We start from the raw sequence: 105,958 nt of genomic DNA, 5'->3' as shown, positions 1-105,958 counted from the left end.
TTCCTTATCTTTCGAAGGAATGCCATTCATATCTACCGGTGGCCTGCATAATCAGTGTCACCAAGGTGAAGATATTGATGAACACACAAAGCTAAATAGACAGAGAGCTATAGAAATGAAAGAGGTATAAAATTAATGCATATATTAGTGCAACAGTGCAACATGATGATAATTCTGTTTACGTAAAATTAAAAAGTATTTTCAGAATCATAATCACACCTTTCGGAAACATCGTAAGCCATTACAGTCTTCAAAAAACTAGGATGTCCCATCAAATCGTAGTTTTAAGAATTCTGAAATTTCCCGAGTATGCGGTAAGAAAGCATTTTTATATGCATTGTAAGGCGGTGTATAGCTCTAAAACAAATGCTCTCTCAGATAAGTAGGTCATTTTGTCCAGTTTTTGTGACAATTCTAGGTTGAAGTAAGTGGCTTTCATTTATCTCGCTCTTCATTGCAGTTATTTTATCCAAACTCAGTTCTCTTTGTGAATATTTGGTGTTCGATTCTTATTCTGACAATGAAGCAGATGTGGCTGATACGACTCCGTGTTCTTCGTCTACAAGATGGGTTGTCAAGGTCGATTGTGTCACTGCTGTTTCAACGGATTCACTTTTTTTCGTTTTTATTTCTTTCCAAATACGAGCATAGCGATCGACATCAATTTTTTCGACATATGTATGTCAAAGGTTTTGAGATGGAGCCCAGTCTGGATTAGTTTTTCCGTTAAAGCCTATGGTTTCCCTGCCATTGTGAACAAAACAACAAATGGTATAAAATGACACAAACGAACACAACAAAGCTTTTTTTAACTCAATGGCTTACCATTAACAAAATGAAGGCTACACACTCGTAAATACGTGCATTTAGAATCATCAATGTTTGCCCGACAAATTCTTCGAAGCCACAAAGAACGACGTTCCTTGTGTAAATCTTGCAATATTTTGCTTGCATTGGTTTTCACAGCTGGTATGCGATAAAAACGTAATTCCTTATCCCTATCAGCACGCTTCGAACAGCCATAAATTACGCAAAAGTTAACCATCCTTAACAATAATATTGCTTTGTTATTTACATGTCGCGTTTGCTTGTCCTCCACATGTAACGTCATTGGGATTGTGACGTCACATGCAATGGGTCTATACATGAATATTCGTCAATTGTTACTTACCGCTGACATATTAAGAATAATATGTGGGCGCGTACGTTAGTTGACCATGATCTAGTGCCGACCACATAAATGCTGCATATCATTGCATACATAATACTTTCCCACCTCCATTAAAACGGTTTTTACCAGATGATGTAAGTAGACATAAAGACTTTACACATTGCATATTTAAGTCACGTATACAATCATGTAACTGACGTCGAATGGACGTCGATCCAAAGTCGAAAACGCCAATCGAATCGACGTTGTTTCACTGACGTCATCAAAACAACGTAGAATCGACGCCGATACAATGTCGAAATTTATTCCTCAAAATTTCTCAATGTGAATCTCATTGCCCAGCATTAAAATTTCAATAAGACCATGGATAGAAGATTTTCTTAATATTAACGTTTCGTCTTCACCAGACTGAAATACTCTAAAACTTTTAGGTTACAAAATTTATTGATGACATGTAAGATTTTGTGCGTAATACGATACAGTGGGTTTAAAAGGAAAATCTCTGTAAACATCGTATAACAAGACGCCAGCTCTGGCGTTTACTTCGTGTATAAAGTTGTGTGCGAAAATCCAGTACAATATAAAACAAATTCCAAAGAAGCAAGACATCTTGAGATTGCAAAATATGAATCAAAACAAGACGAGAAATAAACTGTAAATTTTCGACTTTATTTCAAAGTCACCCTCAGACAGAATCTCATTCTGTATTTTTATTCTCGAGCACATAATTTTGAAATTGACGTTGGTTTAAATATTTATTTTTGAACTTTCATTGTACACAGAGGTGTGGTGGCATAGTTTTTACTGCGGTGGACAACAAAAATTTTGCGCCCCTTTCACCTTTTCTTATAGCTATTTTCAAGTATTTTAGTTATTTTTATTTTATAAAACACAAACATGAATCTTCATAAAAAGAAAGTAACTTAAAAACTAAGTTTCATCAAGCAATTATATGTCTGTTACGTTTTTTCGTATCCTCGTTTTTACTCTCTTCAGCGAAGAAAAAGAACGTTCAGCAGTTGTTGAGCTAATGGGTATGGCCACTGCAATTGAATAAACTGTGCATAATGTTGGGTATGCGTCGACTAAATGGTACTTTGAAAAACAAAGCAGCCTCAAGGCATCTAAGAATGACGGAGTTTTACCCTTCTCGGTAATTGACGTATTATTCGAATGCTTACTTATGACAGTATCAGAATGATTTTCATCATCATCATCAATGGTTTCAAAGTTCTGCTCATTATGATCATGGTCACTTTGAGTTGTAAACTGAGAACAGTGAAATTTTTTAAATGTTTCTGCAAAGCTTAACAGTTCAGTAGCGCATCTTTCGGAATCTATCTTATACACATCACAAAAGGCTTTCACTGCAGATTGAAGATCGTGAGATGTCTTGTACTTGCTCGAGAGCTCGTCAAATTGATTGGGTGCGAATAAAGCAAATGATTTCATTAGTGGTCGATTCTTTTCAAAACGATTCTTCATTGAACATTGAATGGAATCTAGCACTTTATAAAATGTGTCTCGCCTCCATTGTGCTTTTGGTGAATCTTCCAAATCATCTCTGGCTTGTTCTCCGTCCATTGGTCGTCGACGACGAGGTCGTGTAGACCTCCATTCGACATCTAACGCAAAAGAATCGGACATTTCAATGATTTTTTCTGGTTTGTCACGTATGATTTGAATTCTAGAAATTGAGCTATCAACCATATCCATTGCCTTTCCAATGTCAGCATTTACGCTCTGTAGATATCGACTTAAAGGTCCAGTAATTCCAAAAATTTCATGGAAAAAACAGGCAGTCGCAACAAATTGCTTTGTCTGAAAAGCTGCTTGCAATCCATTTGCTGTTGCTCGCTGACTTTCAGTGAACGATCTTTCCTCAGCTACTTTTTGGAGCACTCGCATGATGCACTCGAACCTCAAAAGAAATACGCTTAGACAAAATTCTCTTGCATTCCATCGAACTGTATTAAGACGTTTAATCGAAAAAATTTTGAGGTTTTCATTCTTTTGAACCGATTGAAACAATTCGTGTACTTTATGAGAATTATTAAAGAGAACGTGCAGTTTTTCGAGAGAGTCAAAAAGAGTAATGACATCAATAGCAACACAAGCTGAATCGGATAAGACGAGATTTAGCGTATGCGCATGGCAGTGAAAAAAGATGATGTGGTTTCCAATTTTCTCTTTTATAATTGCCTGCAAACTATTATAACATCCGCTCATACTGGATGCTCCGTCATACCGTTTGGGCAACAAGTTTTTCAAATGAAACTCCATGCAATTGTAATATTGTTGTAATAGCAGTGTATAGGTCATGTGCAGTTGTTCCAATTGCTTTTTGGCATGACCAAACGTGTTCAGAACACTCGCCAGTTTCATTAACAAGCCTTACGCATATACTCAATTGCTCTGTATGAGTTATATCGGGTGTTGTATCAGCAATCAATGCCCATGCTTTGCAGTTGCGTATTTTTTGTACAAATACAGAAGATATTTCTTTACCAATGATATTGATTAACTTATTTTGAATATCGTTGCTCAAAAACGTTAGCCATGAGCCACGTCCTTTGATTCCTTTTTCATCAGTTTTACCACCATCCTTTGTCGATTGCTTCACTTGGTGATCACGAACTTTCTCAAGATGCTCATTGATTACTCTGACAATAATTTAAGCGATTCCAAAAAGTTTCCTGTATTAACATAGAAATTTGTCAGTTATTCACAGTGACCGCTAAAGGAAAGCCCTTGTCTTCCAAGAAACATAATAACATCTATCACACGTTTCAAAACTGTTTTGTTTAAAACAACTTCCTTTTTACGTCTTTCAGACTCGATTTTCCCCTCGTGGTGAAACTGATCCGATATTGAGTTTTCTTGAAGGAAAAGAGCTTCTGCAACTTTTGCGTTTAGATGAGAATTGCATTTTTCATGCTCCAGAATTCTAATATATTGCTTTTTCCATTTGGAGAAACCAATGTTTGCAAAAGCTTTTCCTTGATTTGACCGAATATTTTCCTACCTAGACGTTACATCTATAAACAGAATGCATGGTATGCAAAACAAGCTGTCTTCACTTAGTGAATAGAAAATCCATTTTCGTCTTGTTCCATCATCGTGGAAAAAACCTGCTGGGAGCAATAGCGAGTGTGATCTCCTTGTACTATCCTCCTTTGTTTCAAAACAAACTGGGATGGTTGGCATGGATTCATTTTAAGTAAACGCCTTTTTTCGCTAATGCTGAGATTAAGATCAACAACTGTCCCAGGGTCAAACGTGTTTTCTTTCGTATCAATAGAAATATTTCGATTCAATTCATTTTCAGCAGATTCTGAGATACCTTCGCCTTCCTTACGTTCATTTGAATTGACAAAGCTGTCAATATCAGGGCATTCACCAACAGAGTCATTGCTTTTGATTGATTTGAAAGTATGCTCATCTTGATCGTTTACATCTGTCGACTCAGATTTTTCTTGCGCATGCACTTGTTTAAGGTCTTCACTGATGTTCGGCGTTTCCTTGAGTTTTAATTCTAACTCCTCTGTTGTTTGTGACAAAATGCATGGTGGGTCATTTTGTATAGGCTTAAAGTAATCAAGCAAAACTCCCCCAAGTTTTGCAAATTCTTCTTGTCTAGCTTTCTTTCATTTTCGATACTCAGCACCCGACTTTTTTCTCTTTGTGGTGTTGAAAGAATTAGACATTGCAGTTAGTCTTTAACATTGCACCATGATCCATGATGTACATTAAATAATATTAAAATAGACTTCCCAACACAAATGGAATTATCAAATGAAATGTTTGTTGTGTGAATTACATCGGTATTACATCTGCTCAAAATAAGAGTTTTGCATTTTGAGACATTAATTTAATTAGTCTTTAAATGTTGTTGTTTAAAAAATATCTTAATTTCAATTAAATATATGCTGTTATGCACATTCGATAACTGCGGATAAATGAATCTTGAACATTTACGAAGAAGCTTTAAGTGATTTAAAAAAGTTTTACCGTATAATAATTTGCTTTACCTCTGAAAATGACAAATGAATCGTCGTAACGATGAAAATGTAAATAACACAATACAAACAATGCAGTACATGCTGCGGTATCATTTAGGGCTACTTCATGTTAGACTATGCATTATGATAGCAATTTACCGATGACTGCACTACTGTCATTTTTAAAAAATATATAATTACGCTCGGATTAATAATAAGATACAATGCCAGTAACGATTACAGTCTGTGAGTGAAGCAAAAAACATTGATTAAGATAGGCAACAAATTACACATTTTAGGCCTTGCTGCGTCCCTTAAGAGGACAATTTGGCCGTGTATGCATAGGCAAAACTAGAATGCTAATTGGGGGGTGGTGTAAATATTCATATATTCAGCTCTGCGCTGCTGTTGATTTCTTTTGTTGGCGATGTTATATTCAATAGAAATCAACAGGGCAAAGCTGAATATATGAATATTCACCCACCCCCACCCCCCCCCAATTAGCATTCTAGTTTCTCCCCTGCATGTATGTTGTCTACAGTCATCGTGACAAATCATGCGGGCGTTGTGGCCACAAATGAAACATCTAATTATAGAATGCTCGTCAATATCTTATTCTTTAATCGACCCCCTTACAAGGTTTCATTTTGGTCTGTCTACTTTTTCCCTAATTCCCTAAAGTTAACTTCATTCACTGAATATATAACTGTGAAAATAACTGTTCTGTTTCAAATGCGTTTTTAAGTTTTTATAGCCCATTTTTAAAACTTGATGACTCGTATTCAATTCAGCGCCCCCCAAATCAACAGCTAGGGGGGCCTTGGCCCCCTGACCCCCCTGCCACCACGCCACTGATTGTACAATGAGGCCGTCTCAAAAAAAACTTCTTCACAATTCAATAAAACACTCGAATTCATAATGTTAACAACAACTCCCCCCTTCTGTAATAATCCCAAAGTGTCAATCACGTGAAATGCACGCGATCCACAACAAAACAAAAAACAAATGTTCATCACACTCCCGACGTTGATCATATTGATCAATTTATTTTCACGAATTTTTACTATTTGACTGTCGCAATAGGTCTCCAATCACGACGGCAGTTCTTCGTTGTCTGGTTTTCATAGAGTTTTCGTCTTTAGACTAAATTCCACCAGTGGTTTTGGAACCACGGTACTTGCTAGACGCATAGTTCTGACGATCGAGCCTTTGTAGTACTCGCAACACAGACCTTTGCTACTCGAACAACACCATCCTTACTTATTATGAGCTCCGTAACTTTTGCCAATTTCCACAAAATTCGAGGGGAAAGATCATTTTTTAACACAACAACATCAGTAGATAAGGTGCAGCTTTGTCACACTTTTGTCACAGAGCTCTTACCCGTGCCAGTTAGTTTCCAGTCCCCTGAAGTTGATCGGTGCGCGCGCATGTCAACCGGAAATAGGGTTTAATAAACATGGCATGGCATTGGACGGCGTGAAAATCGGAAATACGACAAAGCTGGAAGTTGCATGCTATTGACAAAGTAACATTAGATCCGCCTTATGTTTTTTTGGTTAATAAACCGGATCTATGTCATTGTGTGTTCATTCTTCAAACTATATAGTCGAACTGTCGTCTTAAAAAATGTTATTTGCGTTGTTTATTGTTGCATTGCTTTTGGACGTTTTGAAAAAAAACAAAAAATATGGCACACATGTTTAATCAGATATATGCAGACACTGTTGAGTTTGAAGAAGTTAGTCACAGCGATCTTATCAATTTGATTTTCGTCGATTTTATAAGTAAAAAGATTCAAGAGCTACGAAGAGCTGAAAAGGATGAAAGTAAAGCAGACCCTTGGACGGAGTATCAAAACGTTTTAGAAATGATGGCTGAGGAAGATCGGTGGTTCAATTTTGCAGCTCGTGCAGTCGAAACAATCAATCGCGAACATGTCTGGAATGGAATATGTGAAGCCTTTAAGTTTCTAAAGTACAGTGGACCTTCGAACTCTCACAAGACATATTTTGACAAACTGTTTAGTGTTACTTGGGTAGAACTAATGTTAATGTACACAGAGACAAAACGTCCTCCTTTTTATCAACATCTCTTTGACTATGCTGATTGTAGTTGTAAACTGAAATACAGATCAACTGTGTAATTGCTTTGACAAAAAAATAAAATATAAATTTCAATGTTATTGCATTTTGTCTTCAGTTGTTTTATGACCATGTCATTGTGAAAATGGGGATCGGTAGCAGCAAACGTGAAAATAGAAATGCAAAAAGGGATAAAAATCATAATCGTCAGAAAATGTTTCGCTTGGGTATAAGTTTCGGACGCAACGATCTCAATCTTGAGGGTCATTTGCAAGCAGGATACACAAGTAAAACTGTTAAAATTATGGACCCGCCGCAATTAAACTTCCAACAGATAATGCGATAGAAGAAACACTGCCTGTAACTGAAAACATTGAACCCATCGATAATGAGTAGTTAAAAGAAATTGACATCTAATTGCAAAATTATTATCACGAGAACATTGTCATGAGTAACGTTGACCGGTACTTAGCCGGTGTATACTTCAATCCAAAACGCCCAGGAAGCTACGGAGGTGTTGAACGTTTGTACCGCGATGTAAAGGCAGAAGGAATATATGACATTAGTCGTGAAAGAATTAAAGAATGGCTCATGCAACAAGACGCATACTCTTTGCATAAACCTATTCGAAGAAAGTTTGAAAGAAATCGTGTCGTAGTGAGTGGTATTGACGACCAGTGGCAATTGGATCTTGCAGACATGCAATCTTTGCAAAAGTATAATGATGGTTATCGCTATCTTCTTATCTGTATTGATGTTTTTTCCAAATATGCATGGGCTGTTCCATTAAAAAAGAAAACAGGATCGTCGCTGGTAGAAGCTTTTAAAAAGATTTTGTCATCAGGACGTAAACCGACACACATTCAAACGGATCAAGGCTCAGAGTTTTTTAATCGAGACTTTAAGAAACTTTTGACAGAAGAAAACGTTACCTTGTTTAATACATTTAACGAGACGAAGGCATCCATCGTTGAACGTTTGATACGTACACTGAAAACTAAAATGTGGCGCTACTTCACAGCAAACAAAACAATGAGATACATTGACATGCTTCCTGATCTACTGTATTCTTATAATCATAGCATGCATCGCAGCATTAAGGAAAAACCGATCAACGTTACAAGTGAAAATGAAGATAGAATTCGGCAAAATTTATATGGTGATAGCAAATTAAATAAACCTACGCATGTAAAATATAAGTTTGATATAGGTGACCAAGTACGAATAAGTAAAATAAAACGAAGGTTTGAGAAGGGGTATTTACCGAATTTTTCAAAAGAAATTTTCACTGTAAGTCAAAAAATACCGCGCAATCCTCCTGTATACAGACTGAAAGATCATGAAGGGACGAACTTGAAGGAACATTTTATGAAAAAGAACTTCAAAAGTCATCAAGAAAGACGATGTTTATGAGATTGAAAAATACTTAAGAAACGTGGTAGAGGGGGCAATGTACAATATTTTGTAAAGTGGTCTGGCTACCCTAACAAATTTAATTCATGGGTACCTGCATCGGAAATACATATATAAAACGTAACCGTTTTCATGATTTTTTCATTTCACATTATACCTTAAAGATGAGCGGGACACACTTCTATCTGACATTACCTAGTAATGCATCTCTCTCTGTATTTCCTGAGAATAAGATTTCAGGTTATCGCGTAAAACTACCTCACGTTGTGAATTTAAATGGTAATTGGGAAGTAGGATTGTATTCAATTACATATCCTCATACATGGTACACGTTGAAAAAAGGTTTGGATACACATATATATGTAACTCACAAAACAGGTCTACCTACTCCGGTATTTGTCGACTATGGCCTGTATGAAAAAGCCTTCGACCTAGTAAAATCAGTTAATGAGACTCTTGACAAAGAAGTAAAAGACAATATCAAATTGAGCTTTGACCCCCGAACAGAAAAAATTAAAGTGCATGTAAGACAGGGTTACAAAATATCATTTAATCAACGAATGTCGGTCTTACTCGGTTTTGGCGGAAAAGACGTAGAGATTTTAAAAACAACCGAAAGCCCTTATGCTTCTGATTTGCACGGATCCGTCATGATGTATGTATATTGCAACATTGTACAACCGCAAGTTGTTGGAGACGTCAATGTAAAATTACTAAAGGCAGTTACCATTCAAGGAAAATATGGAGACATTGTTTCAAGAACATTCACTAATATCCAATACATACCTGTGCAAACAAAATCTTTTGAGGACATCGAAATTCTCTTAAGGGACGAGTTAGGAAACCCCATCGCATTTGAACGAGGGAAGTCGATAGTGACACTTCATTTCAGAAAGCAAGCTTCGTCTTATTTTACATAAGAAATATGACTCTAACAAATCGTTATGTTCAATATTATCTCAACCAACAACGAGGATACGGTTCATCACCAGTGTTTAAAGGAGCACCTTGGCAAAGAGGATATGGGCAAGTGGGTTATGGTCTTGGTGGCTTATTTCGCAGTTTAGCTAGGGCTGTAATACCTCTGGCAAAAAGCGGTGCAAAAGCTCTGGGTAAAATTGCTCTTAACACAGGAGCAAACGTTTTAGGCGATGTTATCTCGGGGAAAAGTGTGAAAGAGTCTGCAAAATCGCGAGTAAATCAGGCTGCTAAAGATGTGGGGAAAATGGCTGTAAACAGAATGCAGCAGTTTGCTCAAACAGGAAGAGGAAAGTCTTCAAAGAAACGGTCAAGAAAACCAGCTAAAAAGAGAAAGGCGACGACTTCCATTGCCATTCACAGTTCAGCCAAGAGACGTAAAGCAGCTAAAGAAGCAGAGGACATTTTCGGCTAAATATGGATTTCGTTCATCCAAAATCTGCAGAATGTACAAAACCGAACTTGATTTATTTTCTGTCCCACCAACACAAGTCAGTTTAGAAAAGGGCATTGGATTGATCATCAACCTGTGTCCAGCGTATCTGAAAATGGACCAATTACATTTTAGCGCCCGGCACTGAAGATTATGTTGACATGTCTAAGACAATATTGGTAGCTAGAGCGAAAGTAACAAAAGCCGATGGTGGGGATATCGATGATGACACTAAAGTTGGACCTGTAAACAATTTCTTGCACAGTTTGTTCAAGCAAGTTGACGTGTTTCTAAAAGGAAAGTTAGTTACACAAGCAACAGGAACATATCCATATCGTGCATATCTCGGAACACTTTTAAATTATGGTCCGTCAGCCAAACAATCCCAGCTCACCGCTGCGTTATTTTACAAAGATACTGCAGGTCAGATGGATAATGCAGATCCTGCTCACGCAAGTCCAAACAGGGGTTTGAAGACAAGAAATAAGTTTATCATGGGAAGTAAAATTGTTGATATGGCAGGTCCTATCTTTTGCGATGTTTTCTTTGGTGAACGTTACTTACTTAGCTATGTTGATTTGAAAGTGGTCATGAACCGTACCAGTGACGAATTTGTCTTAATGTCATCGGTGGACGGTGCAGCCTTTAGAGTGAAACTGATAGATGCATACCTTAAAGTTCGTAAAGTCAAAGTGAATCCTAGTATATCTCTGGCTCACGAAGTTGCCCTGAAAAAAGGTCCAGCCATTTACCCCGTAAGACGTGTGGACTGTAAAAGTTTTATTATTCCTTCTGGAAACCCTTCACTGCAAAAAGATAACCTTTTCAATGGTTTAGTGCCTAAATCGTTTGTTTTCGGTCTTGTTGAAAGTGCGTCATTCAACGGAGCTTATAAAAGAACCCATTCAATTTCCAACATTTCAACATTTCATCGTTAGGCATTTCAATAAATGGTGAATCTGTACCGTTTAAACCAATCAATTTGTCCTTTGGCGCGAATCCAAGATTTATAGAAGCATTTCTATCGCAGTTTTCAGGCACTGGGAAAATGTATTACGACACAGGCAATGGCATTACGCGTGAAGATTTCCCAAACGGTTTTGCCCTGTTCGGCGCGGACTTTACCCCGATATGTGCAGCGCATCCGAACATTTTAACACTGTGCAAAAAGGAAACCTGGCCATTGACTTACAATTCTCGACACCGCCAACTCATGCAGTTAGCCTTGTGTGCTATGGAGAGTTTGAAAATATAATACAAATCGATGGAGAGAGAAATGTCGTTTATTACTACATTGGATAAATGAACACCTCACAAATATGGACCGCTTTGAAATCCGATCCGGTAACAGGAAAAAATTTCTCGGTGTTTTTCCAGCCGACCGTTTGCCTAAAGAAATCGAAAGCTACCCAAAAGGATTTATCGCAAACACGGATGTAAGCGGAAAACCGGGGACCCATTGGGTTGCCTTTTACTTTCCTTCAGAAGAAAAATCCGAATTCTTCGATAGCTATGGACAACCACCAGGGCGATATCATAAGTTCTTTAGAGATTATTTGAAACATTATGATTGGGGGTTTAATAAACGTCAATTGCAAAGTATCTGGACGGATGTATGTGGACAATATTGTATATTTTACCTCAGCCATAGAGTGCGAGGATATAGCATGAATAAGATTGTAAACATGTTTGATGGTAATACTGTTGAGAACGATAACAAGGTATCAAGTTTCGTTAGCAGACATTTTCATATAGAAACTAGTGTAACCCTAAACGATAGCATTCAGTCAAGTATAAAATTTGTTGTAAAAGCTTGAGCCGTTTATTATCAATAAAATTTCTTTGTGTAAGCTAATTGCCTGTGTTTTCTATTTGCACTTTCTAATGATAACAGTCAGGAAATTGATATCAACTGCTCAATTTATTTAAACAAAACAAATCTTTACATGTCAAATTTTAATAGTCTATCCAACGTAAACGAGTTTTCTTTAGTGTAGGGGTGGCTTTAGGTGTTGTCATTTTCGTTCTTGAGCCTCTGTGGTGGGCTATTCCGTCTTCTTCATTGGGCGAAGTTTCCATTTGAGCTTCTTCCCATCTTACATCGTTCCGAACCAAATCGCGAGGAATGTTTATTTTTGATAAAACGCGAAAGAAAACCTGTAGGATTGAAATTCTTTCTCCCTCTTACGGCGTCGCTGATGAGGTCTGATATATTTGATTGAGGAATAATAACACCGTCAAGTTTGACTTGTCCTGAATCATCCCAAGTTATTATATCTGGCTTTGTTTTGAGACGCTGCAGTATTGCTGTTGCGCGTTCACGCATCGTCTTCGGCACACTTTGTACAATGACGGAGTCAGCTAATGTACGCACTTCGTTGTTTATTACCGAATTTCTTTCTTCCCCGTCGGTTGTATCCATCACGCGTACTGTGGGTATCTGAATATCTTTTTGTTTCTTCAAATTAAGGAATTGCTCAAAGTTTGTGTTGAAAAGTTTTTGCCTTTGATCGTCACTTAAACCGTCTTGGTGAAGGATGTGCGAGTTGAGTATCTTTTGCATCATGTTCATCGTAATTGGCGAAACTTCAAATTTTGCTTTTGTTCATATTTATTATAAACGTCTTCAGGTACTAAAATCATTCGCTTGGCATGCTTCATTATTTCAGCAAACTCCTAGTACGTTCAAAACCGGCGGTAGGAAGGCGCTCAGTAGATTGCCTCCTTTTGATTTAAAAGTTTTTCTTTTAGCTCTTGAAATTCTCTTGTTCGCTAAGGCTCTGAGATGTTTCTTATACCTCAACAAGCGTCGTTTTGACTCGCAGATATCGGTACAGTTCCTTTTAACACATTAACTGCGCATTCACAAATGCACAACATGACATCAGATGGTCCATGTTCGATGATAACCTTTCGAATTTTCGGCTTAGATTTTGCAAGTACTTGCAGGTACGGAAGATTGCTCCTAATTCGTTTAGACATAATGTTTAAATGATTGTCGATGTCGATGCTTATCACTTATGTACATAGACAATCTGCTTTTCACCGGGCAAGATATTTGTTCTGACACGCATATTGTCAGATGTGAGTTGATGCAAATCGAGCAAAAGATAGCCGTAAGGGCGGCATGTGGCGTCTTGAAATGACTCCAAAGGTAATTCGTTTTCTTTGGGTACATCTGCCGTGCCAATGTTGCGATACCTAGCGAATCTCTGGGGTTTTTAAAAATGATCATGTAGTGGGAATTTAAGCTGATTGTTCGGGATTGTTTACCAGGCGGAAATAAATTTTGTGTTAGATACATGACAGAGACGCCACGGTGATGTGACCCGCGGGTAAATAAATCGGACATTCGTTGATCGCTAGAACATTCTGACATCAAATCGTCAACGACCACTAAAGAGTTTTGACAACCTTCCAGAATATCAAATAAGTTGTCCGGGAATCCTTCGACGAAGCAAATGTTTGGAATTTTTGATTCCATTTCACCAAATTCACTTTGCCGTTCACCATAACAGTAAATAATTTTATTCGGAACAGGATAAAAAAGTTCATTTAAATTATAAAGCATCGACCTAACCAAATAGCTTTTGCCCGACTGACTTTGACCACACACATAAAAGTTGGCAGGTGTTCTAAAACGTACGTCCATTGTCTCGCAAATAAAAGCAAACATGCTCTGCTTTCACTTTTATAACCACTCGCGCTAGTAAGCATTTTGACATATTCAAAGAAAGACGGTATGATTCGACTAGCTTGAATGGGAGGTATTTGTAAAATAGTGAACAAAGTGCACACAATAAGAATACATTGGACAATGAACAATTTTATTAAATATTTTTCTAATTATCTACATGAATCAAACAACAAAATCTCTTTTGATTACATATGAACACATCATACTTTAGCAGATATTTATGACAAAAATTTTAAAAGCACTTGAGGGTTTACTTTAAAATCCTCACAAGCATAGGCATGTCTTTTAATCGTTCATTCATTTTGTAACTACATTCATAGTTCGCAACATTCATAGTTCACAAGAGTTGTTTGTAACTTTTCCAATTTTCCATAATGAATTCCTTGCTGTCTGTATGTTTTTTCCTTATGGCTTGCTCATAAGACGAATAAAGGTTTAAACTATTGTATATAAATTATACCAAGTTGCTATCATAAAGCAGGGGGGGAGGGAGTTTAAATGAGCAATACCCATAAATGAATACATGATAACAACTTGGTATAATTTATATACAATAGTTTAAACCTATTCTCTTATGAGCAGATGAGCAATGCTCATTGATGCTCATAATTACTTATGAGCACTTGCTCAAATGCTCATAACTGCTTCAACACACTTGCTCATTTGCCCACAAATGCACATTGCTACATAAAATGTCTCATTTCTAAAAAAGCAGTGCCGGCGAAATGAGCTGCAGATATTGTGGAAAAGTATTTAATCGAGCTTTCAACTTACGCAGACACGAAAAGAATACTGTCCACTAAGGGATGAGGAAAAATGTCTCAATCAGATTCAGACAGTCAGGGAATGCATTTCGAAGATAATGTTTCTACAAGTTCAACAGATGAATCTGAAAGTTCAATGTCAATAGAAAATGAGGCTGAAACTGGAGAAAACTGATCCTTGGATACCTTTGATAGAAGAAGCAAGGGAAAGAAGTAATGTAGATTTCGATGAGATGAAGGAAAGCCTTGTGAACAGTGGTCTGGATGAGCAGACAGCTGAAAATCAAGCATATTCTAACATTCTACCAAAACTTCAAAAGAATTGGAAAGTATTTATATGCAACGTCTTATGTGGATAAACCAACTGAAAAAGATCCCATCCACAGAAAAATAATGCATACAAAGAAAGGGTTTATAGAAAATGACGACTTTGATCCACAGGAAGCTATGGAAGCAGCTATTGATAAGAGAAAGTTTCTCATCAACAGACTTTTAAAGAGTACAGCTTTGGTGAGATTGCCAATGATGAAGAAGATTAACTTTGTTAGATGAATTCGTTTCATAATAACTTGTATCTTATTTTGAAGTGACGTTGTTCAATAAAATCTTTTCATTTTCAGTTTAGTGTGAAAATTACTTTAATATTGCATAGCTGCAAAATCCTCTGCTATTGTTTCTATCTCTATCTGTTTAATGGAAACATGCCGAGAAAGCCTCTTAGAGCTATACATACTGCGCGAAGCTCGATGTTTTGAAATATTTTGCGCCTTCATAAGATGAAAAGGAAATTCCCTAAAGTGATGATGCATGAAATAGCTCGAATAATATTACGCTTACGGCACACTTCTACCTATATACGCGACTTTCAGCAGTAAACCGGTTATTTTAAGCCTGAAACAACTAAAATTGTTGTGCCACATCGCATCTTGAATGCATAAGTTAATAAATTTAAACCACTATAGGCAGATAGGCTTGTGGTATCAATTACTGCAATATCAATATCAAACGCGCGTTGCACTTTTATCAGTTGATTGCCCTAACTTCTTGGTTTAAATTCTCCTAATACGATCTCTAGCAAACAGTAAAACAAACGCATAAAAGTAATAATAAAAATAATGTTTGTAAATCTAAGAAGGACAGAGTTAAAAGCTAGGATACTGCACAGATCTTACCCACGCCACATTATTCAAGGTCATACTATTCAATGGTAATTTATAATTTACATTTGCGAGATGGCAACGAAGGTCACATCTGAAGCGCATGTGTAGTGTATCTCAACCACTTACGAAACAGAGAGCCTTTGTGAAGATGCAATATCCAAACATGCAATCGAAGAAGGATGGCCTCGCCATAAGCGTCGTTTTATACCTTCAGTAAGTACCGTTTGTCTTTTTTCTGTTCCTTAGAGTGTTTGTATTAACTTTAACAGAGGCGTCGATTTTATTTTTTAGAAAAATGTGATCACTGTGATGATTATCTTGTAAAACCCTCGTGTGGGCATGTATCGTCTCATAAAAGATCTTATCGAGTAAGTTTTAATTCGTTTGTAGTTGTCGTAAAATGTTTTTTTCTATGTAATATTACATCGCTTACGTATATGTATACAGAAGTGCTAACATGTAAGCAGTAAATTCATACATGTTTCTTATATTTCATTTAGAACAATGTGTAATGGTTTGACCTTACGAATCGAACAGGAATAAATAAAAATATATATTTACAAAAGCTTAACGACTCGTGTTTCAAGTTTGTTGTTTGACCTTACGAATCGAACAGGAATAAATAATATATATTTACAAAAGCTTAACGACTCGCGTTTCAAGTTTGTTCTTTTTATCTGAAACAAATATTTTAAGCCAATCTTTACAAGTATATTTTAGTATCTCAAGTCCGTTAACGGGTGGCTTGACATCTTCAATGCTTTTCATAAAATCTTTGATCACAATCTCTTCGGACACGCTTTCCAGGGCATCATCAAAATGCAACAACATACGCTCGTCATGCTCCATCATGAGACAGTCATGCTCGAGTTGAGAGTGGTGATCAATCATGCATCCATTGCAGTTCTTATTTACTTCAGCGTTTATCATTGCAGCAATTTCTTCAACATAGCAGTCTAAAAGTTTATTTTCTAACAAACTTTGACGTACAGTTATTTCATCCTTTTCTGACTCCAAAGTCAATTTGTTCATTCTTAATGCCAGATCAATGTCTACATTCAATTCCATTTGTTTCAAGAGATAAAATGTAAACCTTTCGATAAAGTATAAACTATAAAATGCAATTACCTTGTTTTCTACCGTTTTTACCTTCGATTGAGAAAAGGAAACGGATCTAATGTCACTTTGTCAATAGCATGCAACTTCCAGCTTTCTCGTATTTCCGATTTTCACGCCATCCAATGCCATGCCATGTTTATTAAATCCTATTTCCGGTTGACATGCGCGCGCACCGATCAACTTCAGGGGACTGGAAACTAACTGGCACGGGTAAGAGCTCTGTGACAAAAGTGTGACAAAGCTGCACCTTATCTACTAACATCTCCGACAGCTATCTTCTCCTTCTGTGCTCCATGAAGTAAGCGTGAAGTCTCTCTGACACTTAAAAGATATTCCGTTCTCCAACGATTAATAAATAGATCTAACAAACGTTTCTGATATTTCGCCTTTCTGATTAGAGTTCGATTCATTCTTTCACTAGTGTTTATTTATACCTATGTGCACTCGGAACTATACTATCACCTTCTTCTCCTCACTTGCGAAATAAACGTAAGTTTAAGCACAAGATTATCCTAACTCTCCGTTATTCTTATGTTTATACTAATAATTAGGTAGCAAGTGAGTACAAGGAGTAAAATGCTCATAATTGAAACTCGTTTTGTGCTGTCGAGTTTATTTAATGTAATACATATAAGATGTTGTCAATCGGCTTTTCCTACAATTGTTAATTGAATGTAAGTTTGCTCTCTTGAACATTCGTAAAGCGTAATGAATATTGCAACCATTCTGGCAATTTCTGTTTTTGCTTAAATGACCAGAATATGCCTTATTATTTATAGATATGGCTGTAATGACAAATTTGTATTCAAGTTTGCTTTTACCTGTACATGATTGAAGCTTGTAACAACTGCGTCGACGTTAGCACAAGAATTAATTAAAAGAGCACAAACCGAAAAAAACTAAAACTAAAACAATTCTGAAGCGAAACAAAAATTAAGAGAAATTCTTGCTGTTGATGCGTGTTCTTGGGTAGACCAAATAATTTAATCACAAAAATTTGCATAAGCAATCTCGTACAATGATTGATTTGTATTCTTTTTCTGTGCGCCACTGACTTTAGGCAATCTTACAATCTGTAAAATCGCCATGTTCGCCGAAATCATCTTGCAAAAACTGTTTAAATACAAGTGTCTTTGTGAATGTATTATCTATGTAATTGAAAACATTCAGCACCTATGTAAAACTGTAACAATGTATATTAACGTCATATGCAATCAATTGGTTAAAGGTGACCTTGTGACTCAAAAAGAGTGAGGTGTAGCAAATGACTAAGTGTAAAAGACCAGAAAAGCTTTCTTTAAGGCCATTACTGATTTGACATTATCAGGCTTCGGATAAGCTAGCGCTAAGAAGTTGACAAGTTTACTAAAAAGTCAAAGGTAAGCTGGCTAATTTTTGTTATAAGATGCTTACTTTTCTAAATCTATTGGTAGCACTTTGACAATTAACGTAAATGAACCAAAGTAAAGAACTACTGTCTTGCCGTAGTAGGAGGTTTTTTTTTCAATACGTTTTGTCGTAGAACATTTCAAGCTAAGATTTACAAAATGCCCGTTAAAGCGAGATGACGGTGAAATGGGAGTTTGTGTGAAAATATATTTGAAAGCGAATGAAAATGTTTGGAAAATCCTGTTAACAAATTTGATTTGACTGAGCAATGATTTTTAATAATTTAAATAAGCCAAGGTTTGAGCGGAAATTGCAACAACTGCGTCGACGTAAGCACAAGAATTAATTATATAAGCATAAACCGAAAAAATAAAACTAAAACCATTCTGAAGCGAAACAAAAGTTAAGACAAATTCTTGCTGTTGATGCGTGTTCTTGGGTAGACCAAATAATTTAAAGACAAAAATTTGCATACGCAATCTCGTACAATGATTGCTTTGACAATCTTACAATCTGTAAAATCGTCATGTTCGCTGAAACCATCTTGCAAAAACTGTTTAAATGCAAGTGTCTGTGTGAACGTATTATCTATGTAAGTGAAAACATTCAGCACCTATGTAAAACTGTAACAATGTATATTAACGTCATGTGCAATCAATTGGTTAAAGGTGACCTTGTGACTCAAAGAGCAGTGAGGTGTAGCAAATGACTAAGTGTAAAAGACCAGAAAAGCTTTCTTTAAGGCCATTACTGATTTGACATTATCAGGCTTCGGATAAGCTAGCGCTAAGAAGTTGACAAGTTTACTAAAAAGTCAAAGGTAAGCTGGCTAATTTTTGTTATAAGATGCTTTCTTTTCTAAATCTATTGGTCGCACTTTGACAATTAACGTAAATGAACCAAAGTAAAGAACTACTGTCTTGCCGTAGTAGGAGGTTTTTTTTCAATACGTTTTGTCGTAGAACATTTCAAGTTAAGATTTACAAAATGCCCGTTAAAGCGAGATGACGGTGAAATGGGAGTTTGTGTGAAAATATATTTGAAAGCGAATGAAAATGTTTGGAAAATCCTGTTAACAAATTTGATTTGACTGAGCAATGATTTTTAATAATTTAAATAAGCCAAGGTTTGAGCGGAAATTGCAACAACTGCGTCGACGTAAGCACAAGAATTAATTATATAAGCATAAACCGAAAAAATAAAACTAAAACCATTCTGAAGCGAAACAAAAGTTAAGACAAATTCTTGCTGTTGATGCGTGTTCTTGGGTAGACCAAATAATTTAAAGACAAAAATTTGCATACGCAATCTCGTACAATGATTGCTTTGACAATCTTACAATCTGTAAAATCGTCATGTTCGCTGAAACCATCTTGCAAAAACTGTTTAAATGCAAGTGTCTGTGTGAATGCATTAGCTAAGTAAGTGAAAACATTCAGCACCTATGTGTCGCTGTAGCAATGTGTATTAACGTCATATGCAATCAATTGGTTAAACGTGATCTTGTGTCTCAAAAAGCAGTGAGGTGTAGCAAATGACTACAATCTCGTACAATGATTGCTTTGTATTCTTTTTCTCTGCGCCACCGACGTCATTTTATGACTTCCTGTTGTTTAGACAAAGTAGTCAATTTCCAGTTCTTACCACCACGCACATAGCGAATTTTAGTATGTAAAAAGTCGTGCAGGTTGTCGTAGAAAGGTATTTGAGATTGTCAGGGCTAGAAGCAACCAGGAAGTCAATATATACCACGAATAAATGGCACCATATAAGATATATTCCATACTGTTAAAAAACATGTATACTAAACAATTATTGGATGAGGCTGAGCATGATATTAAGAAATATTTAGACAGAAGTCAATGTTATCCGCCAAAGCGAAGCTGACGTATAGCTTCGCTAATTTATTTTTGTCAAACGGTCCAATCAAGTTCGTCTCGTTTAAATATGTTGTAGATATGTTTAAAGCCAGCTTCGCCGCTTTTCAGTGTTTTGGGAATCGCTTTTGTTTAAAAGCTTTCACATTGTTTTTATAAACTTTGACAAAAATCCCAGTGTTTTAATTTTTTTCAAAACTGGCGTCGATATTTGTAGTAACTGTTCTTAGTAGATATGACGTCATACCTACAGATATCGAGAATTATTTGCAGGCAGTTGACCAATCAAAAGCAACATTGCTTACATAATGAATAATAATAAAATTTAAGGAGCAATAATAAAGAAGTTAATTTGCATTTCATGTTCGAACGCTGTGAATAAAATATCTCTAAAAAAATTGACATGCAAAATTGCAAGAATAAAGTAAAGAAATTCATGTACATATGGACATATGGTTTATAACCTAGTCAGTCCTGTTTTCAGAGTGTATGTTTTTTGTACAAACTGTAAAAATGTTTACATGATTTTCAGGAATAATGAGAATTTACTCACTGCTATCTACTTTCTCGTATACAAACAATTGAAACTTGAAATCACTAGGAAGTGTTTTTGTTGAAAGACCTACAGCTGCCCAACAAACTTAGTGGATAATGACCGATCAACAATAAGTAACAACTAATTGGGCGGAGGTTTTCACTTTTCACTCCTAAAAATTGAAATAAATACACTGCATGTTGTTAATCTTTTATATGAACTTAATGAAGCAGTATAGTTTGATTCAGTATTTATCCATTATCATCTCATTATTGAAGACAAGAAATGTTGTCTGAATTGTTCAATACCTACAATATTTTGATTATTTGTACAATACCTTTATTAAATCGCATGCTATGTTTTAAGTATATAGTATTACTGATTTTACATTTTACATACGTAAAAATACTATATAATATATCTAGGTAAAGCTTTACACGTATTGCTTTAGAAGTACCAAGATAAATTAAAACCTACGAGGCTACGAGTCGAAACAGCTGAGTATACTCACAAAAATATCGCATCCAAATTGTGCTGTAAGATTAGATTCTTAAGTCAAAGAGTCGACAAAAGAATCGTTTATTACCTTGTCTTTCATATACACATAAAAATGACGAAGACAGTTCATTTAAACTTCATAAAAAGCATTTTTAAGCTGGATAACACAATTTTCGCCATATTAATTATAATAAAATTCTTTCACTTTCTTTACTACCCAAGAACAGGGCGGACGCTCACTTCCGGCAATTGTAGGCGCGACCAAAATCCCAACTAGTTTTAAATTTTTCTTCAGTCGTAATAAGTTTATTTTCCGGTTTTATTCCTAAATTATTACTTGTTCGCTCATTTACTGACTGCGCACCGCCTTTTCATCTTTTTACAGAGATACATGTTGTATTTCCCGTTTTAACAAACAAGTAGTGTTCCTTGTTTAAGAATTCACATCGACTCATAAAGAGAAAATCATATCCCTCAACGTATAAAGCATATTTGTACCAAGGCTTGTTTACTCTTGACAAAAAATTGGAGCCCCGGGTGTTAGATCAAAATTATGTCAAAAATTATTGGTAACAGGGTAAAACTTTATTAATCTGGCATGTTTTTCATCGCAATATTAATAATCTTGTACCAAGACAGTACGGCTGCGAAGTATTAATAGCGCGTCATAAGAAATATCAAATTTCTTTCTTCGTCAATAAAATGCTATCTTTAATAGTTTCCACATTCACAAAACCTATTATTCTTTTTATTAAATAAAATTTTTACCTGCAAACTGATAATTCGCATTAGAAAGATGTTAGTTTCTGACTTCCAACCAAAAAATGAGAATATCTTTTAAAATAAAATAGTCTGTCATAAATATTGTGCTCTTTGGCGGAAGTCACAAGCATTGACTGCAAAAATTAAAGGCAAGGCTGACTCGCGGACATAAATATATACAAACGCCTTTTTTCACTTTTCCGGGCTAACATTGACTTTAATTGTATCCAGTCAATAACCAAGATTGCATTTAATAATGATGAAGTATTTAGTGGGTTTTACGAAGAGCTTTTTTTGAAATATTCCATATCCTCCAGGAAATTTACGTAATTCCAGTTATTATTTCAAATATAGGTGAAATTTCATTGAATTAGCTGCTGACGTATACAACAACGTAAACATTCTTGTTTTAGCAAAATGCCTGGTAGGTCGTAATTATAAAGTGTTATATATAGCTATGTCACATATCTCATTTAATATCCGGTTCACTTTATGATTATAAATTGTAAATATTTAACAATAATATGAAATGAATGTCGTGCTTCATAGGGCTTAATCTTGGATTTGAATTATTTGCTGAAAAGTTTGGAAAAGAAGAGCTCGAGAGGAGGATAAAAGATGAACACACGGTATATTTTTACTTTTTTTGAATTTTATGTGTAAAAATTGGCATACCCCATTCCACAAGATAACTATGAAGAGACTTGTGTTAGCTGAAGTTTTTTTTCTTGTATTGAAGTACTAAGATAGAAACGTACCATTCTACTTCTAGAACTTTATTTCTACTCCTATAAACAGTATAAAATACCGTTTGATCCCTGGATTTCTGTGTTGTGTTTAAAACTGCACTAAAAATTCTCTAGTATCACGGGAAAAAAATTCCAGGTTGTCAGAAGCGTTTCGATTTGTAGCTAAAAGTTACTCTGCAAGTTTTGAGAAATTTAATTTTGCACTAAAAAAACTCAATGTTTTTTTCTCTGTTATGTAAAAAGATTTTACGTCATACCTAGAACCTGTTTGATATAATTTCCACTTCTTTCTTTTAAGCCACCACGGAAATACCCAATATTTGGAGGACTTAAATTAGAGCATCAAAAAAAGAAGTTCAAAGCTATCTTTACAGCAGCGACAATGTTCCGTTGTTTTCGTAGAGCAACACACACAGTTGGAACTGGTGGTGTTGGCACAATAAAGATTGTTGATGATCCGAAATTTCCAGAACATGAATTTTTTAAAGCTGGTGAGAATTAAATCACAGTTTTTTCATACTTTTTTAACAATCTTTGATTTTGGTTGCCTGTTAACTTAAAGTAAGATTCCGTACATTTATTTAAAATTCATGATAATTTGATATGATTTCTTTATTTCGTAACAAATATATGTTTTATATGAGCAATCATGTACATTTTAAATCTGCTGGAGGTGCTCATATCATGTAATTGGGTAAGAATACTTTTGCATTCAATATCTTCAAAAGTATATGTAGTTGTCTTTTTTTATTACACATCATTATTCTTAAAATTTTGTTATTTTGGCGACGACACTGAAGGGGTCCAATGAAGGGCTCTAAAAATTATGCTTTCTTTAATGGGGAAGATGTTCGATTTAAGAGCACCCTACTGTTGTAAGAAAGAGGTAAAATGTCATGTGAAGAATTTAAATGAACTTTTACATGAAAAGCTTTCATTGTCTACTGATATCAGAAAGATCATGAAAACCATACATTTAAAATAAATTAAAGCTAGAAATACGGTGCATTAAGTTCATACCATGGATTGAGGCAATTTATTGAAATAATTAACTAAATAAATTATACAGGCTTCCAAAAGCATGTATAAGATGATCGCACACAAAAATAATGCAGTTTATCTTTTAAATTTTTCTTTTTTTAATTTTATGCATGATGTGACATGGACCACAAGCAACTTTGCTCTTATACACATCACAGATAAAAGGAATGCATTGTAGCTATAATTACAGAGCCACGCAGATGAAGCAGAAAACTACATATAGAACTAAAGCAACATATGACACATCAAAGATAATATTGTTTGTAAAAATTTTAAAGGGGATAACAGCATTTTTGAACAAATAGGTCGCCAATTCAATGCAAGGTTGCGACATGGAAATCTCAAATTCACTGATGATGCTGGAGCTGACGCCAGATCATTTTCAATTAAATTTGCGGACGCCGACGACATAAGTCCTTTGGATATCGTCATGAATACAGGCGAGGCCAATATCTTTTGGGATGTCAACAGTTTGGACGACTTTCTTCCAGTAAATGAAGGAGACACTGCAAAAGAATACGTCTACAAAAATCCTTACTAGTAAGCATTTGTATCACCAGATATGCAGCAGAAAACTTTAAAATAAATAAAGCTGTGCAACTTCATTTAATTTGGATATATCATTTACTTATACATTATTTTATTAATTAACCTGCCAGCTGTAGGATAGCCATCCTGCAGATTTACTCCAGCTATGTAAATTATAAAGAATTACCATCATTCATTTCTCTAGAAATATATTGTTCTCACGATATTAATTGTTAATACAAAAATATTTGCATAACGAGAGTAAAGAGTCGGGCTAGCTACGCTACAGCCTGCAAGTAAAAACAACGATTATCTTTACATTTTTCTTTATTCTAGTAAATGAAACTAAAAATCTGCTCACACCATCCTAACTTTCACATTTTCATAAAGATAATGGTTTTGCATGTTTTCTTGTTGGTATAGAAACTTATTATGGACTATATTCACCATGCATACTTAAAACCTGAAATCTTGATCATTCGAAACATTGTCTGTTTTGCTAGTTACTACAATCTGGTGGAGGCACTGCGTCGAGCACCTGACTCATTTGCTCATCTCTACTATTATTCTCAGTTAACCATGTATTTCAAAGCAAAAGATGGTAAAGTTCGATATTGTAGATATCGAGCAGTTCCAGGTGACGTAGAAGTAAAAGAGGAAAATGCAAGCGGAAGGCTGACTGAAGAAGAACAAAGAAATATCTGGTTTGTATTTCGACATTTATAAAAAGTAATGTTCTACGATGCACATATATATCATTTCTTTACCGAGAACAACTTTGTTTGCATAAATGTACCCATCTTTCACGGTGAATATATATATATAGAATCTAGAAAAGTTATTATATCTTGGTATTTTACAGTGATTAAGATTTGAAACTTGAGGAACTGAATTTGCATCATAAATTATCAATAGCAATTTATACTTATTATAAAACTAAAGAAGTCAACGACAACAACATTTATCAATTTCAGAAAGCATTGTACAAAGCATTCTGCACCACCCTGGATCATTTAAGCTGACATATGCATGACGGGGGGGGGTCCATGTTCAACATTATTTCTATCAAATACAATGAAATTTTGATTAGGATTTTTAGTCGTCACGAGAACGAGAAGCGACCAGATGACTATCTTCGTAAGGAATACGTTGAACGCCTGAAAAATAAACCGGTTACCTATCGCCTGCAAATCCAAATTCACGATCAATCCCCTGAAGACACAGCAACTATTTATCACGCAGGAATCTTATGGGATAAGGAAACACATCCATGGCTGGATCTAGCCACTGTTACCATAAACACTCCATTATCCCCAGATGTACTAGAGCGGTTAGTTGTGTTATTAGCTTTGCAACAAACAAACTGACGTCAATACAACTGTTTCTTCTTTGATTTTGGCAAATGGCAATTGCCAAACAAGTATGAAAACAATACCTACGTAAACTGTGTTTGACTTTTTAAGAATTTTTTAGTGTAATGAATTTTTATCAAGCAAACAAAAATATAATATAGTTCGAAATATACTTTGCTATTTGTATTATGTACGTATGGTATTTATAAGCATATTATATAGTAAACTTTACCTTTGGTCTTTCGCAAATAGTAAACAAAATATATACTACTTTTACATTGATCAGTAAATAATATCAGTTTATAATTACGTTTAGTACGACTTTCAATATCGAGCGTCAGCCGGAATCACTGGGATTGTTAAAAGCCGAGTCGCCGGAAGATTACAACAGCATCGGCCAAATACGTGTTGAGGTGTACAACCATGTACAGATGCTAAGGAAAATGAAGATGGGCACTCTAACTCCAGCTAATGACAATGCTCTTTACGCAATTCAAATTGAAACTGGTAAACGAGAGGGTGCTGCTACTGATGCCACTGTATATATCAGATTAACTGGTGAGAAGATAAATTCATCATTTATAACACATATATACAACTTTAAATATGCAAGTATGACGTAAGAAATCAATATCCCGTGTATTTAAGCTTATTGGTGCAGTCCACATATACTGACCTGACTACGAAATTTGAATGTTTATTGTTTAGGCCCAAAAGGTCGCACAGATTACTTGAAACTTGACAAATTGTTTCACAAAGACTTCGAACGTGGAAGTAATGACCTCTATAGAGTGGAAGCATTTGATGTTGGTGATGTCCAACTTGTAGAACTTAATGCCCGTCCGTCTTGGATTCCATTGACGTCTGAAGACCCTGACTGGTTTGTAGAAAAGGTACAATTTGATGTAGATTTTTTTCTTTGTCCAGTAGTTGAAAATCTCGATTTATTTATTTCGTCAAGTGCAGTGCTAAGAAATATCACATTGATCCTGTTTGACTCATACATACTCCCTAGAAATCTTTTACACTTAGTTTATGTTCCCTACAGGGATTTAGCGAGTTTTGTATTCCTCTTAATGACAGGAATCAAATTTAGTTTTGTCAATTTTACAAGATGAAGAGCTGAATTGTTAGACCTTCTCACTTACTGGACCTGGTTTATGAATTGTTTAGCATTTAGTATTCACCAAAAAAAGAATTGTCAATGTGAATGATAAAAAATTTGACTGTGGTTTTAAATGATTTAAATAAAATGACGTCCTTATGTAACCTATCGATCAATAATGTGAACTATTGATTTTGTTATTGAACAGTTTTGTTTTTCTCCTTGAATCTTTCTGGAGGAAATATTCACCTCGCTACAATTTTATGGCAAATATGGTAAAAAACTGAGCGAAAAAATTAACCTGTGAAAACAATATTCTTGAAATTTTGAGTTCATATATCGATAAATTTAACATTTTCTTGTTTATACTGGTGAAAATTTCACTAATTCTACTTGTATCCGTAAGTTGAATCAATGAAACTTTAGATTTTGTGGGGTTTTTTCTAGGTAACTATTAATAGCTCAACCCAAAGTGGTGTATTTGCTTTCCCGTGTTACAGATGGGTAATCAATGAAATTGTTTTGTTGCCTGGAGAAGGTACATATATCGCAATGTACATTTGTTATTTTAATCAGAGTTTTCTTTGATTTGTTTTCTTTATCGTTGTTGATGAAGTGGAAGAGTAGAATAAAAAATGTCTCAAATTTCATTCCAAATACTTCATTTTAGCGTGTCATCTTGGTGAAATATTTGATAAGCTAGAGTCATTTTATGTTTCAAAATTGTCTCCACACCTTTCAAAAATTACCCTGTGAAAAAGTAGCATCACGCCACTTACTCCTCTCTCTTCCCCACCCCACAGTAAAATATTGATTCGGAATATATCATTTCGTAGTTACTATCTTACAGTAAAGTGAAAAAGAAATTCGTGAAAATTATTTTACTTTGTCCCAAACAATAATGAAAAGTGACCTATTTGTGCAATAAAAACAAACGAAGCTATTCATAAAATTCTTTATACAGTTTGTAAATAAGGATGGCTTGAAAATTAAAAATGACTCGGCAATCAAACCAGCAAACTTGCATAAAGCAAACTAGTAAATGCTTTAGTTAAATGTGCTAGTTCAACGAAGTGTAAAATTAAAACTTCAGTTAAAAACTCTAAAATATTTCTATATCGTGTAGCAAATTTACCATTCCATGATATGCCACCGGTAGTTGCCGAGCAACGCCAAAAAGAACTAAAGCAAAGAAAGGAAATATATCAATGGGATTGGGTAACAGATCACATGCCTGGGAGTATTAAAGCTGAAACTCATGACGATCTTCCTAGAGACGTCCAGTTTACTGATGAAAAATCAAGGTCAGAGCAGAGAAATATGAACTGCGAAAGCATTATTAAATTGGTGTTGTTGTACTTGTTTATGTGCATAAACATGTTAATTGTTGAACATTTTATTTAATGATAAATCTGTGCATTTTTTAAAAATAAGTCAAAATTCAACCACCGTAGAGTTAAATTTTTACAATGAAGTTATACAATGTGTTACTGACGCAACCCTGGCCATTTTTATTTAAAAATTCGAAAGTAATGGTGTTACCTATATAATGTATCTGATGTTATGCTAATTATGTTAATAACTGTATTTACACACTGAACTCTCAAAAAATTTTTAATAGATGATGGTATGGATGTTTTGATGGAATATATTATCACAAAAGCAAATATTTTCATCCCTGCTTATTCATGGCCTTTGATAACTCGACTATATATGACTAAATAGATAATATTAATCTACAGCTATGTTGTAAAATAAGCTTTATATCGCACATCAGCAATATTATGTTCAAAAAATTCTATTTATATACTTACCAGATCCTATAAGAGGAGCAGATTGACTGCTTTAGCCAATTTGGGCATCGGTAAAGTTGCAATGCTATTTGAAGATTGGGACAGTTATGACGATTACAAAAGTCTATATCACGAATGGCTACTAGGTGATCTTCCAGCTTATGAAAGCTCCTGGGATCAAGATCGCTGGTTTGCCTACCAGTTCTTGAATAGTGCTAATCCAGTTAGTATCACACGATGTGACGCTATACCAAGCAAATTCCCGTAACTGACAATGATGTCAAGGCGTTTCTTGATAGAGGAAACACTTTGCAACAAGAAATAAAGGTTAGAAGCTCATATATGTTGTACTTGTGATACTTTTACATTGAGAAGTGGTTTCAAATTCATGAATAACTCCACCGTTTTATATGTTGGTTACAGCACAATAAAAGATCTGAATACTTACTTTGGATCTACATTTTGGCACTGTTGCTACATCACTATGGAAACTCCTTAGCTAAACTGGGCTTTAAACTACAACCTTCTTACACAAAATATGATATTTAAAGTTTATAATAACACTTTGCTGTCTCACGATGCATAGTTTTCCAAATTGGTGCTATAAGAAAACATATTCTATAGACTTATGAAATCTTGCTAAGATAGACAAATATGCTCAAAAGACATTATGTCACGTTATAAACATTTGTCTTAAAAATGTTTCGTCATGCTCTCAAGCAGCATTACGAGGCATCATTTCTCCATGCATGCACCGATCGACAATATTTTTAAAGTTAAGTATACTTAACATCCCTGAAACGATTATTTAACTGCTCACACAGCTTACGTTTAAAAAGAAAAACATGAGGGATTTAATATATATATATAACCGTACATCCTGTGTCCCAAATGCATGAGTCACCATTGCACTATGATGATAGCCGTGAGGGCACATTGTATATACATTTTGTATATACTCAGAATTGTCGTATTTTATTAATAAGTATAACAATTTTGACTTATTTTATCTAGAATGGCCATATTTATATTGTTGATTATGAAATTTTGGTTGGATGTAAAACATATGGTGGACCTGTTCTTGATGATTTTGGTTACCAAGCTCCTGATCATCTTAAACATGATAAAGCTGATGTAAGATACTGCGCAGCCCCACTTGCTCTATTCTATGTGAATAAAGAAGGGCATCTCATGCCAATAGCAATCCAAATTAATCAAGAGCCAGGTCCTGAGAACCCAATATGGACGCCACACGAACCAAACCCATATGATTGGATGCTAGCAAAGCTTTGGCTTCGTTGCTGAATCTAATTTCCACCAGGTTCGTTTATCTGAGTTTACACAGCAAACTACGGACTATTTTTTCAGCTACATAATTTATCTGCACAAAGATAACTTGAACATTAAAGTGCATTCTTTTTAAGTGAAAAACTTGTTAAATATTGCACAAGCATTTTATGGCAGATAATTGAAGTATTTAACGTCTTTTTTTAGCTTTGTACGCATTTACTGCGCACTCACTTAACAACTGAACCATTTGCATTGTCAACATGGCGTAATCTTTCATCAGCTCATCCAATATTTAAGTTACTTCAACCTCACATCTATGGAGTGCTAGCCATTGATACTATTGGCAGGAAAGAGTTGATTGGTACAGGAGGAATTGTTGACCAATCTCTGTCACTCGGAGGTGGTGGTCACGTGACGTTCATGGAGAAATGCTTTAAGCAGGTTTGTTGCCTCTTTTATGAATATAACATCAATCCAATTTTCCAAATAAAATTGTATTGAGAAATCATTTGGCAAAACGTTTTCATACATTAAATTTCCCTTTAAAAGACCACCACTCCATTTGCCTTTATTAGACCACATTTCAGGATTACAATTTACCAAAGAATCTAAAAAAACGTGGAGTTGATGATCCATCAAAACTTCCTGAGTATTATTATCGTGACGACGGACTCGCCCTGTGGGAAGCTATTGAAAATTTTGTAGGTGAAATAGTTGGTATTTTCTATAAAAGTGATGACGACGTCAAGAAAGATGATGAAATTCAAACTTGGATACTTGATGTTTATGAAAACGGTTGGCGTGAGACGCTTGGAAATCCAACCCACGACCTCCCAGCTAAGTTTGAGTCTCGAGAGCAACTTGTAGAATTGTTGACTTGTTTGATATTTACGTTTTCTTGTCAACATGCAGCAGTAAACTTCAGCCAAAAGGATCATTATGGTTTCACACCTAATGCTCCTGCTATCATGCGTAAGCCACCACCAAACAAGAGAGGAGAAGCAACATTAAAGTCCATTCTATCAACTCTTCCAAATAAATCTCAGGCAGTCAAGGCAATAGCGACAGTTTATATATTGACCAAATTTTCAGAAGATGAGGTATTAATTGTTTCTTCGTTATTAATTAGTAACAATTATTTTATTTCACGTGACTGCTTCGTTCTGTCTAAGTAAGAAACAAAGAATTTTTTGAAAGGAACAGCACTATCACATTTACACAGTCAATCTAATGCATTTTCGAATTTCTAGTTACTCATGATCAAAAGTAATACTATTAATCATTGTCTTTTGAAAACCCGAGTTGATGCATTAATTTAATGCTAATTGCTTTAGATTTTCCGTATAGATTTTTGTGCGTATGGCTTAGATAACGATGCTACACTAAGACTCTAATTGGCAAACTAGCTCTATTAAAATAATCATTTAATTATGTATTTCTATATTTTTAGCGTTATTTAGGTAATTACAGCTGCACTGCTTGGGAGGATTTGGAAGCCCTTGGTGCCATATCACGCTTTCAAAATAATCTGGAGGATATTTCTGAGAAAATCAAAAAGCGAAATAAAGTTTTGGAAATTCCCTACATTTATCTTCTTCCTGAACGTGTTCCAAACGGAACAGCAATTTGAACTTCACTTAATTTTTGTCTATTTTCTCATTTTCCACGTGACTGCTAGTAAACTTATCGATATTAGGCCTATTATTTTGAAGGAAACGTACAATATAAACATTTTTTTACATAATTATTTGGTCCTCTTTGGGACAGCTTAGTTGATATGACTGCACACCATACTTGTGGGTATAGTCATTGATTAGTTGATATAACTGCACAACACCTTGTGGTACAGTCGTGACAAAGTTGATATCACTGCACATAATTTTTGTGAAACAGTTATGAATTAGTTGATAGTACAAAAAGTTTCCTATTAAAATTTTGTTTTAATTTCCTTCATTTTTTGTTCTTTCCATTTATGCATGTGCATATGTCGACTTGATGAGTTATGGAGTTTTTTACTAACGGCTTTTTTCTATATTGCTTGTATTTATTTCATCAGTGAGAATAAAGCCTTAAGACTGCAATTTTTAAAATTGGAATATTTTATTCTCAGGCCCAGTTCAAACGTCGCATTTTACATGCGCCGAATGAAATGCGAAAATTATGTGCATGTAAAATGCGACGTTTGAATCAATTAAATTCGACGGATTTTAATTTAATGCGACTTTAGTCGCATATTCGACTGAGTTAGTCGAATATTCGACGAAAATTCGATGTTGATTCAAACGTCGCATTTTACATGAGCCGAATTTAATGCATAATTTTTTTAAAGATATTTCTAAGCAAAAAGCAATTATTTCCATGCTAAATGCCATGCGCAAAGTTGTAAAAACATGGTGGCGGCGAGTGATGGTAATGGCCCTCGTATTTCGTGCACAAGTTTAACAAAATACACTTGTTTAAAGTGCAAAAATTTTTATGTACAAGGTGCTCTATTTTTGAAGACGACGAAGAGAGTGTTGGTTGGAAAGCAGAACGAGCGGTTTCTCGTTGCAATGCATGCTTTCGTGAAAAGATTGGGAGTGAGGAAGTCCATCAGTAAATTGGTAGGAGTACATATTTTCGGGCGAGCATACGTTCATTTCGATTGTCCTCTTGTGAGAGCACCGAAGGTGAAGTAGAATCGACCAAGGCCTTTAAAACAATTGAATAAAAATTCTTGTAGTTATGATATTTTTTGCACGCTTGAAGACCACCGGGGTGAGGGGGCATTTTATAGGAATATGACAACCATCCAAAGCATCCCAGATACAAGGAAATTGCCATAATTCTTCCATGTCTACGATTTTTTTCTTGAAATCAGTCTGACATTTCGGCATGTTTTTTTGAAATTATTTCATTCCATAAGTATTCAACGCGAAGTTGACATACCTGCTGCACAATGGTGCTCACCGTTGATACTCCTCTTCCTGCCATTTCAGCGATGGTCTAAAAGTAATCTCCTCGTTCCAAACTGTAAAGGCATATACCAAGTCATTCCTCCGGATAAATGGGCTCCTCTGTGACAGTTTGCTTTTGAAGTATAGATCGAATACGACTTAAAATAAAAAGAAAGTTTCCTCGAGATACACGAAATGTTTTTTTGAATCGAAGATCAGAAAAAATACTCCCAACTTTCTTCCACCTGCCGGAATTTCTATCTTGTCTTCGACATGATCGATAAGGAGGGCTACGTATGAAGGCATTTTTTTGACCAATTAACCGTAGAAAAACATGGGAAATTTGCAGAAGCTGCCGTCTCTTTTCCAATAGTTTATTTGCTGTAACATGCATCAATATTCGTCTTTTCCTATTAACACGAATTATATTTGAAATGCATAAACTCAACATTTTCCTGTTCGCCATTTTAGGAAGTTAGTACAAGAAAATGAATAAACTATGAAAAAGTGGAGGCATAACTATAAAAAGTGCGACTGTTAAATTCAACGTCTGAATCAAACTACGCATAAAACTATTTTAGTCGACTAAAACTCAGATTTGATTGGCGCATGTAAAATGCGACGTTTGAACCCGGCCTAAGGTCTGTTTCAAACGTCGTATCTCGCATGAGCCTAATGCAATTAAAACAAAAGATATTGAGGAATTTTATCTCATTTTCTATTGTTTTAAATGCATTCCGCGCGTGTAAAATTTGACGTTTGAAATGGGCCGAAGCTCAGAATACATTACAGAAGCTTTTGTAATAGCCACTCCCAATTGCGTATCTAGGGCACGTAAAAATAAATTGCTACATCGCAGTTTTGAATAAATTCACATTTCTAAGCACCTTAGAGTCAAATAATTCAAACCCATTGTTATAATGTTGTGCTTTCAAAATGCACAACAATAGTATTATTCTAAAGACACTTTGAATTTAAAATTGGCAGCTATAGCTTTTTTCATGAACGCTAAGATCCGGTATAGTGGCCCACCAAGCGAAGAAATATTGGTTTTTAAAAGAAGTGAGTAAAAGTCTCTTTATCAAGATAAAATTTATGAAACAATCACGGCTTTTAAAGGACCGGTAATTTGCAGCAAATTTGATAGTCTGTTAGCCACATATCTAAACAATCTAATAGAAAGAACATTGACTTTGGGATGATAAAGACATAAACTTTATCTTTTTGGTGAAAAATGAAATATTATTATCATTACAGCAAATTACTTGAGTAAATATAACTTATCAAGCATTTGAAGCATTTTGATATCTTAATTATATTGCATAAAAATTGCAAACAAACAAAAAAACATTTATATCTATAGCGTTGGTTCATCATCATATTGTTATTCCATTTGGAACACATTCTGGCAGAAGATAAGTGTAGGGAACTTCCAATGTTTTATTTCGTTTTCAATCTTCTCAGAAATTCTTTTAGGCTATCCTGAAATCGAGAAATCGCACTTCGTACATCTTGCTCGGTCCAGTGAGTGCCACGGTAGTCACCCAGACAATACTGCAAAAAATTCAAAAAACTTAATTTAATAAAATACCACTGAAATAAAATGTTACAATGTTATTGCTTAGCTGAGATAAATAGCTCATATAAAAGCAACAACAAAAAACAACCATCTGCATCCACTCGTCTGGTACATAAAACACGGCAATGAATTGCGTTTAAATTTTCTCATTGTACAAGACTCTCACTTTTTCTATATTTTGGTCAGTAGAAATGATAAAACAAAGTCTTTCTTCATTATAATCAATAACCGAGTGCACTGCCTAAAACAAGTTTTTTGTAATACTTTAAGAAAAATTTCTTAGTACTCAAAGCAATAATTCAATTTGTGTTTTTACAAGAGAAATGCAAAAAAATCGCGAATATTCTTACTCAACGGAAAGAGTGGACTATACAAGCACACGTTCATTTGAAATGAAAACGTCCTTAAGCTTTCCTCAGTAAGCAATGTTGCTAGTATTGGTGTTCATCATACCTCATCTTTTGAAAAGTTTGAAATTACACTGATTGTTGATATTGCTTTAAATGCCTGCTCTTTGTTTGGAAGTGTTAACAAAATGGACAAATTTGATGCCTCTCCTTTTTTTGTGGGTGGTGGCTTGCGCATGATAGCCGGAGCGTTAGGTGTAAATCCATAATGATCCTTCTGACTAAAGTTTACTGCTGCATGTTGACAGGACCAAGTAAATATCAAAATAGTCAAGATTCTTACAAATTGTTCTCGAGATTCTAACTTGGATGGGAGGCCATGGTAGGCAGCTTTCTCCCTCCAGCCATTTTCATAAACGTCAAAGATCCAGTTTTGAACTTCATCATCTTTCTTGACGTCTTCATCACTCCTATAAAAAATGCCAACCATCTCACTGACAAATTTTTGAATGGCTTCCCACAGGGCGAGTCCATCGTCACGATAATAATACTCTTGAAGTTTTGACGGATCATCAACTCCACGTTTCTTCAAAGAATTTGGGAAGTTGTAATCTTCAAAATTCATCTGTTTAATAAATCAATATGAAATAATTTAGCGGCTTTGAGAAATGGCAAAATGATTTACATATTTCCTTTTTTCATAAACGACGCGGTCTCGCATGCAGGGACGTAATGAAGTCTAGGTGCTTTAGAGGAGTCTGGGCGTAAAATTTTCTGATAAATTGGGCGTGGCATGGGCGTTATTTTGGTGTAGTTACTAATATAATACTGAAATTTGTTAAAAATTATCGATAGAGGAACATGAGAGGGGTCCGTTACTCCCTAGACCCTGCTAACTACGACACCCCTGCTCATATAACAAACAAACCTTTTTAAAACATTTCTCCATGAATTCCATATGACCACCACCACCAAGAGATAGGGTTTGGTCGACAACGCCACCTTCACCAAGTAGTTCTTTTCGACGTATTGTATTACATGCCAGCAAATCTTTGATATGTGGTAGAAGTAGCTTAAATATGGGGTGTGGGATGCAAGATTGCGCCATGCCGATACTGCGAACGGTTCTGTGGCCAAGTTAGTGCAGAGTAAATGTGTACAAAGCTGAAAATAGAGGTATACACATACATGAATATTACGCCTTTTTGAAGTCAATACAGGAAAGCACGTCAACATTTGGGTCAAAGACCATTCAATAAAACGTAAATGCGTTGATTTGTGACAATTAGACAATAACTAGAACAAAAAGTTTATTCAATAAAGAAATTTGAATATTCTCAAGCATTCATTAACGTCTTTGGGAGTTCAATGCAAAAAATAAGCGTACAGTAGCGTGGACTTTCTATTCATGCGCACTTATTCATTTCTCATCAGCGCAAAACTGCGATCAATTAAATGAATATATTGTTTATTAGGATTTGTTTGCATGAACGTTCATTCAATAACGTCAATCAGCAGTCATTAAAATGGTTTTTATTATCAATAGGAGTTTAACTATAACATTGACGTCTTTGGTTCGTTCATTAAACACAAATAATTTTTCAATACAACATAACGTAAAATGAAAATCTACGTGAAAATGCTCTCTGTATACAATCCATTATCAATACACCAAGTGCTGAATACCGGTTATACAGAGGTTATATAAGAGAGTGATCACTGCGATGTAGCAGTTGGATCCTGATGAGGAAGTCATTTTCGTATTGGATGGTGAACCAGCACATAACTATTTCACCAATTCAAGGCCCTCATACTGAACTACAAAAACTACCAGCATACAGTCCGTTCGTAAATATAGTGGAGCAAGCTATCAAATCCCTCAGAGAAGCAATACAAGTCAATTTTGCCAGACCTGAAATTTAGCTTTTTGTCAGCAATAGAGTGGGCAGCAAGGAGTCAAGGCTTACAATTATGAGAATTTATGACTCGCCTTCCCTTTTGAAGCACTCCACCGTAATATTAGCACGATAACTGCAGCCACGTGCAGCCAATGGTACCGTTTCATGCAGACATACATACCACGATGCTTAAACGGCGAAAACATTCCCGTCCAAAAGAATTTAGGATCATTTTGCGTTGTGTTGTATGAAAATTATTTGTGTTTAATGAACGAGCCAAAGACGTTAATGTTATTGTTAAAATCTTATTTACTCTAAACCCGTTTTAGCAACTGCTCATCGACTTTATTGAATGAACGTTCTTACATACAAATCTAAGGAGCTGTTTACATGATCCCGATTAGCCGGGATTCAGTGAGGCGTAAAATGGGATTCGAGGGATTGATAGGGGCAAAAATTCAAGGTTAAAAATTGGAGCTGTTTGTTAAATTCCGCAATTCATTCCTGTTGTAATTCTCAAATTAGGCCAAATTGATTGTTTTAATTTTAAATATTTTGCGTAGTTATTAAATCAGAATATTGTGAAATTGCTCGAGAAGATTTATCTGATGATAAGTATCGAATCGTTTCCATTCGCTAAAATCATTTAACGCTTGGCTGGATCCCGGGAAGCGTAGAACTTTTATAGCACTGCTTAAAATATATACAACAATGAGTGCATGACTAGTATCTGCAATGTACAACTGGGATTCTACCGAGCTGTGTGAAATATCATTTCAAAAATTTTGTCGTCTACTTTACTTAATTTTGCAATGTGTTGGCAGGTCCGCTTCAAACTATAGCAAGAATAACCTGGTCGTTTCATGGAAGGAATTTCATATTTGTCACAGGGGTAGTGCCAAAAACTTTAGAGGGCTGAGCTGTTAAGTAAGTGACGTAAGACAATGTAAGGGTCCAGAATTAGGCCGGTCTAATATAAAGAAGTGTATAAAGTTAAAATTATGCTTTGAAAAATTCAGTTCAACTGTACTACTGATTTATTTTTCTAATAATTGAGGAGGAAGTGAGAATTTTTCTTAGAGAGGTGAATAATATAATTAGGGGGGTGAAATTTGATGTTTCAAGTGGTGGGATTGCAACCCCTGCACCTCTATTAAGTCCGTCTCTGTATGGTCGATGTCCAATTCATCTTTGTAAAGATAAATTATGTGGCTGAAAAAAGTTCGTGATTTGCTGTGTAAGCTCGGATAAACTAACCTGGTGAAAATTAGATTCAGCAACACGTAGCCAAAACTTTGCCAACATCCAATCATTTTGGTGTTCTTCGTGTGGTGTCCATATTGGGTTCGCAGGACCTGGCTCTTGATTAATTTGGATTGCTATTGGCATGAGATGTCCTTCTTTATTCACATAAAACAAAGCCAGAGGGGCTGCGCAGTATCTTACATCAGCTTTATCATGTTTAAGATGAAAAGGAGCTTGGTAACCAAAATCATCAAGAACAAGTCCACCATATGTTTTACATCCAACCAAAATTTCATAATCAACAATATAAATATGGCCATCCTACATAAAATAATTCAAAATTTTCAAAGTTATTTATTGGAAATGAAAATTCCTAAAAAGATTGAATTAACATTACAAGACAATATGAACGTCATCTTTCCGAGAGAATTTAAATGATATTATACAAATAAATATGATTATCATTAGAAAACATTTTAGTCTAATTGATTGAGGGCAATTCCTGAGAACAGATGCATCATCACATGTACATCCAAAAAAAATTTCAAAGTTGACGATGTAAATGACGAAACTTCGTTTTGATTGAGATTAAAAACAGTGGTGCTGGCAAGATTTCTTCGGACGGGGGCAAAATCCCCATAATGTCATTATAATTAGATGGCATATATTTTACGCATTGTTTGATATTACTGACATTGTTAAGCAACATATATGAACACCTTAATATGGGAAAAAATATACAATCTTCTTACGTTTATTTCTTTTTCCAAACTTTCTCCTCTGTCAAGGGACGCCTTCACTAAATCATGGGTTACTGGAAAATTTTCAGGAAGAGAGTTACAGCGAGTTATTGAAACTGGATTCACACCGTTTAAGAACTGGTAAGCAAACCAGCGATCTTGTTGCCAACGCTTTGCCATAGTTGGATGTGACGACCAGTGATCATGTAAAATGTGGTAGTCACTATAGCTATCCCAGTTTTCACAGTAGCTCAAGTTCACAGGGGTACCTTTTCCTCGTGCATGGTAGGATCTAGAAAAAATGCAAGTAATATTTACTTCAATATAAATATACCAATTATACTCCTTCATAGTTTAAATCTACGTTACAAGGAGGCTAATGTCATAATACAAGCTATCCTTTTAATGAGTTAAGTATATATTCATGCACCACTGCAAAGATCGACAATTGGAATGTTTTTTTAATGGTCATAAGTACTTCGAAAAGTTTATGCAATGTACTTCGAATATTATGTGTCTCGATATTTTGGATTAATATTTGAACGGTCGACATTAACTTTTTTATGCATTAGATCTATTTTGGCGGTCTTCGCGTTCATTTGGCACATTAAGGGAAATTTTCATATTTGCACGTGATACTTGGAGTTCATAAACATGCGAGCCCCTGTAGATATCTTTGTATCTTTAACTTAATTGTGTTAAAACATGCCGAATTTTGCTTTGTGCTGTTTTTACTTTTGCTGCAAATCAAATATCAAGAGAAGCAAATATTTCTTATTTTGTCGATAGATGCATAACAAAATAATTAAATAAGCATAAAACTTACAAGGACTTGCAACATATAAAGAGAAAACATGCAGACAGCAGACATAAATTATTCATGCAATGCTTTATTCATATAAGATCAGTAATCATGAGCACATTGCAATGTTGAAAGAAGTTTTTAATAACTGTATTTGCAGCAAAGGCTGGAATATCACTAAGACAAAAATGAAAGATTTAGTAACAATTGTTTGGTCAGTATTTACAACCAACCTTAACTTTTCATCAGAAAATCGTGAATTTCTAGGCAGATCATTATAAGTTGCAGCTTTAACACATCCGGGCAAATTATCTCGGATCCAGTACCATTGATATATTTCTTTTCTTTTCTCCAGCTCCTTCCGACGGTGTTCGGCTACTATTGCAGGCATTTCATTGAATGGTAAGGTAGCTTTGAAAAATAATAAGTGTCAGATGTTTCAAGTTATTGGCTGTGAAAAAAGTTTGTAAGACAGTGAGTAAATTATTGGAAGAATGTTTTTAAATAGTTCGAAATACATACAAGTTCAAAATGCCCTTAACCCCCAAAATTTTATGACATCATCCATTCATTACATACTTTTGCGTTTAATACTTGAAATTAAATTGTAATTGAAGCTCAACTAAAACAACGTGTAATATCGCTTAAAAGCAAGTATATCTTGCTAATACGAGTTCAGGTAGCAACACCTACTACCAATTATTTAATTCTCAGATTGATCATTTCATTGTGGTAAAAACTAATTATTTACGCACTGATCATATATAGATAGATCTCAATCCATGTTAAAGCGTCGTAAAGGCATATGGCTAAGGCGCGAAAATCAAACTTTGCTAACAAAAAATAGCTCACTTTTGGCCTGATCTTTCGATATTAAATAACGCTGTCATGGTCATTAAACAAAAAAATTTTGCTTCACTTTGGGTTAACAGCAGTCTTTTTGCGTTTTTTGATCAAATTTGAGTTGGGTAATTTCTCACAATCTTCGTAAACATATTTTTTAAGAGTTGCATATTCAAAAAATGCATTGAACAAGGATACTTTATAACCTATACCCTCTCTTTGCAATAACCCTGGTGATCATCGTTTATGACATTGATTTAATGTACCTTCTTCACGGAACAATACGAGATGATCGTAAATCCATTGATATGGGAAACTAGTGAAACAATTCTGACTTGAGTTGATGGTTATCTTTATCTGAAGGTAGAATTTTCCTTTTCACTCACCAATATTTTTACAAGAAACGTCAAATAAAAAGTGTTAAATTGAATTGTGTTACCTTGTCAACAAACCAATCTGGATTACGATGTACAAATTTCCAACCAACATTAGCAGACAGCTCCACGCAATAGATCTCACCCACGTCAAATGCTGTTATTCGATAAGTATCATTTTGTCCTCGTTCAAAATCATTGTGCAAACGTTTATTCAACCTTATGTAGTTTGTTCGACCTTTCGAACCTAAAAAAATTATGATCTTTTATTGGACAGCATCCAAAGTAAACTGTTGCAGTATATGCCCTACCTAGTTTTGATACATACACTAATGGAAATTTTGAAATTTGTGGTAAAATCCTTTCTTCGTGATGGCTGGTATTTTATTAAGGCTATTGATATTCGTATAGCTATTAGGCTTCTCTAGTTTTTACAAGATACTTGTAAAGAGGGAATATTGTAACAAGTTTTTCTTCACCTGAAAATCTGATGGATATTGTGGAATCAGTACCAGCATTTTCTCTGTCACCGGTTTTAATATCAATCGTGTAAACAGCATTTCTATTCGAATGAATCCCAGTGTCAAGATTCTCGCTATGATGTTTGCCATTGTTGGAAAAAATCGTTAATTTTCTGTACTCTTCAGGTAATTGATCTTTTAATAAGCCCAGTGATCGTGGTTGCTTCAAGGGATTGAATGATGTTCTAATAAATGGAACCATTTAGTTGTGTTTGTGGATGAAGAATTTGGTCTTATTTGTTTTGCATTTCAAAAAACTAAACAAAAACAGCTATGCGTCATGACTTTTGGAATCAAGTCAGTTGTGGATCTTGGGTAGATCAAATTAAATTATAGAAGTTTTTTTAAATTTGGAAGACTTTTTTTAAACAACATGCACTGTTTGTTAGAAAATCATAAAGAATATTTAAGACTAAAATATTCCTAACAGGATTTGCTCTAAAACATTTTAAAATGAAAATATATTTTCCGTTATTTCTTTCTGACATAACTGCCCTGGATCCGCCACTGCAAAGCTATTAACAGACTAAAAAAACTGTTTATGATTTGTGCTAAGTAAGAGGCCTAAACTTGGGAAATGAAAGTAGAACTCCTCCAATCGAGTAAATAAATGATCTCGTGAATAGATGAAAATACAAATTTCTGTAGAGCTAAAGATTGAAAAACATTCTCTGGGATCAATTAATAGAAGCTTCACGCCTTTGGCGTTCAATACTTTCTCCTTCTAAAACTTCGGGTATATGAATACACGCTCCCTAATATCGAATAAAAAACATGCAAAATATCAAAATGAATCATAAAATGAGATTGAGAGAGTACATATTGATGATAAGGTAGTCAAAGAAACAATTTACAAACAGTAGATCAAACAAATGTACAATATATGAAAATAACTGACCGCTGTAGAGCTTCTCTTGATAAAGGAGTCTTAACAGTGACAGTAGCTAAATCAAGCCAAGGATGAACATCCTTATTCCAGAAAATCCCCGAATTAAATATGTACGATGTATCTTCAGAAGATTTATCGTGAATTTGAATTTGCAAGCGATAATTAATGGGCTTGTTGTTGAGACGCTCGAGGTATTCTTTGCAAAGGTAATCTTCTGGTCGAGGTTCTTGTACGTCACGTGAAAGTATCCTTGTAGTGATAAAATAAGGGTAATATTGAATTTTTTTGCAACGTTAAATGATATTTTTATGTATAAGTGCAACATCTATAAAGTGGGCTTGAAAAAAGCCTACGACAGATGATTGTAAGTAAACATAATATATCTTGGGTTCATTCAAGCTATATGAATCTGTACCATGGTGATTTTTGCTCTTCGTTAGACAATGTCCCATTTTTCCATTGCTTTTCTTTGTGCATATCACCAGGTATGGCTCGATATCTGCAGTAGCGAACTTTACCATCATTAGCTTTGAAAAGCATCGTACTTTGTGCATAATAGCTCAATTCAGCATATGAATCAGGTGCCTTACGTAAGCTTTCCAGCAAATTTTTGAAGCTATCAACATATCATACACAAAAGACAAAATTCATCAATTTAATTCTTCAAACAAATTGCCTTATAATTCAGCTTAACTCTGATTATTGTATTGTAATGCACTTACTAATATGGATTTTTGTAAACATATTCTTTGCCTGTGATATCTCCTCTTGTAACTTTAATGAAGTCATTAAAACTACTGGTGTTCCAAAAAATGCTAGCTTGGCCTGTACTCATGAGAATATCTAGTAGACCTTCGTCATCGTATTCTGAGAATTTGATTGAAAGTAATCTAATTGCAGAGCCAGCATCATCTTTTTGCAGCAGATTTGAATGCTGTAGCCTTGCTTTAAACTTGCGACCTTTCGAAAAATTAGATAAACATAAGCTCTTCCATGTATTAAAACATTTCGCTTCTTTTTTTTTCATCGAATGTTATTTGTGTTTATGTCTATAAATCTTTATGGTAACTCATCCCATCTCAGAGTTCTGTTTTTGTTTACTGTGGAAAATTAAAATATAGAATTTTATCCACTTTAGTTAAAAACAACATCTCAAGTGTTGGCAGCACTTCCGACTTAGACACAATTTTTGTCATTCAGTACCATGTCAAATAACTTACCTCGCCGGGTGCTTGTATGCCTTTATACACAAAATTTATTTTTGAAAAGCTCCATTATTTATAAAAAAATAAATTGGTGCAGTTATATAATTAGAGAGTGCATACATCAATAACATTTCTACACTCACCAGCACTAAAAAATTCATGATCAGGAAACTTCGGATCATCAACAATCTTTATTTCACCCAGTCCTCCTGTTCCCACGGGACCAATAGAAGGGGGAAATCCATTCATGAATGTTGAAAGCGCAAATAAACTTTCTTGCTCTGGACTTTCCGAGGATTTCTTATTCGAGAAATGGAGAAAAAAAGTTAGCTAGTTGTACAAAATATCATAACTGCTCAGCTTTCTTACTTTGTTCTGAAATGTATGTTTATAATTGGTCATTTTTGAACAATCTTTCATGTAATAAAGTTTGTAATAAATAATTGTGTTATTACTTGACCCTGTTTTATTGTAAATGCAGCTGAATCGTTGGTTTATAAGGGAATTAACATAAAATGATTTCTAAATACAATCATTAATCTATCCTATTCTTGGGTTGCAAGCTACGTCATAGTCGCCATGTTGGATGATTTTAACAAAGGATTTTCCTTATTTACAATGAAAATTTCATCAAGCATGGCGAGCATTCACTCATACTCTCAAGGGGATAGTTGCAACCTTATAGCTTGTCGCTGTACTCTCACTGTCAAATTAACTGCGAATCTGGAACTTTTCTCATTTTTACCACAGAATAATGATTATACCGAATGGTCACTCAGGTGAGCCAGATAATTAGGATATCTCACTTGTTTCCAACCATTAAAATTACATGACGTCAATACTTAATAATGAATTAAAGTATATTTTGACTTAAGAAATGACTTCGGAACATTCTAAATGTTTGGAAAAAGTCAAAAACCCTAATCACCTGGCTGGAATAATGGCGGCAACCATGCGTGGGACGACATACGCAAGAACAAAAACATCAAAGGTTCCGAGAAGAGTGACTCTTCTGTATATTCTTATTCGGTATTATTACTTTTTATCTATTCATATGGAAATTAGCTATTTATCATGTGCAATTGTCGTGCATAATTCTCGAAGTTCTATGGTGTACAAAAATGTTCTAAACTTGATTCTTTTTGGTTCTTACCCTCCAAAGACATGTTCAATGCACATTAAGCATTCATCGAGTGTGCACTATAATAATACGCTTCATTGATGTAAGTTTAAGTACTAAATGCAACACAATGGCAAATGGCTAGGGAGTACTTTGACAAGTTTTGGACGAACAGGGACTAAATATCAATAATTCTTCAAGAACAAAAATCTATTATAATAGTTGTTCATAAAAAGTTACTGTAAATGGTAAAGTAGAAAAAACTTTCACACATAATTACTCCAATTTGTGAAAAAGTAAATGTCTCTCATGCTACGTAAAAATGATACATTACAAGACTCTGAACATGATCAACACCATTCAAAATTTATCATTTTAGAAAAGCATGAAAAAGAACAAAGCAACCATCAAAAGTGATACAGTAAAATATACGTTCTGTTTTCGATGAAGCATATTTGATGTAAACTGTACTGTAAAAGTCTTTTCTAAATTACATTTAAAGCAATGTACTGTGGAATATTTTCAGCCTTCGATCGCTTTGCAATTTAGAACAATTACTAACACACAAATTAGCAGCTGGGTCACAATATAAACCAGTGGCGTGCGGTCATGCAAGCGTAGGCAAGCGCCGCTAGCCTAAGCATTTTACCGAACAAAAATTTTTTGGATCAATCTCTGAGCAAAATCAGTTTAAATTTTTCTGTTCTAAACAATGTCAATGTAATCTTTTGTCTAAATTGTCTTTACAGTTGAAATGCTTGCTATTTATACGCGATTTACTGTCGTGGTTTTCGGTTTCACTTTGCTACACTTGTAAGATGAGTCAAGTGGATTAAATACACCTTAAAAATTTCTTATTTATTAACCAAGGCAAGCGCGCTTGCCTTCGAGCTCAATTTGAACATTTGCGCATGCGTTAATCTAGATTTGGAGGCTTCTTATTCGAGGAATATCGAGAAAGGCAAGCGGCGCTTCTAAGGGCGCCGCTTGATAGCGATTGGTCAACAGTCTTGTACGCTCGCAATTTTAAACACATATCAGCGCGCGAATAATATTCGTATATTCAACACTTTGGACATCCGAATTATTCACGCCGTTAATGTTATCGTTTATTAAAAGATGACTGAGAGCGAAAGGTAATGTTCTGATTTCTAATTCAAAGTAGTAGGTGCTTTACTGGTTATTTTATTATTTTCTGCGCACAATGTGCGTAAACAAGCAGGGGCCGCAGTCTGCAGAGATATCGAAATGCACGCAAACGTGTGTTGTGGTAAAGTATGACTAGCATTATGACCAAAACACTATGCTCTTGTCAGTCTTGTGTCGTTGAATTCGTAAATTAATGACTAAAAATAAAAGGTACAAGATACTAAATAATAAACACGACTCTCCGATATTCTGAAACGTACGAGTCAGTGCCAGACACATTTTGAAGAACGGGAGAACACGTTGCCATGACGTCATTATACCAAAATATAAACATTAAACAACGCCATGGCCTCAGTTTGTAACACACCGTGCCAATTTTGTGCGCGAAACTGGCTGTTCTTAATTGTTATAATCACGACTGCTACAATACATTTCGCGCCTATTGTCTTGCAATTTATGTATGTAGAAGATATTATCTGTAGCATGTAATACAAGATTATGATATTGACAAGAGCTTCCTTTTGCGTAGTAGTTTTGATATTTGTGTCCGGTAGATTTTAGCGTTATATACAAGTCTTTCGTATGAGCTCCAAACGTGAGTTCAATGTACTAGAACGCTATTAAATTTTGTGATTATTTTATTCACTAGCGAAGAAGTTATTTACAACAGTCGTGAGTGTTCTATGTGTTAGAATTTATTTACAGGCTTTTTATATATTTGGTTAAAGAAGGTGCAGTTATTACACAGCGGATAATGTACTTGAAATTTGAGTAGTTTTACGTAATTATAAAGTTAAGTGCGTAAGTTTAAAGGACATTGGCAACGAAAATTTTTTTTGCATACGTTTATCATAGATAGCTATGGAATACTTAATTTCAGTTTTTCGTGGCTCTTTTGAATTTTACTGTTGAGAAAATTTGACATAAAGTTGAATCCTTATCCGCCATTTTGAAAAAAAAGCCTTATGCTAAATTATGCCGGAATACATTACTGACGTCATTGGCTGGTATCAACTGAATGACACAATATAAAATAATAGTATTATAATAATATATAGCACATTTGTTCACTGGAATTTTAAAACAAAAACAACAGTCGGCGGTTGTTAAGATTAACGAAAGTTGTGTAGTTTATCACGCTTATATACTTTTCCAATATTTAGTCGTTATAAGACGTAGAAACGTTTATTTTAGCAGATCTTACAACTAGGTTTTGCCGATATACCAAGTGTAAGCCCAGACAACAACAAGCGCGTTTTATACACTGAACATTTCGTGCAATAGAAATATTTCATTTTCCCATATTACAAACCTGTGACCAACAAATGAGTTATACGTTTAATTTATTATTTGTACACATAAGAGTCTTTGAAAGATTATGTAGTTTTATATAGGTGATAAGCTCTAAGCCGCTATGTTTTGTTCTTGACCGTAGAGTTTCGTTTATCCGTAATGTTTTACGTGCGTGTTTGCGTGCACAATGTACAAGTACCGACACACGTCTATCTTTAACACACTTTCTGAGAGCATATTGTCCCTAAATTCTTGGTGTGTTGTCAAGCAATTTACTCCTTGAGTTTCTGTTTGGCCTAGCAAAGCCTCATACTCATCGTATTCAAGCGCTTTTTCGTGGCAACAAAAACACTCGATTGCCTTTTTTGACAAAGTACAATGTCCACACTTAAACCAGTTTGAAGGCGCTAAGCATTTGCTTTCTCAAATTCGGCATGTCTTTCATCCTCCGACGAGGACAAGTCGCTCTGCTCACTCTCCTGTTCGGAACCGCTTTCTTCACTAGTTTCGGCCTTCACTTCAGGTTCATATTGATAGGGCAGAACCTCACCCGGTTGATTTTCGTGTATGTCATCCATTACAGCAAAAAAACCCGTAAAATACGCTTTAAATGTGTTGTAACGCAGTCAATCACAAAGTATATTGTATTGTTGTTTTGACTGCCGGCAAGCCGCGAACCTCACCCCCAGCGCTTGCCTATTAAATTCGGTCACCGCACGCCACTGATATAAACGCACCAGTTTATTGGTGGGAAAAATGCACGTAGGAATCCTACCTAGGTAACTTAGTCTATAAATTTTATTTGATTTACATGATTATTGAAATTAAGCAGATCTGTGTATTGTGTATTGTGTACTGTTAGCATTATGTCAATTGATAATTGATAAGACGCAGCTATTGCCTTACCGTGTGCTCGAAATTTATTCTTTCACTGAGCTCTTTTTCGCCAAATCTATCAGCAAATAATTGGAAACCATTGTTCATCCCTGAAATTAAAAGTGACTGGTCTTTCAGGAAGAGAGAGAGAGAGAGAGAGAGAGACGGTTCTACTTAATATTTAGAATTAAATAGTGGAATGTTTTAAATCAAAACATACAAGCCATTTTATTTATGAGCCAAAATCTTACGATGGGATGTCAACAAAGCCAAGTGATATAAACCACAAAAATCTTGCAGAGTCACAATTATACACTATATTAAATAAAAAAATAAAAGATTTTATTTAAATGCGACTTGATATTTAGATCTTTGTGTTCAACTCTGAAAGACAATAGTCTTGCCAAAGTTTGTTGTTTCTTTCCTTCGTATTAGTGAAACCAAAATACTCTCTTCTATAGAACACAAAGCAGACTAAAAAAGCCTATGCTATCTTTTAACCGAGATGATCTATGGCGGCTGGTTTTGGTACCAGAAAATTATGTCAACTGTTAAATGAGTTGAATTGACGGAATCCTGATCCAGTTCTTGCACATATTTTAATCGGCCTTCACGAATGTAAAATAAAATGTTTGATTTCAGGATCGTAATGCGGTGTTTGATTTCTGTCCCACTGCATGATGCGTCCCAAAATAAGCCCCTTTGTTGGTAGTTGTATTAAGTAATACCAAATATCGAGTTTTCCAATCGTAGCATATTTGACCAGAAGTTAAAGTCTCGTATACCGTATAAGTTAAATGTCATAAAAATATACATATATTGTGAGAGTTCGTTTGATATTAGTAGAAAAAATTCATGGCATTCCACGTGATGGAAGTTCATCTGCTCGTTCAGTTTTTATCAGTTTTTAAGCCAGTCTAGGCTATAGAAGTTGCAGCAAAACAAATAGCTAAACGACAGGTTCTACTTTTATGAACAAGTAAGAACTTAATGTCTACAGATTTGAGTAGTTATGTTAATCACGCAAACTTACCCTTCTTTCTGTAGAAACTACAGCGTAACTGTGTATAAAGCTGACATCAAGTTTAATCAAGAGATAAAAGCGTAGTAAAGATATGATTGATACAGTTGGTCGGTAATGGTAATGACTCACTACATAATGTCAGAAGAATGATGACATAGACTTTTATACGCACGGGATATCAGCGCTGACAACGTAAATTGTAGGAGTGTTGACGCAAACAACTAACAGGAATTGCGTTTCCATGTTTGCATGCACATTATTAAAACAGAAAAAACAAATTGTACCAAAACACGAAATTCGCTATAAATCAGATGAAGCTAATAGTAATGAATAGCAGAAAAATATGAAATTCTATAGGAAGGAAATCTTGGACATAAAATTATGTCGGCATTCTGTGTTAATCTCCAGAGTTGTAGAATCATTTTCAATGTTGGACTTTTCAGGTGCTGAACTCAATGACAGATAGAAATTGGAGATAATGAACTAAAATGTAAATCCCCTGCATCTTTTAATTATTCTCTGGTGCATGAAAATGCTCGATCACTTCGATGTTTGAACTGGGCGTTAGAAAATAGTAACGTTCGCCCACATTGCAGCCATTGCGTAGAGTTCATTAAACGTCTTTGTATATGACCATCAAGATTGTCAACATAAGCAAAAGAAGAATATGACGACAATACCATCAATGACATAAATAAAATCTTTTCTGGAACAACCAACCAATCACAGGGAGAAAAGTTAGTAAAGGTTAGGGCATGATCACGTGTGTTCTAAGGGATTTAGAGTTCCAAGCATTAGATAGAATTTATATCTTAAATGCGAGGGACTCTAAATTCCATAGAACAGAAGTGATCATGCTGCAACCGTCTTAGAACATGGCCAAAGCCACGAGGGTGTTTATTAATCTCATTAGTATTTTCTATTTAGGGAATACTAATAAGGATTCTCTATAAAGAGAATACTAATGACATTTAAAGAATACTAATAAACTATTGTTCTCCATTGTTTTCACTCCATCTATGCATTTTAGGGGCTGTTCACACGAGCCCAGGTAATTGGGATTCAGCGAGGCGTGAAATGATTTTAAGTCATTGAAAGGAGTAAAAATATTAAGCGCTAAACTTACAACCTTTTCTTAAGCGTCATAAGTCATTTTAGTTATAATTTTCAAATCAGAATAAATTATTTGTTATCATTTTTAAAGGTTTCGTGAATTTGCAAAGTCAGAGCATAGAAAAATTTCTCAAATAAGTTTTTGTTGTGAAGTATTTAATCTTTTCCATTTGTCATAAATATTTAACGCTTCGCTGAATCCCGGCTACCCCGGCTCATGTGAAAAGCACCAATTTGAGCTTTATAGCAAACAGCACTTCATGAATTTTAGGCACTATGAGATTTAGACCATCAAAATACAGGATGCTGATTGGCCTAATGGCTTTGGCCATGCTCTAATGTTCTAATTATCTCTCTTTGATTTTACGTCAATTTCCCGTTTTGATATTCATCAATGACATGCATAAAATCTATACAAAAACAATGAAAGAATCGTGGTAAGAAAAATTACAATCTAGGAGCAAAAAAGTTGAATATTGAAGTTTTGTGAAATTCTGTCCTTCCATTAGCGTTGCGTCAATATCAGCTGTTGTAATATCCTATTGATCATTAAACCAAAATTTTCTATTTTGTTAGATGAATTAGACATAATTTATGATTTATAAAAGATCGCAGTTTGTTAAAAATTTGATATGCGTCATGGTAGAATTTTCAAGAGAATAGGACTACTTTGCTTCTATGTCAATTTTTGTACTGTGACGTACATAGATAAATGATATGAATTCTTGTTATGTGAAGATTACTTCTGAGGTAATTGTTTTTGTAAAATGACGTTTTGCATCGAACAGATATTTGTGACTTTGTCTAAAGTAAAAAAAAAACAAAAAATACAAAAGGTGTGTTCAAAAATAATCAAGGAACAGCGAAATTGCCCATTAACCTGCAGGTTATGCTCATAAACGTCATTTGGTCTCTATGACATCATAAACCACTTAAGTAACAACACAGTATAAGAAACAGTAGAACCATTCTATATTTAACTTTTTGTGTGACGTATATCTTAATATGGTTCAGTGGCTTGATAAAGGGAGGGGTAGGTAGGGAGTATGTCCCCGCAGCAGTTGATATTTTTGTGGAACACAAATGAATATGAGGCGGTGTCTTATTGTGAATGCGGGTTAAAAAACCCATTTCAAATGAAATGGTATCATTTTATCTGCCAAAGTGAAGGAAATGGCACTATAGAGCTTCTTAATTTAAAAATGGGGAACATGTCCCCGCACTCCCTTATCACGTGCCAAAACTATAGTGCTCGGCTCAGTTCTTTGGCCGTCGTATCTAAAACGTTATAACTAGGGGCACTTTATTTGGTACTGTTTGCCTCCCCCTCTCGTATGAAGAATTCTTCACAGCACGCCACTTTTAAAGATGATGGTATTGTGCTATGGTTATAAACCATATGTACGCCATATGGTTATATGGCTACAACATGTACTGTGCTTCTACTGTTCACTGTCTAACCTTTATACTGTAGATATACAATGATCACGAACTTTTTCAATTACAACTGTATGAAAATCCATCCTTTTTCGAATTATAGTAGCTATTTTTTCAGCTACGTTAAGCTACATTACAATTCATCTTAAACAACAGTACAGATTCAAGGTTTGGTTAAAAAAATGAAAGCCGTTAATTTCAAGTAATAAAAATAAAAAATTCAAAAGAAATTTTTGAAGTATGAAATATCGATGGGCTTTGTAATTTACTTTGCTCATAATTCATAAGGCAGGTCTGCTTCACAACAGAATCAGTAGACGATTAATAATTGATGGCTCTCATTACATTCATTATGTTATATAATCAGTAACTAATTACACTTCGTTATACATGGTGTCCCAAAAAAATTTCCCCCTCAGGGGTTTGAGAAGCTGTGAGTGTCTGGGTGTCCAAACACCCACAACTTTTGTAGTGTGTGTTTACCTTATAGTAAGGAAACCCACAAATTTAGTTTCTTTTTTGAACGTTTAAAATACATTTGTATACAAAATTATTAAATTATTGAACAGGTACCATGCAGGAACCAGGAAATTTTTAATGATTTAAACATTGGCCAAATGTGCAAGTCATTTGTATGCAATAAAACACCACAAAGGGATTTTGGAGGATATTTGAAATGTCTGCTCCAAGAAGAAGAAAAACTGACTGAAATGACTAATATGAAACAATTTCTTTACTATTTTCTTGGGTTATGGCATGACGTATATGAAACACCCACAACTCTTGAAAGCTTTCAAAGTCTCTGGTCCCTCTACAAATCATTCTTGTACCTATGGGAATTGAATTGAGCAGTACATAAACGGTAAAAGTAATCAATTCGTCAAAGTAATGATGAAAGTAAGCAAAACATCAGTTTAAAACATCAGTCATGTATTGAATATAAAGTCGAAAAATCATCAATAGGTTGCATTCTAAAAATACAATGGCACGATAAGAATATTTCAAACGGAAAACTTTCCATGTGCATGAAATGTATCCATAAATTTAGCATTATCTCTGGCACAAGGCGGCAGAATAAGAACTTGATTTAAGCGTCAAACTTAGCTGGAAAAGAATTTTTTAATTTCTCCACAGAAGATTTCGCTCTTTGCACTTATGTAGAGCTCCTTCAAAGGCAGTGCGCTAATTTCATGAACTAAAATTCATACAGATGTCACACATAATTTTTGCGCCATTTAATATTGTTTTTGAGTGCCAAAAGACGCAAGAGAATGCTCTATTCTATTTTTTAAGAATCAAGTGTTGATTAATTTCCTAGTTTTCAGAGTCATTGGAAAGATGGGTATTGTACGTTACTCGTTTCATCTCTGTAACTTGATTTAATTTAGTAAATGGAGAGCTCGCCGTTTGAATTGACCACACACGTTGTGCCAACAATGTGATAAGTTCGACTTATTTGACCATAAGCTGCGTCAAACTTAATTTAATGATTAAGTTCGCTGTTTGAACTACAGTAGGCCTAGATCGTAAACTTATAATACATAGTAAATATCAGTTCAAAATAGAAGCTAATCAAACCTTTTAGCATTTTCCCCATTAACAGTTCTCATAAAATTGTACAAGATCGTTTTGTGTGAAGACGTTTTTTCTCCAGTTCATTGTAGTCATGTTCTAGTTGCTTATAGTCATTGTTGTTAGGATTCTCAGCTTGACCTTTTTTGACCAGTTTCTCAATTCGTTTTAGCTCCTTCTCATACTCATGAAACATGTTTCTTGTTTTCTATGAAACAGGTATAGCAATGAAAATTATGCAAACGTCGTAAAAGACAGGAGAATGATTGAATGACGACATACATTATGAATATTTGGGAATCAAACAATAAAAACACTTTTATAACGTAAATGATAGATTGGCTATTTCATTGAACATTTTTGTCTTTCATCATTTTTCACAAAATTTTGCACACGTAACACGAAGAAACTTTTGCGTTTTATAATTATCTTTAGTGATCAGTTGAACAAAAAGATGAAACTAAATGTTAGCTACTCAAGATACACTAGACTCATTTAAAAACGATTTCATTTATTCAATCCCTTCATTTTAAAATTAAAAGATGTGTACTGTCTTTGCATAGGCTTATGCAAACTGGGGAGACCTTTGGGAGAACTCAAGAAGTGATCAGTGCAATAAACTGCTTAATTGCATTAGAGCAAGTATACTTGAATTTTCCAGCTGCAGTTACAGTAATGGTTCCTGATGAAATGAAGAATTATTTATTAAAAATATAAAGATAGAGCGATAATAAAGCTTTTATTTCCTTCTTCCATTCCCTCCTCCTAATCTTAAATTCAAGTCCAAGTTTTAAACATTCGACAGCCGAAGTTCGAGAATCACAGATTTGGTTGGTCGAAATTGTTCCTCATGAACCATTTGTTATAATTTGACAGCGGATTGAATTGGCAGATTATTGTGTTTTCCCTACTTTGAAATAGGCGAAACGTGGAGAAAAACGAGAGCAAGTTCTTAGTTTGCAACCTCAGCGTTCATTTTCATAGGTTACTTTATATTCTAATAATATACATGAAAAAATTTCTCAATTCTGATTGGTTAAGAGCAGTGCAAGTTATCGTAAATACCAGTGCAAAAATGTGAAACACAGTGCAATTTCTTTTTGGAAAATGCGCTCCTGATTGGTTAGTCAAACAAAGAAATGATGTAAGAGCCAATGAAATTAAAACATTTCAAAAGCTGGAAAGTTAAATTATTGTAAACAAGCAATTACAACGGCTGGCGTAAGTTTTAAGTAAATTTTCTTTAGCGAAGCAGTTTACAGTTCACCGTTTGCAAGATGTTTTGGATGAAAATAACAACACTGCTCAAAGTAGATACTTTGCTCAAGCTGCGTGTGCGGAAGCTATGGTGTTGTGAAAAGTAATATCCGACGGAATTCAAAAATACGTCAATTTTGATAGTCTTTGAAAAACTTACTCGTGCATGTTTTTCCCAAATTGCATTCGAAACCATGCTATTACCTATACAAACGCATCAAACCAGATAAAAAAATTCAGCTAGCTCTTTCATCAGTACAGAACGTTTATCTAAGACAAACATTTATTTCGATGGTTGAATCACTCGTCGCAACAACATACGTCAAGTCACATTGGAATTATATATTTCAAAAGTAAATATTTGTAATCATAACCTAAATTTGAGTAAATTTCTATTCGCGTTTTTTTCTGCAAGTTTGATGACAATATACCAAAGTGCTCAAGAGCGATTCGACTATTTGGTGAAAGTAAAATATAATACAATTTTCATCCAGTAACATTTTGAATTCCTCGAAATTTATTTCCCAACAAAGTATTTAAGAGCAGATCCACGATTTCAGTCGGGGAGGGTGTGTGATTTGGAAATGTTGAAATACAATAAGCTATTAAATCCATCAATCTGTAGCCTGAAGGCTGCATCCTCTAACCCCCTCCTTTACTGGCTCCGCCAATGTGGTATAAACTGTTTTTTCAATAGGCAGACTGGCGATTTAGTTCAGTATTAGTGAAAGGTGATAATGTATAAAAACGATCAGAAAATGCTTACCGCGGAATCCCAGTTGTTATCTTTAGCGTCATTTTCTATATTTTCGAACTTTTTTTCAAGACACATCATGTTATAGCGTATCACATCTAACGATTCTTTACTTTCAAAGTACAGGAAAAATTCCTCCACAATTTCTGTGACAATCGTAATTTCTTCATTGACGAAGCTTTCAACAGAATCTTTTAAGAGAAAAAGATGGCAACAAATGAGGCAAACAGCATCAACAAACGAATTCGCATTCTATTTAAATAATTTACTTACAAGAGTCTAGAGAATATTGCTCGTCCTTAAACTGTTTTGTTAACGCGTTGGAGCTTTCCTTAATGAACAGCAGAGGATTTGCACTCCCAACCATGGCTAATAAAACTGTAACAAAAAGAGACATATACGTCAAATACCGAGAATGTTTAATGCAATACTCGGAAATCTCTGAAGGGCTGAAGAGGCTCATATTCAAATAAGGATGATATTCTGTAAGTTTCTTTCGAAATCAATTGTTTTTTACTTTTTTACTGACTATCATAAGAATGTGTCAATATGAAAATTATCGACCTTCGGAGGTCTTGCAACTGTTACAGTATAGGAAACAGACAGTAGGGCCACTCAAATGAATTTTTAGTGCCACGCATATCTCATTTTGCACGTGATCAACATAACGGCAGCCAGTCAATTGAATTTTCTGACCAATATAAGAACGCTGAGATGGTCAACCGCAGGCAGTAATCTAGTAAGATATACAGATGCCTACGTAGTAAAGTGGACATACTGTTTATTCTTTACACAGTAATATTGCAATATTGACTTCAAATTTTACACCAAGTATATTAGCGAATATTGATGTGTTCCAAAATTGTGCATGGCATTGCAACACATCAACTGACTTGGTTTGTTTTAACGGTCGTGGTCACAAGAATATTCTTTAACTCCAAAATAATTATTACTTTTTGACTGCATAAGACGAAGGAGAACAGTGTGTTTTGTTTACCCGAGACCCCGTTGTTTCCCGAGTTGAACAATACCTGTCGGTATAGCCATCTAGGGTCAACAAAACATATTGTTTCCCGAAGTTAAGTCCTACAATGCAAATTTTTCAGCAAAATTAGTATCCACTTTTTTAGAAAATTAATTCCATTTATTGTTTTTCCAATAATTTGCATTGCATTGCACATTAGTGAAAAACGGCTGGCTTTAACACTGTTCCCGAGATTTCAGTCAACGTGTGTTTTATCATGCACCAATTTTCAAAAAGAAAACTGACAATGTAAATATTGACTTTCCCAAAAGAATATATGAGCAAAAAACATAAAAATATTTTTGTAAAGACGCTGACCGAGGTCGGTCATATTTTTGACTCACACGTGACCCGCTCTCGACTAATGAAACAGTAGGAAAAATAAACTTTCAAAAATGGTAATATGAAAAAAACATTTGTTAAAGTTGTCCCAAACAATGCAATGGTGAATCTAACGTAAGTCAACAGATGAGTTTTTACAATTCTACATAAACTGCTAGTTTTTGGAGTGGTAAAAATACACTTTCTCAAAATTTCACAATCAGGCAACATTGTTTTGAATTTGCATATTTTGTACTTCCATGTTACTAGCAATAGCTCCTTCTTGACATAATGTGTCCAGGAAAATTAATCTTCAAGGAGATAAATTGTGGAAGGTAATTACAAATAATTTAACACGTGAAAAAAGCAGCTCTCAGGATCCTACTTAAGTTTTTCTTTAAAAATGTACTAAGAATTTTTTAGGATCTTGCTTACAATTTCAACCAGAGTTGGCTCAATTTACTATTACAATTACTACTTAAAAGCAGTATAACTTGTGTCAACTAAATAATTGGTTTTTAACTCTTTAAACTTAAAATTAACTCTAAATGAGTGGAAAAAATTATTTAAATAGACCACATTAGGCTTTAACATAACTAAACAATCAAACATCAATACTTATAATCTTCCATAGAAACCAACCAATCAATACTTAAAATTGTTAAATTTGACAATGCCCCCACCCTCCCACTGTACATACACACTTGTGAGAAATATTACTAAAGTGGCCTGGTTTAAGATGAACCCCCTAGCATTTTAATCAAACCCAATTATTCAAACTGCAAAATAATTTACTAACTACTTAGACAAATATAAACATATAGGATGGAAATTAAATTTCAATGAAGACAAATGTATAATTTGAGATGTGGGGGAGACAAATGTGTGTATTTAAGATGTACATAATAGTGAAGTATATATTGTAAGTCAAAATTTCTTATAAAAGTTTAGTTATACAATTTGAAATTGCCTATCTTGATAAAAAAGTATTGGCTACAAATTTGTCTAGAACATAATTTTACTGATGTACAATATGAAACATACTCTGAATAAAACGTTCTTGTTTAACTTAATAATTGAGAACAAGGCAATTTTTTATCTTACCAGTAATATGATTTCAAATTTATTGCAAATTCATCAGACCTATATGCAGTTGTTTCATACTATACTACATAAAATTGTTGGCTTTTAATGGATTTTGGTTTAATTCTATTGCTTCATTTGCCTCTGAGGTATATAGAATGGTAATGTATGTCGGTAAAAAATCCATACAAAATTGAGTTGCAATAATTTAGTGTGACGTAAATTACATACAACACTTGTGTGGGTGATCATAGCTAAACCCTGACAACTGAGCTTACCACCAGGCTTCACCATATTATTTTAAGTAGGTTAGCTGCTAAACAACAAACATGTACCACCACACTTGTGAAAAAATTCCATCAATACAAGTCTCATCATACCATTTTACTCAGGTTTATCTCTAGCTCTATAGCTACTCTATTTGTACTTCAAACTATTTGCAATTCAAAATCACATTGAAATAAGACATTTTGTCCCTTTTCATATGCAAGCAATACCAATATATTGTAGTTAAGATTCTTGAAGCATTTCTTAAATTATAATTGACTTTGGACGCTAAGTCATGGACAGTTGAGAACTTTGTATCAACAGAAGGTCGTACGAATCTGATCAGTGGGAAGAAATAGCTTTGTGTCAATGTTCCTGATGCCAGAATCCTTATTCATACTGATTAATAAAACATCTTGTCGCCGGTGGCAGGCAAAATTAGCAATGTCTATCGTGTACCGTTTGTACAGAAGACAAGATGTTACATCTCATTCATTCTTTATCGCTCTTAGCTCTGTTCGTTGACGCGCTCTTTACACACATTTTTATTAAAGAAGATCATTTCAACACCAACTTACCCCGAAAAGACAACGTAACGACCACTAAACTTCTCTTCTGACAAAAATAACATGAACGTGAAGCGAAATTGATTGTTATTCATGACATGCCACAGTTCATTGCAATTTTGTCATGTCGACCGGATGTTTTAATTTTTGAGTCCTTGAGAAGTTGACCTGGAGGAATTAGTGATGGATTGAATTTTACTTGACACCGTAATATTAATTTTTAACCACAGGTTCTTTCTCTGATCGTTTTTCTCCTTAGCTTTGGGAAATGTTTGAGAGAAGAAAAACTACTTTGACAAATTTAAATTAATAATGGCTTGTACGAACTGATCTCGAGAACATTCGATCGTTGTTTAGCATCTTTTATGCGTAAAATCGGTATTATCCTGTTGGAAACTTTTACTTTATATAAATTAAAGATATAATGGTTTGTCATTTCCGAAAATATTTTATTCTTTACAATTATTTTTGTCAAAAAAACTGAAAACAAAGTATCTAATTTACTTGACATATGTCGCAGAATTCACTGAGTTCGTCCAGAAAATTGATCTGCACTCTGATTCGGTTTGTTTTATGGAGTTTATTAGCAATGAACAATCTACACAATCTCTCCGACTATTACAAATTTGAGTCTATTTATATGTTTACATTTCGTGACTTACGTGCACTACTACAACATGAATTAATTAAGAGAGAAAATACTTAGGAAGTGTTAAGTATATACACCCTAATTGTTAATTATAATTTTGGCACACATAAAACTCTGCATGGGAACTTATAAAATCTGGCATGCAATAAAAAAAATATAAATGAAATATCCTAAATTATACAACAACATACAATTTAAATAGCTCAACACGCTAACATTGTTGGCAAAAAATTCATTATAGTCATGTAATATCTTCTATTTAGAGGCGTTAAAAATTGGCACTTTCAGCCAAACATTTTTTATTTGAAAGAAATATAAGCACCAAAACCAAATTGATAAAGACATCAATGTCTTGTGAAAGAAATGTTTTATGTAATAACATACGATGCCTTTAGCAGGAAAAGCTGCTTCATTATGTGTGTAAAGCGAGGTTTGATTAAGTGTTGCCTTTCAAAACAAAAGAATCGAAAAGTTGAGCATGTAGCATGCTGTTTCACCTATCATGAGAAATGTAGTGATTACAAACCTACTACCAACTACTTTTTACAGCACACTTCTGTGCAGATACACGAGAACGATACCAAATTTGATCACCTATACTTACACCTCAGCATACCAAGGCACCGCAACTAACGTACCTCATATGTTTAAATGCACTAGGAACACGCTTCCATCCTGTTCCTTGGGGATTACTGATTGAGATGCCTAAAAAATAAGAAACATGCATTTTTAATAAATTATTGCTGGTGCTTTTTGCTCAAAACTGCGCTTATTTATTGGAGATAACAGTTAGAATAATCTTTAGTAACTTTATCGTGTCTTAATTGTGGTTAATGGTATTTACATACTACATATATTTAAAAATGTCAGTATTGTGAGAAAATTTTGCAAACATCAGCCATTTATTTTAATAATAATTAAATACCTGTAGGACAATAAATCTTATTGTAAAATCTGTTCACTCCATATACAATCCTTTCTGGACCAGAATCAATTTGTTGAACTTTCCTGAGATTTGTTTCCAAGATGATCCTCACAAATAGAAATAAATGTCATCATGCTTATATACTCCCCAAACACCAGCTGCACCAACAGAAACGTGTTTTATGCTTCCATAAATTTGTCCACGAATAACCTTTGTTAATGCGGAAAACATTGCCATGACGGTTCACACCTCACTCACGCTCAGAGAGTCCGTGATCAATCTGTTTCAAGGAGCCTGCGTTCAAACGCCATTGTTCTGTTTGAAGATTATCAAAAATTAGAAAAAATGAGTATAGTATGATTAAATGCGCATGCATCTTGTTACTCGTTGTCGGCCAGTCTTTAGGGAGAACGTAAAAATGAATGCCCGTTAATCTGTAAGCTTTATACAGAATAAATACGTGCGAGAAGACTACTATTAATCCCTGTTTAGCATTTTAAATAGTGTCATTAGACGGTTTGATTTTAAACGGTGGATAGGCAAAAATTAAGCGGTGGAAGGAGGTATATGGGCTTTGTAGAACGCGATATTTCAAACGTTTGAAATTTATGCATAAGATAAATCATGAGAAATCTTTTCATTTTTCATACGTAGCTAGAATGCATACAAAAACTGGTCATGTCTTTTTTTCACAACGCAAATATATACGTACATAGAAAAGATTAAGGAGGAAGTCCATTGGAAAAATAATATTACAAGAGGCACCCATAATATATTAAAATCGGGAAAATTCATGTATAAAATTTATCTACTCTTTACTGCTAATCCTTTCGTAACATTTAAGTTTTTAAATATTCTTTAGAATTTGGCAAAAAACAGTGTTGTTGTTGTATTTTCAACTAAAAACACCTGCCATAATATATTATGAGATAACCTAGATGCTAGATCACCAATGTGAAAACAGTTTGCCGCTCACTGAAACAAAAGGGAGTAAAATCGATAATTTGAGACGTGCTCAAACATATTCTGGAAGGAGAAACAAACGCATTCAAGACTGACACTAGTGTTCTTCAAGGCGATCCCTTGGTGCCTTTTCTATTTATCATTGTTCTTGATTACGCACTCCGCACTTCCATCACCTGCAATGACAGACTCACACTCAAGCTGCGCCGAAGTAGCGGTTACCCAGCTGAAAAACTTGCCGATTTGGACTACGCTGATGATATTGCTCTTCTTGAAGATTGTATTGAAGCTGCTCAAGATCTCCTAAAGCGTGTAGAGAATGCCGGTCAAGAGGTTGGTCTGCACCTCAACGCTCCAAAGACTCAATACATGCATCTGAATCCATCATCTAACATTCCCCTGTTTTCATCGGATGGCTCTAAAATCAACTGTGTTGAAGACTTCAAGTACCTTGGCGGTTATTCAGATACTGAGCATGATATGTCTGTCAGAATAGCGTTGGCATGGAGTGCGCTGCATTCTCTTCAGGGAGTTTGGAAGTCTCCAATCAAGAAGTCAAAAAGACTAAAGTGTTCAAGGCTTGCATTGAAACCATCCTTCTCTACGGGTCAGATTCATGGACGCTAAATGTGAAACATAAAAAGCGTCTCGACGGCACATACCCAAGAATGCTTAGACACGCCTATGACATAATTTGGAAAAGCCGTCCCACCAACAAATCTCTGTACGGTACGCTTACTCGTGTGTCTGAAACGGTTCGTCAGTGGCGTTTGACTCTTGCGGGCCATGTTAGTCGTCATGAAGAGCCCGCTGGTAGGCTTCTGCTATGGACATTCTCAGCAAAAAGAAGAATTGGGCGCCCGTTTGTCACCCTCAAGAACATCATTGAGGATGAAACTGGCTTGTCTGGACAAGACCTGTTGACTGCAATAGCAAATCGCCAACGCTGGCACTTGGAATACGTTTATGTTTCACCTGAGCCATCTGGCATTGGATGACGCAAGGCAAGGAAAAATATTCGTAAATGTAAGAGATGCAGCAGTGTTAAGTTCCTTTGAAATACGTTTTTCTCAATGGATTACAACATACATAAATGAATATGAAACTCCCCCACCTTTTAACTTACCAGTAAACTTAAAGATTTTGTCATTGCCATCAATTTCAAAATACATGATATAAGCTAGCTGACACATGAACCAACATGGGGGCTGCAATAGATCTCCAATAGGTTCCAGCAGGCTTAGAGGAGCTAATTCCTTCACGTACATAAAAATTTCTTTCTTTGCTCACCCAATAAACATCCTCACTGACTGTTGCCTTTAAATAAAAAGTTTGTAAACTTTTAAATGTAAGTGAGCGGTGCTGTTTTTAAAAAATAGGCGATGTTTGGAGATTACGCAGAAATACCCTTCTTACATTTTCAGAAAAGGAGCAGTGTCTCCTTATTTTGAATGGTAAGAACTGGCATTTAAAAAATATATACAAAATTTATTTTGTTTGGACATAACACATAAGTATCAGCAGCAGCTGAATGAGTTTTAGAGTTACGCCACTTAGGAAGTTGAATTCCAATATTTTCATTTTGTCCTTTCTCTTTAGTGAAATTCCTGCAATGAAACCAATAACCAGTTATGCCATTTATCAAACATTTAACTAGAATGAATTTAATGAAAATTTTCTTATTCACTCTATACAACGAGAGTAAATTGGTTTTGTTTCAATATTTGTTACAAGTATTGCAAATTCTCGAAAAAATATCACACTTATCAAAAAACGCTAACCTCAGATAATTAATGATAAAATGACCGGATACAGTAGAATCAAAAACACTGCTTCCATTGAATCCTTTAAGCAGATAAAGTTTGATGAAAAAGATTGGATATTAGATATGATAAATGGTATCTTCATTCAAAGAACAGTTAGACCATTTGGCCATACTGTATATTTTATTAGATCATTGGCTGCGCTTGGCTAGCTCATTGTTCCTAAACTTCCTATTGATCAGACAGAAAATACCATGGTATGGGTACCATGAATGCATATTCATAGATTCCATTGTGCCCAACTGATTTCTTTTGAAAGTGATTTGAATTTCAAAAGAGGTCAGTAGGGCACAACTGAATGTATTAATATACACACACACCCCAATTAACGTTCTAGTAATACCATGACCTCCATGGTATACCATTTTAAATACATACATGCCTGATAAAATAGGCGTTAAAAATATGGAAATGCTCCATGCTCTCAATACTGTGGGCAGCTTACTAAAAAAAAAGTAGTATCTGAGTAAGTACTTATCAGTGTATTGCTAATAAATGCTATTTGACATCATATCACTTTACTGATATCGCCATTAATGCTCAAAATATAAATAAACTATTACTGTCTACAATGCCTCACAGAAAGAGCATATTTTGTGAGCGACAGATATATTGCTGATGATATCCAGTATACTATTTGTGAGCTAAAAGATCTTTTGTGTTCTGGGTTCGGGTACTCTGTGTCAACAACAATCTAGGGATCCTATAAGGATAATGCAAAGTTTCGATTCAAAAAGCAAAAAACGCTCAACATGCCAAATGTATTAGCCTTGATACGATAAACTAATGAGAATAAATGAAGAACAGCAAAGTTAGTAAGAACCTTACGAAAGAAAAAACACTTCTGGTGCAACACCAATATCATAGCTAAGTTTCGATCGACTGACCAATATCATAGCTTAGTTTTGATGAGCACCATCCTGTTCTTGGTCTTAAGTGAGATTGCTTTATAGTATGAAAAATAATAGAAATAGTAAAAAATCAAGATTAATCATAATCAAGATTATGTATAATTTTTTAAAATAACTGGGCTATCTTTGTCGATTAAAAAGAAGAAAATATACGTTTACTTCGTAACCTGTTTGAAAGAGATCAACAGGAAATCCCATCCAAAATAAAAGAAAATAAAGACATGTGCTCAAAAGAAAGACCGTTTATTTTAAATTTCATGGAAGATCTGAAGTTTTACACATCAGAAAATTGATTTATAAAATAAGTGAATCTTACGTCTAAACTAACATCTCAGGTTATCTAGAGTAAATATAAAAAGAACTCTAGCTCACATAGTACTATGGATCATACATAGGTTTCTGATACTCTGCATTAGATTCTTTTAATTCAAGCTAAAATCAGTGATCTTACGCATGAGAATTATTAGCTTTCATTGTAGATTTGTCACCTCATCTTTGAGACTTCGACAGTAAAAATAAAACTTCCTACAAAATGTACACAAACAGTAGAGGGTTTTAGCTGTTTGTAGGTGTTAGAGGAAAACTACGGGAAAAACTGTAAATGCACTGGAATTGTAGGGGAAAGAAAATCTCTTTAAAATGAGAAAGTCTGTTCTCATTTTTTGTCCAAATTACTCTTCTCTTCCTGTGTTCTTACTATTTGACAAGTATTTGCAACAGAATCTTTCATTTGGGTCATTTTGTGACCATATATGGCAATAGAAGATTAGGAATTTAGCATAAATTGTGAATCATTTGCGTCACTTGTATTTGATTACTTCCTACGCCAAATTACTAACTTAATCATCCAGATGTTCTCAGTTTTCTATGTGATCTTATTTTTGTATTGCTTTTTCAATGAAACATAGGTATATAATAGGGGGATATGTTGCTGTGCAGTGGAAAAGTAGGGAAAACAAGGAAATGTGCATATACAAAGAGGCAGCCTTTCACAACACATTATATGCGCACTTGAAAGTCAAAGAGTGCGTGACGGCACTTCAAATATGAGCCAACATTCCTGTTTGGCACGAAATTATTCCAATACTTATTGCTTCAATACTTGCTCGCGTCTTTGAAGTTGTAATTTAGTCCTTTGTTTAGAATTTTAGTTTGCTGTTAAGTTAGTGGTTTGCTTGAGATGTTTGTGACCCATTCGTTTGCTTTGGGATGAAATTGTTTGAATGATCTTGTTTGAATTTCCGTTGCAGTTTGTGGTATCTTTTGTTCTGTATGTGGATGTTGCTTTTTTCACATATTATTCATATATTATTATTACTTTTATATATATTTATCAAACATTGCATTTTGTATTGCCACACGTAGCTTCCGTATGTCGTCTTTGATTAAAATTAATTTTTTGCCAAGAAAAAATTGTAAACAAAGCACTTGTTCTTCTGAACACTTCAGCTTCACATATTTGGCTGGAGAAATAAAAAATATAACATTTATATAGATATAGTCGTTGTCCATAATGATGTCGATAACATTTGAAATATACATGGATTTCATATGTGCAAAGTTGTCCATCTATCAGTATATATTCGTCGGATCCCTACCACAATGATGCACCATGGCATAAATATTTGAAATAAAAAAGGCTGTGTTTCATAATGACCTTTAACGCGTGACCACGTTAAATGTAAAACTCTAAGAAGACATAAGCATAATAACAAACAAAGACAAAAGAAATTACAAAAGAGGACAAGGAGAAGACTGACACAAGCTTCAGCATAAGCATAAACATAACCACAGTAACTTGACATAAGCATAAAGGCTCAAACACACTGGGCAGTCGCTTCAGTCGCGCGTCCAAAGCGAATTGATGCGCACGCGTCAATCGCTTGAACGCTAGAAACACACATGCAGCGACCATCGCGACATTTACCGTGGCGTCTATTGAACATGGCGAAGATTTTAGTTTGTTACAGACACAGATATCACTTAAACTTTTTATTTTGGCCTTTATTATAGCTACTAATATATGAATATTTACTCAGTACAAACTACTATGTGGAGAAAAGAGAACAAGCCAGTTAAAACACGCCAATATGATCATAGCACATTACGCGTATATCGTGGATAATCTTATTCTGTGCATTTAGGTTGTGCATTAGGGTTCCAGTTTGTAGCTTCTATTGTCCCTATTTGATAAGTCATATAAAAACTGAAAGATTCCAGTGTGAATTCACCATATATTGCCTTCGTTTTCCAAGGTATAATAATCTATAAATTTCGTATGATGATGACAGGAAATGATATGCATTTAGGAAGTTAAAATGTATCTATTGGCCAATCAGTGTAAAGCGACTGAAGCGAGCAGTCAAAGTTCAACATGTTGAACTTTCAAAGCGACTAGTTGACGCGACTACGCTACTAAGTAACCACGCAAAGCGGTAGTTTTAAGGCTGAAACACTAGGCAGTCGCTTTAGTCGCGCGTCTGAAACTACCGCTTTGCGTGGTTAAAGCTAGTAGCGTAGTAGCTAGTCGCTTTGAAAGTTCAACATGTTGAACTTTTGACTTTGGTCGCTTCAGTCGCTTTACACTGATTGGCCAATAGATACATTTAAACAAATGCATATGTCATAAGCATCATACGAAATTTATAGATTATACCTTGGAAACGCACATGAATCTTTCACTTGTCAAATACAATAGAGCTACAAACTGAAACCAAAATGCGACACGATATAGCGTAATGTGCTATGATCATATTTTTAACTGCTTCTTTCTCCACATAATAGTTTGTACTGAGTAAATATTCATATATTATTAGCTATAGTAAAGCTAAAAGTTTAGTGTCTGTAAAATCAGCCATGTTCAATAGCCTTCGTTGCAAGTTTCAGCAAGAACAAAACAAATTGAAACAAAATTCCTTTTCTTTTATTTCCTCCAAGCTGTAGAAAATATTCTTTGCTTTGTTTTGTCGCTTTGTCGAAAACAAAATGAGAGCAAAATTTTGCAAATAAACAGTCTTTGTGTTTGTATATTTCGTTGTTTTTTTGATATTGGATGGGATTTCCTGTTCATCTCTTTAAATAAAGGTTGCTTGAGGTGCTTGTGTAACATGTTGATGCATTAATGCAACTGTTGGACTTTACAGGTAATGTAGTAAAAAACAACAGTAGAAAGCGTGATTTTCTAGGATGCGTTGTCCACTAGTACTTTTGATAGAAAAATATACCACATGTTGGAGAGTAAATTCAGACTTTGACATATATCACCATCTTCATATTCAAATTATTCCGTTACAGTTTCAGCCATTTGCGAAATATGAAGATGCTGTGCTTTTTGCTTTTTGTCCATGTGCTGTTTTTGACAGGTAAGCAGAAATAACTCAACAACACTAATTTTTTTCTTCAAACTAATTGTATACAGAAAAGTACGAATTTCAAACATACACAATGCCATAGTAGACTTTATAACAATAACCTTATCTTGTATGCTATTTGCCTTTATATTTCATCATTACTTTTGTTCATAGGTGTTGAAAGTAGCAATCCAAACTGGTCTTTGCTATCTGGAAGACTTAAACAACTTGATTTAAGTCCGTACAACATTCTTTGGGGTGTGAATAGTGGTCATGCAATTTGGGTACGTAAAGGCAGTGGATGGACCAGAGTCGGTGGTGCATTAAAACATGTTAGTGTTGGAAACGGTGGAGTTTGGGGAGTGAATAAACATGATAATATTTACTTTCGTGAAGGAGTGACATTCAGTTCGCCAGTTGGCACAAGCTGGACTCAAATATCTGGTACGTATAAATCTTAATTTTAATTTATATATTATTTTAACGAAGACAAACGCAAAAGTTACAATAGTATAGCTTTGGGGAACATTTACACTTGATACACGAGGAATTTCTATCAAAAAATGCCACTGGTGATCTATATAGACTATAATTTAAGGATTGCGTATTATTATAGTTGTAGTAGAAAGTCGTTTTAAGAAAAGAAGAAAAACAATTCAATCAAATGTTTTGTCGAATAGAAAAGTTAATGTTACTGAATTTGATTACAAAAAGTATGCACTGGCTTTATCCTTCATTTGATGTATTACTTGCGGGTGGAGGATTATTTGCATGCAGTTTGAAGAGGATTCTTAAGAGGACCACTAGGGAAGACGGTGTAAAGCAGAGTTCCCCTTGCCGGATATTGAATTATAATTACATTATGTAGGACGATCGACAATGACTACTTGATATTGTCCAAGTACTTAATTTGAAATACGTTATGTTTGTCACTAGGGATTTCAATGACGCGCTTTCATGACAAATGTAAACAGTAAACACCATCAAAAATTTCATCTTGTCTGGATATTTTGCCTCGCCAAATCTCACCTAAGTTGTTTTTAGTTCTAATGTTAATTTTTCCTTTATTATTCTACATTTTCATCAAGTGTCTTGTCTCGTTTACGCTCCGCCCTCTATAAAATTGGCCCGCTACAGGGGAAACAAGCTGAGTTCCCTTTGCCGGATTTTAAAATATAATATATAGGATGATTGACAATGCCTACTTGAAATACCTTAAAGTGCTTATATTACGAATTTTAGCCCCCCTTTTTTATGAGCTTAATTGAAAAGTTATTGAAGAACTATGACATGTCGCTGGACTTAAACAGATAAATATAAGTTCCTTAATTTTGCCTCCAAAGTCGGGTACTATTTGCGAATTTTTTACGACGCCATATTGATACTTGTGACGTAGATAGTTGAACACGTCTGTTTCCGTCAATATAATATTAAATTATAGGAGGTGATTTTGTTGTCGTTTTTCTTGTCTTAAAAACAAATAATGACAGTATTTTCAATAAAATTTTAAAAAACAAGTTTTCCGGAAAGTATGGCCTCAAATCAGTGCTCAGATAATTCGAATTCGATGTCTGAATGCGTATCTGATTTGAGCTCGGAATCCGTGGGTTATGTCGAGCATTTAAACGACTTCGCATATGACGATGAACCGCTCGCAGGAGATGGTGATGAAGTGCATACTCCAGATGATCCCGATGGAATTCTCCATGCGACATTAGAACAACGAAGTGATGGCGTAATTCCACTCGGTGAATGGTAAGTTGTTGTTTTCTCCTGTTTGTAATATACATAAAGTTACTTTATAAACCAGAATGCTCCCACGTTTCAGGTGTAATTGTCAATGCTGTCATACCGATTTGTTAGAAGGCGCATTAGAGTACAGATGCTGTAAGGAAATTGGACCAGCTTTGCAGAAAATGACATTCGATGGCAGCATTGAGAAAATATCATGCATAACAGAGCATGCCAAATTTGGGCCTTTAGTTCATGAGGCTGTCCTTGAAAACGTCGGGCCACTATTGAGAGATAGGAATGGACGTGCTCATTGCCGCCAAGCATCACAATCATCAAATATGTAAGATTGTAAATTGTATGAGAAACAATGCTTTAATCAACATTGTTTCATCAACAATAATTAGTCCAACCTTTTTATTTACTTCAGGTACTTGAGAGCTGTGTTATACAGATGGTTGATGCGATGGTTTTGTGGGTCTATGGGATGGGAGAATACTCGGCCTTTACCTGCTTGTGTTTACCACTTTATTCGGAAAGCATATCCAAGTGGTAACACAACAGGTTAGATACCATCAGAGGGGCGATGATGGAAAGGTCTTTTAACTTGTGCACTGTAGAGAATGTTGACCTTCTTTGCTGAGTTTGGAATGGTCAGGAAATATGCCTAGATGAAAACCAAATAGGAGATACATGGATGCACTATATAAGTTGACATGCAGTTTAATGGTTTGAAACAAGAGTAAACAATAAAAACAAATTGGTGCAACAACTGAGAGGTTAAGCTGAAAGAATTAAATGAAAGAAAATCTTTTCTTCAATGTCAGTCTGGGAAAAAAGACAAAAGAAAAAATATATGGAATTAAATCATAGCATAAATGTAAAAATGGAAAATAGCAAGCCGTTCATATGGCGAATCATTTGCTTCCCCAGTGCATACTTCAACATGCTCAGCTCCATCACTAGTAGATGGTACTTCCTCATTGAGAGAACATGTTTCCTTCAGCGATGGCTTATGGAGAGTATGTCGAATAATCTACAAAACTTATATCGAATTTACATATGACAAAAGAAAAATTAACATAAACAAGCGTAAACTTACTTGTCTTCGATTTCGATCGGTTATTTCGTTCTGTAAAGGTTCAGGAATCCCAGCCACGTCAATGGTTGGGATAGCATCTTTCTTCAACCTTCTTTTGAGCTTGACTTGAACGCTCAAATTAAAGTCAAAACAAGAATCTTCAAAATGCGCAGAATACAGACACGAGGTAGAGGATGCCTCAAAACCCGGTCTATGTTTACGCACAAAATTTACCATTTTCTATGTCTTTGCGTCTCTGTTTCTTTTTTAGGATGCATCGACATTCCTTCGGTTTTTGAATCACTGGCGCAACTAATTTGATTGGGTCCACCAGCAACACAGCGTTTTCCTCCTCGTTTCTTATTAAGATTACTAGTAGAATACGCTATGTTGATATATGTGTTCAAATTTCTACGTCACAAGTCAATAGCTTACCGATCAAAAAGTTCGCAAAAAAATGCTGAAAATCGTGACTTTGAACGTCCGTAAAATCACTTTCACCAATCCAATTTCAATTATAATTGCAGATTTAAAATCACTGAAACAAGGTCTTTCAACTTAGCCTAATGAAAAAGGGGGGCTAAAATTCGTAATATAAACACTTTAAGTATATTATTATGGTTTCATTGACGCGCTTTCATGGCAAATGTAAACAGTGAACACACCATCAAATATATCATCTAGTTTGGATATTTTGTCAATCCACATTCGACCTAAGTTTTTTTTCACGAGAAGAGAACCACACTTCTTAGTTTCATAATTAATTTTCACTTCATTCTTCTCCATTTTTATTAAGTTTTATCTTGTCTCGTTTAGTCTCCGCCTTCTATAAAATTGGCCCGCTACAGGGGAAACAAGTCTGCTTCTTTACAGCAACTAGAAAGCGTAGACAGTTTTACAACACTAGTGGCAAAGCCATCACGATCTTTTACCCATTAACATAATTTTCAACAAAACTATAATTTATTTCATTGAAAATTCAATTTCATTTATAATTGTCTTCCAGTGATTCTACACAAAAATATTTGCATTGTAGAAGACAAAAAAATGAACTGGCTTCGCAACAGTCTAAGACTTGCATCATGTAGTCAGTCAACAAACTTATCACCGCTCTTTTCACGAAGAGTATTTGTAATTTTATATTCACTTCTATTTTACAGCTATGTCTATTTTGGTTTTCAATAGTTCTTTGAAGAACTATTCAATTTTCATTCACTACGACAAATACATTTTAAAAGCAATTTTCACTCGTTGTAGAGTTAAGTATTTGCATTAACTTTTATTCAGGAAGATTAATGCAAATTGATTCGGGACCTACAGGAATTGTGTATGGTGTAAATTCTGGGTATAGCATATACTGCAGAACTGGAATCACTGCATCCAATCTCAAAGGAACTGGCTGGAAACGTGTGTCAGGGGCATTAAAATATGTCAGCTGTGGAAAATTTGGCTGCTGGGGTGTAAACAACAACAATTATATCTATTTTCGAACGGGAGTAACTCCTTCTAAATGTCAAGGAGATACTTGGAAACGTATTCCAGGATCGCTAAAACAAATTGAGGTCAGCATTTTTTGATAATTGTGATTTTTTGGCTAGAATTTTGAAACAAATATTAAAACAAAGCCACTATCCTTTTGTTTTATTGTAATTTTCATGGAAATGATACTGTATAAATTGATATTAAATTCATTCTTTGAAAAATTGGCATTGTTACATATGAGTTTAATTTCAGGAATTTTACAAAATTTGCTTACCGAAACTGTACTCTTTTCTATCCGTTAACGTTAGACAGATTGCTTTTTATCTTGTATTCCCTTTGAAATTGATCTTTATTAATCGAGTTGAATCTTATTTGATCAAACGTATGTATACAAAGTAATATGTGAAAGTTTATCAGCAATACTTAGTATTAAGGAATAGGTATGTGAACTTTGAAGAACAGTATTGCAACTAACAAGCAACTGTATCAAAACATACCGGAGCAAAATATTATAATACAAGGCTTGCTCAACCCTTTTAAAACAAATTCAGTTTTTGTGATAAACATATGTTATCTTCAAACAAAATATAATTGGTATATATTTTGATAATGCCAATTCAATGCCATTTAAAATGAGGAGATCCTGCTCCAAGAAAGAGGGGTGTTGTCCCATCTCCATACGCTACCCCATCTTTACATACAACACCACTCGCTTGCACTAAAAATGTGTACCAACTTTTTATTTATAGGCGACAGCAAGTGGTGCTGTTTACGGTGTGAACATTCACAGAACATTATATGTTCGTGAAGGAATTCGCTCCTGTAATCCTACTGGAACGCATTGGAGATCCATTGCTGCTCCCAAGTTTGATCACGTGTCAGCTAGCTTATCTCATGTATTCGGAATTGATCAAAATGACAAAATCTTTAAGTTTAATGGTAAGTAGAAGTATGCCTTAGTAGGTAGTTTCTTGATCATTAACATAGTAAGATTTTGTGAGAGGGCAGTGGTTGCTCATATTTATTTATGTATGTTTTAATCTATTGAGAAAAACGAATTTCAAAAGTCTTGCATATATGAATATGTATGACGCCCTCTCCAATATCGATCTTACAACGCTCTTGTGTTTGAAATTTTTAGTAGCAAACTCTTTGCACATTGATGATTTGGTTATGTTAAAATCTATTTTGGTTTGTTACCAAATTCTAAACAATATTTGAAAACGTAAATGTTTCCAAAGGACTAATCAGCAGTAAAAATTGTGAATTGTACACATGAATTTTGACTAGACTATAATATGTTATGGCTTTTCTCGTAATATCATATCAATGGTCTTCCTCCTCAATATTGCATGTACGTATGTACTTTCACTGAGCTGTTTTTGTATGCATTAAACGTATAAAAAATGAAAGGATTTTCCATTATTTATCAATTTATTTTATTCAGTATGGTCTCATACATCATTGAAAATTTGCGTTGTTTCCGACACTATAACAGGACACTATTAAAGAAACAGAAAACATTTTCCGAGTTTCTATAGAGTTTTAAAACATGCAAGAAAGGGAGAAATGAATACTTTCATAAGCAACTTCAAGTTTTTTCCAAATTTTACAAGTGTTTCTATCATTTAATACTAAAAAGTATTAGATGTCGTATACTTCTATTATATCATAAGCATTTTGTAAACAACATAAAAAGACTAATATATAAATTTTAATAATAAATAGTCTTTATTTTCGTCATTAAAATTTCCCGCCAAACCACAAAACCTATCAGTTTATTGCCTAAATAAATTTCTCGTGCATTACAGAACAATGGCGTTTGATCGCAGGCTCATTGAAACAGATTGATCACGGTCTTTCTGTTGGTGTGTGGGGTGTGAACCGCCATGACAATATTTACCGCCTTAAAGAAGATTATTCATGGACTCAAATTTCTGGAAGCCTTAAACACGTTTCTGTTGGGGCAGCTGGTGTTTGGGGAGTAAATAAACACGATAACATATATAATAATTTGGGGGGACATTCTTGGAAACAAATCTCAGGAAAGTTGAAACAAATTGATTCTGGACCAGAAGGAATTGTATATGGAGTGAACAGTAACGATAACATTTATTGTCGTTTAGGTATTTACTTATTATTTTTATAAGTGGCTGATGTTTGCAAAGTTTCTCACAGTATACTAATATTTTCTAACATTCGTAGTATGCAGATACCATTTACGACAAGACATGATGAAGTTATTAAAAGTTATTCTAACTGTTATCCCCAATAAACGAGCGCATTTTGAGGGAAAGCACCAGCAATAAATTATTAAAAATGCATATTTCTTATTTTTTAGGAATCTCAACTAATAACCTCCAAGGAACAGGATGGAAGCAAGTTCCTGGTGCATTGAAATACGTTAGTTGCGGTGCCTTGGGATGCTGGGGTGTAAACAGACATAATCAAATTTGGTATCGTTCTGGTGTATCAACAAAGAATTGTGCTGGAACACGTTGGACTCGTATCAAAGGAAGCCTTAAGCAAATCGAGGTTTGTAATCACTACATTTCTCATGATATGTGAAACAGCATGCTGCATGCAGCTTTTCCTGCTAAAGGCATTTTGTGTTATTGTATGAAATATTTTTTGTCACGACAAGACATTTGCTTTTGGTGTTTTTTTTTATTAATAAAAACTTATGTAAGGATAAAAGTGGCAATTCTTAACGCCTTTAAATAAAATATATCGCAAGATTGTAATGAACTTTCTTTCAACAATAATGTTAGTATGTTGAGCTATTTTAATTTTATGTCATGTAATTTAGATTATTTGCTTTCTGTCTTTGACAAGAATATATGTAGAGAACAAATACATTAGCAAATTAAATAACTAACGTTTCAGTCTTCAATTTACTTAAAGGAAAAGTAATATTACGAAGGAAGCATGCAAACTTTTATTTTGAAAGAAAAGTTAAAACTGTCCTATCTTTAACGCATTGTACTGTGATTAGCTTTCATTAAGACACATTCTGTTTTATTTTTATTGCATTCTCCTTCTAATGAGATAGTATTCAATTGTTTATAACCAATGTGGGCTTGGTAGCTCAACAGGTAGAGGGTCGGACTACTATCCCGAAGGTGCGAGTTCAAATCTCGAGTTCAAGTCGCATGTTTTTCATGTGCATATTAAAACCTTGTTAGGATTAATATATTTTAACCACTACGGTTCCTATAAAGTTAATATTTCCTATCTTTAGTGAAGAATTTTAAAAATATTCTTTTTAAGGCTGGAGAAGTTGGTGATGTATATGGAGTAAATAGTAACAACGTGGTCTACCGTCGAACTGGTATAACTACGGCATCTCCAATGGGCTCAGGTTGGGAAGTTGCTTTGTCGTATGCTTCATTCGTGACCACTGGCCTGAATAATAAGTATGTTTTGATAAATGGAGCAATTTTTGAATCCAAAGGTATGTGTATAATACTTGATAAATAACGAGGCGTATTTTCAATTAATAAGCCATCGATAACCGAGCGCGAGGTCGGAAAAGTATCGGACCGAGGTCCTTTTGTACAGAGTTTGGTCTGTACAAAAAGACAGAGGTCAGATATTTCTCAGTAAGACCGAGAAAGTGAGGTTGTTAGAAGGTCTATTACATGGCATTATTTAACCTGGAACGAAGCTTGCTTTCTTTCTCGTCTTGGCTGTTTTGTACGGGTTGACATTCACTTTTCTAGTTTTTGTCAGTAAAAATTTAACGGTTTCCAATTGTATCGTTTTTTTGACTTACATTTGTAAATGGTTTTCCGTTTTGCTGTTTGAAAACTACGCGATTTGGACCTTGGTCCATTACGGAAGATTATGGACCAGTTAAAATGTTTCTGTGCCAATCAACTGAGCCTAGAAAATAATGTATTTCATAGTTTGCTTTTTTTTACCTTACTTTGAAAATTTAAAACTTAACTATGTTTTTTTATAGCTTGTCGAAAGCAATTTCCTTGAAAATTCAGCAAAATTCAACAGTAACGTGATGAAAGAAAAATGATTAACATTTTCCAAATCTAGCGTAGTTGTTCTATTTGTTTCTTGATAGTTTGTATGAGTGCTATGTAGCGTAAAAATAAAAAGTACTTTTTTGTTATAATAAAAACCGTATCGCAAAAAAACTTGCTCTTCTTGAACTTTTTTATTTTACAGTGAAAAATATATGACGTACAGCTCCTTTCTCATTAACCCTCCCCTCTCCTCATAATTTCTTATTGTCATAATAAGTTGAGATGTTCATTTGTTTTATATATTCTAAGACTTAAAGATTTCAATCCTACTTGCCGTTATTTTCAGTGGAACGAGTGACATTAACATGCTTATAATGCGTGCCATATAATTTTAAAATTTGAAAGGGAGTGATCAATTTATAATGAAAGAAATTTGTTGCTTTTTTCAAGATATTAGAATGCTTTGCAAAACGACTGCACATGGCGTCAGTTGATTTTGACTTAGATTGGGTATGCCATCTTCGAGTCTTTGTTTTCCTATCTCCTTTGAATGAATTATGACATGCGTTTCATAATAAGCAAATATGTATTATAACTGCAGTTGGAAACGTTCCCAATAAGCAACATAAATGCACAAGTAAAATGTAGTTTATGTTCAATTTTTACGCTTTATACATTAAGTATTGTTTGAAAAGCTTGACAACGGCTCTTTTAAATCTGACTGTACGAAACACGTAGAATATTGGGTTGAAACAACTATTGAGAGCTGCAAAAGTGTAAATTCTCGATCGATTTGTCATTTGTTGGCTGTTATGGGCACCTTTCAGTAATGATGCGTATGCAATGTAAGTAACAACTGGAAAGAACGTCATAAGATAAAAATACACGATGATAAACGTATTCAATGTTATCTTCAGCATAACGTGATATTTCAGTCGAGCGCACCTTGACGCTGTTTGACTTCTCCAAAACCGTTTTCCTTGCTTGTATGAAGAACAAAATATAGGCACATAGGTTAATGTTATCAAAATCATCAGTACTAAATGAATAGAAACCCAGAATATCAACCAAAGATGATATTGTTTACAAATATACGCAAATGTGTTAATTATTCCTATACCCAGAACTACAAACCAGCACGCGATGACCATTTTCAAAACTGTCTTCTTTACAATCATAGTTTTGTATTTCAATGGTAACATTAAAGCCAAATAACGATCCAAAGCAATAAGAAAAATATTTAATCCACTGCTTATTTGAACGAAAGTATTAAGACTTTCGTAATAAAAATAATAGTCATCCTGTATGCGACCAGACTGAATGGTTATTGTCAACCAAGTTTGGAAAGTTGCTAAATATATAAAATCTGCGATAGCCAGGTTTAAAATGAGAACATCATTTGGATATCTTCTAAGTTCGTAAACAAGCAAAAAAGTTGCGACAACAAGCATGTTGAAAAATCCACCGATGATGATATGAAGATAATTAAACATTAGGAGAATAAGTCTCTCTTCTTTAGCCATGATCAGTTCATATTTTTCTGAGCTTTCATTATCGTAGGAGCTCATTTTTTACTTACTGATGGTTCACAAACAATTTTTTCATAAATAGTTTATATGTTTTCTTTATGTCTACAAGCCAGCTACTTCGACACTTGCAATTATAAAATGCAACACTTGATAAATTTATTAAAAATTTGTGAATAATTATATCAATAAGGCGTTATGCCCTAATTAGCAGTAATTGCTACTACGTATATTGCCTGCTTATCAACATAGCTAATATGCACTTGCTGAATGCAACTGATGTATTTTCTATAAATCAGGGGATAACATCTCGGAAAAGTGGGAGTTTCTACGTTACGGGATAAAGTTTTCTAGTGTTTGGTTAATAGGAAAGAACAATTTTAGCAGGAAAAATATTTTTGTTCTCTCTCAGTTTCTAGACGAACTTCACTTTATTTTTTACCATATCTGTATGACACTCACCCATTACCAATCCCCTTCACTATACCTCCCAAAGTCCTAGTGTGGCTCCAAGCTGAAACTTTCATGTACGGTAGTGAAAACTTTTGAGTATAGATCTAAATATTTGTTTCAATATAAACCAAAATAGTGGGAAAGAAATATGTCATAAAAACTGATTGACTGTTTACAATAGTAAGTTGCTTTCAAATGATTTATAATATTTTTGGCTTTAACAATATATACCTATATTAGAGTCAGGTAAATAACTTCTTCAGTTAGAGAAACTGGTTTTAAGAACATTTGAAATATACTTGACTGATTGAAAGTTTTATCTAACTGTGTTTGTTGGGCTTAGAAGTACAAGAAATGACGTACATTGAAGAGCACGCTTGCTTCGTAAGTGTAAACACAGTATACTATTGTCGCAATTCAATTGGAAATAGCGTTCAAATTGTTCTACTTTTTAAAATGTTCATTATTTACTATACTCCTGTGTCATAAAAGCCTTGTCTTTATTTTATGTGTTCTTTAATGTACCTCACTTCCGGTGCTGAGTTATCAACATCAAGGCCAAACGGCCCACGACACAATGTAGGAATATACAGTAGGGCCACTTTGCTGTGCAACAGGCTGCTGTATATTTAATAAGTTTACTGGCTGTCGTTTGCCATATCGTCAATCCTATTGGTCACACAATACAATTTACTGGCTGCCAATTTGTTAATCACATGCGTAATAAGATACGCGTGGCCCAAAAAGATTTAATGGAGTAGCCCTACTGTATATTGTTTATAATGTGCCCACGACGATACCAATTTCGTTCGATAAAAGATATTGAGAATGTTTTTAAAGTTGATTCAACTATGTAAAAAGTCATTTTCCTTTTTGTTTTTCCTTTTTTCTTTTTTCTTTTTCCTTTTGTCTTTTTTCTTTTATTTGACTTTGATAAATATTTAACAATACATTTGGTGAGGATAGACACGATATTCAAAGGCAAAGAAGTAAAAACTGTCTTCTACATTTTATGTTTGTCGTTTTTAAGCGTTATTGAAGCTTGGGTGGAAATTAGATTCAAAATAGCATGTTTCACGATATTTTGCCACGAGTTATGTTTCTCTTTGAACGTGCACATAGTGCAAGTCATTACACATTGTATACACTTTGACAAACCATTTCAATTTTCAATTAGCAACATCATAGAAAACGCGATTTGATCTTTCCGATTAGTCTTAACTGATAAATTTACTTAATGTAGAAGGCGCTATGTTATTTAAAATTGATCATTTATAAATACATTCCATTTTATGTTTTTGATATAATATAAGAATGGCAGCCTCGTAAAAACTATAGCATATTTTGAATTGTCAATAATTTGCAGTTATTCCGAGCGGATTAGAACGGATTTTGAATCTAATATTCATCAGTTCAATCTTGATAAAGCTATTAACGACAAGGCCCTAAAACTTTTACTTGACGAGAACCGATACGTAACTGCACACGACATCCTGGACGAGCAGAAACAGATGATTGTATTAAATGCTCGAAGACATTTCATTGATAAAATTCTAGTGAGAGAATCATTTTCAATTCTAGCTGACGAATCATCAGACGTATCTAAGAAAGAACAGTTGTCCTTCTCCGTAAGGACCTGTGATGATAATTACGAAGTATCAGAAGATTTTGTTGGAATTTATGAATGTTCGCAAGGACTTTCATCTGATGCATTACAGCACTACACCAAAGATATCCTTCTCAGATGTGGTATGGAAGGTCACAAAATGGTAGCTATGAGCTTTGATGGGGCTTCAACAATGAAATCCCCCGCAAGAAAGATATTGCACCAAACGCAATTTATGTTCATTGTTTCAGTCACTGCAATGAACTTATTATACAGGATGCAGCTAAGCAATCTAATTTATTGTCTACATCACTGGATTTATGCCAATCCCTGTATGCAATCGTAGGTGCCCATCCAAAACGTATTTTATTGTTCGAAGAAGTACAGGCAGATTTTAGAAACGAAACAGGAACAAACATTTACAAAGATCTACGACTCCAAAGTCTTTCTACAACGAGATGGACAACAAGAGTAAAGGCGGCTGACGTCATCTTCGAGAAAACAGCTGAACCACATGCAGCCCTTGAAAAATTGCAGGAAGATCCTAGCATTTCGACAGACACAAAAGCAAAGATTAGAGGAATATTAAGGCGACAACTGTCTTCCTTAATCGTCATCTTTAATTTAAACGCGACAAGAAAGCTATTGGCTTTACTCGAGAAGTTTTCTAAAGAGCTCCAAACGGTTGATATTTCAGCTGAGTACGCTCTATTTTCAATAAGACATGTCCTGCAACGTCTTCATGAGATGAGAAGCGAAGAAGAGTTTGAGCGTACACTTGATGACGCTAAGAAAGTTTTTCGTGTTATGATGTCGTTTCCACTGGAATTTAGGGAAAATTTTGGCACTGGCACTAGACTAACAAAAGTTCCAAGATGGATGAATAATGAAGAAATGTTAATAACAGAAAGCCTCACGTCACAGATGCCTAAGTTTACAACAGTGCTAATATAACACCAATGCGAAGCTCGTACTACCAAGCCATTGATGCAATCATCTCAGGTCTAGGATCGCGATTTGAACAAGACGATCTTTTCCAGATCAAATGTATCGAGAAACTGTTACTTAACTCTATGAAAGAAAGAGCAGTATCTTCAGATGGATTAAGCAATTCTTTGATTGATAAAGATGCTCTAAGAAAGCAGCTTGATGATCTTCCTACCATTCTTGGGCTTTACAACGTGGATCAGAAGAAAAAAATAACAGAAATCACGCGTGTTTCAACAATAGCAGAGATATTCTATGCCATGCCGTCAGCAAAGAAAAGGTGCTCTGAGATCCACAAACTAATTATACAATACTACACAGTGCCGCTCTTATCTGCCTCGTGCGAACGCACATTCAGCGTAATGCGTCGTCTCAAAACATGGCTGAGGTCAAACACTGAAGGAAATCATCTGAATGATATTATGTTCTCCAACATTCAGAAGCAACACATGGATATGGTGGAAATAGACGTAATTGCCAAAGAGTTTTCACAGAGAAATGAAAGAAGAATCAAATATTTTGGAAAATACAATACATGACAAATTGTAAATTAGTTGCGTTACATCGTTTAATAGTTATATTATCGTTAATATTTATCGACCAACACTGCGGACATGTGCTTCTGTACAGTGTATTGCATGTAGCACATCTCTTTGCTGTTTATCAATATAAGATTATTTTTAGTATATTTGACTAAAGTGCCCTTCCACAAAGGCTTGCCCCTTCTGCCTTTTTGCCATTCCGGCGTCCCTGGTTATTCGTAAAGCCATTCATGATTAAATAGATAATGCAAATGGTAGAAAGCGTCTCTTCCGATCAATTAGCATCTTTATATCCCTATTAATTTTTATGAATTTTTAGTGCCACGCATATCTTATTTTGTACATGACCAACATAACGGCAGCCAGTCAATTGAATTTTCTGACCAATATAAGAACGCTGAGATGGTCAACCGCAGGCGGTAATCTAGTAAGATATACAGCACCGAGATGTAAAGTGGACATACTGTTTATTCTTTACACAGTAATAGTGCAATATTGACTTCAAAATTGTGCATGGCATTGCACAATTTTGGAACACATTAATAATTTTGGAACAGATCAACTGCCTTGGTTTGTTTTAACGCTCGTATTCACAAGATTATTCTTTCACTCCAAAGTCATTATTACTTTTTGACTGCATAAGACCAAGGAGAACAGTATGTTTTGTTTGACCGAGACCCCGTTGTATCTCGAGCCGAACAATGCCTGTCGATATATCCATCTAGGGTCAACAAAACATATTGTGTCCCGAAGTTAAGTCCTACAATGTAAATTTTTCAGCAAAATTAGTATCCACTTTTTTAGAAAATTATTTTCATTTATTGTTTTTCCAATAATTTGCATTGCATTGTACACTAGTGAAAAACGGCTGGCTCCAACACTGTTCCCGAGATTTCAGTCAACATATAATGTAAAACAAATTGGAAAAAGCAAGACATCTTGAGATTGCAAAATATGAATCAAATTAAGAGGAGAAGTGAACTGTAAATTTTCGATATTTAAAACCATACATACACATATATATTTACAATGCATGAAATAATTAAACGGAAGTAAGCAATAGAAATTAAATAGTGTGCTTACAAAGGCAGAGTTGGAAGAGGTGTAGTATTTCAAAAGGATGAATTGAAACTGCCGACCCGACTAGTAAAACAAGAGTACTCTTCTTTAAGAGAAGAGTTGTAATTTTTTGCTAGCATTAAGTCTCGTGTTGAGAAAAGGTTTGTTATGTTTGATAAGAAGTGCTTCAAGAAAAGCAAGAATGTGGTAGTTGTTAGATTTGGTTGAGTGATGTATTTTATAGTTGTTGAATACAAGGTTTTCTATAGGAGAGAGAGTTATGGGAGGTGGAGGGAGATCATTGTGTTGTGAGGACTCGATGTGCTGAATGTTGTGATGAACTAGATGTGTTGAAACTAGGACTCAGATATGGTCTTCCCACTTGACCGAACAAACTAGAAATCATGGCTATTGCTGAAGACGTCTGGAGACAAATTTCAAGACTGGATTCTTTTAAGGAAGGACGATATGTTGAAGATAAGGTTAAAAACTTCCTTCGCTCTTTTACATACAATTATATTGATTTATACCTAAAAGAATTTAAGTTAGGGCGCATGAAGTGATATATTCTGAACAAATTAACCGAAACTTTCGCCATTCTCAAACCTGACAAGGGAAATGGCATTGTACTTATAAACCGCTCTGATTATCTATATTCTGTCGAATTCCTCTTCTCTAACCCCTCTAAGTTTAAGAAATTAAATCACGACCCGACACTAACCAGACTTCATTCTCTTCAAGACTACCTTCGTAAACTCAACAAACGATCATTTTGACTCTCTTAAACCTGTTACAGCACAATTTGGTAGAGCACATGGTTTACCAACGACACACAAGAAATATAATACTTTAATAAATAAATTCAGACTGATAATTGTCAGTACTAAAACTCCTCACTCAATGTTGGCAAATTTTTATCTTCCCTACTACAACCTCTAGCTTTAAATTATTATTCCCTTTCTGACTCTTTTGACAAAGTAAGTAATATTAATAATATTCCTAAATATCTGTTCGCTGAAGCCTGTCAATTTGTTTCATTCGGTGTTGAATGCCCTTTTACCAACGTTCCATTGTCTTGGACAGTCAAAATCATTTTAGACCGCATTTACGATTAACACATAATTTCAAAAACTTTAAAAAAGTCTACATTGAAAAAACTCATATTAGATTGCTGCAACAAAACTGCCTTTTCGTTTAATAGCACCATTTCTACCAAAAAGACGCCGTTTCTATGTGTTCCTCATTAGGACCTGTCCTTGTTAATATAATTTTAACCGAATTTGAAAAATTACTAGTTTCTGATCTCATTAATGATGGCACAATACTAAGTTTAAGATGCAATAGCTAGGTTAAACGGCTACCGTTGACCTAGAAAAAGGACTGGGATAAGTAATAATGCGCATGTCTGAAATGCTAAATTATACCGTCATTATTCTACGACGGTTAGTTTTGGAGCTGTTGAGCGTAGTAAATACGACGGTCAAAATCTAGTTGAAAATACTGCATTTAGAAGCGTGTTTTTTTTGCGAAATTATCGATGGAATTGATATAACTGACAGGTAAGGTTAATATTCATAAATATTTTTAAGTAATGTCTTCCGAATTGTTGAATTTGATCTACTCGATGTAATGAATCATACATTATGTGGATGGCTATACATAGTTCTAGTATGTTATGACAAATTTATTGATGATATTGATATGCTTATACTTTTAGTACGATTTCTTGCATGCAAATCCTTCAAAAAAAATTGGTTAAAGAAGAGCTACGAAATAAGTAAGAAGAAGATAACATGCTAACAAGAAAAATATTTGTATTATTGTTTGTCCCTTCAATGTCAAGCTTTAGGCTTCACAGTTTTCTGATTTTTTTTGTGATCACTGAAGTAAATATGTGTACATGCTTTTTGTTTAGGTGGAACATTTAAATGGACAAAGGAAAGAGATGTGCTATTTCTCAGAGAAGTGTTATTGACTCAACCATTTGCTTATAAACCTGGGACTAAAGAGGCTGGTGTTAAGCGTACCTAGGGATCAAAAAAATGTAAGATAACACTTTTCTCGGTTGTTGACAGAGTACAAAAAAAGTTTAGAGAAGAGGAATCAAGTAGTGGTATTGCCCCTGACGCTCCAACAGAAAAAGAAGAAAATACTGGAAGAAATAGCGGAGATTATGAAATCACCTTCAATACTTGTGACAAAGAATAAAAAGAAAGAAGAGCAAAAGAGAAAAATGGCTTTAGATTGTAGTGATAAGGCTATGACAACATGGGCCAAAGCAAAGAAGAATGAAGACCGTGATACAGACTCAGAGGAGGTAAGTTAGAAGGAAGTCCAAGTAAAAAGGCGCAAGAGAAGAGGTAGCTCTGATGCCCTGAAATTTTTGGCAGAAACAGCAGAGAGAGATACAGAGTTGAGAAAATAAGAGCTTGCTCTGAGAAGGAAAGAATTACATCTTCAATCTGAAGTTCAGAGAGAGCAATTAAAAATGCAAAATGATCAGCTTAAGTTGATGACTGACATTTTGGGGAAATTAGCCAAGTAAATTTTTAACTACCATTTCCAAAACATAATACTCAATTCCTTTGTTATCTATGCCAAACATTGAGATTGAATGTATTGTTATGTTTAATAAAGCAAGTAAAAATACTTATTTGAATACCCTGTAACCTTTCGTTTAAGCTAAATAATTATGTTTGAGGCTTCACCTGAAACACCTGTGAGGCTAACTGTTGGAAGCTTCACCTGAAACACCTGTGAGGTAATGTTTTCAAAAAAGCAAGTAAGAATTTTTTAAACAAAGCACTTACTACGTAATGTTTTCCTACAGCACTTAAGTCTAGCTTCAGATTCTTTTTAAACTCAATGAACTTAAAATAGTCAGACACATCTCTGAATAAACATTCAACACAAACTCTCTCAGAGTTCATACTTTCATTAAATGCTTTCATATTTGCTGTAAATACAGGAACCTCTCCAACAAGGTAGGGGCACATCAAATTTGGTCGCAGTGGGTATGCAGGATCACCATATATGCATAGCAAACCTCCAGCAGGGTTAACAGCAACTTCTTCCAATGATTCTAGAAGATGAGGCTCTCTTAGCATGCGGGAATCATGGCAACTGCCTTCAACAGGGCCATAGAGATTTCCTATCAAACCATTAGAGGAAGTGCCACGGATTGCATGTAAACGTTTGTGCCCATTATACACAATTCTTTGGTTCTTTCCTGGTTTACAAATAGGGCGAACTGTCCCATCCACGAAGCCAAAGCAAATATTTAAAGGACATCCTTTCCTCGAAATGGAATTGGCGTATTCTTGCAGAGAAATTCTTGACAGAAATTGTTGAATCCAACATCTTAGACAAAAGCCATGATGTTCGTAAATCCAGTCTGATACAGTGTTCGATAGCATACACAGTTCGGCACAGGCCGAGCAAATGTTGGAATCATGTCAAAATATCTGCACGGATACGCCAACCTCTTTAACAATATACATAGCCCCTCTAAACCACTGCATCGAGTCCCTTGGGAGCACACAAAGTGATCAGGAAGGCGTAAATATTCGACTAACAGTGGAATATCTTCTTTTGCTAATCTGAAGTTTGATTCACATTCACACGAAGTTACGCTAACCAATCAAAAGAATCATATTCCCAGTAAGGATACGAGGGATTTGTTGACTTATACTCGTTATATAAAACGAGGAACTCTTCTTCAGTCAAAAACCTATCCGCAAAAGCCAAATTTAAAGCTGTTCTAAGTTGTTCAAAAGACATTTTATATTTTACCGTCGCGAGCACCACACGTTTCTTAAAGTAAACAACGGTTAAATTTCGCGCGCACATTGACGGTAATCGCCTCAGTCTACCTATTGCACGGGCCACCGTAGCCGTTAATCGTAGCAGTCGCATCTTAAACTCTCTAATAAAATTCTACAACCGTTACGTTGATGGCATGCTTCTTTTGGTCAAAACCTTCAATATTTCCGCTGTCTTATCGAAATTTAATAGTTTTGATGCCAATCTCACATTCACAGTTGGTACATTTCACGATTGCACAAATCATTTCCTAGATAAAAAAATTTCGGTTGATGGAACTGACATTTACCGAAAAGACACCCTCACTGGTCACAAGAATTACAACTCTTCTCTTAAATTATAATACATTTATTTTACTAGTAGGGTCGGCAGTTTCAATTCATCCTTTTGAAACACTTCTTCCAACTCTGCCTTTGTAAATATCACACTATTTAATTTCTATTGCTTACTTCCGTTTACTTATGTCATGCGTTGTAAATATATATGTGTATGTATGGTTTTAAATATCATTCTGTCTGAGGATGACTTTGAAATAAAGTCGAAAATTTACAGTTCACTTCTCGTCTTGTTTTGATCCATATTTTGCAATCTCAAGATGTCTTGCTTCTTCGGAATTTGTTTTATATTACATATTTTTTGGTCATGGCTTTTTCAGTCAGCATGTGTTTTATTATGTACCAATTTTTTAAAGAGAAAAGTGACAACAATGTAAATATTGACTTTCCTAAAAGAATATATGAGCAAACAACATAAAAATATTATTGTAAAGGCGCTGACCGAGGTCGGTCATATTTCTTACTCTCACGTGACCCGCTCTCGACTGATGAAACAGTAGAAAAAATAAGCACATTTTTAATGATATCCATTGTTTTACCTTTTGTAAAACCAGAATGAGCAATGACAAATCGTGAAAGTCATACTTTTTGCGTTATTGTCCTGCTGTAGTTTGGATTTATTTTGAATGTCTTCAGGGACTGAAACCAGATAACAACATTACCACATTCCTAAACTACAGCATGATGTAACCATAGTGAGTTCAAAAAACACCTTTATCGCTTCCGCTTAATCATAGCAAAATCATGAGCTCTGTTTTCTTTGCGCATGACATTAAAGAGTACTCTCTTTTGGATAAAAATTGGCAATGTGTGAAAGAACATGCCGGTTTAATAAAATAGAAATAACAAATATAATATATTTTAAAGTAATTATTGCACACAATTCAAACAAAAATCTTTACGAATAAAGTTTTCTGTACAGCACAGAAAGGTGGGGTGACAAAACGCCACCCGGAAACAAGTCTAAATGGTACATGCAAAATCGACAGAAGGAAAGGGAAGGAGGGAGGAAGGGTGGATTTTTGATAAATTTCACCTGACGACGGCCACCTGCTAAATGACATGAGATTTGGTTGTGCATTACCTATGAGGCTAACACCTGTGCACGTGAATCACATTATGTGCATGTGAACAAAATGCAAACAGCCTGTTTGCTCTTGCAGCGTCCGCAATTAACCTTGAACTTCATGACCTTAGCAAGCGGAGTGCTTTGAGTAAATAAACTAAATAGTAACAAACTTTCCCAGTAATTTTGTTTATGTTAAGAGTGTGTTCCACCTTCTCTTCGTTTCTCCCTGATTAACATATCTCCTATTTACAATTTAAGATACAAAATAACGCGCGGAAGAAATAAAATTATTATTCGCTTATGCAAATAACTCCTTTGTTGTTCACTCATCGATCACAGGAAAAAGTGAGCAGAGAAGAAAGCGCCAATTTTCACACTAATGGGAAATGCATTCGCATAAAACAGCATTTTTTCACCTAATGAATTAAATCCGGGCAAGTTATAACAGTAAATGATACGAATTGTAAAGATTACTGTATTATATACGTTTTTGTGTGCAAAGTGTATACTTTTGTACATTTTCCTATAGGCAAAGGAAATGTGCAAAAGGAAAAGACATATTATTTATAGCGAGCAAAAAGTTTCTTATGTTATATTTTTCCACAATGGAAAAATAGTTTTCCTAAATAACGAAGTGTTTAAGATCAGCTGTGTAGAAATGGCCAGTTGGTTAATGCCACATATCACACCTCAAAACATTTTGCATTAAAGAAAATTTGGCATACTTGTTCAAACTTCAACCATACTAATCATAATGCTAATTATATCACTTATAACTACTTATAAGTGTTTTGTTATTTTTTAAAATTAACTGATTTATGGAATTGATTGAAAGAAATCAAATATTATAAAACGAAATATACTTGTTTCTTGTGCTTTTTCAATAATGTTTGAGAAAAACTCGTGGGAATAATTAATCATAGCTGAAAGTCATATCTAATACCATATCTCCTACGACTTTCCGTCCGTCTGCGAATGTCATCCGTCCGTAATTTTTTATCCGCAGTTATTATCCGTCCGTCCGTATCCGCGTTTTACCATAACCCTCGCCTTATACATAAGTGCACTCGGAACTATACTATCACCTACATGTCCTCAGTTGCGAAATCAACGTAAGTATAAGCACAAGATTATCCCAACTCTCCGTTATTCTTATGTTTATACCAATGTTTATGTTGCAAGTTAGGATCAGCAGTAAGTGCTGATAATTGAAATTCGTTTCGTGCTGTCGAGTTTATTTCTTGTAATACCTATAATAAGATCTTGTTATTGGCTCTGCTTAAAAGTAATAATTAAACGTAAGTTTGTTCTCTTGAACATTCGTAACCCGTAATGAATATTGCAACTATTCTGATAGTTTTTGTTTTTGACTAAATGACCAGAATATGCCTTATTATTTATAGATATATTTACAATGATAAATTTGTGTTCAAGTTTGCTTTCACCTGTATATGATTGAAAACTGTAATATCTGCGTCGACGTAAGCACAAAAATTAATTAAAAGAGCATAAGCCGAAAAAAATAAAACTACTGCCTTCCCGTAGTAGGAGGTTTACTTTCAATACGTTTTGTCGTTGAACATTACCAATTAAGATTTACAAAATGTCAGTAAAAGCGAGATGACGGTGAAATGGGAGTTTGTGTAAGAATGTAACTGTAAGCAAATGAAAATCTTGGGAAAATCCTGTTACCAAATTTGATTTGACTTAGCAATGATTTTTCATAATTTAAATAGCCAAGGTTTGAGCAAAAATCTTAACACCTGCGTCGACGTAAGCACAAGAAGTAATTAGAAGAGCATAAACCGAAAAAAATAAAACTAAACCAATTCTGAAGCGAAACAAAAACTAAGAGAAATTCTTGCTGTTGATACGTGTGCTTAGGTAGACCAAACAATTTAAAGACAAAAATTTGCATGAGCAATCTCGTGCAATAATTGCTTTGTATTCCTCTTTTCTGCGCCACTGACTTAAGACAATCTTATAATCTGTAAAATCGTCATGTTCACTGAAATCATCTTTCAAAAACTGTTTAAATGCAAGTATCTGTGTGAATGTTTTAGCTATGTAAGTGAAAACATTCAGCACTTATGTATGGCTGTAACAATGTATATTAACGTCATATGCAATCAATTGGTTAAATGTGACATTGTGTCTCAAAAAGCAGTGAAGTGTAGCAAATGATACGTATCAAATACCAGAATAATTGTCTTAAAGGTCATTGTTGATTTGACATTATCAGGCTTTAGTAGAGCTAGCGCTAAGAAGCTGACAAGTTTGCTAAAACGTCAAAGATAATCTGATTAATTTTTATTATAAGCTGCTTTCTTTTCTACATCTGTTCGTCACACTTTAACAATTAACGTAAATCGACTAAATTAAAGAACTACTGCCTTGCCGTAGTAGGAGGTTTACTTTCAATACGTTTTGTCGTTGAACATTTCAAATTAAGATTTACAAAATGTCCGTAAAAGCGAGATGACAGTGAAGTAAGGGTTTGTGTACGAATGTAATTGTAAGCAAATGAAAATCTTGGGAAAATCCTGTTACCAAATTTGATTTGACTAAGCAATGATTTTTAACAATTTAAATAGCCAAGGTTTGGGCGAAAATCGTAACACCTGCGTCGACCAAAGCACAAGAAGTAATTAGAAGAGCAAAAACCGAAAAAAAATAAAACTAAGCCAATTCTGAAGCGAAACAAAAACTAAGAAAAATTCTTGCTGTTGATACGTGTGCTTAGGTAGACCAAACAATTTAAGGACAAAAATTTGCATGAGAAATCTCGTACAATAATTGCTTTGTATTCTTCTTTTGTGCCCCACTGACTTGAGACAATCTTACAATCTGTAAAATCGTCATGTTTGCTGAAATCATTTTGCAAAAACTGCTTAAATGCAAGTGTCTGTGTGAATGTTTTAGCCATGTAAGTGAAAAAATTCAGCACCTATGTATCGCTGTAACAATGTATATTAACGTCATATGCAATCAATTGTTTAAATGTGACATTGTGTCTCAAAAAGCAGCGAAGTGTAGCAAATGACTATGTGTGAAATAACAGAATAGTTGTCTTAAAGGTCATTACTGATTTGAAATTATAAGATGCTTTCTTTTCTACATCCATTGGTCGCACTTTGACATTTATTGCAAATCGACTAAATTAAAGAACTACTGCCTTGCCGTAGTGGGAGGTTTTTTTTCCATACGTTTTGTCGTTGAACATTTCAAATTAAGATTTACAAAATGTCCGTAAAAGCGAGATGACGGTGAAATGGGAGTTTGTGTACGAATGTAATTGTAAGCAAATGAAAATCTTGGGAAAATCCTGTTACTAAATATGATTTGACTGAGCAATGATTTTTAATAATTTAAATAGCCAAGGTTTGAGCAAAAATCTTAACACCTGCGTCGACGTAAGCACAAGAAGTAATTAGAAGAGCATAAACCGAAAAAAATAAAACTAAACCAATTCTGAAGCGAAACAAAAACTAAGAGAAATTCTTGCTGTTGATACGTGTTCTTGGGTAGACCAAACAATTTAAAGACAAAAATTTGCATTGGCAATCTCGTACAATAATTCCTTTGTATTCTTCTTTTGTGCACCACTGACTTAAGACAATCTTACAATCTGTAAAATCGTCATGTTCGCTGAAATCATCATGCAAAAACTGCTTAAATGCAAATGTCTGTGGGAATGTTTTAGCGATGTAAGTGAAAGCATTCAGCACTGATGTATCGCTGTAGCAATGTATAATAACGTCATATGCAATCAATTGGTTAAATGTGACCTTGTGTCTCAAAAAGCAGTGAAGTGTAGCAAATGATTACGCGTAAAATACCAGAAAAGTTGTCTTAAAGGTCATTACTGGTTTGATATCATTAGATTCGGAAGAGCTAGCGCTAAGAACTTGACAAGTTTGCTAAAAATTCAAAGGTAAGCTCGTTAATTTTTTATAAGATGCTTTCTTTCTACATCCATCAGTTGCACTTTGACTATTAACGTAAATGAACTAAATTAAAGAACAGTATACTGCCTTGCCGTAGTAGGTTTAATTTCAATACGCTTTGTTGTAGAACATTTCAAATTAAGATTTGCAAAATTTCCGTAAAAGTGAGATGACTGTGAAGTGGGAGTTTGTGTAAGAATGTAATTGAAAGGGAATGAAAATTTTGGGAAAATCCTGTTAACAAATTTGATTTGACTGAGCAATGATTTTTAATAATTTAAATAAGCTAAAGTTTGAGCGAAAACTGTAACACCTGCATCGGCGTAAGCACAAGAATTAATTAAAAGCGCATAAACCGAAAAAAAGTAAAACTAAACCAATTCTGAAGCGAAACAAAAACTAAAAGAAATTCCTTCTGTTGATACGTGTTTTTGGGTAGACCAAATAATTTAAGCAAATGACTACAATTTGACATTATCAGGCTTCGGTTAAGCTAGCGTTAAGTAGTGGACAAGTTTGCTAAAAAGTCACAGGTAAGCTGGTTAATTTTAGCTATAAGATGCTTTCTTTCTACATCTATTGGTCGCACTTTGACAATTAACTTAAATTAACTAAATAAATGAAGAACATCAAGGTTTGTAAAAATTTTCCGGAAAAAAACACTTCTGGTGAAAGACCAATATCATAGCTAAGTTTATATAGACGGACCAATATCATAGCTTAGTTTCGATGAGCACCACCATGCTCTTGATCTTAATTGAGATTGCTCTATAGTATGAAAAATATTAGGAAAATATAGAAAATCAAAATGAATCATAATCAAAATCAAGATTAAGTATATTTTTCTTGATATAACTGGGCTATCTTTGTCAATTAATAAGTAGGAAATATACGTTTACTTCGTAATCTGTTTGAAAGAGATAAACAGGAAATCCCATCCAAAATAAAAAAGAAATAAAGACATATGCTCAAAAGAAAGACCGTATATTTTAAATTTGATGAAAGATCTGAAGTTTTACTCATCCGAAAATTGATTTATTAAACAAAGTGAATCTAAGTCTAAACTAACATCTACAATAAGCATATACAAAGAGGCAGCACTTCAAAGCACATTATATGCGCATTTGAATGTCATTGTACAAAGAGTGCCTGACGGCACTTCAATTATAGCCCAACATTTCTGGGATGTGTATTGTCCACTAGTACTTTTGATAGAAAAATATAGCACATGCTAAAGAATAAATTAAGACTTTGACATATATCACCATCTACATAATCAAATTATTCCGTTACAGTTTCAGCCATTTGCAAAATATGAAGATGCTGTGCTTCTTGCTTTTTGTTCATGTGTTGTTTTTGACAGGTCAGCAGAAATAATTCAACAACACTAATTGTATACATATTTTTTTATACGAACTAATTGTATACTTAAAAGTACGAATTTCAGCATACACAAAGCCATAGTAGACTTTATAACAATAACGTTATATTTCATGCTATTTGCCTTTATATTTCATCATTACTTTTGTTCATAGGTGTTGAAAGTAGCAATCCAAACTGGTCTTTGCTATCTGGAAGACTTAAACAACTTGATTTAAGTCCGTACAACATTCTTTGGGGTGTGAATAGTGGTCATGCAATTTGGGTACGTAAAGGCAGTGGATGGACCAGAGTCGGTGGTGCATTAAAACATGTTAGTGTTGGAAACGGTGGAGTTTGGGGAGTGAATAAACATGATAATATTTACTTTCGTGAAGGAGTGACATTCAGTTCGCCAGTTGGCACAAGCTGGACTCAAATATCTGGTACGTATAAATCTTAATTTTAATTTATATATTATTTTAACGAAGACAAACGCAAAAGTTACAATAGTATAGCATTTGGGAACATTTACACTTGATACACGAGGAATTTCTATCAAAAAATGCCACTGGTGATCTATATAGACTATAATTTAAGGATTGGGTATTATTATAGTTGTAGTAGAAAGTCGTTTTAAGAAAAGAAGAAAAACAATTTAATCAAATGTTTTGTCGAATAGAAAAGTTAATGTTACTGAATTTGATTACAAAAAGTATACGTTGGCTTTATCCTTCATTTGATGTATTATTTGCGGTGGAGGATTATTTGCATGCAGTTTGAAGAGGATTCTTAAGACGACCACTAGGGACGACGGTGTAAAGCAGAGTTTGCCTTGCCGGATATTGAATTATAATTACATTATGTAGGACGATCGACAATGACTACTTGATATTGTCCAAGTACTTAATTTGAAATACGTTATGTTTGTCACTAGGGATTTCAATGACGCGCTTTCATGACAAATGTAAACAGTAAACACACCATCAAAAATTTCATCTTGTCTGGATATTTTGCCTCGCCAAATCTCACCTACGTTGTTTTTAGTTCTAATGTTAATTTTTTCTTTATTATTCTACATTTTCATCAAGTGTCTTGTCTCGATTAGGCTAAGCCCTCTATAAAATTGGCCGCTACAGGGAAAAAAGCTGAGTTCCCTTTGCCGGATTTTAAAATATAATATATAGGATGATTGACAATGCCTACTTGAAATACCTTAAGTATATTATTATGGTTTCATTGACGCGCTTTCATGGCAAATTTTAACAGTGAACCCACCATCAAAAATTTCATCTTGTTTGGATATTTTGGCAATCCACATTCGACCTAAGTTTTTTTTCACGAGATGAAAACCACACTTCTTAGTTTCATAATTAATTTTCACTTCATTATTCTCCATTTTTATTAAGTGTCTTGTCTCGTTTAGTCTCCGCCTTCCATAAAATTGGCCGCTACAGGGGAAACAAGTCTGCTTCTTTACAGCAACTAGAAAGCGTAGACAGTTTTACAAAACTAGTGGCAAAGCCATCACGATCTTTTACTCCATTAATATAATTTTCAACAAAACTATAATTTATTTCATTGAAAATTCAATTTCATTTATAATTGTCATCCAGTGATTCTACACAAAAATATTTGCATTGTAGAAGACGAAAAAATGAACTGGCTTCGCAACGGTCAGAGACTTGCATCATGTAGTCAGTCAACAAACTTACCACCGCTATTTTCACGAAGAGTATTTGTAATTTTATATTCACTTCTATTTTTACAGCTATCTCTATTTTGGTTTTCAATAGTTCTTTGAAGAAGTATTCAATTTTCATTCACTACGACAAATTCCTTTTTTAAAAGCAATTTTCACTCGTTATAGAGTTAAGTATTTGCGTTAACTTTTATTCAGGAAGACTAATGCAAATTGACTCGGGACCTACAGGAATTGTGTATGGTGTAAATTCTGGGCATAGCATATACTGCAGAACTGGAATCACTACATCCAATCTCAAAGGAACTGGCTGGAAACATGTGTCAGGGGCATTAAAATATGTCAGCTGTGGAAAATTTGGCTGCTGGGGTGTAAACAAGCACAATTATATCTATTTTCGAACGGGAGTAACTCCTTCTAAATGTCAAGGAGATACTTGGAAACGTATTCCAGGATCGCTAAAACAAATTGAGGTCAGCATTTTTTGATAATTGTGATATTTTGGCTTGAATTTTGAAACAAATATTAAAACAAAGCCACTATCCTTTTGTTGTATTGTAATTTTCATGTAAATGATACTGTATAAATTGATATTAAATTCATTCTTTGAAAAATTAGCATTGTTACATATTAGTTTGATTTCAGGAATTTTACTAAATTTACAAGGAAGTGAAATATTGGAATTCAACCCCATAAGTGATATTTAAAAAATTTGCTTACCGAAACTGTACTCTTTTCCATCCGTTAACGTTAGACAAACCGCTTTTTATCTTGTATTCCCTTTGAAATTGATCTTCTTTAATCGAGTTGAATCTTATTTGATCAAACGCATGTATACAAAGTAATTTGTAAAGCTTTATCAGCAATACTTAGTTTTTAGGAATAGGTATGTAAACTTTGAAAAACAATATTGCAACTAACAAGCAACTGCATCAAAACATACCGGAGCAAAATATGATAATACAGGGCTTGCGCATTTTTTTTAAAAGAAATTCAGCTTCTGTTGATACGCATATGTTACCTTCAAACAAAATATAATTTGTATATATTTTGATAATGCCAATTCAATGCCATTTAAAATGAGGAGATCCTGCTCCAAGAAAGAGGGGTGTTCTCCACAATCTCCATACGCTACCCCATCTTTACATACAACACCACTCGCTTGCACTAAAAATATGTACCAACTTTTTATTTATAGGCGACAGCAAGTGGTGCTGTTTACGGTGTGAACATTCACAGAACATTATATGTTCGTGAAGGAATTCGCTCCGTTAATCCTACTGGAACACATTGGAGATCCATTGCTGCTCCCAAGTTTGATCACGTGTCAGCTAGCTTATCTCATGTTTTCGGAATTGATCAAAATGACAAAATCTTTAAGTTTAATGGTAAGTAGAAGTATGCCTTAGTAGGTAGTTTCTTTATCATTAACATAGTAAGATTTTGTGAGAGGGCACTGGTTGCTCATATTTATTTATGCATGTTTTAATCTATTGAGAAAAACGAATTTCAAAAGTCTTGCATATATGAATATGTATGACGCCCTCTCCAATATCGATCTTACAACGCTCTTGTGTTTGAAATTTATAGTAGCAAACTCTTTGCACATTGATGATTTGGTTATGTTAAAATCTATTTTGGTTTGTTACCAAATTCTAAACAATATTTGAAAACGTAAATGTTTCCAAAGGACTAATTAGTAGTAAAAATTGTGAATTGTACGCATGAATTTTGACTAGACTATAATATGTTATGGCTTTCCCGTAATATCATATCAATGGTCTTCCTCCCCGATATTGCATGTACGTATGTACTTTCACTGAGCTGTTTTTGTATGCATTAAACGTATAAAAAATGAAAGGATTTTCCATTATTTATCAATTTATTTTATTCAGTGTGGTCTCATACATCATTGAAAATTTGCGTTGTTTCCGACACTATAACAGGACACTATTAAAGAAACAGAAAACATTTTCCGAGTTTCTATAGAGTTTTAAAACATGCAAGAAAGAGAGAAATGAATACTTTCATAAGCAACTTCAAGTTTTTTCCAAATTTTACAAGTGTTTCTATCATTTAATACGAAAAAGTATTAGATGTCGTATACTTCTATTATATCATAGGCATTTTGTAAACAACATGAAAAGACTAATATACAAATTTTAATAATAAATAGTCTTTATTTTCGTCATTAAAATTTCCCACCGAACCACAAAACCTATCAGTTTATTGCCTAAATAAATTTCTCATGCATTACAGAACAATGGCGTTTGATCGCAGGCTCATTGAAACAGATTGATCACGGTCTTTCTGTTGGTGTGTGGGGTGTGAACGCCATGACAATATTACCGCCTTAAAGAAGATTATTCGTGGACTCAAATTTCTGGAAGCCTAAAACACGTTTCTGTTGGTGCAGCTGGTGTTTGGGGAGTAAATAAACACGATAACATTTATTATAATTTGGGGACATTCTTGAAACAAATCTCAGGAAAGTTGAAACAAATTGATTCTGGTCAGAAGGAATTGTATATGGAGTGAACAGTAACGATAACATTTTATTGTCGTTTAGGTATTTACTTATTATTTTTATAAGTGGCTGATGTTTGCAAAGTTTCTCACAGTACTAATATTTTCTAACATAAGTAGTATGCAGGTACCATATGCAGATAAAAGTTATTCTAACTGTCTCCAATAAACAAGCGCATTTGAGGAAAAGCGCCAGCACTTTATTGAAAATGCATGTTTCTTATTTTTCTAGGAATCTCAATAATAACCTCCAAGGAACAGGATGGAAGCAAGTTCCTGGTGCATTGAAATACGTTAGTTGCGGTGCCTTGGGATGCTGGGGTGTAAATAGACATAATCAAATTTGGTATCGTTCTGGTGTATCAACCAGGGGCGGATCCAGGCTGGTGCAACTGATGCGAGTGCATCAGTCATAAAATTGAATAGTTAATCTTTCACAACATATTATAACACAATCAATACAGGCAAAATGCAAAATATATCAATTGGAACGTTTATAGTTTCTAAATGCTTTAAATACCTAACACTGACAATATATTGACAACAAATGTACATTGATGATTGAGAAATATTGTTAAAAACCTTCGTCGATTGTTTACATGTGAGTATCATTTTGATTACAGCCGCATTATTAAAAAATGCGTCGCTAAATATGGCGTTTTTATGTGTGAAATTTTTGCGAAATTGTTTCATCACTTAGCTACACTGAGCTGAATTTGTATTACTACGTCACGGTGGCTAGATAGTGAATCACTACGTCACGGTGGGGAAAAAGTGCACCAGTTGGTGCAACAGTCCCAGTCTCTTTGGCCGAGTGAACCACCTAAACGTCACGAATTTCATTGTTTTTAGCCTACGTCACGGTGGGAAATCGCTGCTTTGACTGTTTGCTACAACTTTAAAATTTCATTCTGACTGGTGCACTTGAGCCAGCGTTATAAATCTTCAAACCTTCAGTATAATTACATGACTATCGCATTTGGCTTATTTATATCTTGAAGTCATCATGGCTGAAAGTAGGCAATATACGATTTTGGCTCATTGATTCCAAGACAGTTAAACCAGCTATCATCTCATTAATAAAACAATTCTCATCTCGTCATTGCATGCCGTGCATACTTGTACTTATGCTTAATGCTCATGGCTTCTCTTTACGTATTTAGAATATGATGGGAAGGGGCATGGGTGTTTATTCCTGTTGAATTTATTTAAATTTCAAAGCATCCTGACCTGCATTAACCTATTAAATCGAAATTTACTGTATTCTATTTTACAATGTCAATTTTCAAACTCCATGTCAATATTGTTGGCTCAATGAAATTTAGCCAGTAGTATAATGCAAATGCTTTGGATTTATGCCATAACTAGTGTGCACATAATTATGCATGTTGTTGTGCCAAGTTTAGAAAGTGTCATATAACATAAGATCACAAAACATTTTAGTCACAACTATATGTTTGAATTTGGGTATTCCTGCATATTTATATTCCTGCATATTTATATTCTTGAATAAAGTCACTGGTAGAAGTCTCATTACTTCCTGGAGAAATCACCACTGTAATTCTGAACACATGGATATTGTGATTTCAAAGTTACTTAATATACATAAAAATTTAAGAGCTAATAATTTAATATTACATTACTTCAGGATATTTCATAGATATTTAAATATTCCATGTAATATGTTGTAATATTGCTCAATGTGACAGACAGAGGGCACATTTTTCATACATTTTGCTTGTATATAAATACTAACTTTCTGGGCTATGCAATGTGTTGAATGTGAGCTATGCTGGACCAACCATGTTATTCATTAGAGTTTTCATTTTCAAATTGCATGCCTAATGTTGTCAATTCCCTGAAATTAGCAAAGCAAACTGTAATTACATATTATTTCAGCCAAACAATTCCTTATTATTTCTTCCACACAAGCGATAATGACTTTCATATGAAGTTGAAATATTGCTGAATCTTCTCTGTTGCTGTTATAACTGGAATCTTGAGTTTACAAGATGATGTTTTTTTGAGTGTATGCTTCAGTGTGCCAAATTTCTAAATTTACCATAAAACATTATGATCACAAAAGGGTGGGTACACAACAAAGCATTTCATTTACACAGATATGATGTTACTGTGTCTTTACATGATTATTATCTCAAAATTACCCACTATACATAAAAGATATTAGAGCAACAGTTCTATATTGTAATTCTTCTATATTTCATTGTATATTACACCACCATATTTTATTTTGCATATGTGCATATGTGTCCTGATCCTTATGTATAGAAGTCCTCACCATTGCTATTTGATTAAAGCTAGGAGGGCACATAGTATTAGCTATTAGATGCGTTACTTATACTCCCTTGGCTGGTCTCATGAATTTGGTTGGGAAAGTATAGCACTGGCATTACCATGCTTAAGATTCAATTATCTAAGGCAACCCAAAAATTACTTTAAGGCTTGATGAATGTTCCCCTAAAGGCTTTTCTTTATCAACATAGAGTCAATAGTGATTTTATTCAATAGACTTTCTAATTTATTGCTTGTGTAGAACTAGAGGTGATGGTAACTGCGTGAAATTTCTTTGCTATATCTACGTTCTTTTCTGCTCTTGGAGGAGTGATATTATCAATGAAAGAGAATAACATTTATCATTACTTGTTGCCTTCCTTTGGTACGATGATGATTACATCGTGAATTTCTTTGCTATGTCTACGTATTGTTTCCTGCTGTTGGACGAGTGGTATCAAGTGTGATTAATGGTCAAAACTTGTGCTTCATTTGTGAGATATAAAAGGTTTCTTTGCGTTTCACGACAAAAATGTGCCAAGCTTCTACCTTTAAAATCACTCGTGGATTGGAATGATACCTTCCTGATTGTAAGTTTGGCGAAGGTATGAAACGATAAATCAAATAGTAGTAATGAAAATGTTTAAAGGTTAATGGAATTTTAGATTTCATATCATGGAAATTTGCGAAAAGTTTACAAACTAAGTAAAGCCAAGCAATTCTGTTGTCAAAACGCAGGAAATCGCATTTCGACGATCTAAAACATAAAATTTTCCGGGGGGCATCCTCCCAGACCCCCCTACAGAGCTAGCGCCTTTGGCGCTCGCAGTGGTGCATCAGTCACGAAAATTGCTGGATCCGCCCCTGGTATCAACACAGAATTGTGCTGGAACACGTTGGACTCGTATCGGAGGAAGCCTTAAGCAAATCGAGGTTTGTAATCACTGCATTTCTCATGATATGTGAAACAGCATGCTGCATGCAGCTTTTCCTGCTAAAGGCATTTTGTCTTATTGTATGAAATATTTTTTGTCACGACAAGACATTTGCTTTTGGTGTTTTTTTTTTCTTAATAAAAACTTATGTTAGGCTAAAAGTGGCAATTCTTAACGCCTTTAAATAAAATATATCGCAAGATTGTAATGAACTTTCTTTCAACAATAATGTTAGTATGTTGAGCTATTTTAATTTTATGTCATGTAATTTAGATTATTTGCTTTCTGTCTTTGACAAGAATATATGTAAAGAACGAATACATTAGCAAATTAAATAACTAACATTTCAGTCTTCAATTTACTTAAAGGAAAAGTAATATTAAGAAGGAAGCATGCAAACTTTTATTTTGAAAGAAAAGTTAAAACTGTCCTATCTTTAACGCATTGTACTGTGATTAGCTTTCATTAAGACACATTCTGTTTTCTTTTTATTGCATTCTCCTTCTAATGAGGTAGTATTCAATTGTTTATAACCAATGTGGGCTTGGTAGCTCAACAGGTAGAGGGGCGGACTACTATCCCGAAGGTGCGAGTTCAAATCTCGAGTTCAAGTCGCATGTTTTTCATGTGCATATTAAAACCTTGTTAGGATTAATATATTATAACCACTACGGTTCCTATAAAGTTAATATTTCCTATCTTTAGTGAAGAAGTTTAAAAATATTCTTTTTAAGGCTGGAGAAGTTGGTGATGTATATGGAGTAAATAGTAACAACGTGGTCTACCGTCGAACTGGTATAACTACGGCATCTCCAATGGGCTCAGGTTGGGAAGTTGCTTTGTCGTATGCTTCATTCGTGACCACTGGCCTGAATAATAAGTATGTTTTGATAAATGGAGCAATTTTTGAATCCAAAGGTATGTGTATAATACTTGATAAATTACGAGGCGTATTTTCAATTAATAAGCCATCGATAACCGAGCGCGAGGTCGGAAAAGTATCGGACCGAGGTCTTTTTTGTAAAGAGTTTGGTCTGTACAAAAAGACAGAGGTCAGATATTTCTCAGTAAGACCGAGAAAGTGAGGTTGTTAGAATGTTTATTACATGGCATTATTTAACCTGGAACGAAGCTTGCTTTCTTTCTCGTCTTGGCTGTTTTCTACGGGTTGACATTCACTTTTCTAGTTTTTGTCAGTAAAAATTTAACGGTTTCCAATTGTATCGTTTTTTTGACTTACATTTGGTTTTCCGTTTTGCTGTTTGAAAACTACGCGATTTGGACCTTGGTCCATTACGGAAGATTATGGACCAGTTAAAATGTTTCAATCAACTGAGCCTAGAAAATAATGTATTTCATAGTTTGCTTTTTTTTACCTTACTTTGAAAATTTAAAACTTAACTATGTTTTTTTATAGCTTGTCGAAAGCAATTTCCTTGAAAATTCAGCAAAATTCAACAGTAACATGATGAAAGAAAAATGATTAACATTTTCCAAATCTAGCGTAGTTGTTCTATTTGTTTCTTGATAGTTTGTATGAGTGCTATGTAGCGTAAAAATAAAAAGTACGTTTTTGTTATAATAAAAACCGTATCGCAAAAAGGCTTGCTCTTCTTGAACTTTTTTATTTTACAGTGAAAAACATATGACGTACAGCTCCTTTCTCATTAACCCTCCCCTCTCCTCATTATTTCTTATTGTCATAATAAGTTGAGATGTGCATTGGTTTTATATATTCTAACACTTAAAGGATTCAATCCTACTTGCCGTTATTTGCAGTGGAATGAGTGACATTAAAATGCTTATAATGCGTGCCATATAATTTTAAAATTTGAAAGGGAGCGATCAATTTATAATGAAAGAAATTTGTTGCTTTTTTCAAGATATTAGAATGCTTTGCAAAACGACTGCACATGGCGTCAGTGGATTTTGACTTAGATTGCATATGCCATCTTCGAGTCTTTGTTTTCCTATCTCCTTTGAATGAATTATGACATGGGTTTCATAATAAGCAAATATGTATTATAACTGCAGTTGGAAACGTTCCCAATAAACAACATAAATGCACAAGTAAAATGTAGTTTATGTTCAATTTTTACGTTTTATACATTAAGTATTGTTTGAAAAGCTTGACAACGGCTCTTTTAAATCTGACTGTACGAAACACGTAGAATATTGGGTTGAAACAACTATTGAGAGCTGAAAAAGTGTAAATTCTCGATCGATTTGTCATTTGTTGGCTGTTATGGGCACCTTTCAGTAATGATGCGTATGCAATGTAAGTAACAACTGGAAAGAACGTCATAAGATAAAAATACACGAGGATAAACGTAGTCAATGTTATCTTCAGCATAACGTGATATTTCAGTCGAGCGCAACTTGACGCTGTTTGACTTCTCCAAAACCGTTTTCCTTGCTTGTATGAAGAACAAAATATAGGCACATAGGTTAATGTTATCAAAATCATCAGTACTAAATGAATAGAAACCCAGAATATCAACCAAAGATGATATTGTTTACAAATATACGCAAATGTGTTAATTATTCCTATACCCAGAACTACAAACCAGCACGCGATGACCATTTTCAAAACTGTCTTCTTTACAATCATAGTTTTGTATTTCAATGGTAACATTAAAGCCAAATAACGATCCAAAGCAATAAGAAAAATAAATAATCCACTGCTTAATTGAACGAAAGTATTAAGACTTTCGTAATAAAAATAATAGTCATCCTGTATGCGACCGGACTGAATGGTTATTGTCAAACAAGTTTGGAAAGTTGCTAAATATATAAAATCTGTGATAGCCAGGTTTAAAATGAGAACATCATTTGGATATCTTCTAAGTTCGTAAACAAGCAAAAAAGTTGCGACAACAAGCATATTGAAAAATCCACCGATGATGATATGAAGATAATTAAACATTAGGAGAATAAGTCTCTCTTCTTTAGCCATGATCAGTTCATATTTTTCTGAACTTTCATTATCGTAGGAGCTCATTTTTTATTTACTGATGGTTCACAAACAATTTTTTCATAAATAGTTTATATGTTTTCTTTATGTCTACAAGCCAGCTACTTCGACGCTGGCAATTATAAAATACAACACTTGATAATTTATTCAAAATTTGTGAATAATAATATCAATAAGGCGTTATGCCCTAATTGGCAGTAGTTACTACGTATATTGCCTGCTTATCAACATAGCTAATATGCACTTGCTGAATGCACATGATGTATTTTCTCTAAATCAGGGGATAACATCTCGGAAAAAAGTGGGAGAAAGTTTTCTAGTGTTTGGTTTAACAGAAAAGACAACAATTTTAGCAGGACCAATATTTTTGTTCTCTCTCAGTTTTTAGACAAACTTCACTTTATTTTTTACTAAATCTGTATGAAACTCACCCATTCCCACTCCCCTTCACTACACCTCGCACAGTCTAAGTGTTGTCTCAAGCTGAAACTTTCATGTACGGTTTAAATATTTGTTTGAATGAAAACCAAAATAGTTGGAAAGAAATATGTCATAAAATCTGATTGACTGTTTGCAAAAGTAAGTTGCTTTCAAATGATTTAAAATAGTTTTGGCTTTAACAATACCTTTATTAGCGTCAGGTAAATAACTTCTTCAGTTAGAGAAACTGGTTTTAAGAACATTTGAAATATACTTGACTGATTGAAAGTTTTATCTAACTGTGTTTGTTGGGCTTAGAAGTACAAGAAATGAAGTACATTGAAGAGCACGCTTGCTTCGTAAGTGTAAACACAGTATACTATTATCGCAATTCAATTGGAAATAGCGTTCGAATTGTTCTACTTTTTAAAATGTTCATTATTTACTATACTCCTGTGTTATAAAAGCCTTGTCTTTATTTTATGTGTTCTTTAATGTACCTCACTTCCGGTGCTGAGTTATCAACATCAAGGCCAAAAGGCCCACGACACAATATAGGAATATACAGTAGGGCCACTTTGCTGTGCAACAGGCTGCTGTATATTTAATAAGTTTACTGGCTGTCGTTTGCCATATCGTCAATTCTATTGGTCACACAATACAATTTACTGGCTGCCAATTTGGTAATCACATGCGTAATAAGATATGCGTGGCCCGAAAATATTTAATGGAGTAGCCCTACTGTATATTGTTTATAATGTGCCCACGACGATACCAATTTCGTTCGATAAAAGATATTGAGAATGTTTTTAAAGTTGATTTAACTATGTAAAAAGTCATTTTCCTTTTTGTTTTTCCTTTTTTCTTTTTTCTTTTTCCTTTTGTCTTTTTTCTTTTATTTGACTTTGATAAATATTTAACAATACATTTGGTGAGGATAGACACGATATTCAAAGGCAAAGAAGTAAAAACTGTCTTCTACATTTTATGTTTGTCGTTTTTAAGCGTTATTGAAGCTTTGGTGGAAATTAGATTCAAAACAGCATGTTTCACGATATTTTGCCACGAGTTATGTTTCTCTTTGAACGTGCACATAGTGCAAGTCATTACACATTGTATACACTTTGACAAACCATTTCAAATTTCAATTAGCAACATCATAGAAAACGCGATTTGATCTTTCCGATTAGTCTTAACTGATAAATTTACTTAATGTAGAAGGCGTTATTTAAAATTGATCATTTATACATACATTCCATTTTATGTTTTTGATATAATATAAGTATGGCAGCCTCGTAAAGACTATAGCATATTTTGAATTGTCAATAATTTGTAGTTATTCCGAACGGATTAGAACGGATTTTGAATCTAATATTCATCAGTTCAATCTTGATAAAGCTATTAACGACAAGGCACTAAAACTTTTACTTGACGAGAACCGATACGTAACTGCACACGACATCCTGGACGAGCAGAAACAGATGATTGTATTAAATGCTCGAAGACATTTCATTGATAAAATTCTAGTGAGAGAATCATTTTCAATTCTAGCTGACGAATCATCAGACGTATCTAAGAAAGAACAGTTGTCCTTCTCCGTAAGGACCTGTGATGATAATTACGAAGTATCAGAAGATTTTGTTGGAATTTATGAATGTTTGCAAGGACTTTCATCTGATGCATTACAGCACTACACCAAAGATATCCTTCTCAGATGTGGTATGGAAGGTCACAAAATGGCAGCTATGAGCTTTGATTGGGCTTCAACAATAAAATCCCCCGCAAGAAAGATATTGCACCAAACGCAATTTATGTTCATTGTTTCAGTCACTGCAATGAACTTATTATACAGGATGCAGCTAAGCAATATAATTTATTGTCTACATCACTGGATCTATGCCAATTCCTGTATGCAATCGTAGGTGACAATACAAAACGTATTTTATTGTTCGAAGAAATACAGGCAGATTTTAGAAACGAAACAAGAACAAACGATTACAAAGATCTACGACTCCAAAGTCTTTCTACAACGAGATGGACAACAAGAGTAAAGGATGCTGACGTCATCTTCAAGAAATCAGCTGAACTACATGCAACCCTTGAAAAATTGCAGGAAGATCCTAGCATTTCGACAGACACAAAAGCAAAGATTAGAGGAATATTAAGGCGACAACTGTCTTCCTTAATCGTCATCTTTAATTTAAACGAGACAAGAAAGCTATTGGCTTTACACGAGAAGCTTTCTAAAGAGCTCCAAACGGTTGATATTTCAGCTGAGTACGCTCTATTTTCAATAAGACATGTCCTGCAACGTCTTCATGAAATGAGAAGCGAAGAAGAGTTTGAGCGTACACTTGATGACGCTAAGAAAGTTTTTCGTGTTATGATGTCGTTTCCACTGGAATTTAGGGAAAATTTTGGCACTGGCACTAGACTAACAAAAGTTCCAAGATGGATGAATAATGAAGAAATGTTAATAGCAGAAAGCCTCACGTCACAGATGCCTAAGTTAAGAACAGTGCAAATATAACACCAATGCGAAGCTCGTACTACCAAGCCATTGATGCAATCATCTCAGGTCTAGGATCGCGATTTGAACAAGACGATCTTTTCCAGATCAAATGTATCGAGAAACTGTTACTTAACTCTATGAAAGAAAGAGGAGTATCTTTAGATGGATTAAGCAATTCTTTGATTGATAAAGATGCTCTAAGAAAGCAGCTTGATGATCTTCCCACCATTCTTGGGCTTTACAACGCGGATCAGAAGAAAAAAATAACAGAAGTCACGCGTATTTCAACAATAGCAGAAATATTCAATGCCATGCCGTTAGCAAAGAAAAGTTGCTCTGAGATCCACAAACTAATTATACTATACTACACAGTGCCGCTCTTATCTGCCTCGTGCGAACGCACATTCAGCGTAATGCGTCGTCTCAAAACATGGCTGCGGTCAAACACTGAAGGAAATCATCTGAATGATATTATGTTCTCCAACATTCAGAAGCAACACATGGATATGGTGGAAATAGACGTAATTGCCAAAGAGTTTTCACAGAAGAATGAAAAAAGAATTAAATATTTTGGAAAATACAATACATGACAAATTGTAAATTAGTTGCGTTACATCGTTTAATAGTTATATTATCGTTAATATTTATCGACCAACACTGCGGACATGTGCTTCTGTACAGTGTATTGCATGTAGCACATCTCTTTGCTGTTTATCAATATAAGATTATTTTTAGTATATTTGACTAATGTGCCCTTCCACAAAGGCTTGCCCCTTCTGCCCTTTTGCCATTCCGGCATCCCTGGTTATTCGTAAAGCCATTCATGATTAAATTGATAATGCAAATGGTAGAAAGCGTCTCTTCCGATCAATTAGCATCTTTATATCCTTATTAATTTTTATGAATTTTTAGTGCCACGCATATCTTATTTTGCACATGACCAACATAACGGCAGCCCATCAATTGATTTTTCTGACCAATATAAGAACGCTGAGATGGTCAACCGCAGGCGTAATCTAGTAA

At 34.5% G+C, this 105,958-nt stretch overlaps 5 protein-coding genes, 2 long non-coding RNA genes and 2 pseudogenes across 10 annotated transcripts; 7 read left to right on the top strand and 2 right to left on the bottom strand.

Moving 5' to 3' along the window:
• Positions 1-10,241: 10,241 nt before the first annotated feature.
• Positions 10,242-11,018, top strand: LOC124454180 (uncharacterized protein F54H12.2-like). The gene has a single exon (XM_047004986.1). The coding sequence runs from the start codon at positions 10,242-10,244 to the stop codon at positions 11,016-11,018; it is 777 nt and encodes a 258-aa protein (XP_046860942.1).
• A 970-nt stretch (positions 11,019-11,988) lies between these two features.
• LOC124454863 lies at positions 11,989-31,692 on the top strand. Its single transcript, XR_006951626.1, has 2 exons — positions 11,989-12,120; positions 31,600-31,692. It is a non-coding gene; the product is annotated as an uncharacterized LOC124454863 (long non-coding RNA).
• On the top strand, positions 18,995-31,820 carry LOC124454849 (annotated as a pseudogene).
• A 2,047-nt stretch (positions 31,821-33,867) lies between these two features.
• LOC124454850 lies at positions 33,868-48,727 on the bottom strand (annotated as a pseudogene).
• On the top strand, positions 35,745-49,218 carry LOC124454862. 2 transcript variants are annotated; one of them, XR_006951625.1, is made up of 3 exons: positions 35,745-35,755; positions 37,601-37,604; positions 48,997-49,218. It is a non-coding gene; the product is annotated as an uncharacterized LOC124454862 (long non-coding RNA). The 2 variants fall into 2 exon arrangements; XR_006951624.1 differs by lacking the exon at positions 48,997-49,218 and adding an exon at positions 46,582-47,280.
• Positions 49,219-50,017: 799 nt separating this feature from the next.
• Positions 50,018-58,134, bottom strand: LOC124454857. 3 transcript variants are annotated; one of them, XM_047005611.1, is made up of 5 exons: positions 57,987-58,134; positions 54,987-55,091; positions 54,726-54,904; positions 52,709-52,910; positions 50,018-50,103 (listed from the first exon to the last, which is right to left on the bottom strand). In XM_047005611.1, exons 2-4 carry the CDS (start codon positions 55,078-55,080, stop codon positions 52,737-52,739), a joined length of 447 nt encoding a protein of 148 aa, XP_046861567.1. In that variant the 5' UTR covers positions 55,081-55,091; positions 57,987-58,134; the 3' UTR covers positions 50,018-50,103; positions 52,709-52,736. The 3 variants fall into 3 exon arrangements, with proteins under 3 accessions (XP_046861567.1, XP_046861566.1, XP_046861568.1); XM_047005610.1 differs by lacking the exon at positions 50,018-50,103 and adding an exon at positions 51,361-51,960; XM_047005612.1 differs by lacking the exons at positions 50,018-50,103; positions 57,987-58,134 and adding exons at positions 51,361-51,960; positions 55,357-55,411.
• Positions 58,135-66,308: 8,174 nt separating this feature from the next.
• LOC124454852 lies at positions 66,309-75,040 on the top strand. Its single transcript, XM_047005604.1, has 9 exons — positions 66,309-66,388; positions 66,540-66,607; positions 66,770-67,039; positions 70,695-70,969; positions 71,639-71,828; positions 72,701-73,015; positions 73,231-73,424; positions 74,160-74,343; positions 74,854-75,040. The coding sequence occupies exons 2-9, from the start codon at positions 66,559-66,561 to the stop codon at positions 74,874-74,876; spliced, it is 1,500 nt and encodes a 499-aa protein (XP_046861560.1). The 5' UTR covers positions 66,309-66,388; positions 66,540-66,558; the 3' UTR covers positions 74,877-75,040.
• Positions 75,041-90,126: 15,086 nt separating this feature from the next.
• LOC124454860 (fish-egg lectin-like) lies at positions 90,127-95,648 on the top strand. The gene is made up of 6 exons (XM_047005615.1): positions 90,127-90,202; positions 91,511-91,578; positions 91,751-92,020; positions 93,475-93,749; positions 94,475-94,664; positions 95,536-95,648. Exons 2-6 carry the CDS (start codon positions 91,530-91,532, stop codon positions 95,631-95,633), a joined length of 882 nt encoding a protein of 293 aa, XP_046861571.1. The 5' UTR covers positions 90,127-90,202; positions 91,511-91,529; the 3' UTR covers positions 95,634-95,648.
• Positions 95,649-95,805: 157 nt separating this feature from the next.
• LOC124454179 (fish-egg lectin-like) lies at positions 95,806-100,631 on the top strand. Its single transcript, XM_047004985.1, has 5 exons — positions 95,806-95,810; positions 96,035-96,161; positions 98,962-99,027; positions 99,764-99,947; positions 100,447-100,631. Exons 1-5 carry the CDS (start codon positions 95,806-95,808, stop codon positions 100,467-100,469), a joined length of 405 nt encoding a protein of 134 aa, XP_046860941.1. The 3' UTR covers positions 100,470-100,631.
• Positions 100,632-105,958: the final 5,327 nt, after the last annotated feature.

Source organism: Xenia sp. Carnegie-2017, unplaced genomic scaffold (assembly GCF_021976095.1).
Source record: "Xenia sp. Carnegie-2017 unplaced genomic scaffold, XeniaSp_v1 HiC_scaffold_3, whole genome shotgun sequence".
In the NCBI taxonomy this organism is placed as follows: domain Eukaryota; kingdom Metazoa; phylum Cnidaria; class Anthozoa; order Malacalcyonacea; family Xeniidae; genus Xenia; species Xenia sp. Carnegie-2017.
Note: the sequence above shows the minus strand (reverse complement) of the source record. Positions and strands in the feature narration are given on the sequence as shown.

Excerpts from the sequence above, each read along its gene's own strand:
- LOC124454860 (XM_047005615.1), top strand. The coding sequence starts at position 91,530 with ATGAAGATGCTGTGCTTCTTGCTTTTTGTTCATGTGTTGTTTTTGACA. Across the intron at positions 92,021-93,474 it reads AAGCTGGACTCAAATATCTG|GAAGACTAATGCAAATTGAC; the intron begins GTACGTATAAAT and ends ACTTTTATTCAG. Across the intron at positions 93,750-94,474 it reads GATCGCTAAAACAAATTGAG|GCGACAGCAAGTGGTGCTGT; the intron begins GTCAGCATTTTT and ends TTTTATTTATAG.
- LOC124454180 (XM_047004986.1), top strand. The coding sequence starts at position 10,242 with ATGTCTAAGACAATATTGGTAGCTAGAGCGAAAGTAACAAAAGCCGAT.
- LOC124454857 (XM_047005611.1), bottom strand. The coding sequence starts at position 55,080 with ATGGTTGGGAGTGCAAATCCTCTGCTGTTCATTAAGGAAAGCTCCAAC. Across the intron at positions 54,905-54,986 it reads GCAATATTCTCTAGACTCTT|ATTCTGTTGAAAGCTTCGTC; the intron begins GTAAGTAAATTA and ends TTCTCTTAAAAG. Across the intron at positions 52,911-54,725 it reads ATAACAACTGGGATTCCGCG|AAAACAAGAAACATGTTTCA; the intron begins GTAAGCATTTTC and ends CCTGTTTCATAG.
- LOC124454179 (XM_047004985.1), top strand. Across the intron at positions 99,028-99,763 it reads GAAGCCTTAAGCAAATCGAG|GCTGGAGAAGTTGGTGATGT; the intron begins GTTTGTAATCAC and ends ATTCTTTTTAAG. Across the intron at positions 99,948-100,446 it reads AGCAATTTTTGAATCCAAAG|CTTGTCGAAAGCAATTTCCT; the intron begins GTATGTGTATAA and ends GTTTTTTTATAG.
- LOC124454852 (XM_047005604.1), top strand. The coding sequence starts at position 66,559 with ATGAAGATGCTGTGCTTTTTGCTTTTTGTCCATGTGCTGTTTTTGACA. Across the intron at positions 66,608-66,769 it reads CCATGTGCTGTTTTTGACAG|GTGTTGAAAGTAGCAATCCA; the intron begins GTAAGCAGAAAT and ends TTTTGTTCATAG. Across the intron at positions 71,829-72,700 it reads CAAAATCTTTAAGTTTAATG|AACAATGGCGTTTGATCGCA; the intron begins GTAAGTAGAAGT and ends CGTGCATTACAG.